Here is a 136,790-nt window from a genome sequence, read left to right on the forward strand (position 1 = left end):
TCGGTAATAAAGCAAAAAAAAAAACATTGTTCTTTTAGAAGGTGCAATGTGTAATACATGTTCTAAAACATCACAGGCAGCATTTCACCTTTACGACTGAGTCCACACAACCTGAATTTACAGTCATCAGTTATATCAGAGATATATATATATATATATATATATATATTTTACACACACACACACACACACACACACACACACACACACACACACACACAAATGAAAAAGGCCGACAACAGAATATGCCAGATTAAAAAATCAACTGCTGAATCTCTAAGAACAGGTAAAAAAAACACTGCTACCTTATTATCTTCACGTGTGACATCGGCCTATAGTTAACATTAGCCCTCTTTGTGTTTACTGTCTCACTAACCGGGGGCAGTATGACCCAAGTACATTTTGATAGTTTGTTTAATGGATTAAATCCAAAGTGGACAAAGAGACTTGAGAAAGAGATTTGTATTTTAATTTTGTCTTCCCCACCACCAGGAGTCTACTTAACCGGGAGGCAAAGTAGACTCCTGGTTGTTGCTACCGTTACACAGGTTAGACCCAGCGCTCCATCCGGCCCCCCTGAGGGCTTAAAATATGAGTTCACACCTTTTTTTTTTTTTTTTTTTTTATCTGCACAATATTCCACATGCTTTTCAAATGCACTGCAATTATAGTGAATCCATGGCTGTAGCCCTGTAAGTGTAATATTCAACATTTGTTTCTCATTTGAAATGACACTTAAATAACAGTAGACAAACGGACACCCAGAAATCCTTCTATTAAGATACAAGAGGGGCAGACTGAACCAGAAGCGCTCAAAGTGACTGACTGTCGAGACATGCTTTGCACAATAAGCTCTGCTTTTCTGAGCCACAATTATGAAACCACTGTCTTGCAAATGCACAACTCATATTTTAAAATGTTAGGACTCATTGCTTCAATACAGTAAATCAGGTGCGACCCCAAAAGTTTTGACTAGAAATGGATTGCACCTGTTGCTCTGATGCAATCTGAGTGGTCAGTTTCTCATCGAGTGGGAACTCTCCTGACACAAATCCAACATAAACAAGGCCCACAGTCACACCAGTCTCGTGCTGCCATCAAAACAAACAGAACAGGGTCGAGTGTGGACACACGGCATACGTGGCTTAGTCCCCTCCATTGACGGCCTAATTCCCCCTGCACCGCCTCATAAAGGGGTCTATTGACAGCCCTTCCTGAGCCCTGCTCACACAGAAGTGACCCTCATTGTGAAAATATGTGTACCATCGTTTAGGGCAAGCTGCGGTCTATTGCCCTTCCCTGTAAAATAACAACATTTGGCTGAAACTGCATTTTGCCCCCTTCCTGTCATGATACTGTGACTCAGGGCTTTTCCGTCATTTACAGTAGTTTGTAAACAAGGAAGTGGATTGTGGCACATTAAATACAAAAAACAAAGGATGGGAACCTGTTTGATATCCTTTATCATGGATTCTCTTTTGCAGCAATATTACAGGTTTGACTATACAAATCATACATTTATTACAAATATTAAATTTACATACAGTACAGGCATGTTTCTAAGGTTAACAGGCAAGTCTATCTGTTAAAATCCCCAGACTTCTTTCTTCACTAACGGCAACGTGGACCATGGTCAAGACGAGGGGAAACCACTGCAGATTGACCCGAAAATCTGATCCTCTCTTTGTGTTTGACAAGGCTACCCAATCCCTTTTGTTCCACCCCAAGGGTCTATTTCAGAGTCAACTGAACTCACTGTAACATAAAACCAGTGACGCAAAGCAGAACATTAAACGCTTCTTACACTTATTTATTGATGTGGGAGGAAGCAAAGGGAAGGGCTAGTGGACATACATAGGACTTGATTTGAAAAGAGCACAGTACTTTTACCCAATGAGTTTCAGAAGCAGATGTCATAAAAATGTCACAGCATAGAAAGCCATAAAATATTATAGTAGTATGTCATAAAAAACATAGTACAGTATGTTATGAAGTCATACAAAATTAATTGTACAACAACGAAAAAAGTCAAGGTAAAATATGTAGAAAAAAGTAATCAAAAAGTCATAGCATTGATATCAACACGTCATAGTATAGCATGTCAAAAAAGTGAAAAAGCTATAGTATAGTATGTTGACAAAAAAGTCATAGTGTAGGGTAGTATGTAAAACAAAAAATCATAGTATAACCTGTCCAAAACAAAATGATCTAAAAGAAACTCGCAGTATAGCATGTCAAGAACTGTCATTGAATGTCATAGTATAGTATGTCGAAAAAAGTCATAAAAACTCATAGTATATCATGTTAAAAAAGTCATAAAATGTCATAGTACAGCTTATCAAGAAAGGAATTTTGAAAAAAGTCATTGTATAGTATGTCAATAAAGTCATAACAATTTAAACTATGTATAGCAAAAAATGATAGTATTGTATTCTGAAAAAAGTCATAGTTTAGGACATCAAAAAAATTATTGTATAACATTTCGAAAAAAGCCATGTAAAAAGCCATAGTATTGTATGCTTTTGAAAGTCATAGTTTAGTATGTTGAAAAAATGCCATAGTATGGCATTTCTAAAAATATATTTTTTTTAGCATGTCGAAAAACCATAAACAGGATAGTATGTCGAAACAAGTCATAGTATAGTATGCCATAGTATGTCGAAAAAAACACAAGTCATAGTATAGTGTGTCGAAAACAGTCATTGTATAGCATTTCTTAAAAATGTCATGAAAAGTAATGGTATAGTATGTAATACAATGTCATAATATGAAAGTTCATTGTTTCAGTTCTTTATTGTGATTTGCAAAATGGCAGAAAAACCGTCACTGACAATGAAAATGTTAGATCTCTTGATCCTTCCAACAATGCTGATAAATATATATCGACAGAAACCATGCAAGTGAAAGTAGGAATCTCAGACATAAAACTTAGCAGAACTTTCAGGTTGGATATGATAAAACATATCCAAAATGAAAAATAAAATATATTTGTGGGGGATGTAGTAGGTGTATATACATAATCAGCAGTAATGAATACAAATACAGAGTTGTAAACTGGAAATACAACAGCATTATAAAAAGGTTAAGTGAGAATTGTGGTAAGCTAAATGTTAAAATGTAAAATTGGATGAAGCTGTCCCTAAGCCAGCTGTGCAGGACAGGATTCTGTGTTTGTGGCTGGGGTGATTGGGGTCCCTGATATCCTGTTGGCCTTCGTCCTGCAGCACTGGGAGTACAGGTCCTCCAAGTATGGCAGCCTTGTCCTGGTGATGTGCTGATCATTTTGCACCACCCTCTGTAGAAGCTTGCTGTTAAGGGGGATGCAACTGATACGGATGATCGGAATGCTCTTCATAAGAAACTTTTAGAAGTTGCAGAACATCTGGGAGTCCATATTAAGCCCTACAGAAGGCGAAGGGTCTTGCTGTCTTGGTAATGTTGTCATAATAAAGCATGTCATAAAAATGTGAACAAAATTGTGTCTTAGTATAGTATGTCACAAAATAACATAGTATAGTATGTCATAACAATGTCATAGTATAGTATGGCGTAAAACATGTCATAACAACTTTTATAAAAGAGTCATGGTATAAAATACTCAAAAATGTAAAAGTATGTTATGCCATAAAAAGGTATAGTATGCCATGAAAAGAAATCAATATATAGAATAAAATTTCATAGTAAAGCATTTCATGAAAGATATCATAAAAGCCCATAGTATATCATGCCATGAAATTCACAAAAAAGTCTTTATCCTATCAAAAAATGGTATTAAAATGTCAAAATAAGTCATAGAATGTTACATTATAGTATGTGGTAAAAGTTCTAGTTATATATGTTGAAAAAAGTCCTAGTATAGTGTGTCCAATTTTTTTTTTAAATGTCCTAATATAGTATTAAAACAAGTGAAAAAGGTCATAGTATAGAATGTTGAATAAAGTAATTGTATAATATAGTATGTCATGAAAATTTATAGTAAAGTGTGTCAAAAGAATTCATAAAACAAATAGTATAGTATGTCAAAAAAGTAATTAAAAAGTCAAAAGTTAAACCGAAAAAATCGAAAAAAGTCATAGTATAGAATGTTGAAAAAAGAAATATTATAGCATAACATCATAATAATCGTATTATCAATTGTCAAGAAAAGACTTAAAAAAGCAATAGTATGTCAAAAAAGTCAAAGTATAGTATGTTTAAAAAAGAAATTAAACTGTCATAGTATAGTATGTCCAAATATGTCATAAAAAAGTATGTCATGAAGAATGTCATAATGTATTATGGCACAGTATGCCATGCACATATTTCCTGAAAAATTGTAATAGTATAGTATGTCATGAAAAAAGTGTAGAATGATTTACATATCATTTAATACTGTACCAGTATTATGAAGCATCGTGCACTCAAAATATTGTAATAAAGATCTTTATAGCCTGTTTTCTGAGCAGTTTTTAATCAACACAAAACCATTAAATTCAACAAAATGATTGTTGTAATTAGAAATCCTGAACTGTATGAGATTATTGACAGATTATTTTCGGGATTAGTCCTATTACCTAAAAAAAAAGGTTTTCCAAGGATTGATAATCCTGGGTCACTGTCATGCAGTTATTTCATCATAACTCATCCTGATTGTTTGCAGTAAAAAAAAATTCTCCCAAAAGTGAAACCTACATTCAGTGCTTATAGTATTAGGAGAGCTAACTGTCACATGATGCACAAGTCTGATGCTACAGTAAACTGAGCATCAGCGATTATCTAGAAAGCAACAAAACTAATCAAAAACCCAGTAATAATAATTATATCTTTTTTGCTTTTACTTTGTCTTTCAGTTTTGATTTTATTGTCTGTAGTTTCAATCCAGGACCAGGATGTTGATCCTTTCACTTCGGTTTTCTAAAATACTTTGAAACGCTATTTTTTTGGTGTGCTTTTAAACATCATTTTATGTTTTAGGAATCACTGCCAAGCAAAATGTGTGTACCCGATATCTATAATACCATAAAAATACATTACAATCCTCAGAGTACTCATAAGCGGGACTATTCATTTCTGATTGTTTTGTAGCCAAAACATGTGAGGGTAACCTTATTGTATTCAGTTACATTTGTCAGCTTTCAATTCAGTTTCTATTTCTGATCCTAAAATGTTTTTCACACCATATTGAACTTGCAGTGCAGTTTAGCTGCTCTTGCGACATCTTAAAAGACGGGGATAGGTCAGAGTCTGGTGAGCCTCTCGAGTCTTACATAACAGTGCTCTCACAACAGGTATATTCTCCCCTGCAGACAGCACAGCAGACCTGCAGAGGAAATTAATATTTTAATCTCTCAGCGAGATTCATAGGACAGTCCCCGCTCTCACAGGGCAGCGGATAAATAAGTCATGAGCTGGAGGTTTGTGTGACAGCAGGGCTGGACAGACAGGCACAACAACAGCACACGCTGGGAGGAAGTACATTGCTGCGGGGTTTGGCAGCCACTTTCAAATGGGATGCGAGTGACTGATGTGCTGTCAAGTTTGGCCGTAAATGTCCAAAAGCTGCAGATTTAGACCCCCGAACAACCGGCTCCATTAAGACGCCTCAGTTCATATGCTCTGTAGAGTTGCCGTTTGAATATTTGCACCCTGCAGGAATGTAATTCACCGACTAAGTAAGAGCATGGCAAGACTGCTGCTCTTCAAGACATAACAATTAGGTCACTCCCACTACATTACTGAGAGCACGATGCAGACAGAGCTCCATGAACAGAGCTGGCGCCACTCAGTGGTCAGTCTGAAAAAATATCAACGGTGTCTGTTCTATGCTACAGAAGCCTCCACTGCGGTTACACTAACCTTAAAGAAAAAAAATATACTGTGAATTTTGTTCCAAGGTGACTTTTTTTTTTTAGACAGGAGCTGAAAGATGACATCTGACTTAATGGGAATAGTTGCTGTGTTATTTCTATGTTTAACTGGAACCTCATTCTAACTAGTGTACTATCATATTAAATAACATGTAAGTCCACAAAAAAAACGTAAAAAAAAAAATAAAATACCAAGGAGAGGCTACTTTTCTGAGAGGTATTTAATATCTGTTAAAATCATTAAAAACTAAAGTATTCCAATGCTTGGTTCAGTCTCTTTTCCCACAGTGATATAGTTCAATGCAGATATGATTTGTCGTTATCAATGCACAGCACAGTTAACAAACACAATTCTTTGTTAGTCGTGGTACAAATGATTTAGTCGTTTGTTCGGAAACTTCTTTCACATTCAAATTTAAACTGGGCATCGACACAATTCTTTCTTACATTCCCAAAAAAAACAAAAAACAAATAAAAACAAGGAAGGGTACTGTTCCTTTAAGATCCCAGCAGATATTTAACAGTTTGGGTAAAATATTAATATCCTCTTCCACTGATGTCACAACCCTATTCAAATTAAACTAGGCGATCATCTTGACCGGCTACAACCACAGACATGTTGTGGTGCCGGTTTTTTTCCTTGAAAACAAAGTGATGCCTTTACTTGTAAAGTCACTGGAAGTTTTGTTTTAAAGAAAGCTATGCATGGTAACAAAATGTTAATAGTTAAAACAAAAAATAACTTAAATGTTGGAATGAAAAATTTAGGACTGTACCATTATCCAGTAACTCTACAGTTTTCTATATCAACACACTCTAGATGACGAAGGAAAACATCTAAATGAGTCCTGTGTAAACTATTTACAGTAAAGCTCCGTCTCTTTACCTCTTAATGCAACAAATGTTCTGTTCAGTAACTAAAAAACATCTCACATAAACTTAAAAGTAAAGTCATTTCTCGCCTTATAGCACCCTCTTCACCTGGCATCCACATGTATCTTGCCTGACATCACACAGGGTTTTAGTAAAAGCACCCAAGAGGGGCTAGCAATCAAACACTTCAAAAAGGACACTTACAGGATACATTAACTAGCTCTAAAATTAAATGTTGCACCGGATCATTTAAATATCTTCCAATGTGGAAATAAAAAGACAGGGCAGGATGCAGTTTGGAGAGCAACACGCAACACCTAAAGGTGCAGTGTGCACAAGTACATGGGACTGTTTTGTTTTGGCTCTCTATTCCAGTAGTCGTCTGTTTAAATGAAACAAGAGTTTTGAGGTTTCACTTTTGAGGGTGTTTACGTCCACATCTATGTAAACCTTTTCTTATATACACTCCCAAAAAAGGTAAAAAGGGGAAACCCTTCCTTCACTTCCCAACGTGGATGTGAACCAAAAACCCATTAAGCTGAAAACACAAAACCTCATTTCAAATCCAAGGTGATGGAGTGAAAACATTACTGTCCAAAGTGGCTCAGGAAGCACATTATTGCTCGGTGAAAACGCTACAACTAGCTGTCCTGCTTTACAATACAGTATGTGAACCCTGTGTCCAGTGTTGATGCCAGGTATTATGAGGGCCCATGAAATCGTTATCCGTTAGCTCCACTGTGTGCCGTGTTCCAGTCAATACATGATTCATAATATCAAATAGTTCAACAAAAGTCCCACATTAGTAAATAATTTCCTTTTACACAATCTCTTTTCTGGTATATATTAAAAGAAATGAAAAAAAAAACAAATATGAAAAAACTAACCAGTTTTACCCTTTTGAGTTTTCCCAATCAAAATAGCTCATAGCATATGGAACTGACTCGAGAGTTTGTCTGTAAACTGATGTTGGGGTCTCCTCTTCTTCCACAATCAAAGAGGAGTTTTTGCTCATGCTAAAAATGCTGAAGTCAGGCCTTTTTTTCACTGTAGTGTGAGGAGGAGGAGAAATGGTGGGGGATCCAAAGTCTTCTGAGAAAATCTGTAGGTTTGCAGTTGAACTAGTCTTCTCCTAAAGTTTATTCCTGAGTTAAATCCGTGCATAGTAGTGGCAACGACGATGATGGCGAGTGTGTCAGTAATCAGAGAAATGGCTTGCGCTCACACCCACACGGTCCCTTTCAGACAAATAGTTCATTGTTCATGGTCCCAGGCGGCCTGCTAATAGTTGAGGAGGCGCTCTCTTTCTGTACCAGCATTGCGCTTGTTAGCGGCAAACACTTTTGCTTTGTTCACCGAGGGGCCTGTGAAAAAAAAAAAGTAAATGAAATCAGAACATGTTAGATTTAATTCAAAATGAAATCTGTAGTAGAATCTTGTATGCTTCATATCTAGTCCTTTAAATGCGTGACATTACCGACCGATATAACTGAGCAACACAGGTAGGAAGATGAGGCCGTGCGTGGCCCCCAGCAACACGATGGCCAAGTACATCCTGAAGTAGAAGACCTGGAAGATCTGCGACTTGGAAAGAGCCAGGATTGTGATTCCTCCAAACTTTGTTAGTGTGATCCCACTGAACACCTGCAAAAATGAACCAGTGTCATATGATGATGACCAAAGGTAGTATTAACGTACAGAGAACCAAATCATTTTACAACAGATTTTATGCCAAAAGATGGTTTTCCTCAAAAAAATGACTTTATTTTTCTACTTTATTTTGCCCTACAAGCTTGTTCACACTGATATCCACGTTATCAGTTTACAAAAAAACATGTGCAAGACTAAAAGCTCCTGACTTGCATGTATTGAAAAAGCTTCCTCTGGTGAAATTGGTGAGAAGTAAAGCGAGCCTTACAGAGCTGCCCATGTGAGCCAGGGCCTCCTCAGCCCGTTCCACTCGGTTCTTCTTCACGCTGATGGAAAACGCTCGCACAATATGACTGCAGAACTCCACCGAGATACCACAGCACTGCAACAGAGGATAGGAGACAACTCAGCGATGAAGGCAGAAATGTTCAAATGTTTCACTGCCTTAAAATGAATATTTAGTAGGAGAGATGAATGGCAAGTTGTTTACACAAGTCTAGTTAAAGGCACAATTTGTGATGCACAACATCCATATTCAAAAACTAGAAAAAAGCTACAACTCTTTGAACATATTTCTTAATAAACCTTTAAGTTATATGATGGAAATTGCTAATCCTGCTTAACAGAGTTATAATTTAGTAATTCATTATAAAATTATATATATATATATATATATATATATATATATATATATAAAAATTATAAAGTCAATTTATAAAAATTAAGTAAAGCGAGTCAAAGTTAAACCACGTAGCTCTGTAAAATCTAATGAAAAATTATAATTACAACTGAAAATTTGGCCAATAATGGTAACGTTAATCTTTTTTTTCCACTTTTAAATAATTAATTTTGGTACCATGCTTTAAACAAATTTAATTGGCAGCTAATAAGTCTGACAGTAATAATGGTTAAAACTACAAAAACAAAGCTTATTGTCCATCTTAACTTAAAACATATGTTCTCTAGAGTCATTCTTGCTTCACTTAAAACAGATGTTTGTTATTGTGCATGGGTTAATATTCAGGTGTTCCATTCTGCTTCTCACCATGACCAAGTTCACAAGGGAAACTGCATTGAGGCTGATGTTCCACAGCCACATGACCCCAAACATGTTGACCAGGATCATGGCGATGGTAACGCTGACGAGCACAGCCGACCACAGCTCGAAGCCCAGCAACACGGTCGACACGACAAATATGGCCGCCAGTGACACGCTCAGGTTCACAGCCGTGTCATGCGCAATGGTGAGGTACTGCTCGTAGAACACATAGAAGATGCTGTAAAAAAAAAATAATAAAGGAAAATACAATTTAGAGAACATGCCTTAAGACCGCTGACAACTGCTATTTTTAAATGGACAGAAGATGATGTGGCAAGACTTTGTACCGTGATTCATTTTTTTATTCCATCTATAGTATTATCCTGTCATGCATTACTCATACAGATTTGCAAGTCAACTTATTGTAACATTTAACAACATACCAGAGCATTGCGTCTGCAAAACACTTTTTCTAAACCTCTGCATCTGCAGTTATAATCGACATTAGTGGTGGCATGACAGCAAGATGAATTCGGGACGCGAGGTCAAACATCAGCTATATTGCCTTTTATAATGTTTTCTTTGCTGTGTGCTTATCTATGACCTACTTAACACCGCCCCCCCTCCCTCTCCCTCCAATGTCCTTGAACGTCGACTTGAAAACAAGAAAAACCTCAGGAACAAGTATTTCAACAGGAAAAAACAGTGGCAGTGGGGGAAACTAGAAAACACCTATCTAAGATCACAAGAACAACAATAACTATAATGTAATGTATACTATTAACTACATGCAGTGAAACAGGACTTACCTATAGGCAAACACTTTGTGGCCTATGGACTGAGTGATGTTATCAGCCAGGATTCGGGCCATCTTTAAAGCTTCTATGTAATCTGGGGATTCCTTCAGGATGGTGTGGTAAGTCATGAAGTAAGTGGCTCCGACCCCGGTGTTGTTGGGATAGAGGTCCACTGCTGTGGCGTAGGCTGCATGGCCGCTGGAGGAGCATTGACGCATTGTGAGAGAGAAGCATGAGGGGGACATTACCGACCACAACGAAACTGGTAAAACTGTACCAAAATACTCTAAAGAAACAACATAATAAACAGAAGTTAAAGTGAAAGTATTCAATGACATGTCAGAGAGAAAATAAAATGTCAGCAGAGCTATAAAGTTACCCTTTTCCACACTTGATGTTTGGATTGTCTGACAGGAACATGGGTAGAAACTGCATGAAGTCTTCTCCTTCTGGCCGCTGCTTTCCAGTGGGGGTCATGGGCCGACAGTGTACACAGGACGGATTCACCACTGGAAAACAATATCAGAACAATATTATTTTGTATCCATCCCACAGGATTTGACACATTAGTTTGGAGACAAAGCCATTAAACAACAAAAAAAAAATGACCTCAAAGTTACACAATACTGAAAATATTGACCATGGCTTTATTAACATTTTCATATCCTTCCTGAAACTGCATGCAGCTAAATTGCCCAACTCAATTTACAGAAAATATTCCATGTGAACAAGGAGTTTTACTGTTTGCTTCCCAGTTCCTCAAATAAACTGCTTCTTGTTGACACACAGGTGATTTCTAACTGTATGCAAGTTTTATTAACCAGGGATACTATTAATAACAGAATACCTCAATTATACCAACATTTTCCTTTTTGAAAACTTGAATAGGTTTGCGTGATGAAGTCATTCATAAAGTTTAAATATTGCACTACCTGAGTTTTAGTTTTAAGTACAATGCATATTACTTTAACAAAAACGATAATACTATGGATTATGTGCTTTAAACGATATTCTTTCACTTCATTTTGTGTATGAAAAACTGGCAAAAAATGTCTAAGAGCAGCATGTGACAGCGGGGGAATGAGGGTTCAAAGCATGTTGACATTAGATAAAAATGTACCAGAGGCATTGCAGAAGTCCCCACTGGTGTTGTAGTATCGACAGCAGCTGGACTGGGGCTTCACCCAGTCAAAGTAGTCATCGAGCCAAGAGGACGGCGTGAAGGCAATGGTTGTGCTAGGAGTAAAAGGAAAAGGGAAGTTGAATAGATCATATAACCAGAGGTTAGATCAGACAGACTTTTTGTTCTTTCACGAGCTTCGCCTAATCTGAACTCCCAACTATCCTATCCATTCAAATGTTTGCTGCATGTTTAATGCAATTGAAATTAAACACATTTCAAATAGGTTCTCAGTCACTTCCTGTAACTCATTTTTGTTTGTTTTTTAATCTTCAATGGGATGATAGGAATAGGAATGAGTCCTAAAACTAATGAATTTGTATTTTTGCACTTCTGGTTCCCTTGTCTTAACGTCACTGGGTTTGTTGGATGTGTTTTTGGTTAAATACCTGAAACAAAGTCTCTGGTTAACAGAAGCTTAAGAGATTTTAACGTTCTGCTCTACAACATGAAGTAGGACAGTAAATAACCTACTTATCAATTTAGATAATAATGTGATGATTTGTGGTCCTGCTGAGTATCATAAATATTTGTTTGCCACAAAATGTATTTTCTGCAATAATCCAAAATCCGATGAAAAGAATCCCATTCTTTTTGTCAAGGGAACCAGTGCAATGCTAACTTCTGGGCTCATCCTGCAGAACAAATGATCAATTTAGTCTTGTGCAAATAAACCACCTGTGATGTACTTTCCTCATAGCCCAGACTTACTAGTTGCTGATGAGTGAGGCGCTGTAGACCTGCTGGACTAGAGAGTTGTTGCTGCAGCCGACTCCTCCGCACACAGCATTCTGGCCCTCTGGACTGCTGTAGTTAAGACCGTCCTCTACCACGAAGTACACTGGAGCTCCGGTGTGGAGATACATGCTCAGGTTCTTAAAGTAGTCCAGCACATACGAGTCCTAGATAAAGAGACAGATCATCAGAATAGACCTCCATGAGCACAGAAACGCTAACTAAGGCACATGTTGTATGGGGAAGACTTAGAAAAATGCAACGTTATGGAAAATTTGGTGATTGACTGATTTAGTGAGATGATAGAATGACCATTCTACTTTGCACACATCTATTCAAAGATTCAATCAATCCATGAATGAGCTATGGAAGAAAATTTAAAAACATACATCAGGCATGGAGAGTTTCTGGTCCAGTCCGATCTCTACTTTATTCACCACAGCAATACTGAAGGACAGCATTCCCACAAACACTGCCACCTGAACAAAGGGAGATGAAAAAAAAAGCATTATAAGAAAACCAATATAATCTCCTCAAAGAAGAAGAGTCAAACTGAATCAACACGTTAAAATAATACTGGCATAACAAAGTGTCACTGAGGTACTTACTATGATTGGTCGGACCCACTCTTTGAGGATGAAAGGGGCAAAGATTTTCTTGAAAAACCGGAAGAGGAAACTATCCGTCTTTGTTTCCTGACCTTCCGGCAGCTTCGCACAGCAAAAGATGTCGAGTCGATTCCCCTTTTTAACACACAACAGACAACACAGCATTTGATAAGTGTAACTAATTTAAAGCTTGAATGGTGTGTGAGGAGTAATCTTTTAAATTAGATGAAAACTTTTCTATCACATTTGTACAACGTTACGGTGGGGCTGTTAAATCTTTAGGAAATCATGTAAAGTTCCCAGTCTGCCATCTGTAACCCCTCCAGTGTAATCATTTATGTCACACTCATTTCCTCCCGTCTCACCTCCTGTCTCCTGGCGTCCAAGCCGAGCAAGCTGACAAAGCAACTGATCTGCAACAGGAAATCAATGAAAACGGCCAAGCCAGCGAACATAGAGAAAGTCCTCACTGCGGGCATGTTGGACAGAGCTCCTACAGAAGAAAAAGTCAACAGTCTCATCAGCAGGTGACTCACCAGGAAACTATGGCACTGAGTCTATCCTGTCCATAAAAATCTCTTTTCTATTTAAGGTGGCATATCATCACTTAGAATACATCAAGTGTATTTCACATTGTCTGTGTACATATAGGGTCTATTAAATAGGTGATGTATTTTACCCAGGAAAAAGGCGACCGTCTCTGAGAAGGAGGAGAGAAACATGCTCGGGGCTACGTCTCCAAGAATACGACCAATCTGCTGGTGAAGTTCCTCCTGGGGCATCCGCTCATCCCTCTGTTCAGAAGTACAGATGGAAATCACTTTTAGTAGGTTTAACAGGTTTTATTGGCAGCAGGCAACAAAAAAAATTTGGTTCTAAAGGGAGACTTAAATACAAAACAAGCACAGCTGTCATGAACATAACAAATTATGTCACTTTTCAAGTGAATAAATTCCAAGCACGAGTAATTAAGGTGAATGTACGCATTAAACCATGAGCCAAATCAATGGGTTAATACATAACAGGATTGTGGAGGTTACCTGATATGTCTGCACTATAATAAAGATGTTGTCCACCCCAACAGCCAGCACCAGGAAAGGAATGACCTCGATCACAATGAGGGTGAGGGGGATGCCAAAATAGCTGAAGATCCCCAGTGAGGAGGACACCGAGCTGAGCACAATCAGGATCCCTGCTATACCCAGAGAAATCTTAGAGTCCACCTGTAGGGGCAAAAAGGACAGAGGATCAGTCATGTTCCTCCCTTTAGTTGCTCCCTTTTTACGCTTGAGTAGCAGGAAGTTGTCCAGCATGTTGCACTAGTTTTGTTGAATCAAAGAAGTGTATCAAGCTCTTACGTCACAGACAAGAAAGAAGAGTTACACTGCGTTATCTGTAAACCAGTTCAGATATGGATTATGGTAACGGACACTTAAGAGCTAAAAAAAAAAATGCATGACACAAGGAATGTCTTACCATCACTCTCCTGCAGCTGTTGATGTGACCCAGGGCCAGGGAGATGTAGATGAACATTATGGCATAGCTGACTACTATGGTACTGATGTCACTGTTGCTCTCTCGGTCTATTTCATCTTCAATGCTCCTCTCAGAACTGAAGGCTATGGTCAGGTTAGGATTATTGAAGTTCTTCATGAACTTGATGAATCTGAAATGCACACAAACAAAAAAAAACAAAAAAAAACAACAATTCAAGTTAATGCAAAAACACCATTAAGAGTGATTTTTGGAAGCCAAAAGAGCTCTCTCTTTAGAACCAGATCATTGTCTCACTCTTTCTCCCATGCCAGAGCTTTGCCCAGCCTGACGGAGTCGTTCAGGTAGTTGTTGAGAGGGAAGGTGATCACTAGAGCAGTGGCATTGTTGTAGTTGGTTTCTGTAATGAAGACACATTCATAGTAAATGTTGTGTCAAAACACTCCTCGGTTATCAACCACATTAATAACTGAAGACCAAATTCTTCTCTGCCCTCAAAAAGGTGTTAATCCAGCTCACCATCGTAACCCCCGAGCGCCAGCCAAGGGAAGATGGGGCCACCATAGGTGCCTAGACAGGGGTCGTGGAGGAGAGTGGTGTCGTTGAGGGATGCTGGAGCACTGTGGGAGAAAAGACCAACAGAGCTAATCGCCTGAAAAATAACAGCCATTATTAGATCAGCCCAGTCACCGGTACGGGTTTTTACCATTACCTGACCCAACTGTAGTGCGGTTAAGAATAACAGATGAAGAACCACTGTGTGACAACCAATGAGGAAGTCGGATTGTGTTTTTTTAAGAGAACACACGCAACTGTTCTAAGTAAATGCAGATGCCAGTGTCTGGAGAAAATAAATTATTGTGAGCTGCAGAGGTTTTGACCTTTTTACTTTACCGTTTCCTAAACCTGCAATAGATTTCTGCAATTAAGACAATTTTAAGACCATAGGAGGGCCGGCTTATTGGTCAAGATACCAAATTCACAATATGAAGCAGCAAACCTCACCTGACACAGTAGAGGAAGTGGCTGTGATAGTCGGCATAAACGTAAAAGTCGTCTCCCACGCTGTGGTTCAGCACAGCGTGGCTGTTTTGGAAGTAGTTGAGGACACTCAGGATGGTACAGTTGTTATTGTAAGGAGCCAGTGGAGCCAAGCAGATGTCTTTCAAGGTGACACTTTCACCCTCGTATGTCGCTATCAGGCTTTCGATGTCGAGCTGAAGATCCAGCACCTGGTTGGTTAAGGTTGTAAAAAATAAGAGAACCAATCAACCACAGTTTTCAGAGAAGCAGCTGCTCTTCACGTGCAAAGTTTCTATTTTATCTGGTGACAGAAACAATACTTCTTTAGACAAAACTTGACAAAATATTGCTATTGATCCATCTCCCAAATTGACTTCTCCCACTAACACACCTGGTCCAGGATGTCTTTGCTCAGGATGGCTCCAAATGGGACATCTGATCCTCCGTAGTATGGGGAGTAAATAAAAGTGTCATTGAGTGGCGTGGTTATAATGAGCTGCGCGGTCCTAAAAAAGGGTCCGAAGTGGCTGTCAAAGTAGTCCTTCTCCTGACGAGCCTGGCTAGTGGGAGCGGACCACAGCTCAACGGGGTCGGTGGTGATGCGCATATAGACCAGTCCCCCAGAGGCAGCGACCACCACTATCAGGCTGCCCAGTATGACCAGAGAGGGATGCCGCACACAGAAGGAACCCCAGGAACTGAAGAGGGTCCGCAGAGCATTCTCGAAGCATTCACCCAGTGTTTCACAGCAGGATACATTTACTTTAAGAGGAGAAAAAGAGCGGGAGTTAGCTTAGCAATGATATAACAATGTTATTACATTTCACTTGTTTCATGCGAGGCGCGAGTTCAAGACATGCCACGTAGCTTTATGCAAATGATTCTGTGCAAACGCACTTGTGTGTTATCCGAAGTATAAATATCAGAGACAGACCTCTGAGCAGCCTTGACACATGACTTATAAGTGTTTCAACTCTGTCTCCTTCTTGCAAGAATAAATGTCCTGTGATAATTACTTTTACATCGGCTTCAAGTGAATTTCTCTAACAATTACCTTGGTCAGGATTATCTCCATTGAGAGACAGCGGGCTATTGCTGTCCAATATGGGGCCATACTCAGACATGACGGTCCTCTTCCTGTGTGCACAAAGAACCATGCAAACCAATTTGATATTAACTCCTAAAGCAAGCATCAGAACCAATATGTTTGTTTTCAGTGGGTCTGCTGGTATAAACACATGAGTCCAATAAGAAAAAGAAAAATCCTTTACCTGTAACACCAAGCTCCCAGTACAGCTCCAATAAAGAAAAGCAGGAAGGTTGTGTAGGAGATCCACATGATGACAGTCATGGCATCAATGCCAAGGATTGTCCAGGGAGGGGGGAGATGGGGAGGCACAGGTTTGGGGCCACAGGCCTTTGTGCAGTCCTGACAGGAGCAGGGGCCCGAACCGTCCTCCAGGCCCTCTGTACAGTCGTACGTCTTGTTGTTCATGGGAGTGTAACCAGACACCGGGACGTCTAGTGCAAAAGACACAGCATAACGGCAAAGAGCAGCAGGTAAACATCTGTTTGAAATGCATAAAAAAGAAGCCGTAGGGAGTTTTTGACCTCATACATTAAAGTACTTTAAAATGATTTACCTGAGAATATGGGGACGATAGGGAAAGGAACCTGTCCATTGTTAATATCGAACATATATTGAATCCAGTTGGTAGCATTGCAGTCTTTTGCATCCTTTCCACACAGCAGTGATAAGGCCTTTACGTTACTGGACGGCGCCTGGACGTCCTTACAGGCATTGTACATGGCTGGAAAAAAAACACTATTTGATTAATTCAGGGAACAAAAAGATTTTCACTGCGTTCAATTGCCAAATCCCTATTTCATTTGACCAAAAACGCAGTTATGACTGCAAAATGACACAACTGAGAGAATGACATCATGTTAAAGTAGGAAACTAATAGTTTACTCAGCAGGTACATACCATGGAAATAAAGATAACTAAGCCGTTTGTCATATCTAAATCAACATCTGGCTGTGAGCTCACCGTTGGTAAATGTCTGTCCAATATAGTACTGCACTTCCAAGACATTGGTGGCATTGACATTGGTGGCGTTCATGAATTGACTCTGGTGGGGGCTGCATGTCAGCTCACAGAAGAGGTTCATCAGGTTGAAGAAACAGGCGGGACACCTGCACACAGACGCACAGGAGTGAGTGTGAGAAGCAAACAGAATAAAAAAAAAAAAAAAAAGAGAAAGCAATATGTCAAAGTTTAAGAGTGTATAACAGTTGCAAAGAAAAAAACAAGACAATAACAAATGCAGTAAAGTAAATAAAATCTACGAAGATAATAAAACCTGCCAACCTTATAAAATCATAGTCTGTCCTTAACCCATTATTTGGAACAAGGAAATGTTTGCATGTTCAAACAACAACTTTTGAGCAGCACATGTACGGACAGATTCAATAGAGCAAATACTCCCATTATTTGTGTTCAGAAATTCGTAATGCCCTTCAAAGCACGTCATGTGCTTCATTAGTTAATGATATAACCGCAGTGCATACCGGGACAGGAACTGAAGGGGTAGCTGGAGACTCCCTTTGAGAGTGTTCAACTGGTTAGCGTCACAGCAGAGGCTTCGGTTTAAATAGTCATATCCAGGACAAAGCTCCTGCAAGTAAACACAAAAAGGGATGGTGTCACTTTTAATACACTTTTGTAGAATTGTTAAACTTTAGCACTTCTAGAAAGCAGAAGTATATCACAGATGATCGCTTTGAGGAGTCAGCAAAAACAGGACAGAAACATCAAGATGCTGCTGTTTGTACCGTGAGAAGGTCATAACCCTTGGAGTCTAGCGGTTTGGGAGGACCAGTGTAGTTGCAGTTGTACTTCTTTCCAGGCACCTTGACGGACTCCCCACACTCCCCATACCACACACAGTGCTGTGCCTCAACCTGACAGAAAGACAACAAAAAGACAAATGTATTTGTTTTAGTACATTGGTCTGCATTCAGTGTGTTGAATCGTATGTAGCTTTTTACTGAGAGCAGCCATACTTCTATTTTGTATCTAATGAGGACAAGGTCTTGCCAAAAAAATCAAAGACAGATAGCTCGTATAGAGTTCCTCTAAAGGTCCACTATAGGAGCATGCGACTTAGTTTTGGTTGCTAAAAAAAAGGAATTGACAAGTCTGATTGTCGGTGAAAGCGGTACCTTTTTACCTTGAGGTTTACCACTTTGCCAAGTTTAACCTCTAGTCATTCCTCTTTCCTGTGTTTCTACTATCTCGTGCTTGTATGTCTGAAAATAACAATTTCACTTCTGCAAAAATGTTTCCTTAGGCGCCTGCATTTTAAAAGATAGCCTTGTAACACCCAGAGCCAGTTTAGTCACATCGTGCATCATCATCTTGATGATATAACCCAACATTCAGCGTCGAGAAAGAAGGCCAGAGAAAGGAGAACTGTGGTCAAATTTCTATGACAACATAACAACACTACTGTTGTTACGGCTCCGACCAAGTTCAATTCGAGCACTTGAAACATGTTATTTCATGTGATATGATATTGAGAAAACACAATAACATACTATTTAATTATTAAATGTTTAATACACGTTTGTACAATATATAGCTTCTGCAGTTTAGGTTGTCTGTTATCTGTCTATTCAGCATCAGAGCTCTCACATGTTCTGTTTTGGGAGGGGAAGTTAATTCACTTACTCTACAAACTCTTTTATGAGTAAGCGCAGTGTTACACTCTGTCCTACTCGTGCCTCGTGGGATTGAGTTCAAGGGCAGCGTTGGTCTTGTTGCTTCAGTTGGAGTTTTATGTAGCTGCAGACCAACTGCACACTGTGTACCAACTATCAACCTGCCAAACTCAGATCTAGTTGTGAGATACTTGTTTTTATTGCGTAAGAACGAGAAGTTTTGTTTCATAAGCAATTCATAAACATAACAGAAACCTGATGTACAACCACAAACCCCTCTAACGGAACTGACCGACACACACACACACACACACACACACACACACACATTTCCTTTCCGCTTATCCACTGCAGTCTCCAAATACTCTATACTTTTACTCATATACCACATCCTTGCTATTTTGTTTTTACCTGAACGCTGATATCTTATCTTGAAGCAGTAATGATTCATCATATTCCGAGTGGTCTAATGTTTAGCATAGTTTCGGAGTGGGATTGATTTAAATTACCTCTGTAAACAATGCAGACAGAGAGTAATTATCTAAATACGATTGAATCTCATCAAATGACAGATGTTTGTCTGGTTTGATTTGAAAAGACATCTTCACCAGAAACTAATTGATTTACATAATTCATGGTGGCTTTAAGCAAAAAAAAAAAATCATAAATTTTGCAATCATCAATATCATCAAGGTGCACCTCAAAGACTGTGTTGTCTCTATGTAACGTTACTTAATTTATGTATTATTACCCTTTAATACAGTTGTTTAAAAAACACAGACAGGGAAGTTTTCTATATGTTGTCACGATGACTACATTATCTATACACTTTATTAAAAAAACTAAACAGAAGAAATTCACACATTAAAAAAAGACATTATGTACATCCTCGAACAGTGGTAGTGGTTATTTAGCTAACGTTAGCTACCTAGCTTCCATCTGACGTCTGTTTATTGAATAACCTGCTAACTCCACCTTTGTGAGCCGTTGAAAGATAAAACAATATGGCTTAGGGTGATCACAGCATTGACTGGAACATATTTACATAAGCTTTGTTTATATACCTAACGTTAGTAGAAATAAGGTGTTGTTTTCAATCTGCCAAGACATGACAGCACGAAACTTCTTTCGACACCGGCTCTGAATCAACCGTCTCTGTGGAACGTCAAAGCTAACGTCTATGGTCACTATTTTTGATCATAGCTAACGAGGCTGGTGCAGTTTTTAAACCAACATTAATGCTAGCTATTATGTTTTGAGTTTACTGTTAAGCCAATTACTGGCTAACGCTATTTTTTTTTTAGATTTTAGTTTTGCTAGCCGCCTCAGATAAACATCACACTAGCAAATAGGGAGACCAAGCTGAGTCATGTTTTAGTCACGAGAATACGGACGGTAGTTCACAACTTACCCATCGGAAGTGTCCCTCTGACAGGAGGATAATGAAGAAAAGTATACTTGAAAGGGTTTTCCCTGGTAGGACTCCCATCGCTCTTACTGGAACGACCGAAACGAAGTGGCCGCTCACCTAAAGTTTCGCAGATCTTGTTGATGGTTTCTTCTTCGTTGTATTATTTGTTTAGGGCGGAGACTAACTGTCGTTTCAGTGCTGCCACCAAACGGTGCTGAGGACGCACTACATCTCCTAAAACCTATTTATTATATATTTTTTAATATTTAAAAACGTTTGACAGCTTGTTTATAAAATACAACTAATTAGATTGTGTCAGGGATAGAATTATTCTGTCCTGGATTTATTTCAATTGTTGTCCCTCCATCAACCCCTTATCAGGACAGAGAAGGATATTCAATGTGTGATATTAAGAAAAAGTAGCAAACGGTTACCAAAGGGCAAGAAAGTTTGAATCACATGAACACACAATGAATAACATGTTTCAGGAAGCAGACATGGTAACACGCATTATAGACCAAAAAAAAAGACATAAAACTTTTACATGCAAACTTCAATATAGAAAAAGTAAAAACAAACATGAAACCTTTTGAATATTAGTCCGTTAAGGAATACTGTCAGGAAGTAGTGTGTACTTCATTTATGTAATATCCTTTACACCACGTTTAACTGAATGTATTAACTACTATTGAAAGCTAAAGTTAGAACAATTATTCTGGTTTTGGTTCACCATGGAATTTTCGTTATGCAGAGTCTTTATGAAAAGATATACGATGTATAACTAATAAAGGAAAGATAAGGATTTCTTTGATGAATTTTAATATAATTAATAATCATAAATATAATGGAAAAATAACATCAAATCATTCAAAACTGAATATGCTTATTTAAAACCCTTAGTTGTATTAATCATTAATGAACTCAAACAGTACATTGACAAAAGGTCACAATTGGTGTGTGCTCTTTTTCATGTGATCACTTCCTCCTGGTCTCTGTTGTTAATGATTTGTTTCTCTAAAATGTGTGATCAATCCAATCTGATTAAAGCCAATCCAAACAGTCCTGATGAAGCAGATTAGCTGAGTTTTGAACTGAAAGATTCCTTGTGTTGAATTGTCAATAATGGTATTATGGATGTTTCTTTCCCCCTTACTTTCATTGTGCTCATTTAGTGACAAATATTTTATGTTATTGAGACATACTTGAAACCAAGTTTTCAGGGGCTTCAAATCTAAATTTAGGAAAATTTTATATAAATGTTATAATTTCTAACCTCACAGCCTGTAGGACCTATGCTTATAAAACAGTTTGCGATCTAATCTCTAGAATCTGCAGGAATGTAATGCATCCTTTACTCTAAAGTTTTAAATTGGTCAAAATCTGCTGTGTTGGCAGTTCATCAAGCGTGCAGTTTAATTTAATATTTTGCCCTTGGGTTAATATTTTAATTACACTAAGTTTTTTTATGTCCTGAACACAGCAGGCAGCACCATATCTTGCTCTGCTGTTTAAGAAAACCCTTGTTCAGTGAAATGAATTACTCAGTTTCCCCCTAGTTTACATGTAGAACAGGGCCGTTAAATATAAGTTAAACTCCTCAGATAGGTTTTAAACTGAATAATAGCATTGAAAGGGCATATTTAGGAAAATAAACAACATCAGCAACCCACATCACTTTTGATCAATGAAATATAAAAAGCTATTGTTCTATTCTGTCTATTCAATGAGATTGTGTCTAACATGCTCAATCAAGCTTCTTTTATCTCATCAGTGGTGGTTTCAAGTCATATCATTGGTCCTCACACTGACACGGAGTGGATGTTGCTCCATTGAGCTGATATATCTGCTCAATACATTTCATCAAAGTGTTGAAAGTCTTGAAGTTCTGCAATCAAGATAAAGCGACTGAGTAGATCAGTGAATCACTGGGCTCTCAGTCCTTCCTGTATCTCGCTCTTCACTTGTAAGCTGTGGTGGTGGTGGTGGTGGGGGGGAGAGAAACACCGTCTTTCCATAGAAAAAAAGATTTATTCAAGTTCACTTTTGAATGAAATAATCACAATTCAGGAATAAGTGCATATTCACGTATGATGTGACAAAACCGTGTACTGAGTATAAATTATAGGTGACTATTTTGGGGTATATTACAGTATAATCACTGTTTTCTGTACATGTACCTGTGTAAAATCTGCAAAAGTAGGCTTTCAGGATGCTACAATAGTATATTCCTTTAAAACTAGGAATAATATTTGCAAAGTTTAATGGTCTTGCAAGACTACAAGACTTTAAAGCTAGGAGCAGATTCATAGATATGTTGTCAACACCCCATGTGAAACATTGTCTACATTGATGTTAAAGAAAAACAGACAAGGAAAAGTCTCCAGCTACGAAAAGACACATTAGACCACAAACATCAGAAACATTCTTTGTTTCTGACGTGAGTCTGTAAAACAACTCATGTTTACAGGGAAACACATACTTCTAACACGTTACTCACATGACCTAAGACAGTTCTACCAGATTTTTTTCAAACAAGAGAGAAAAAAAACTTTAAATCTGTTTTGTTGCATTCATAGAAACTTTAAGCTGCAAGTCAAAAAATGCTAACATTGGAAAAAATCAGTAAGAGGGCCAGAAAATACTTCCTGGGTGCACAAACTGATGTCCACAGTGATATAATGCTAACTTTGTAGGTCGACACAAATATGCTTCATGCTACAGGAGTGCTGCAGGTTTTCTATTGGAACACTACCCAGCGTGAATACCACCACTCACATATTTACCATCACATTCTCTACGTAGTTAGTGTGATATCACAAATCAGGGGACACAGGAAACTCTCACCCTATTGTCTATATCTAAGAGAGAGAGAGAGAGAGAGAACAACCAGTTTGTAATACATATAGAACTGTCTTAGAGCATACAAGTAACATATTTAAACAATACAATTCTCCAGTATTCCCATTTAAACTGAATGTACATTCTGTACATTGCAATATTTTCTTTCCTCGTTGACTCAACCTTCAGGATGAGTGTCGTCAGGCCTCTGAAGGACCACAACAGTCGAGCCAGCATTTTACTCTTAAAAACTCCCTTTAATCTTCTTGACTTACCCACAGGGGCGTGCACCGCTGCATGTTGTCAACCCTTTAAATTCCAACATGTCAATACTGTTGACTGATTGTGTATCTAACTTGTGACTCTACAACACAAGTACCTTCGGTTGTGATTTGGGTTGAGCTGAAAGTTTCTGCTCTTTGAAGTATAGAGCTTCTGCCTCCTCAAAATGGAGGCAGTTAAATCTTTTTTTAATGGAGGCGTTTACATCCTTTTTTCAAGCGGTCTTCCACTGACACATTTGGATGACATACAACATCAGTTCCAACCTTTAGAGAGCTTTTCACTTTCAGACGGGGTTACGACATACGGACAGAGCACATTTGATCCAGCAACTCTCAGGTCAACTGAGTCATCTTCCATCCAGCTTTAATCAAGAAAAAGTCATTTTGTAGTTTGGTGGTGAGAAAAAAAAAGTCTTTGGAATGAGAGGGGTTTTGCGTGACAGTTATGCCTGCATGCAAACAACACGGAAAGCTCGCACAAAGTGTCACTTGACTCCGTAAGACATGTATAATAATTGATGGTACCACTTAGCTATGCCTTCTCAGCCGATACATCAATGCTCCTTATTAATGGAACAGGAAACAGTCTCCTCTGTATTGTCTGTATCCAGTAAGTCCTCAGTCTGGGCCCAGGTACTCTGCGTTTTCAGCTGCTGGGATGTGTCCGTTGGCGTGGGTCTTGAAGGTGGGAGTGAAATCCTCTTGGTAATCAGGGTTGTCTATGCTATTCTGGGGCTGGTATTTCTGAACGCTGTGGACCGTGCCGTTGGAGGTGAGCGGGAGGATGGCGGGGGACATGATCTCGTTGAGGTACTCGGGTTCGATGGCCTCGTTTTTAAAGCAGTTCAGGTACTCGGTCTCTGTGTCGTCTGAAGAGATGGTGGGAAGGATGGTGCGAGGTGGACCCGGGTGCTGGTAGATGGGATTCATCACGTCTGAAACTCCGTTCTGGTTCATGTAGTCTGTAAGAAAGACAGTGACATTAGCAAGGGCACTGGATAGTTTCTCATTAAGTGTACACACAGCTTAAATAGAAACTAGCAGGTAATTTATAAAAACCGAACAGAACATAATGGTGGCATGTTTCAGCCCATTAACTGCAAACCATTACATGGCTGCGCTGCTGATCATTTTCAGTTTGCAAATTGACTTCCAACCTTACGGGCAGCCACGATTTGGAGTTAAAGGGCCAGTCCACTATTTTTCCACATAAAGGTCACTTTATTAATTGTACTACTCAGTCTGTCATAACAATTAAACACTATATTCTATGTTACAAACTCTGGGCATTGAGTTTGAAAGAAGTAGATGTTTAGAAAGTGTTATCAAGACACATTATGGGAAATGTAGAATCCAGTGTTTCTAGAGCTTCATCCTTACTAAAGGCCTAAAATTTAGGATATCTTGGCTGCATCGATTTTGACCAATCTTCTATAACTTTATGAAAGGGCAATACCAAAACATTAGTACACCAATTTAATGGTAGCAGGCAGTGAAAATCAACGTACAGACTTGAAACTTGCTTTAGACAGCCAGCCAATTAAGTGCCTTTCATTTGATTTACTTTGTTGCTGTAAAAAGGACAATGAGAATCTAGAAGTTTGTGAAAACACCTGCATGGTGTTAAAAAATATACTTAAGGTGGTACTGATGGTAATACATGTTTGATGTTCTTGGTCCTGAGCACAGCCCTAATGATGCCACTTTTCATTTAACCCCCCCCCCCCCCCCCCACACTGCAGGACTCCAAGACTAAAGATGTATGTGCTAATGGTACCATAAAACCACTGGAACAAAGACTACACCAAATGGTAAACGGCATATGTTCTTCAGCTGTGGCAGGCAGAAGTACAATAAGTACAGCAATATGCTTCTTGTGCACTAGATGTCCCTCTTCCTCTTCTTGTCCAGGGAGGAGAGCTCCACTGAGATTCACTTGAATAACATAACATAACAAGTGGTGCCACTGAGGGGGTTTGAAGTTGCAGGATACTTGCCTGGAGATGGCAGGAAGGCCTCATCTAAAAGCTTGTCTGTGGGGTCAGGAATGTATCGGAGCACCACGCTTCCATCTCTGCTCGGGAATGCATTCTGCAACAGAGGACAGAGGTTGTTTTTGTACAACTGTGGCACATAATAATTTAACACAAAGATATAAGTAATTGTCTTTAAAGGATTGATTTTCCCTTACGAATAATCCATTTCTGCTGTGGCACGTTCCAATGCTACTGTTCAGGCTCTGCAAAATAGATCATATAAACATGAGTTAATGTCTGAATGCAGAGCAGGACATTGTGTTTTATAGATCCATAACACATTTTGATATTCCTCGGTTATCCATAAAGCAGACATTAAGAGAAGAAAGGTTTGAAATGTAACCAATCAGGTGGTTTCAAGCAACACAAGCGGTGCACAATTTATTTAGACAAATACTATATTTTTCTTTCATAGTATTTGATTCTTACTTCCTTCTTTTATTCATAGCTTCTTTAAAGTGTGTTTCTTTCAGTCACTGTGGTTTATTTCAATGCTTCTCAGTGGATAATAAGTTCCCTTTGAATAGTGATAGTAATGTGTGTTTATGGTACCCGAGGAACCAGAGCTGTCATCTCAGCACAAGCCGATGAGGATCGAAATAAACGAGTAGATTCATATTCATTCAGGCAATCTGACAAGCTTTGTTGTGTCTGTCAAAATCTCGAGTCAAAGGACTGTGAACAGCGTTAAAACCATGGAAACTGAACGAATAAAGAGAACAGAGGGACAGCTGTGGCAATGCAATTACTTTCAACAAGAAAAGGAAATTAAACACGTTGAAGGAGCGACCATCTGTAAAAAAATAATTCTGGACCCATCATGGGCCATGCCCCAACAGTGATATTAAAAACGCAGGCTTATGCTGAGCTTTTATTGGACAAAGATTTTAAAGAGTTGCCTGCAAAGGTAATTACACTTTGAAGCTTGTATGGGCTAACCAGGCTGTCAGTGGCCGGCAATGTTCCCAGATACAAGAGCCAGACCTACGCATGGCCTTCACTGAACCTGGAGTAGAAGAGTTCTCCTTGTTCAGTTCTCATCAATCAAAGGGCACCTGGGAGGAAACGTGGGAGAGGGGATGATGATGAGGACGAGTGTGTAGGGGTCAGGAAGTGGAGGAATAGTCCCACTGGTGACACTTAAAACAGAATGAGGGTAGCTGGGTTCAGCAGGGTTCAGGCCAGGTACGACTGGCCGCTCAGATTCAAGTCGGAGCTATTAGTTTAACTCTCCTCGCTGATCAATCATCTGGATTCAGTTTAACTGTCAGCGTTCTGCTTCTGCTGCTTCATGTGAAAGATAATTGCATTCGTGTATTTCCATTCTGACGCACAGGGTAATGATTTATGCAGAAATCCCATTTCTAAAAACACAGTTAAAATAGCACAATTACACTTTCAAACAGTTGACTGCATGTTGGTAAAGTGTGCACTGCTGGTGCAAGCTCTTAATCAATTAATGCTACTGTTTCTGGGAAATTTCTCCCTTCCTCCAAAGCAGCTGCTATTCCTCTTTCACTGTTTGAATAGAGAAGGTAAATGTGAGTAAGTCTGCCTTTTTTAGTAAAAAGGTATCAGTGTCTCATTATGAACAGATTCACTTTTTTCTGTTGAATCTATATTGTACTATAAACGCGTGACAGTATTCTGATATTCCCCAGATTTGTGTAAAACCTTTATATGATAAGAAGTAAATGTGGCTGACCAACTCAACAGCTGTTATAGTTCAAATAAATGACTGTGGCCCAGTATTTTCCAATATGTATAGGATATACAGGGTGTACAGTTCAGAAATGGGCCTCTCTCTCTCTCGCACTTTGGTTTTCCTTCATTTAACTTGTTGGTGTAGTTGAATGTTTCCTGTAAGTGGACAGTCATACAAAATATCTTGTGAGGTACTGTAGGATGTATTTTCAGTAAAACTACACCACCTTGTGGAAGTTCTAAGACACTAATCAGTCTTCACAGTGAGTGACTCAGAGGCCAGTTGGGTTAATAAATGATTTTGGTCAGTGCATGATTGTTTGCCTACACTTATTTCATGACCAAAGAAAAACAAAACTTCTTTCCTTGAACATTAATCAAAAATGGGCTAGTGGTTTGGCAGTGCCGGCTTTTTTAGAGTTAGAAATGTTGTCTTTAAATTATAGCATTAATTTTCTATTTTTGGAATGCGTGACCACAAAGTGGAAATAATCCTCCCTTCAAATATATTTTTATGAAATATCAGCTTGTTTTTCAACCATGCATCATAGTCTCTGCTTTTGCCAAAATCTGAGCTGCAGTACCTAAATGTCAGCTGAGACAGAGAGGCAGATGGACATACACACTTGATCCAACACCTTTGATGTGCGTGTTTTTTCTATGAAGTAGCTTACTGTGGAGTGAAGCAGCGGGGTGGTGGACTTGCTCCGGCTGTTGAAGAAGCCATGTTGTGGCACCAGGTACTCGTCCGCATCCACAGCGTCATCCATGCCCTCCCCGCTGATCAGGCTGCGGTACATTCTAGTGTCTGTGGGACTCGGCAGGTGCATGCAGTCATCGCCCTGGAATAGAAATAAAATGTATCATGTCATCTTGGTGTGTCTAATAGGTTACTACAATTACATCATCAAATAAACTGAAGTTTCAAGACTGTTAGATCTGAGGTAAAATCACACCTGGATGACCAGATATCGAGAAGGATCCCGAGCCATTTTTGTGAACTCAGCTATTAGTTCCCGAAAACGCGGTCGGCTATCTGCGTCAATCATCCAACCTGTACAAACATATCAGCAGATATCATCATGCGACAAGAAGATGAAATGAGACTTTTAACATTTGTGGGGGAATGATCGGAACTTCAGCAGCACATTTAAAAGGAAATGATCATATGAATACACTTCGGAAAAGCAGAAGCTTTCAACCGCGGCCCCCCGAGCTTACATTTCACCATGATCATGTAGACATCTATGGTACAGATTGGTGGTTGAGGCAGTCTCTCCCCTTTCTCCAGGACCCCGGCTATTTCACTGGCTGGAATCCCGTCATACGGTTTGGTCCCAAATGTCATCAGCTCCCAAACTGTTACGCCTACAGAAAGGAAGACAGTTGGTACATGTCAGTCTACTGAGCTGTCATTCACTTTGTTTTGCTCCCAATAAAAGAGAGGAAATGAGAGTGACAGGAAGTAAGCTTCCCGAATATCACACAGTATCAAAATAGCTATGTTGACAAATTGGCTCTGCCTGCAGGAGTGGGAGTTGGCAGGATGCATCTCTCTGTTGGAAGAGCTGAAGTAAGGAAAAGGGAGGAAAAGAAGCCTGTCACTTCTGCCAGGGTCTGCTGATGCTTATGCCATATTGAGCGGAAGGCAAGATCAAAACCCTTGGGAAAAGAACATTTGGAGCTGGCCCACACAATAAAGCTGTGCTGTGTGTTAATGCATCTGTGTATATCTGTGCTCCTGGTATGTGTGTGCTCCTGGTATACGAGTGCTCCTGGTATACGAGTGATTCTGGTATACGAGTGCTCCTGGTATACGAGTGCTCCTGGTATGTGTGTGCTCCTGGTATACGAGTGCTCCTGGTATACGTGTGCTCCTGGTATACAAGTGATTCTGGTATACGAGTGCTCCTGGAATACGAGTGCTCCTGGTATACGTGTGCTCCTGGTATACGTGTGCTCCTGGTATACGAGTGCTCCTGGTATACGAGTGCTCCTGGTATACGAGTGCTCCTGGTATACGAGTGCTCCTGGTATACGTGTGCTCCTGGTATACGTGTGCTCCTGGTATACGAGTGCTCCTGGAATACGAGTGCTCCTGGTATGTGTGTGCTCCTGGAATACGAGTGCTCCTAGAATACGAGTGCTCCTGGAATACCAGTGCTCCTGGTATGTGTGTGCTTCTGGTATGTGTGTGCTCCTGGAATACGAGTGCTCCTGGTATGTGTGTGCTCCTGGTATGTGTGTGCTCCTGGTATGCGAGTGCTCCTGGAATACGAGTGCTCCTGGTATGTGTGTGCTCCTGGTATGCGAGTGCTGCTGGAATACGAGTGCTCCTGGTATACGAGTGCTCCTGGTATACGTGTGCTCCTGGTGCTGGCAGAAGTGTTTATGTGGGCTGTGGCAGCAACCTCTTCTGACGTGATATTGTACATCTGAGACCGCAGGTGTTTAGGTGTGTGATAAACGTGTCCTAAAAATCATTTTAAGATGTCAACGGATTCTACTTGAATTACCACTGCGTGGTTGTATTCGTCCATAAACCAGTCAAGTTGCAGTTTACCCTCCATGTCTGTCCAAAATGTCATCACTTTATCATTTCATCCTTTTAGACAATTGTGTTAAATTGTTATAATTACCACATGAATTCTTCAGTTATTGCCAAAAATGTGTTTTGTGAGGTCACAGTGACATTTGACCACCAAACTCTATTGAGTTCATCCTTGATTCCAAGTGGATGTTTGTACCAAAGAACGGATGGACAGACGGACAACCCGAAAACATAATGCCTTGGTTCACGAATCTCGCTGGCGCAGAGGCATAAAATACAAAAATGCCTTTCCTCTCTTTGCCTCACTTGCTGTTAACACACTTTATTTGGCAATGAATGCGCATTTCTCCAGTGAGACTGTCACCAAAACTCCTCGGGAATACAGAAACAGCTGTTTTATATATCTAAAGTTGCACAAGGATTTAGTTCAGTCTGCATCGCAAGCAGGGCTCATGCCTCACTGGGTTAGAGGTCCAGCATGTATTCACAACATAAAGCACTACACTTACCATAGCTCCACACGTCACTCTGGTGTGTGTATGTTCTGTTCAGGATTGATTCAAGACCCATCCATTTAATTGGTACCTAGGAACAAAAAGTAGAAATGTAATAATCTCCAAATATTTCAGTGACTTACAAAAATACCTGTAAATTTACACTTAACATGATAAAGATGAAACACCATAATGTGCTTTTGAGTATATCTGGACAATAATCTTGACTGGAACTCAAACACAGAATCACTTTACTCCATCAGATCATTTTTGCTGGCAAAAATGTACATGTCTGTGTTTGCAGGGGGGTGTATATTTAAAGGGAGGTGGGGGTGGACAGCGGCCTCAACTGTACACTTGCCAGTGGACTCTCAACAGCAATGTCTGTAATTTTTGTATCTTGATATCATCTAGTCAGATTTGTCTTCTTACTTCAAAGTACTGTATTACTTTGTTAAATTGAAATCCATTTCTGTTTTTCCCATATACAGTATGTAATGTAACTGTACTGTCACCTAGTGGTGCAGAATTGCAATAATCACACATATAAAATCAACAATTTTAGAAATGTCAACAAAGTTTGTGTCACATAAAGCTTAAAAAATGATTTCTGTGATGGTTTCCTGCAGACGGAAGTCTCATACTAAATGGATGTCTCTACTCTGTCTGGAAAACTGTCCTGTAATTTTCAATCAACAACACGTTTCACAATATATTTGCATCAAACTAAACAAATAAAGGAAGTGTCAGCAATAGCAACTGTCTGTTTGAGGTCCAGTCCAGCTTTGTCCGGATACATTTCAAAGAACTGGACATCTGCCCGTCCGGTGAGGAAGGGCAGATGTCTGGGGGAAAAAAATAAACCACTGATGTAATAAAGTTCCAACATTATAAGGTAATACAGCAATAAAGAGGAGTTCTACAGTATTATTGGATTTTAGACCAAGTTAAGCAAAAGAATGCACATTTGGGGTAATTATCATATTATGGGAAAAATATTACATCATTGGGTACGATGGAAATACGTGTATAGGTCACACTGTAATTACAAGTAAATACAAGCACTACACATTTTTCTGTGAGGAAAATGGTGCTTTCAGTTTCTCAAAGAAAACACTGATAAGAGAAGGAACTTATCTGATTTGTTATTTCTCTTCTTTCTGACAGAACTATTAATACTCACTTACATAAGATACAATCTAGAGCAAAACTAGAAAAGCAAAAATAACATCTCTCATTCATCTACAGGAAGTCATTTGTCTAATAAAGATCACATTTGTAACAGGCTATAAATGCATAAATATGCTTGCTCTTACGCCTATTTGAGTGCAACAACAAATAATGACTATAGAACAAAAAAGGGCAGACAAACACTTTCATTTAAACTTATTTTTATAATTTGAAAACTTGTGACAGTTCCTACTTTAATCTTCAACCAACCTTTCCGCCATCTGCATGGTACTCTTTCTCATCCGCGTTGAGGAGTTTAGCCAGACCGAAGTCGGTGATCTTGACATGTTGAGGAGTCTTCACCAGGACGTTTCTCGCTGCCAAGTCACGGTGTACCAAGTGGCGCTCCTCCAGGTAGTTCATACCCTTTTGTCAAACAAACGATGAAGTACAAGCTGTTACATAAGCACAGTGTTCTTGGAAATGCTACTTGATCAGACATGATCAAAGTTGTTAAAGTGCTTTCAAAATAGACTTGTCATCATCATATAATAAGTCATATCATTCAACAGTATTTCTTAAGAGTTAAAGGCAGGATGTACTGTTCGTTCTAGCAGTTGTAAATCAAAAGAACTTGACTTGCGCTGCAGAAATGCTCAGTTACATTTGGATTTATCATTATGTTGAATAGACCATAACATGTAACTTGATGTCTTCACAAGGTTTCTCTCTTACCTTGGCTATCTGCACACACCAGTTGAGCAGGTACTGGGAGCCGATGTTGTCCTTGTTCTCTTTGACGTAGTCCAGCAGGCAGCCGAAGGGCATCAGCTGGGTGACGAGCTGCACAGTAGATGTCAGACAGATGCCAAGCAGACGACACACGTGGGGGTGCTCAACGCTGGCCATCACATAAGCCTCCTACAGGGCGCATGTAGACACGCGAAAAAGAGTTGTATCAGTCAATGTTTTATATTAATTGGAGCAGTCAGGTGACACAAACGAGAAACAACACCCCGTATCTAGTGCATGGACAAAAGGAGACAATTGGCATTCACATTGATGGATTTAAGGTGGAAAAAATGAAATTGTCTGTTTGAGAAAACGTCTTACAGCCCATTCTGTCTTCCACTGAAGCAATATTGGAAGAAAGTCTACATTTATCCTGGAAACTGATAGCTTAAGAAACATGACATTTGTGGAAATATCTGGTGTTTGGTGATAAGTTTCTTAGCAGCAGTCATGCCCAGCCAAGCATATTTTATGTGGATCAGCTGAGTGGAAACTCAGTCATCATAACAGAAAAGCGAATTAAAGAATGAAAAAAACCCCCGAGGATAATCTGCACTGGCCACCACCAAGGAGATCCGTGCAAACAGCACTTCAAACTGAGCTATATTTAGTAGATTTCCTGTCGTGAGTACATTAATTGTACCCCAAATATTTTTGACATGACCATTAAAGTATCATCCTTGTTCAGTAAAGAACCACTTGATTGTTAGGAGCTCTGTAATTTTGACAGTCTGATGAGGAAGAGGCTTCAAAGCACATTTAAAAACAAGCCTCTGCCCTTAAGACATGAAGTTCAGAGGATGTGTACGTCCACCACAAACTCCAGATGTGCAGTGACTGAGCAACGCACCCACAAAATCACAGGATCTAAGATGCACATTCAGCCGTTTGCGTAATGCATTTTGAACAGGCTGCTTTCTCAGTGTGGCTACAGGACTGCATTCCTTTCCAGAACACCTCCGCCTTGGATTACAAACCCACACCCACACACAGCCCTCCATTTCCTACAGCCTCGTAAGAGGGTCACCATGTAGAAACATGACCCATTCCCTTTTACAAGGAAATTAAGTAGTTGTTAGTTTCAAATAACATTGGATGTGCTATAAATCACAGGATGCATTACAATTGAATTGACACATGGGAAGCAATAATTGTTATTCAATTTGTGCAACACATTGAGGTTGACTTTTAATCCAGTTGAAATATTGTAAAAATGTGCATAGAGGTTTGAGCTTTTATATGGGATTTCCCAGCAGTATCACACACTTTACTGAAGTCGTCAGGGAAACAACATTTTAAATGAATGGCTTTTCCTAGTTCTGACTCAGCATTACAGTAAGCTTCAAAAAGGTACCACATAAATCATTAAACCTACGTCCAAGATCTCTTTGTTTGCTTTCGGTGATGTGGCCTCTCTCAAAACCTTGATGGCCACCGGGATCTTCACATCCTCTCCCTCTGGAACCCACAGGCCCTGTATGGACACAAGTTTGTTATTTTACATGCTTTAATTACACCTGAATCATCAAGTGAGCACAAGTACATACATGCAAATGAACAGTACAATTACAAAATGCTGACGTGTATATATTGCAACACTTTGTACTCTACTAATTTTGAGGCACTTCCATTTATGCTACTTTCATACTACATTGCAGAGGATAATATACTTTTCACTACACTTCATGTAGTTGATTGCTGTTTTACATAACAGTTAAAATATCTAAGAACAAACTACAGTAAATTAAGCAGTCAAATGATCTCCATCTCAACCAGCTGAAATATTAAAATTATGATTATATCTTAATTCATCAGTAATACAAATAATTAAATCATATAATTTACTTTAATATAATGAATACTTGATGAATATAAGACTTTTACTTGTAATAGAGCACTTTTTTAATGCTTTTCTTTCACCACTGACTTAACCTAACCCCAAACATGACTTTTGTTTTCCAACCATAATCCTAAAACCAAGCCTTAACCCTCAAATAGCCCTTTGAAAGAATGTCCTTACTTTCTAAAAATGTCCTAAGTCTCAAGGTCTGACACTGAAATTGGTCCTCACAAAGATATCAATTCAAAAGCACACATGCACACTTGTTTTTGTTCTAAGTGAGAAGATGACATTGACTTACATTTGCTCTCTGGAGATAACGTTAGCCTAAAAGCAACCCTAAAATAAAGGCCTTACTTTGCAGAGATCAGCCTTTTGTCTCCTTAAGAGTGAAAGTCCCCACAGTATACTGTTAAACACGTATCTCCACAGTGAGATGAATACAACTATATAGATACACCCATACACACAACACTGAAAGTGAGAGTGTAGTCACTCATGCATGATCCGGCAAGTTGAAAATGCGTCTTTTAATTGAAAAATTGACAACAGACGGGTGTTGGTTATGTAAACTTGGCACGTGGAGTACTGAGCTCCAGCTTCAATAAAGCGCAGCGCTGGAGCGGAATTTTGAGACACAAACCTGAAGCATGTTATTACCTTGTAAACTGTCCCAAAAGCTCCCGATCCCAGCACTTTGATTTTCTTAAATTCTGGTTCCTTCAGAATCCGCAGCAGAGCCTGGTTTGGTGCCTCTCCACTTGGAGTCAGAGGTTCAACCAACTGTAACAGAAGGAGTGAAAATCGTATTGCTGTGAAAACAGTTGTGGTGATTCTTTTAAAAATGCACTGTAGGTGCAACAATATTCTAAAGAAATCATACAAAAAAAAGTAAAATACTGTAACATAATATGAAATTGATGCCATGCACTTTCCCTTTCAAGCAATAGAAGTCAAGTAAAAATGACCGTCTCTGCATAAAGCAGGCTTGTATCTCTGTAGTAAATGATCATCAACAGACTAACATCTGGATGTCTCCCGACTCGGTCCGTTCATCTTACCTCTTTCTCTTGGAGAAGTCTGCGCGTGGTTCTCTTCCTCTTGATGTGGCGTCGGCGGAGCAACACAGACACAGACAGGCCTGCAATAAGAACGGCCAGCAGCCCACCAACTACACCAGCCGAAATCATGGAAAGGCCAGAGTGGCTGAAAGACAGGTGGGAGCAAATTTAGGAAAGCAGATAGAAAACAGAGCACATTCACGAATTCAATAAACAAGGAGAGATGAGATTAGAATGTCAAACTTAGGCAAAGTCAGCATGCCAGTGTATAATTAAGCATCAGTGATTAGTGTTACTGTATTTACTCACCTTTTACTCTGGCAGCCTTTGAGACCAGGCCCCATGCACCTGTAAAGAAGCCATCGCAAAGATTATGATGTAACCGTGCCATAATTTTTTTTTTTTTCACACTGCATAAATCACAAGTCAAGTTACTCTATGAAGCTAAAACAAGCAATCAGGAACAAAGGCTTTGCAATCAGTGTTCATCAGAAAATCTGTAACTGTTGCCACACTTCTATGTTTCCTATTTCATTTCAATGCGTGAGTGCAAAAACAATGAGAAGATAATTCCTTCCAGCAAAACCATCCAAGTTTTCTGCAAAAGTCTACGAGAGTAAATACTTTGAATGCATCAATCACTGGGGGACCACTGGGGTCCGTTTCCGTTCTATGTAGTCCAACGAAACATACGAGTTGTGGACATACTTCATCATATTTTACTTCATAAAAGTTGTACAATACGGCTACAAAAGCCCATCCACCAAGGACCGATTAAAGGACGATCTGGTATCCCTGAACCACAGTAACCACCAGGATACCATCCGGCCGCCACCACAGCTGTTGATAGTCCATCAATGTGAACATTAAGTCTGCGTTCATTTCTGTCAGTTATCTGTTATGTGCAGACCTCTATCCGCTGAATAGTGAAATGAATGGAAACCAAAAGTAAACAGTTATATAATGAACTTTATTTATCATTAAAATAAAAGCTCCCACATTCTCCCTATATTGTCCTATTTTATCATTAATCTCAGCAAAGATGTCCTCATATTCTCTCTCTCTCTCTCTCTCTCTCTCTCTCTCTCTCTCTCTCTCTCTCTCTCTCTCTCTCTCTCTCTCTCTCTCTCTCTCTCTCTCTCTCTCTCTCTCTCTCTGATGCCAACAGAGCCACAGCTGACCCTTTTGCCTTTTGGCTTGGATTAAGTAACTACATCAACATTACGACAGACAAATGTTTGCAACACAGAGCAAGGCAGTGCCAGTTCTCAGGTCAGCTGAACAATGATTTTACCCTTGAGTGCAGTTTTTGTGGCACAGCTTGCACACTTTCATCTCATCTGCGTATTTCCACACCAGCATGTCGTCCTCTCCTGGCACGCCTTGGGGACATCGAGGCACACAGAACAGGCCGTCTTGGAAGCTGGCACACTTGGTACAGTTTCCAGAACCCTGAAAGAATAATAAAAAAAACTATTTACAACTCTCTTGAGAGTAGTAGTAAATATTATGTAAATGACGCTGTATCATAGTAATAAAGCAAGCTGCGTCCATCTTCCTCATGAAAATGTAAATGTTTGGCAATAAAAAACCCACCCAGAAGTGTCAGGTGGTTTAGTTTTGGCCAGTAAATCTATTTTCACTGAGAGACTTATTGCAATCAAGTTCTGCAATGTAATACTTTCTTTGACAGTGTCTACTTCTCTTGTCAATAACAACATCCTACTGTACATTCCCAGTTAGTTACAGCTCTTTAACCAGCTCCAAAAAGGGGGTTGGGACTTGTTGTTTTCAGTCAAAGACAAGATTATGAGCATTTAAAAGTAGACTGTGAGCCAAATAGATCAAACAGCCACACCCCTCATCCCAAACACAACATGCCTTGTGGCTACACTTATGTTGATGGAGAAATGGGTAGCGCCGAAACTTCAGCAACAGATTTCATGCTGCATAATTGTTGTAATTTGTGGTCTACAAGAACATGAAATATATTGGTGACATTTTAGATTCATAAATAATGTCCACAAAACTTTTTCACAGTGTTTTTTTTCCCCTCATTTTGAATTGCAACAATAGTTTGGTGTGACACACATACAGGTGCATTGCAGGTTGCGGTCCCATTCATGCGTTGACACTCGGGGTGACACTCCATGCAGGTTTTATTCACGACAGCCTCCCGAGGCTCTCTGCAAAAACAACAACAAAGCTGACAGACTGTTGCCGCTGGCTCGCCTCATTTCAAACAGTTACATGTGAAGCGAAATGCTTGATCCCTTTTTTGAGGGCACAAGTTAAATTGTAAGCATGTCGAGATTCAATGTTTGACAGAAATCTGCAAAGATAAACAGATGTGAGTGAATGTGCCATTTCAGCTACAGTGTTTGTCTTATTTCTGCTAGAGGTTTAGCTTTAAAATACCTTGGAATCGTTCTTAGTCTTTCAATTGATTGAATAACAAATCCCCAGTGTCTAATGTCTAGTCTGGAAAGCTTGTGGTATGAAAATAGACTTTGTTAACAGTTAACTGTAGAGTACACAGATGTTTGTTCGTCTTAAACAAGGAAGACTGCATTTCAAAACTTAAAAAGGCATTAAAAGACAGATTCCTCCCTTACCCCTCCAGGATGTTGCAGGAGTCAACACAGCTCCCATCACGGCTATGGTCACGGCAGGCGAAACACATGTCCGGGCCGGGGCCCCAACAGCTGTCAGTGGAACACTTTCTGTCACAAGTGTTGTTCCTCAGGGCTGAAAACAAACATATTTTCCCACATAATTATCCATTTTTTAGATTAGACTTCAATAATTAAATGTAGCTTGTTGTGAAATTAACAAAACAACAAAAAAAGGATCTGGCTGAATTCTCTGTGGGAAACCAATTGTAATTTACCACATGTGGCAGCATCAGCATTTTCCTCTATGGTAGTAGTTTGGCTTTCTGATTTGAAAAGCCCCTTCCAGTGGCTTTTGTCTGTGTAGCACAGGTTTCGGTTCTTAATGATGACAACGTCTCCATCGCTGATTTCTTTCAGGGAGCGAAGGCCCAAGTAGTTGATACCGAGCTGAGCCATAATAACACTGCGGCTACCCCTACCAGAGACAAAATGTTGGAGAAGAAGAGAAAAAGGAAAGATTTTATGACAGCATGGGAAAAACAAATTCATTGCTCGTGATCAAGTGGTTGTGAATCTACGGAGGTCTTTACAAGGAACATACCGTTTTGTTCGTCCTCGAACGATCTCCAGATTCTCAAAAGGACTGAGTGAGTTCATGTTCTCTGGCCACGTTTGAATCAACAAGTATCCTGAAGCAACAAATTAGTTGTTAGTTATGAAACTCATTAATGTGCATTTAATGTGTCATGCATTACTCATGTCTTATTGACTCTTACCAGTAATTTCCTTCACTGTTTTAAACACATCAAGCTGGGAAGGCTCCATCTTTGGTGTTTTGGTATACGCATCTCTACAAATAACAAGAATGTACATGTTGTCTGCCATTAATAAAGGTGCTCGGTGATCTATTGCAGTAAATATAGTTGATTTACACAAACAGGCATGAAGGTTGTAATGCTGTTAATGTCCTTGACTCACCCATAAATCGATGGGTGGATGATAGCAATGTTACCATTGATTTTCGTGCAGTTTTTAAATGAGTCGATGTTGGTGGCATTGATAGACAAGATGTGAGTCAGGTTTCCGGCCCCAAGTCCATTACACACTGTAAACAAATCAGTAGAGAAAGTGTTTTAAAACTCTTGACTATACTCTATAGACTATACAAATTTTGGTATAACGCTAAACCAAACTGAGCAAGGCATTTTATTGAACGCAAACTGTGTTGTAGTACTTTAGTAGTAGTAGTAGTCAGACACTTTACCTCAGTAAATACCACCTTGTAAAGTACAGTAGAAGTACTAATTATTATCAGCAAAATGTAAAGTATCAAAACTAAAAGTATTGACTATGCCAGAAATGTGTTCCCTTAAAGTGGCATGTTACTGTGTTATGTATTATGAAACTGGATCATTACTAGTGGTAATTTTACATACTATTACGTGGATTATTTCATGACAATGTATAATATTTTACAAGTTGATGATACAATTTGGATGTAAAGTATAAGACTGAAACCTGTGTAAAACAGGTAACCTAGCTCTCTATAAATGGAACAAACATCCACCTACCTACCTTGTTTTTTTAATTAGTACAAAAACCAAAGTGTAAAAATGAAAAGTTGGGTTATGTGCTAAGCTTAACGGCTGCTGGCTGGAACAGCTAACTTCATATATACTGGACAGACTTGAAAGTGGTATACATTTTCAAGGAAGTGAATAATCAAAAAAACAGTTAAAAAGTAGAATTGTAATGACGCACAGTACTTAAGTAAATGTACTCATCACTGCAAACAACACAGTGTATGAGTCAGAAATATGTCCCCAGGTTGATAGCTTAACCCCCTACCTTTTGGGCACAGTCCGTCACACTTGGCGCACTTCCTGATTCCTCCCTCGTCCACCTCGAATGTGTTAACACTGCACGTCCGCACACAAGCTCCATGATCAGTTACAACATAGTTATCTGGAAAGATTTCAACATTACTTCAACGTCACGTAATATTCAACATTTGCAGATTTAATAACATCAAACCAATCTAAATGTGCCTTTAAGCATTAATAGCCTGTATGAGTTATACCATAGTATGACTAGGTCCATCATAATGATGCAGGCCTTACAGTATGCATGTAGGGTGAGTAATACTGGGACAGACTGTGTAAGTTAAACTGATGAGGAACAGTTGTTGCATTAACACGCCCTGAAACTCAATCATTTTCTTTCTGTGTTTCTGTAGTTTATAATTAAACTTAGACAAACTGTAACCACTGAATGTGTAACAACCCTGAAGGACAACCTGGGCACTTGTTCAGCATACCACAATGTGAAAAAGCTCATAATCATGCATGATCGTTCATTTTGGACAGTGAAGCCTACTAGTTTTACTCTTATTCATCTTGACTGTCAGCTACAGTGCATGCCATAAATCACCCGTCTCCTACGTACAACTAAACGGCACCCCCAATAACTTCATCCGTCCTTACGTGGGCAGCTCTTGACACAGGTGGCCCCGAAGTTGTACTTTCCGTGTGGGTTGGGTACCAGCTGGTGCAGGTTGGGGTCGTAGCGCATGAGGCCCGGGCAGGAGTCCTTACACACCCCGTCGTCCTGGAAGTCCCGACAAGCCTGCAGCACAAACAACAGTCATCCAGTACACTGGGACCATAACAGAGCCCCACTCTTATGATAACACTGCATTCCTCTACAGCCGAGGCTTAATCCCCAGAGCTGCACAGAGAGGGAGAGCAGACGCCGCTACTCGAGGCACTGCCAAATGAAAGATTGTATCAGCAGTTATATGTGTCATTGGTACTGAAACCAATGACAATACTTCTGATTATAAAAACAGATGTTGCTGAGTGACAGATTTGTTTTCTTGGAGGCTTCTCATCCAGATTTAATGGATGCATGCAGAAGGATGAAACATTCAGAGTGTTTTGTTGTTAAAGCTTGTCTCCTCCCCAGCTCCATTATCGTATCATTACTCTTGTCAGCTATGTGAAGGTGTCTTTCTCTCACCAGACAGTCGGTGGGCCGCGGTCCTGTGCAGCCAGCAGCACAATGCTCATTGCAGCAGTCGCTAGGTGAAGGCCCTTTGCATCTCTTCGAGCACTGCTGTGCACAGTTCAGCTTTGTTACTGCAAAAACAAAGTCGGTGTAATGACCTATAGCAAGTATTCTATTTTCTTGTTTTGTTTTTTTTCCCATGATAGAATGAAATAACAATAGGAACTCACAGGTCTGACAGTTTTGAGGACCAGGTGCCCAGCACGAACCATTGAAGCAGCTTGGGTCGCATTTCTTACCTGTAAAATCAGAAAAAAAAAAAAAACAGGGTGAAATGTTTACTTAACACCCTTTAAATTCTTCAGCATCACATAATGAATTCCTGTGCGACCATCTGCTGTGAAATGTTTCACTTACAACGTGGATGGCTGACAGCCAATGGGAGCACCATTGTGGGTTTGCTGTCAGCGTTGACAATATCATACCACTGTATCGTTTCCACATTGCACGGCTGGTTGGTCCCAAACTTAACACCTCCTTTAAGAATTTCTGCAAAGAAAAGCGTGAATCCGATACAAATACACAATTTATTAATTACAACACGCCAATGTTTTTACAGCTTTATAGCAACATATTACAGCGAACCGAAGACATGTAGAAGTGGACTGACCTGTCAGGCTGGTCAGAAGAAGCTCACTGGTGATCCGATTTGTAGCTTTCTCATAATTGGTCAGCACAGCGAGGCCAAACATTCCCTCATAGAGCGAATGACCTCGAATGATGCGCAGGTTCTGCAGAGGAATCCTGGATGCTGTGTTGAGGGCGATCAGCACATAGCCGCCCACTTCTTCAATAGACTGTGGAAGACAAAAAAAAAAGAGAAAGCCTTGCTGTGAACTGAAGTAGCTAACGTGTAAAGCCAGGGGTTCTCCAAGCGAAAAATGAAGTCAAATAAGACAAGAACTGAACCTGTGGGAATGGGATTTCCTGCATTTATATCAAACTTATAATACAATGGGGAGAAATTGGCTGTCCATAATAATGGTGGTAAAACAAATAGATGGTGTTGACTTTTTCAAAGTTACGGTCAAAAAAGTTAACTCAACATAATGATAGATAATAATGACCACTGCCTAATCTTTTGATTGGTATTCAATTCTAGTATATTTTAGAGTATAAGAGCAAATATAAATTAAATAGCTTTTTTGCCCCAAAAATATGTACAAGAGAGCGTAACTTCAGCTTTAAGATTCTGACCAGACCCTGCAGGTCTTCCTCTAAGGCTACAATCTCCACCAATGAGATGGTTAGAGCAGAATGTGTGCAGTCTGAAAATGAAAAAGTGAGGGGGGACAGAAAAAATAGGATTTAGAAAACTGAGGAGGCAATACCTTCTCCTCAAAAGACCTGGAACTATTGCACGATATCTGCTGACTGTGTTTTTTCTGTGTTTGTGTCTGCAAGCTTGCATGTGAATGAGTGAGCGAGCGAGCGAGCGAGCGTGCGTGCGTGCGTGCGTGCGTGCGTGCGTGCGTGCGTGCGTGCGTGCGTGCGTGCGTGCGTGGTTCCTCGTCACATCTGCCCAGTGTTCACAACCTTGTCGTTACAGCTGGTGTTCAAGCAAAGCTCCAACCGGAGCGTCATAAACACACTGAATCATCTGTCACTGTGGACTCACTTTTTAATTATCTGTACTGAAGGGATAAGAAGAGCCAGCGAAGATCCAGCATAGATTGTCTAGCAAAACTGGATTCAGACCACCAAAGAGATGATGGAAAACTTCTCCCATCTGTAATGTGCACGTTTAGCCAGGGCCAGGAGAAAGATTCAATATGATAATTTATCGTCTTTCAGTGGAATCGTATCGAGATTAAGTCATTTATTGTGTCATCTAAATTGATAATAATTTTGAGGATAATGAATATCGTTTCAAGATTGTAGTTTTGTCTTTTCGTCACAATTTACACGACCACTCAGTTCTCTGCCATTAACAAACTGCTATGTTCATTTTGCACTGCTCTTAGTTAAATGAGAAAATACTCAGTACTTTTCATTTGTCAAGTATTTACTGAATTACAAGAAAACAAGCTATATTGTGACATATATCGTTATTGAGACGAGAAATGACCAATATCAAGATGGAAGTTCTTTGAAATACGTTTAAGCCTCCACCGCTATAATGAGTACAGTCCTCACCGAGAGGAAGGACAGGTCACGGTGGTCCTCCATGTAGGTGACCTCCAGGTTTTCCAGGACCACAGTGCAGTTGCTGTAGGTCTTCACCATGTTCAGGTAGTGGTCATCTTTAGAACCCAGAAGGTTTAAACGGTTGGTGATGCCTTGGCATACTGCAGGAAAAGACAAAAAAAAGAGTATTTGTGTCAGAAACTGTAACAGTGCTGTAACAGCCTGGCTCAAATTATGACTGTCTTTGCGTGTCTCTGTTTGTGAATTTGCTCTGCATAGTCATAACTTGGCCGACTTTCAAGTGAAAATAACCGTTCTGGGTTGCATCTACAATAGGAATCAAATCTCAGCAACCAAGTGAGTTCTGGCTCATGAGTCAAAGGGAGCTGGCTGTATTTATACTGGCAAAGGCCTGAATCTTTCCACTGCTATGCGGGCCAGTTAAAACAACCACTGTGACCGGCATCTCCAGGCCCATTGTGTCATTTCAGAAGAAAAGGATTTGGTGTGTCACAGATTCCATGCCATTTTTGAGTATGTTTCATTGGGGAACTTAAGCTCTCCGATTCTCACAATTGATTATGATCTCAATAACTTCAGCCGAGTTTAGGTATATCTGATGTTGTGGCGAGTTCTTGACTGAAAAACAACTTAGGGTTTACATCAAACGCTGATCATGCACCTTCTCGACTTTTCAGTGCCAATAACAACAAAGGCACGACAGAAAGATTCACAGGTTTACGATTGTATGCTGATAATGCACCCTACCTGACCTCATGCAATAAAGTATTTGGATAAGGAAGGCAGTACTACTGATAAGTGCAGGAGACACAAGAGGCTTTTCTCTGTAATGGAGTATTTAAAAGGGAGAATGTGTGTCTTTAGAAAGCAGGTTGCCTTCTTCTGTTCAAGAGTCCTTCAAGCTGGTCAGACAGGTTCTGACTGGCACTGAAGAAAGAGTCAGCTGTGTTTAACACTGTGCCACCCCTCCAATACACTCACACTCACACACACACACACACACACACACACACACACACACACACATACATACAAAACATACACAAATAATAATAATAATAACTGATAATATAGTCTTTATTTATGGCTTAACTTGAGCAATAGGTTGAGAAAAACAAAAGATTCTTCCTGTTTATTAGAAATGATGGCGCTAATGTCTCTTGGGTCACATTCCACAACGTGTCTGCTCTTGACTGCAACAAAAGGCAAAACATGTGCTCGGAATTCTGAAACACACCTCACAACACCGTACATTACAGTTAAAGTTAAATGCACTGCCGCACTTCTGATTTGCCAAATTGAAGAAAGAGACATAACATCAAACTAGTGTCTGAAGCCAATATTTTGTACTTATCCGCTTCCGCATTTTGCTCAGTTTGTTGATTTTAATTCACACAAATCAACGGCGATGGTGCATCGAATCAGCGAGAATTAGGCACAAACATCTGTCTCCTGCCCTCCCCCCCCTCATTAGTTTGTCCCTGAGGGATCTCCCTGACATGAACCTTGCAGTCCAGCAGCCTAACGCCGTGGCAACAGAGGCAAACTAGCAAAGGCAGGCTGACTATTTTAATTAGGGGAGCCATATGAGATGTAATTAGCCCCCTAATTATTACGCAGACAGGGACACCAAGCTGTAATAAACAAAAAGGTTGTGTGCAGCTGTGAATATTAATCAACCTGATTTGGACATTCTGACTGACAGTTTGCTGATAGAGATGCTGATAACGGTTAATAAGAGTGTGTTGGATCGGCTAGTACATACTGTATATATCTCCCAGCAAGCTTCCTGTCTGACTGTTTTGTTCAGGTTTTGTAATGAACAGTAAAGGCGACTTACGGTTCAACAAACTTCCTCCACCAGAGGTTCACACAAGGAAGAGAAGTTGATTGCTCAAGCAAGCAGCAGAACAGCCACAGTAAACATTCTCCTCTGTCCACTTCTTGATATCATAACTCGGTTGCAGGTGGTATATGGCCCGATATTACACAACCATAAACTGACTTCCTCATCAGGTTGCAACTCATGAGAAAGAACCCAGATCAGGCTGTGGCTACATAGTTATAACTAAAAGATGGCCTCGTAGCTTTACCGAGACTTTTTTTTTCTTCTAACAACACAGCCTGTATACAGTATCTGAGTTAGATGTGTCATGAAAGGTTGCACAACTTACAACCCCCTGTCTGCATAGAGACAGACAACAGCTTGTGCGTAAAAGAATATGCAGATTGGATATCAATGGACCCTGTTTTTCCTCAACACCTGATTCAATTTTGACTCATGAAATTCATTAAAAACACAGCTCACTGTCTGCAATCTGCTTCAATGCCAGGGTGGGGCCTGCAGTGACGTAACTGATACTGTGACAAAGACTAATTAGTGATTGCTTCACTTCCTCCAGCTGTATTGTCGTCACAAAATGTCCAGGAGTGGCAGGTCTGGTATATCTCTGCTTTAGTACTGTATGCATGTGTGGGTGTGTGGATGTGTGTACAGGCATGTGTGTGTGAGTGTGCAACACCGCGAGGAGTACATAATATTCCCTGGCCTGCGCTGATCAGCACCCAGTCAGAGCTAGACAAAAGACTCCATAAACCCGACCATTAGTCATCTAAGCTTGTTGAGATGTGCGGTTGCATATCACTCGTTAGATGTTTACTCGGGGACTAGCGTTGGAAGTCAAGGGTGTGTGGGCAGATATTCGTTTCTTGAGGCTATTGGATCTGCTAGCTACAGAAAAAGAGTGGCTAAGCTAATTATATGAGATAATTAGCTCATTGTTCAGGTCCACCCTCAGCACACACTCCACAAACCAGATGTGAAATTGAGAATGCACACGCTATACTGTTGCAGAGAATCCAGGTCAAATCTGGGTCTCAACCACCTGTGTTCCTCTCCAAGAGCTGGACATTGAGGAATAATCACTCAAATCGCTTCATATAATGCTTGAAAGTTTGTTCATTTGCATGTAAAGCAAAAAAATCGCAGGGAAACCTTACAATATACTGCGAGGTTATCATGAATCTCTCGTGACAAAATATGAACTTATAGTTCAACATTTCGGGATAAATATTTATATTTATTTAGAGGTAGTTGAGAAGATTGATGCCACTTTCATGTCTGTATGGGAAATGTGAAGCTACTGCAAGCAGGTGGTTAGCTTAGCTTAGCATAAAGACAGGAAGCGAGGGGAAACAGCTAGCCTGCCTCTGTGTTGTTTATAACCCCCATAAAAGTCAACTTTTTTTGTGCAGATTATATAAACCAGGTGTAAAATGTAAATCAGTGAGCCAGGCTAGCTGTTTCCCTCTGTATCCAGTCTTTATGCTAAGCTAACTGGCTGCTGGTTTTAGCTCTATATCTAACAGACAGACATGAAAATATCCAACTTTTCCCTTTAAAAGCTTTCCAAAGGCAGCATTTACTGAGGGCCTGGATTGCACATGTGATACAGGTGTTTGTGTTATTGTGTCCATTTCCTTTATTATGTCATCAGCGTTCGCACCAAACTTCAAGAGTAAACCTTTTCTCTCAACTTTGAAGCTGAAAAAACGTATTTGACAGAGACGAGGGGGAAAGAGTGAAGCAGGGTATAAAACCAAAGTCACGCAGACAAAAGTTACAGTAAATATTTGAGACACGTTAACTAAACATGGTAAGATCAAATGGGAAATGTTAAGTACCAAAACCAACCAAAGGAAAAAAAGTCTGGCGTAAATTCACATTCTGAGGTCTCATTTATGTTTGGACCAAACTTTGTATTTTGATGGCCATGAGAGGAAATGTTGAATGTTCTCAAACGAAAACTAAACTTCTCCGGAGTAAAAACCCTTCTCTAACCCATCTAATGGTTTCCTTTGGTACACTGAGCCATCTACTATACATTTAAATCATCATGCTTTATACTTTTCTACAGACAACAGAAATGGCCCTGCCGCGTTCTCTTCCTCTCATTCACTACCTGCAATTCAATTACGCTGTGTCTAGAGCCTGATAATGAAATTATCTGAAAACTTATACATAATTAAAGGGAAGTAACAATGCTAACTGACATGACTTGTTTATTTCCCTCTCTGAGTCAACAGCATTATGGCAAAGTATCTTATGTAACTCAATCTGCAGTGTCCCTCCGCTGATAACAAATCCATGCCAAGATTGATTCCCTTATTTAGAGAAAGTTATGGTTAACCCCCTCATATGTCTCTACACGTATCGTAAGAAGATGTTGATAAGATGTGGAAGAAAAAAAACACACGCTCTGCTTTCTGCTCCGTCCAGGTCCACTTGGGGTTGCGTCGACTCATATTTTAAGTACTCCAGATTTCAGGGAATCATAAATCTCTCAAAGCCTCCCATCAGTGAATGAAAGGTAAAAAATCCACTTCCTTCCTTGAGTCTTTCTTTGCATTCTGCTCATACTTCCTCCACTACATTTGCTGGCAAAGATTCAGGAGGAGATGAGGGATCAAATGTCATATAATGGGAAAACCAGCAGCACAAGTGGTCATATTTGCATTCTTTAAGAGTGTGTACTATATTTTTATAAACATACTTTGTAGTTTTACATAAAAAAAATGCTGATATCCTGCTCTCTGTACAGGCGGAAACACAATCTTCCTTTGCGTGGGAGATGCATCAATCCTTAGAGAAAACATCTCGGGCCCTCAGAATAAGACAAAAAGAGGCCAGTAAGGACTAGAGGATATACCCCCCCACTTTCCCTCCCTATTCCCAGTGAATGCAACAACACAAGCCCCTTTGACATCACAGGAAGTTGATCTTTGCACAGGGTCAGATCCAGACGGCTACCCCGCGATGCTGAACCAGATGGTAGCTGATTGTCGTCTAAATCTAACTTCATGTACAATTGGAGAAAGAGAACTAATGGAAAGGAAGTGAGAGAGAAAGAAAAAAAAAAGAAACTGAGGGAGAAAGGAGAGTCAGGAGTGGTTTGTGGTTTAGCTAAACTAGATGTAGATGTGGGACCTAGCGGCCGGCTGTGGGTCGAAATGTGGAAAGGGGGTGTTAAGAGCCACACACTTGATCTATGAACGTGGCTGACCTTTTTCCCTGACGGCTCACAAACGGGACAAAACACTGGAGCGGCCCAGCTGTAGAACACAAGCAGATGAAGCATCCCAGCGCTTACGTCACATGTCCTCTAAACAGTTTAACCCGTGTGAATATACGCTCACCGGCCACGACTGAGTTTGAGCTCAAGTCAGTGAAGTTTAGTCTGTTAAAAGCAGAGCAAAGTGACCAAATAAAGACCAAAAGGGTGAATGTTTACTCTCCGCTCCTGAAGAGCACTCTCTACCAGTCAGTGAGACAATCCAGATATCTGTGGCTGGGCTCATCACAATGTTTACGCTCCGCCTCAGCGTGACGAAACCGTGGATTTAGGTTCTGTACAAACACAGGAATACAGTATGTATACTCACACTTCTGCATATTGTGATCAGCATTTATTAGAGCTTAAGGGATATGATTAATTAGTCTAATTTAATGTTTCATTTAGACGCTAGATAGCAGCCAATTGGATTCTTAGGATTAAATAAATATACAGCATATAGATATTATACATCTACATGGAGTTAAAGGTCCAAAGTTCACCCCAAATAAATGAAGTGCAACCCAATAAAAGAGATTTTGTAGTACTGCTTACAGCAATAGGTGGACTTTATGAAATTCAATTGAAAAATGTGTTTGGATGCAATGTCCCTGTTACTCAACAGACCTCGCAACAGTTTTCAAAGAAACACATTTTTCATCAACAGTAGTTCCAATGAAAACTGTCACTGGAGTGAAGTCTGTGGATTATCCACAGTAACAGGGACATTTTTCCTTTATTTAAAGCTGCTGAAATCAATATTTGTATATGAACAATGTGTCCGATGATTATTTGTGATATTAAAGGGGTCTTTCATGGTGACACCAACATACTGTAGATATACCACCCAACTCTGCAGTTCCCCTCAGTTATAGTAAGATTTAAAGCGTATTCCAGCTCACTGTTTGGTTTTTTTCAGCACACAACTTTTCGACTCTCACTGCTCATCTGTATTGCTTCCAGCTGTTTTCAGCAGAGAAGCTGTGATAAACCTAGTACACAACACCTGTCAAACAGCGTAGATAGAAAAGGTTAGCAGCTAGTTAAAGGAAAATAAAAGAGCGATATTGCTGTAACAAATGCCAGGTGGCCCAAAACACCAAATCTAATAATCACTAATGTTGTTATGTGTCCACATGATGTGTGATGTTATGATATGTCAATGCTGTGTTTACAGCAGGGTTTTTTTGTCAAAGATTTTGTCACTAGATTCCATTCATCTCTATTGTATTGGAGTGGAGACAAACATCTCAAAACCTGGGCAAATAAAAGCAAAAATGTTTGCATGGCTTCATACCACCACAGGTTTAATATGTGGTTATTAATATGTGGTTATTGACTTACAAGAAGAGTTTTCATTGCATTCATGCTGGTTATCATTTGAGCTTCTGCTGTGACTAATCAACACTCCACGTTTGTCTCAATAGTCAATGATGCATTCATTACCCAATAGTGATATCCATAACCGAAGAGATAAATAACCCATAAATGTTACAAGAATAAATTACTGGGCACATAGCTGATTTATTGGAGTTACTCAAACACAGCTGCACTCCTATTACTCTCCAGCTGTGACCGGTATATGAGGGGCCCAACATGATGGCCCAAATAATCAAACAATACATATCATTAGTCAGGAAATTCTCCCATATGCCCTGTTGGAAAGTCCATTAGTCCTCCATCAAGGCACCAAACAATCCAACTCCTGTTACATAAAGCTCACACAACCTCCGTTAGCCCCAGCCCCATTTAAATTCCAATAATGCACCCACCATTCTCCAAATGTTCCAACATTAAACCCACTTCCTCTTTAACGTCCAGACATTCTCCCTATTGAAGCTGGTTCTAGTCAAGACAACCCCCCCTTCCCCCACTCCACCTCTTTTTTCTCTCTTTCTCCTTCTCTGTTAAAACCATACTCCTCTTCAATCCCACAGGAAGCACGGGAAGAAGACTGGAGAGGGAGTGGGCGGCGAGCACACTGCTGCTAACTCACTGTCTCCCCTCCCTCCCCCTCTCCTCCTTCCCTTCCACCGACCATCACTAAGCCATGCCTGGAAAAGAAGAGCAGACAAAGACTGAAAGAAAACCAACAACCTCAAGCGAAGAAACCCACACATTTCACACATCGTTCCAGCAGCAGAAAGCAGCTGTGTTTCGGGAATCCCCCTGTTGGTTTAAGCGTTTCCCAAGTGCAGAGCAGCGGGCCCATATTGGTGCACATCAAGAGAGGACAGATAACTCTCACTCACTGGACTCCTCGCTCCATCTAAACAAAGAAGATAGACGCTCCTTGAGGCCGCCTTTCTGCTGAAGGGTTTCTTATTTTTAGCCGATTTGCTGACAGGCTCATTTGTGTGTAGGTCTAACCGCTGTTTCGCAGCGTTGCCTGCCAACAGCTCTGTTACTGCCTTAGTCATGTCTCCAACAACTCTTCACAGAGAGAGACCCCATAAAAGGAATATTCCACAAAAGCCGTGGGGTTTGGATTAGTAAACTGCCCTCTGTTGCTCAGACCTTACTCACCATTTTGACCTCTGGTTTACACATCAGCAGGCCTTTAAATCCACAGATGAGTAGTTTCTTCCTCATCCACCCTGGCAGAGGGCAGGAGTCAGGGACAAACGGAGCTCGGGGGAATCAGTTCGGACAGCAGAGGAGCTCTCATAATTTTCAATTCTCTGAAAGGGTATTTTGTTACATGCTGCGTGGTACTCGCCAAAAGCATGACCAATTTAATTAGGCTAGGAAAGCTCGTAAGAATTTAGCTACGTCTTCCTGTTGACACATCAAACTGAAATGTTTGAAATGCAACGAGGGGTGCCGCTGCCAAGTACTCGGGGGCCCCGGAGTGCTCCGTTGTAATCTTCAGAGTAATTTCAAAACAATTCTATCGCCACTGACATAGTGTGAGCAGCAGCGACTGACAGACAATGGTGCTAGTTTTTCATCAAACACCTCTCCAACAAGCCCACGGCTCAGATTTCATCCATTGTTAACGCGTGGGGCCTCATCCTGCACCAGAAAAAAAACACGGTCAACAAAGCTCCGAAACAATGCGGTAGCTTGTTTAAGATGATTATGACTGAGGAAGGCAGGTTGTTTCAAGGCCGCCCCCTCACTACGGAGACACAGAGGGGCTTTTGCACAACCTATGGCCTGGCTGCTTTGCGTCAGTCAACAAAGTCATCAGACTTGGCAGGCTGGAACCTTTTCTTGCTACCAGCTACACTGCTGAACACAAGCACCCTGACTAAGAACCACTGTCTATGAAACACACTAGAAACTATTATGACCGCTCCAGAGAGTGGACGATCTGTGTATAAGCCAGGATACAAAACCTTTCCAACATTATAGTTATCCAATGTCCAACCAAGGGACAAATTGGCCAGTTACCAGTTGAATAGCATACAGAAAATACAACCAACTGTAATGCAACAATTACCTTAATAATGGGGTTAAACACTTTGGTTTATATTACACATGTACAAACATGTTGAGACTGAAAGCTCCACAACAGCTACTAAATGGTCCAAAATGAACTGTCCATCTCCACTATGAAGGTGTCATGGACGAGAGGCCCTTAAAGTTTAAAGAAAAAGAAAAATATAAACACTCCATAAAAACAAGAATTGTGTGAAATGATCAAAAGCTCCAGAACAGCTCCTAAATGAACCGTGTGGCGGGATTGTTTTTTTATCAGTTAAAAACAGCTCAACAGATGTAATGATGTTCCCAGCTACAAATTCTGGATCTCATTTCAGAAGTTTTTTAAATGATCAACATGCGCCAAACATTTATAGTCCAGAATGATCCATCAGATGACTTTATTTCTTGGAAGCATAAGACATAAGCAGCACATAAAAAGTGTACAAAATACTGACTTACCAAGCCAGCATTTTGTTTTGTGGGTTGTTTAAATGTCCTTTGACCCAAAATCTCAATAAGAATGTGTTTTTAATCTCTTGGAAATTGAATGGGTGACTGATTATTGAAATAATACTGGGATAAAAACTATTCAAGTGCATTTATATTAAATAATCCCAGACTGCCTTCTAATCAGCTCAGAAAGATGTTGTTGATATAGTGGACATACTGCAGGTCCACAGGGCTAATCCTTACTGCCTGGCACTGGTCCAGCTGTGCACTCCAGGGTATTTCTACCAGGGAAGCCATTCTCCACCTTGCTACACAGCTCAAGTGGTTTGTTATGAAAATGAAAGGAGAGTAGCAGACATTGATCGTTTATCAGTGATGCTTTAAATGTCATGGGTCTGTAATATGATGCAGTGCATGGGAACATTCTTAAAATATATGGCCTCCCCTAATGGCTTAGTGGGCAATCTTGCAATAAGAGGGTCAGTTCCACCCTTTTTTACATAGAGGGAAACATTGCAAGTGAAGCAAGCACAATTCCTTCTCTTTTACAGGCCTCTGGCTTCAATTATGAAAGCATGTGGTAATGAAGATGTTCCGCTCAAAGTCCCACCAGGAAATTAATTCTGAGCTCAACGAAGCATTGGTGTTGTAGAAACTTACTAGGCAATTAGAAAAGGTACTACAGAAGGCGTGTTGTGTTTAGAGCACATTATGTTTTAGTGCTCCGGGAGTTAAACAAATCACAGATCGACTCTGCAGCCGAGCCCTGCCACCGCGACAATACTATGAACAATGCTGTCAACTCGTCTATAAATGGCTTGGATGAAATACGTTTTACGATGCTGATGAAATCCCTGAGAAGTGATGTTGGCTTGTAAAATCCTGGACGCATGGTGAGGGAAGGGCTGACATCTTCTTTTTCTAACTCACCCCCGCCAAAGTACACTGCCAGCAGCCGCCATCATCATCATTGTTGTCGTAATTCAGACAGCTATGTCATGAGGAGGGACGTCTGCTATTTGCTTGCCAGAACTATACTTCACTGATCTATGAGGAGATTGTAGTGCTTGTAGTTTTGGAGGCAAACCTTTAGACATATAAAAAAGGCATATAAAAAATAACAAGCATTTAGTACTTTTTTAGCCACACAAGTAGAATGGCTCTAGAAGGCAACGTCAGTCCGTTCGTCCAACACTTTTGACCAGACTGAATTATCTCAACTACTATTGGTTGAATTGCAACAAAAGTTGGTGCATAGAAGATTAATCCAAATGACTTTGGTCAATTTCTGAAGGTGGACCTTCATGGTTTTGTGTGAAATTTCTCCACAAATATTGCAAACATTCCTGTGAAATTTGGTGAAGATATTCACGTTCCCCTCAAGATGAATTCTAATAACTTTGAGAATCCTTCTTTTTCATTCAGTGCCATCATCAGGTCAAAATTAAATTTGTCAAATGCTTTAGTTTACAACCGAATACCTACAAAATGAATGACCATTCCATCAGCTTCAGGTGTACAAATGTGTGCATGCTAACACGCTAAAATAAGATGAACTTAGATAAACATAGCATGTTAGCATTGTCTTACGGAGCATTATAGCATGTTGACGTTAGCGTTTAACTCAAAGACCTGCTGTGCCTAAGTGCGGCCTCATGGCTGCAGACTTCTCTTGATACCATCTCAAGACATGAATTTGTGTTTATTCTACTGATATTTGTGTGTAGGATTAAATGCAATAATCCAATATAAAACTCCAAGAAAAGCTAAATAGATTCTTATACCTTTAGAGCCTACACAACTTTTAGCACACAGCGATGCCTTTCTCCTCATTGTTTACACAGAGCTGTAAAGTCATGTCTACATGGCAAGCTAAGGTCAAGGAAGACAGATAAGCCAGTGTCAAAGAAGACAAAATCCTGAATAAAGAACCTTTTGTCCAAAGACTTGGGGTTTCTGCAAGGAAGGAGACATCCATTCAAGTTTGGTCCACACATGAGCCACTGACACTGGATGAGAACTGATTTATCTCATGCTCTTTCCTTTTTCTTTGTGTATGTTTGTCAGTCATGGGATTTGCCTCATTATCGTATTTGGCCACCCATCCACTATGGATATTGGCTCATTTTCAGCCTTTTTAATATTTTCTGTAGAGGAGAAACTCCTGTTCGGAAGCCCAGGGAAGCCTACCACAATAGGAACGCTGTAAGAGAATTCAAGCTTTGCACTCTGCAACATGTCAATACCAGGCCCATTCAAAAATGTGACAGGGGGTCTAGACTAGAAGAAACCTGGAGGCAATACAGGTATCAGTTAACAAGAAACATGTCTGAATATATTTTATGCTTGTGAGAAAGTCTTTTTTGGAAAGCAAGTTTCTTATTTTCCGATGCGTTCCAACAGTGCAAATCAAATCAGCAAGTTAATAAACCATTCTTGTCTTAATGCTGACATCAAGTTACAAGATTATAACATCACTGAAGTCGTTTGTCTTTATTTCTTGCAGAGGATGCAGTTAGTATTTGGCAGGGTCATCAAAAACATAACAAGGCAAAAGCCTTCTGTTTCTATTTGACTAGTTATTACTCGTCTCTATTATCTTTTCAATAATGGAAAGTCACACACTGTAGATCTTGACTGACACTCTACCGCGCCCTTGCAACGAAGCATGTAATGCCTTAATCACATTGGCAAAGAAAACACGATTTTTCATAAGTAGTCAAGCGATAGAAACCATCAGACTTAATAATGAATATACATAATAATTATGGATTCTACAAATTAACTAGATATAGTTGTTGACGTTAACATGTTGTGTTGTAGTAAGTTCAAGTCATGTCAAGCAGTGCAATGATACGTTAATGTCGGTTTTCCATTGTTGCACAGGTATGAGTGTGGAAAGAGCTAAACCCTGAAGCAACACACTAGACCAGAGTCAATACAAACTAATGGAAAATCAACTAATCATTCAGGTTTAAGCTGTTAAGGAGCTCCTACATCCTTTTAATCAGGATGTGAGGCAGGAAGCCCCCCTCCCACCCCCCTCTCTCTACACTGCAAAAGGGATTACAAATGAAACATCCTGGATCTCCATCCTGATTTCTTTTGACAAACGCAAGAATTAATTTATTAAAAAAATTAAATAAATGAACCATAATGTGCGACAAGACTCCAACCACTAACAGTGAGTCACGGCTTAAAATGCACCCTTTAGTTTATTAGGCTAATGGACCACACAGGAAGAGGCTAAATGCAAGTTTCAGAGATCGGCCACCACCCATCAACCAATGCTTTCTTCTGAAATATTCTGAGATGGAGATTTGTTTGTGAAGCTATTGTTCCCTTCCCTGTGGGGGATTCCTCTTTTGGGCGAGCCACGTTTGGAACATTGCTCCTCAGAATGACCCTTCAGTCATCGGAGAAGATGCCACACCCAAGTGAGGTCTTTGGGATACTGGTGAGGGACTCTCATATCCAATTTGAATGCCAAAGTGGAGCAATAGAAACTAGAAAGACAGGCCGGGGCCCACTTGATGAGTGATTAAGGGAGGGCACAAATTTTAACGCCAAAGATCTCACCCCATCCTTCTGATGTTTGTTTATGTATCTTCGACTTTCCTGTTTTTCTCCCTTTGCTGGGATTCTTCTTTCAATCTGTGCACTAACCCTGTCCATCTCATTGAAGTCTCGTACATTTGCATGGTGACACGGAGGTCCATAAAGTTACTTACTGAATACAAATACAAAAAAAAGATTTATATGTGAGGGAAAAATGCCCCCAGACTATTCCTGTTCACTAGCCTTTCTGAATTGGATTGAGCTACAAATTTCTCTTGAGCGGGTTCGAACCATGGTTTTCGTCCAAGCTGAAATTCTGCGAGATGGAAACATGTTTGGTTTCCACTTTCCATCCTTACCTTCACTAGTAGCGCTGACTTACTGTCTCAGTAGTTCCAGCCTGACAGGACACATTCGAAAACTGCTTCGTCAAATGCACGAAAAACTAATAATTCATTCACTACCGAAATGAATTGGTAAGAAATGTTTCAGTTGCTGCAAATGGAATAAATGTCAAGGGTGTGCATCGGCAAATATCTACAATCCAGCCAACCAAAAGAGAACGATATTTTTCTTTATTTAAACCCCTACATTGAGCTTAAAGTAAGTCATGCATTTGTTCCCACACTATGTTTCTGTGGTTAGCAGTCCACCGTGAGCTAAAACTAATACTGTTAACATGGAGTACATACAGATGATAATAAAATGAGAGGATGCATCAGTGTGTTTCTTTGAGGATGCTTAACATACCATTTGCATTTATGTTACTGACAGTTAAATAATTTACAGATCTTTTCTTGACTAATTGTTGGGTCAATAGATTGTTAAAAAAAAAAAAAATTCCTGTTACCATTTTCTAAAGCTCACGTCTTTAAAAAGTTTTTTCCAGCGAATAACCGTCACAAACCTAAAGCTATTTCATTAACTATCACATAATGCATGTGATGCATCTTATACAAAGTGAGAAGCATCGGAAAGTAATGTTTTTCCAAAGATAAGGTCATAACAACATTACCGCAAAAGAATGAAATCACACAGAGTTGTGAGCCCTAAACAGCCCCTCACCTAGGCATCCTGTAGGAGATGGACACACACAAATTGGCCTGTGGCCTCTTTTCCCTTTTAACACGACACTACGTCTGATGAGGTGGGAAGATAGCAGAGGGCCTTTTTTTCCAACGTGAATTCCTGGGTCTCTTTCCACTGGAGACTTCATGCACAGCCAGTGGATCATGGAAAGGCCATAAATGCAGCGGATCACTTTGGTACCATGTACAAACAAAGGACGCAAATCAGTTCAATGAGTAACCACATTCACTCACTTATTCCATGCTGGCTTCTCAGTGGATGTATACAAACATAATGGATTTTAGTAGCTGCAGTTAATACGCAATTTATTTTGGTTTATTCTGGTTTATTTTGGTTAAGAGGTTCAAAAAGAAGAGCTTTCAACAGGTAAAAATGTATGATGCAGCAGGCAGCATTTCCTGACTTATTAAATAGTCGTGGCAGACATGAGAACAATGCATAAAACATTATTGTTTGTGTTTTTTCTAGACATAAAAACAATGGAACCAGACACATAATTAGCAGTTACAGAACTGCAGTAACTACTTGATTTTAAGAGCTACACAATAGATTTACTGTATTCAGATGCGTTGTTACGGTTAAAAGTAAGAAGAACAAAAGCTGCTTCACTTCTGTGTTCCATCTCGATGACATGCCCGTCTAGCCTCGGGTGCGTCTGCTGCCGCACGACACAGGCCTCGGTCGCTCTACAAAAGTATCAGTGCTGCCAGATAACCTTGCCCCTCTACAGAGGTGCTATTGTCCCAGAGTGAAACCAAAGTCCTTCACCTCACTAGCAGCTCTCTAAATCTCCACCACTCAGACACGGTGGAGTTTATCAAAAGCTGGGAGGGAGGGCGTCAATGAAAGCCAACTCCCACGGCCCCGAACAAAAAAAAAAGCCGTATTTCCAACAATGGCTGCAGCAGATGGAAGTCTGGGAAGGTCATCAGAGGACCTGGAGAGACGCAGCAGTAGTAGCACCAGGGCCACTCTGGACCCTGAGACGCCGACTACAGATTCTAGGATTACACAGGATCATAACCTGTATTTCACTACAGACATCCATCTAATCCCAGAGAGTGGGCTTTAATGAAAACAAAAGGCATGGTTTCCTGAAAGTGATGCAGAAAAGAAAATGAATGACTGATGAGGAAAGCTGGCTTGCTCGATCCCAACACAACACAGAGGGAAAAGCACTTACTCAGGATGCTGAAATGCACTGCAGGAGTGAAATTTTGTCATGATTCAGCTCAACTTTTGCAGGTGTGCAAGCACATTTAAATGCAAAGGACAGAGCTGGACTTCACCGATGTATATATTATCTTCCAATCTCATTCTGTGTCCAGAACTTGTACAACCCATTAACTCTGGAAAAAGCATATTGATATTTAAGCGGTTTATCCTGTGCCTAAAGAGAGAGCCGGGGAGCCTCGCATCAAGGATTATGGGTTTAGCTGTTGACATGCCCCTGAGATTAGTTTGATCTTTCACAGGTTAACCCAGTTAGAGGGGCTCTCGGTTCACCTCATATCTGTGTCTGTGCTTTGGCCGCTTTGAAAAGCAACATTCACCATTGAAAGGTAGAAGAAATATTGAAGCATATAATAAAAAAATGTAATCATCACCTCAGTAGAGGATGTGTATCGGCCGAAATCTGGCAATACGATACGTATTCAATATATTGTGATACATTGCAATTTTAGGAAAACTGTCATAGTAGCAAGAACACACCACCATATGCATAAAATGTGGGTAAAAAAAGTTTACTTTTTAATGGAATCTGAACAGTGGGTTCTGCATTTCCAACATCATAGCGAGGACAAACTAAATAAAGTATTATCTTAGTTCATCTTTACATGTAATTAAAAATCAACACTGTTTTTGAGAATCGCTGCAGTATCACAAAATATAATACCGCAAAGCTCAATATTCCCTATTTCTGAAACCCCTACTCTTCAGTACAACTACAGTCACAAACACAGGGAGTCCAATTGATTCCGAAAACCATTTAGCATTTCATCTGGGAAATAAATCACCACGGTTATTACTTGTGGCTGGCTGCCGGGTGAAGCTGTGGGCATTATTTACAACCTCCCCACAGATGATGACAGTTAATAAACTGAGCATGCCAGCGCGCGGGACCAGGAGCTTTTCTATTATTCAGCAAGTCCTGTCTGACTCCCACAGAAGCCATCACGCCCTGGCAGGCTGTCGCCGAGCGGAGGACTGTCAGGTGACTTCCTGTGGGACGGGCTGCTCGCTGTCAGGTGCATTAGAAAAATCTCAAATTTATTTCCAAACTGCTTTAATGTCCTCCCAGAACAGGACTGCAAGTGGGGGTGGGCTAAACGACCATGTGGGAAAGAATCCGTTGATAATTATAATTCCATACCTTTGGTCATTCATCTTTTGATTGGCAAAGAAAAACACTGGTCACAGCTGATTTTGATACTTTTAACTGTTAGAAATTACTGCAAAAAGGTTCCCCCTCATGACTCTTGCTACACCTGTCAAGTTGTCCACCCTCACACAGCGCACATGCAGTTGACAAGGATAACTGCGACAGCTTTACCACTCGAAAACCGCAAGATCACACCCAAAACACAGAACAATATGGTTTGTTTCTTACTCATGATCTCCATCAATTTGAAGTTTTTCTCAACTCGAAAATGTTTTGTCACTTCTCAGTGTAAACAGCAAATAGACACTATTAGATCAGAACAGTCGTCCATCCCTGAAAACCATGTATCTCCTGGTTTGGTGATTTTAGAATAAATCGAAGGATTACATGCTCCTTTGTGGGCTGAGGAAATTATCATCCTTCTTAAGGCTCATAAAACCTTTCAACCCCCTTTGGATTATCTCAGAAATGCATTGTCACGAAGTTTAGAACAAGACTGTTTTTCTCTCTGTTTGATTTGATATTTTGAAGATACTTTGTTTGACTGTAAGATTAATGTTATATTACAGCACCTCAAGTACTGTACCATTTTAATTACTTCACATTTTAAGGAATAAATCATGTTTACATTTATTGATTTAGGTGGATTTGCAACTGACACACTCAGAAAGGTTCAGTCAGTATCAGTAATCCTTTATCAATCTGCCAGACAGAACAATAACACCTCAGATTTTCAAAATAAAAGTTGTCTAAAGGTTCAGTCAGTATCAGTAATCCTTTATCAATCTGCCAGACAGAACAATAACACCTCAGATTTTCAAAAGAAAAGCTGTCTAATGTCTATTACCGCAATATTTTCCAAACCCAGTCTTAATTCACTTATAATTATAGTTTTGTTTTTACATGATCAGCCCACCAGGAACATCAACATCCAATAGAGAGGCAAAGTGAAACCAGAAACTAATTTGTAATGACGTTGATAACTGAAAATCCTTCCATGGATCATAGACTTTCTCAGTAATATGTTGTGTGGCTTATTAAGGAGTTTTATTTTGAGTTAATGGATAAGCCAACTGCAAACTGGATGGCACAACCTCATGAACGCATTGTTGCACCCTCCAGCTACTATACTTTAATCAATAACAAAGTGTTACTTGTGTTTATCAAAGTATAAAACAACCCACATATCCAATAATTGGTTATCTTTGATGCTTCAGTTTGGAGTTTGACATATTGTTCTAATCAAGTTTTAACTGTTATGGACACTGCGTTCTAGGAAAACATTGTTTGCCACATAGAAACATCTGTCTTAGCCTCTGGCCAAAAATAAAAAAAAACAACAACAACAGCTAAAACTGTCAGACCATATGGCAGAGCTCATACTTTCCCTGCAAATGGAAATGAACAGTAATTAAACCAAATTTGAATGCATACCATAACTATCATTACAGCTGTTCATTTCTAATCTTCTGTGGTCTTAATAAAATTCTAAAATCCTTATTTACTGCGGGAGGCTTGCTGCAGCATGAAAGTCTAGTTTGTTTAGATGCCCGGAAATATTTAGGGACTCTGTCTTTTTGGCTCACAAACACTTTTGATTTGTTATGGTTCTCTGGAAACCGGCATTGGTTGTTGCTTGTTGGAGCAGACGGGGAAGATGCAACTTGCACGTGCACTGCTGGCACCAAACACTCCGCGCTTATCTGCTTATAAGGAGGAGGAACAGCGCCATGAGTGTGGACAATGATGATTCATGAGAATAGGAAGTTACAACCATTAGGGAGTAAAGTGATACTTCTGGTCACTTTCTAACCCGACATCTGGCCTTTATAAGCTCTGCGTCACTCAAACTACATGTGGAATATATATTTAAATATTTTTAATATCACACTAACATTGAGATTGAGATGTAGCAGCTTTCCCGTGCTTATTATTTTGCAGCCAAATATGTGTCAAACATCGCCTCGGCCTGTAGTGGGGTGTTCTGAAATTTCAGCTTTTGAAAGAAAAAGACAAAACAGCGAGAAAGCATTGAAGTAGCAGTCAAAACACGCCATGTCCTTAAAAGAAATACGATTTCTGTGACCTTTACTTCAGGGCCAAAAGAAAGCACAAACACATGCAGAGCAAGAGAAACCAAGAAACCCGTTCCTGCTGCTTCAGCACTTGTTTTCATGCTTCCATCAGCCTCCCTCCATACCACACTTTCAAGACTCTCTTTGTTTTAATCAATCATGCAAGTAGGATGAAGTGTCTTCACATTTTCATCTAATTTCCTTTGAGGACCAGATGCAAACTGGGCACATGTATCTTTTTTTTATTATGTAAGAGGATGATCTCAAGAGGGAAAAGCAAATGAGAGAATATGACGTTTTTTTACGTGAGAAATTGGTTAGTGGATGCATCAAAGAGCTCTTAGTGTGTGTTTCAAGGTGACAGCATCACTCTATTTGTTCTATTTTTGCACACAATTAGGTCAAACGCTGCATAAAGACAAAAAAAATGCTCACACTGCTCACAAAAAAAGATCCAAAGTATTACAAATAAAAAAGGAGAAAAGAGGGGTACTAGAAAATAAAGTACGCCACTAAAATTGCTCAATCTACATCCCCTCCCAGCATCATCATCCTCAATTTGCTGCCAATTTGCGCACTTGGGTCGTCGTCATTTCACCAGAGATGCCTATTTTCGCACTTTTTAAAATTGGCCAATTAATCACAACTTCCCGGCAAAAAACACGCGCACGCGCCTGTAATCCTTATCAATAACTATCTGAACTGAACGCTAAACTTGTTCCGAGCCTCTGTGTAACTTTTACCAGGTCACAGACTGAACAGCGAGAGACGGTCAGAAACTTTTTTTTTTCTTTCTCCCACGCTGGATCAAGTTTCTCTGCGGCTTTCTGAGCGGTCTGTGATTTCTGCGAGATGTATTAATGGCAATGCCTGAGAAGCAGAGAGGAAAAGCGAAAGGCTGCTGAGTATTACAACCCAGTCCCGTTCATGTTGTAGCAGCTCGGCGGACATACCTTTCCTTTCCGCCAGAACACAGCAGCCCAGGCACAGCAGAGAGGTGAGACTGAACCACTTCACGAAACCAGTTGCCATCGTGTTTTTCGTCAGGAATCCCAGTGAGAAAGTGTCATTCCATACCAACAACACGCGATATTCCGCTTGTTCAATACTCCAAAATCTTTTTGGTTTTTTTTTTCTCGTTAAGTAAAAGACTTGTTCCTTCTCTGGGAAACTCAAACTTTGACAGCTCCTCCTCCTCGCGGATATCTCAAGCAGTCCGAGCTCGTGCAGCGAGGACAGACTACTGGCTGCTCTGACGTCAGCAAGAGGGAGGACAGATGCGCCTCTCAGACTGCTCAGGTAACGTTAGGCACACTGGAGGTTTTCTTTTTTTTTAGAAAGAAGCGTGTACTCTGCGATGAAGTAACACTATTTTCGGGAAATAGTCTGCAGTATGGAAAAGTACACATAACTTGTATCAACACAGGTACAATGATTATATTTGTTGACATTCAGTTCATTCAGTGATTAATGAACTGATAATCATTTATCGTCTTTCGATAGAATCATAATGTGATGAAATCATATATCGAGATGCCGTAATGCAAAATTACGTAATCTATAATAACAAGCACATACAAACTCAAGTTTCTCAAAGATGCTCACTCTGATTATTTTGCACTTAAATTCATAATTAAAGCTACTATAAGGAACTTAATTTTGTGTTGATTTTGGCGGCCCCTGTGGTTGAAAGTAATGGTGTTTCCGAAAATCCAGAGTACCTTTAGAAAACCTCAAATTTTTTGCTTGAAAGATGACTTAAAACGATTATGTTATCAGAATAGTTGCATGTAAACTTTCGAAGGCGGCAGCGATGGCTGATCTCAATAGTTAATAGTCATATTTGGAAGATTTCCTGGACCCTGAATGGTTGTGGATTTTTGGGCCGACTCCAATATTTGAGAGTTTAAAAATCTGATGTATCAATAGATATTTTTTTTTTATTTTAAATAAACACAAACATGTTAGGATCCCTTAAATCATGACCAAGATAAGTATCTAGCGAGTTAAAAAGAAAAATGAGATTTTGTCTAGTGGTCAAACCACACATGGAGAGACTGTCTCTTCTATTATTACATCAAACACATTTGTCATTTTTTGTTCTGCAATTTCTTGTTGCTTATCAGCCAATATATATATATATATATATATATATATATATATATATCCATATCCAGAGCTGGACCGATATATCGTCCGATATTAGCTTTTTACATTTTTATCCGTGTAAGCATATGCTTACACGGATAAAAATGTAAAAAGCTAATATCGGACGATATATCGGATTTTTATTCGTGTAAGCATATATATATATAAATATATATATATATATATATATATATATATATATATATATATATATATATATATATATATAAATATATAAATATATATATATATATATATATATATATATATATATATATATATATATAAATATATATATATATATATATATATATATATATATATATATATATATATATATATATATATATATATATATATATAATATCGGACGATATATCGGTCCAGCTCTGGATCTATTCATCAGTCGAGAACTTACATATAGTAATTTTGGGGGTTTGATTTGGGGGTCCTGATGAGTTATTTAATGAACTCAAAAACATGAATTAGCTTTAAAAATGCAACTTTTCATGCAGTTAGAAAGGTGGATTAAATGCACTTCCATCTCTTCCTGCTTTTAATGCTCAGTAATAATAATTTAGGGTGAGATGGCTGCATTCTTAAGTCTCCCTTGGCATAATACTCTTTATTTAGGTAGTCAGGCTTATGATTTGACTTTACACCTTTTAGCATGTGTACTACAAAATGAAAAAACTAAATCATGAAAACATGTTTTGAGTAATTTCCAGTATCTAGGAAGCAGACATCTTGACTTGTCATTGCAGGAAAAGCAGAAGTTTAACTAATAGAATTTACGAAGGCTCAGTTTCATTAAGTGCCCCAGTAAGTCATGAAGCCACTAAGTGAACATGCACAACATCAGGACCCTGGAGAAGACAAATGGAGTGGATTCTTTTTTATTTTATTAGTAATTCCATCTATGCTTTTCTTCTTGTCATGTTGCAATATCTGCAGTAAAAAAAAAAAGCTTATTTGATGTTACTCAGACAGTAATGCTCTGTGAAGACTGGGCGGGTCTATGCACAAAGAGCTGAGATCACCACAAATATATGAGATGAAGCTCTACGAATGACACTGATGCTGGGCGTCATCAAAGACTGCATCCAGAGACTTAGAGATGTAACTACCGGGTCATTTTTACAAACAAATATCTACTTTTTGTAGATTCCCCCCCCCCACACACACAAAATCTGATGTAAGTGTCCCTGAAGCTATTTTAGCTGAACACCAAAAGTTAAAGAATAGGGCGATGATGACTCATCTGGGTCAAAGCTGACTTCTAGAGGTTTCATTGAATTTGGCCCGTAACAGAAAAACTCATCAGTAAGTTTTTTTCCTCCTAAAATCACCCGTTCACCCCTTATTTATTTATTTATTTATTTGTTGATGCATTTATGAGAGAAAGCCCTCAGTATCAGTGTCACGCAGGGGTTGAATGGACGAAATGTCTAGACTGTTGACAGATCGTTCGTCTGATCGGAGTCGAGTCTAACTGCGTGTCAAGCTGCTTGAATGTGTTTGTTGTTGTACACAGATCAGACTCATGGGGACAGGAGTGATAGAAATCATTTCTCACGCCGGTGTTTATTTCATTACGGCAGCCTAATGGCTCACCAAATCGTCTTTGGTTGTGCTGTTGGAGGAAGAGGTTATTGTGTTGGGTGACATTATGACCATTTTCCTCGAGGAGAAATTACCTAATGTGAGGCTAACGTTTCACAGGAGATGGCACAGTATGCAATTTTGTGTGGATGTGATGACTGTTCTCAGCACTGTCTTTGGGAAATAAATCCATGGCCTTTGTCATTTTTCGGTAAGTCAGCGGGAAGATAGCAAGCTCCACTGAGTGAAAGAGTTATTCCCTTCACAGGGTGTCACACTTAAAGGTATAATATGCAACAAAATGTATAGACTGATACAAAAATAATCCCTCTTAATTGTCACTTATGACCCTCTAAAAGTGTGTGGCGGTGTCTGTATCTGCAGAGACTTCCCTCTGCCTGTATTTTGTCTTTTCTTATTATTGTGCTGTGTTCGGGACTTTTCTGGGCGTAAAGGCTCTTCCTTCACTCCCTTGCTTCATTCACTCCCTTGCTTCATTCACTCCCTAGCTCTCTCTCCCTTTCTCGCTAACTCGCTGACCCGGAGAGGAGGGGCGAAGTTTGAATGCTGTGTTTAGAAGCAGCAACTGACAATGTGACTATACATATTATACTATTAAATAGTCCAAGTCTCATTAAGAGGATCAAGAGAGTTCAAATATTGAAGGTTTACTTTGAGAGAAAATCAATTTTTTGCTTCTCTTCAGAGTCGTATTTGTCGTATATTTGAATCTAACTCAGCGGTTGGTTTTAAGCGTTTTGGAACCAAGGTTCGCCACGTACTGAGCCACAATGGAGGCTCGTTTAAAGAAATAAACGTCAAGAAATCACCTTGGCTTCTCACCAGCGGCCAATTTCTACACCACCGATCAACATCTCAATCATGAAATGTTCCACTGTAAGAAAGAAAGACGTCCCTGCGTTTACAGTGTTTCACATCAGCATCCATTCAGAGCCTCACACCAGAGCTGTCTGTCAACCAAGCAGAAACATTAAACAAACACAGAATAATGGCCAGACCGCTGGGGATTCAAAAGAGACTGTACAAAAAGGAGAGGGAGAGGAAAAAAGTGTGTGAGAGAGCGAGAGGAGAGATGACAGCTACTGGCAAAGTAAATACATACCCCACCGTGCAATAATATTCTCACATTTTCCATATCTTTTGTCCAAGAAGTACTGGTATTCAGTACCTAAAGGGACATTTTGGATTAGCAGTATGTGTTAATTAATGCAGCTCATATATGAGCTCTTTCGGGTACAGTCAAAGCCAACAAGACTTCTAAGAGGATGATTTTTACACCAGGAGTCTTATTAAGTGGTTCAGTGAGGCAGAAAGGTTATGTGACTGTGTTGCGAAGGGAGACGACTCAATGTCCTGAAGGTTTGAAGCCTGATCTGCATGACAGGGCCCAGATGGACCAGCAACATCTCAGTAAATTTATTTAAGAAAAAAAAAAACGTGCACGGGGGAAGTAACAACCCCCCACTAACAACAGGATTGTTGTTAGTGGGGATGCAGGATACAAGAGCACAACATATGGGATCATATAGGATTCACTGTCACTCAACGGCGCAACATCTGCTGCGTCCACCCAAACAGACATCAAAAGCTGTGTTTCATAAAATAATTATGAGGTATCCGAGATGAATATCAGCCATGAGAATAAGGGCTTGGATAATGTTACATCGCAATAATACATATTGTGAAAAAATAAAGAGAAGGGAGCCTAAGTCCAATGTGTGAATGCCTTTTTCTTTTACTGAATGTGTTGTCTTGCTCCCTGAACTCAACACTATTTATATAGCTCTTCACACACAACACAGTTGATCGAAAGCGCTTCACAGCCCAGACTGAACAAAAGAAAAGGAGAAAGCACAAGAGAAAACCATCAGCATATCATCAACTTTCTGTATGGAAAATGATCCTCACAACTTATAATTCACTATTGTTTTTTTTGTTATACACTTCATCTGAGAATAATTATTACCCAGATGAACCAATAGTCAAAATCAAAAGCCTAGAAGAATGACAACACCTTTGTGCAGATCTACTAAATTGTAGGTTATGATTAGTGATAATGCTTCCAAACATCATGAAACAATGTTTAGAATGTTAAATGCTTCATTTCAGAGGTCCTTGCTGTAAATCTGTGCACCATTTTAGTAACTTGTCATGGCTGCCATATCTCTGACATGTGAAATAAGATGTGGCTTCGATGTGACTGACTCCATAAAAGCCATAATAATAGCTTTCTAAATCCTGGTATACGGCTGAAAAGCCTCCGGCGAACAGAACAAACTGTCAAGTACCAATTAATTAGGTTTAGTTAGAGAAGCCAGTGAGAATACCTTGTATCTCACCATCTGCACCCCCCCCCCAAAGCAAACTCTGCTTCAGTTAGACTTCAATAGAAAAGGGCAAATATTGCAGTGTATGAATGTATTGTTGTATTGTGATAATGAATACACACACACACACACACACACACACACACACACACACACACACACACACACACACGTTGTTTCCTCTTGCCATGAAGAACGATCAAACATGTGCATATCTTATTGCTCTGTTTTACCATTTCCTGAAGAGGCCCCCGGCCTTTGGCCTAGAGCCATCTTCACTTGCCAGAGCATGTGGTCTCCATGGCAGCCCACTGGGTTAGACAGTAAACACCTCAAAGTAAATGAATGAACCTGTTTTAATCCAATAGGAATCCCTTTCTCAACTTCTCAACTAGTCTCATCCTGTTCTGCGACATGGAACACCTTGTTCAGTTATGAGTAATGTGAATGATTTTTCGGAATGTTGTGTGTGTGTGTTCAGGTTTCAAAGCTAATTTAGCAATTGTAATGCAATGTGCATGCCTACGTATAATAACAATAGTGGTGGAGTTTAACTATAAAGCCCTTTAAAATCATTAAGTACTTGTACGTGCTACAGTGTAACTTTTAATCGGATATAACAAAATGGGGGAAATGTAACTGTAAATCATAACAATTGTTATTAGATACAATCTTTATGACTGAGATGTTGTCAGAGTTGACTGACACTTTCTTTAAAGGGGCCGATTCAGATTGTCATTCAGGTGTCCTGAAGGTGCTGCAACCTATATGCCACTGCTCATAGAGAAAGAGAAAATGTGTGTTATGTGTGTTTCTTATGATGTTCTTGGACAAGATAACAATCCAGCGTCAGGGTCAGCAGAGTTTAATCTCATTCAGGTGACATCTCTGAACTTTGACGACCAGAATGCACTGAAGTGGTTCAGTGGTGCTGACTGTGGCACAGAGGGTCTGCATTCCCACAGCATGGTGCCATGAATTTTTCCAGTAAGTGGTTGTGCAGTCCTTCAAAACCATTCAAATCGGTGGTGAGAAAGTGTCCCTAACTACAGGAATCTCTGAGTCATCCACAAGTGTGAATAATAGGGATAAAAAAGATGTCCGTTATAGCAGACTGGCTTGCATTGGACCGCGGTCGCAGGAAAAACTGCCAAGTCACAAATGTGTCAGCTTGGATGATATTCATCCCAACTCTCTCTTGTACAAGATGATTGATGGAATGAGATACTGGATGTAATCAGCTAAAATGTAGATTCCTCTGCAGGTAGCCACACTCTTTCCAGAGCTGCTAGCTCCTTTTTTGAAAGGAAGGTATTGCTTTAAAAACGAGGATTTTGTCCTGAGCTCTTCCTTCACTCCTTTTCCCCAGTATGCCCTTTCTGCCTGTCACCTCAAATCAATGTCAGATCCATTTCCCGGCTCATTAGATCGCGTGGGGCGGATTCAGGTCCCAGAGTGTCCATGTGCCCTCTGAGGTTTGCGAGCAAACAGCTGACGGCCACATTCCTCTATGAAACACCGCCATCTTGTGGCTCGTTTTGCTTGGGGCAGCTTGTTGTAGCATTTCAGCACTACAGAGCTGCAGGAGCTATAAATGTCTTGGGATTCTGTCAAGTCGTTTGTTCTGTGTCCTCAGGCCAGAGACCAACACAGGGGTAAACTGTGGGACAGATATACACTCTCTTAAGATGAGAGAGTGTGAATACCAGTTTTTGTCTTCTTGTCTTACTATAAACAAGCTAATGATCACAATGATGAGATGATTCATTTGTCAATGGAAAGGTGCATGCTATATTTAGTTTACTATAGGATTATCACGCAGTTGTGTCAGTGCACAAATAAATGATTTGGCTCTATGGTGTATAAAGGCATCAGCAGAGGAATGTCCATCAGTAATCCATAATCTGGATCTGAACCTTTGTTTAACATCAGTAATTTAAAATCACAGCGTCTTCCTGCACGTGTGCTTCAAACTGCATAGAGACAATGTAAAAGTCAATCGTGCAGGCAGTTCTGAGGAAAGACATTTCATCTCTCGTGCAGTGTGCAGGGACAGCTCTCATGATGCTGCCAAGCGGCGCTGCGCTGTGAGAGAGAAATCAAAGCGCAGGCGTCGAGTCGGGAGGGAGCCTATCTTGCGCAGACTGGGTACTGTACATGGCCATTGATGCTGCTGGATAGATGTAGTCCCTGATGTAAATAAGAATGGCGAGGGCAGCGGGTCTAACGTGCCGCGTTATCTCTGCTTGACATCGGACTATTTTGCGCCACCATCGGGATCTTATAAAACACGGGGGCCTTTTTCCTTCTCGTTTTTTTTTCATCCGAACCTGCCTTTGAACAGCTCTGCCTGATGGTTTTCATTTGACACCAAGAGCCAAAGCAGACGGGCGGCTTCTTCTAATAAACACTCGGGAAAAACAGGTCATTATGACCTTAGTATCCTCCAGTACAAGAAAACCATCGGATTGCTTTTACGCGGCAGCATTCTGCTTGCATTTGTTGCTTTGGATTTCGTGCGCTGTGTCCGGAGAGGAGGATCATCACTTCAGCGTTGAGGTAAGATAAACGGCCTTCCTCTGCCTGCTTATCACAAATGACCGCGCTCCTCTCCTCCTACATTATCCGCCTCGGCGTGAAAAAAAACCTCATGCATAGGATGTTTATATGTGTCCGTGGGCACAGTTACCATAACGGATAACATGGAAACATTGGAAGCCTATCAGCACAGCTCACGCGCTGAAAGGTACAAAAAATGTTTTCTCGCATTCCTCATTTGCAGAGTGCCATGAAACAGAAGGATGCTCATTTTATTGCTCTGCGGTCCACGAGCCCATCCAGCCCGCGATCCTAAATGTGCAACCCAGATATATGGAGTGGTTTATTTTTACAGAGATGTGAAGCACAATGTTTTCATCGATATGTTTCTGTGGCAGGCCAACATACATTCAGACATGCCTTGGCATCATCACGGTGTTGGAGGAGATTAAATATTTACAGACACAAGCTGCATAGTAGGATTTGCTGCTTTTTTCTTTTTTTGTACCTTATTAATTGATGTCATTTTCATCCTCACCTCAGGCTCCCCTCCCACCTCTCTTTAGAAATGAAACGCTGAGGCTGCCAGCCACACAAACACATCGTTATTCAATGTTATGGCTCACTGAAATCTGCCTGATATCTCTCTGAGATCTGTGCCTTTTAACAAGCACAACACACACACACACACACACACACACACACACACACACACACACACACACACACACACACACAGGAAACACGCCCACGGGAGAGAGGGGAGGAAAAAGAAGAGAGAAAAAAAGGATAAACAAGGCGTTTAGCTCAGCAGAAAGAAGGATAGAGGCAGCGGGGGGGGGGGGTGGACAAGGACAGCTAGTCAGATTAGCTGGCTGGAACATATCTCATAGGCTGTGTAGTGATGGGGAGGCAGCTGGTTGGCGTGTGGACAGCTGTGGATAGCGTGGGCATCTCGCAACCTCTCAGATTGAGTCTGGCAGTGACCCCCCCCCCCCCTCCGGATGATGCACGGCCTTCGCATCCCTCCTCTGTATCAAGCCGTACTCTCGCTTTGTAGGGCAAGAGGAGGCAGGGCCACAGTCCTGCACATGTAGGCTGACCGGCAGCCGCAAGACACAAACACTGACTAAGGTCACTAGAAGGGATTCAAATGCAAACAGTTGCACTGATGTCCAGGGACAAATATCCACACACACCTGAACTGCTGCTGGATAGACAATTTCTGCAAACACAAGACTATTTACATGTTAATTCTATGAAGTTTTTCATGAATGCTTCTGTGACGTTAAAAGAAATAGAAATAACCATGTTCTCTTCCAATAATACAAAATATACTGTAGCAATGGTTAGTCACCTCAACGCATTGTTTGTGAGATGCACCCACAGCCATATCCTTGTTGGTTTTTATTATGGGATTGGCCACTTACTGAGAAAAACTGGGTAGGGTAACTAAACAAATAATACTTTGCCCTCATTAAACAGCTACTGTTCCTTTGAGCACGGCACTCCAACCACTGCGATGGAGGAATGTCTGAGGTCTGCGTTTGTATTCGTCAGCCTCCCTCAGTAAAATGTGCTGAAAAAGAGAATGTATTGAACACGTGGAACCAAATGTAATCAAACACAAAATGAAGGTGATTCAAGTTGAACGCTGCAGCGAATGGGAAGACTCTTTCTTAGCCTTTCACATTTTACAGCTTGGGTTGATACATGTACATTATAGTAGATGATTAACGCATCAATTATCCGCACAATCCTGCAAAGTGCAACCTTTTATGTTTCTCCTGTTCCATCGCCATGTTTTTCCTCCTGCTTTCCCATCTGCTCTGAGTTTACTAATAGAGGCTAAAGAAAGTCTTAAAATAGCCACGAACTGAAGGCCCAAATCGTTCTCCCTCTTCCCTCCTCTCGCAGGGATGGCTACAGAAGTATGGCTACCTTCCCCGCACAGAACCGGGAATGTCTGTTCTGCGCTCGGCCCACACCATGCACTCAGCCATCGCCGCCATGCAGCGCGTCTATGGTCTCAATGTCACAGGGACACTGGATGAGAGAACCAAGGAGTGAGTATGCATACATGCTAACGTGTCAAGCACGTACTTTCACCAGGCCATTGATGTGACATTATTGCAAATGCTCCCCTCATTCATTTAAAAATGCAGAAGGAATGGCTATCAATATTTCAATGAACTAGTGAAGGACAGAAATAGAGATTTTCATTTCACCCCCTTCACCTCGTCTGAAACAACCTCAGGTGAAGGTTTTAACACTTTTCCTTCTTCTCATTTTGCATGATGATGCAGTGATATCACGCTGAGGTGAGAATTAATGTTTCGCCTATGCATTACAGTGTGTGTGTGTGTGTGTGTGTGTGTTCTGTACTTGTGATAATCTGATGTGGTATGAATGAGAAAACACAAAACTTCCTCTCAGCCCCCATTGAGAATTTAATCCTCCACTTGAATCGATGACTGTAGTTTGGAGTATAGTTCTAGTGGTATTTTGCACAACACTTGCCGTGATTACATCAGGAAGAGAACAGCTGAGTTCACTTCAGTGCTGAATTCGGCCTTTTGGCAGCATTTGCCTCGCAACCTTTATTGAGTCACTTCCTTTCCTCTCCTCTCTTCTTTAAGTTGGATGCAAAAGCCTCGCTGTGGCGTTCCGGACAAGTTCAAAAGTGCTGCGAGGTCACGGAAGCGGCGATATGCGTTGACGGGACAGAAGTGGCAGCGTACGCACATCACCTACAGGTGAGATATAGTGGAGGCAGTTGTCATAGCGACCATTGAGCTTAGCAAGCGCTCATTGTGGGTTTCAGATGTGTTCATTTTCTCAGCTCTCCTCGGTTTCTCATCTCCTCCTCTTTAACCATCTGGGATCACATCCGTGTTGTCATAGAGACCGCTCATATACGTCACACACACACACACACACACACACACACACACACACACATCACAGATTCACACATAAATGTGCCCATGTGTGCTGTGAGTATGTTTACTTTCCAGATTATAAATAGCTTGCTGTTTTTTTTTTCTCAATCCTCCAATTACTGTTTTTCTAAGACAAAACAAATAATTTTAGCTGAGTAGCATGAAGATTGAAGGCTTTCCCTCTCCCTCATATACAATTGTTTGAAAAATCCTGAGTGTAAATTGTCCGTAATCTCAGAAGAAATATTCAAACTCTCATTCTATCTCGCCCGATTAAGCTCCAGTTTTTAATGGGTTCTGAGGAGGACTGATAAACGGGTCTCTGGCACAACTGCAAATTGACAGGTTACAGAAGAAAAAGACGATAACACTGTCAATTTATTCAAATCCTTCCTTCCTCCACGAATTTGAATTGATGAGCCACCTCTCCTAATGGAATGTCAATCAGTGCTGAGCCAGTGCTGCTGCTGACTGCACTTTATTCATGAAAATGAGTGGAGAGAGAGGGAGAAGATTTCCCATTCCTCTCTGCCTGCTAGGGACTGATAACGACTGCTGTGTTAAAAGTTCAGTAAAAGCTGGCGGGCTTTAAGTAGTTGTGTCAAGTGCAACTTTTTTTGTGTGTGTGTGTGTCTGTCTTCTCATTTTGAAAAGTAAAAAAATGTTCACAAAATTAATGGGATAACGAGGCACGGGGGTTGATGCGGTGTGTATTTTCTTTCCACTTCTGCTGGATGTTTTGTTCCCGGTGGCTTAAAATAACATGTGACTGCTTTCACTGCTATGAACACAGTATGTAACCTACAACCTGCAGGGCTGTTCCTCAGCCCCATGTCCTCTATACTGTGGCTCTCTGGAGCCTTTTCAAACGGTTTGCCTTCTTTCCTCCCACAGCATAAAAAATGTCACACCAAAGGTGGGTGCCCGCGAGACTCACGATGCCATCCGGCGGGCGTTTGACGTCTGGCAAGGTGTGACTCCCCTCCGCTTCGAGGCCGTTCCATACAGTGCACTGGAGACTGGCAGGCGCGACGTGGATATCACCATCATCTTCGCTTCGGGTTTTCACGGTGACAGCTCACCCTTCGACGGGGAGGGGGGATTCCTAGCCCACGCCTATTTCCCGGGCCCAGGCATCGGAGGCGACACACACTTTGACTCGGATGAGCCCTGGACCCTGGGGAACCCCAACCATGATGGTAAGTGAGAGAAAGAAGAGGCGGCAAAACCTAAATCTAGAGCGAGAGAAAGTGGTGATGGTAAGAGGTAAGACAAAGGCTACAAAGGGCCCCTAATAAAGAAGAGAGGAAAGGAAATGTATTTAAGGAAGAGATTACGATTGGGGAAGAAAGTGGAGAAAAAAAGGTAGTTCAATGTCGAAGTAAGTAAACAAGTAAAGGGCTGTGGAAGGAATTAGGGAATCATTGAGAAACAGCAAAAAAAAAAAGAGCAGTCAGCATGAGAGACGGATGAAGACTGATGGAAAGCAAAAACTGGGAATACAGATAGCTGAGTAGGAGGGCAATGTAACAGAGGTGGTATCACAGGGCAGGGTGCGAAGGATGCTTAACCAAGAACAAAGAACGCAGAGATGTCTTTGATCGGGCTGTGCTCTGTAAAGACGCATCAACCCATCTGTCAGGATTTTGATGGTTTTTTTTCCTGCATAATAAGCTCCTCAGATGATAGAGAGCTCTGCTATTTTAAGACATTGGTTGCTGGCACATGATTATGGCGATTCTGTTTTTAGTGAATTTAGCTCAGTGGTATGCTTCAGGAGAGGTGACAGAAGACGTGAAAGTGCTCGATACACTCTATATCCATATTGCAAAATGTGAAAATGATGCATCCATGATATGTTTTGATATTGTAACCACTTCCTCAGCACACTACGGAGTGACACAAGCACAAGATTAATTTTAAGGAAGAGAATTAACACCAGAACACTTCCTTAAAATATTCAGGGTATACAGTCAGCATGTATTTAACAGTACACAGAGAACAGCTCTCTGGTCTTTTATGCTGTCCTTTAAGTTGGGAAACTCTCTATCTTTTCCTTCCCACTTTAACAACTCAGTTTGAGGAGAAAAATAAAATAAAAACAAATTTACCCAATTAGTGTATTTTTTCCCTTTAAATCGAGTGTGGTGCGACTGCAAAGCTTGTCTGTATGTGATGTAGATCATTGAGTTCATCAGTCCTCTTGACTCCCCTGCTCTTCTTCTGTCATACGTTTTCCACTAGTCTGTTTTGTTCATCGGAGATTTTCCCAACAAACAGCCTCTTTCCCTCACAAATCATCAAATGGAAAATAAACCCAACCTGCAGAAGCAGGGCAACATTTGGTTATCCTCATTGAAATTAAAATATGAACAGATCTGGAACTAATATTACTCAAATGAATGGATTTGTAGTACTATACATTAAATCCTCTTACTGCACATGTGAATCCCAGCCGCTAGCATTCCACACAGCAAAGTGTCTTATGATGTGATGTTATATAATGTTTTGCTTTATGTTATTGTGGATAAGGTTATGATAGATCCGGTTAGGTTAGGTTGTTACGGATTATTATTATATTGTCAAATATACTGCGGTGGGCCACTCCTGCCAATGTGGATTCCGGCAGGGTGCAGCATCCCATAGAGGGAGATAAGATAATAGAGCCTTTCTTAGTGGAGCATCCACACACACTTTCATTACCCTACCTACAGGGCGCCAGGCTGCTTCGCTAATACCCATGTGCCCTACGCTTACATTCTGTCCTCCCATTAGTGGAGGAGGAGGGTAACAGCTCACATTGTGTTTGTTCTGGGAAACTGTTTGCCGCCCATCAGCTCCCCTCCCTCACTCTCTTTTGTTTTCGTACTCCAATGATAATTGTCTCAGACTCCCGAGTCAAATTCATGATCACCCTTGCGCAGTGTCCCATAGTTATCCATGTGGAGGGCTGAAGAGCTCCTGTCTCTGCTTTATGTGTCTGGGAATCTGTGCAACCTTTTAATGGGCTTTTATAGCGGTGTAATTGTAAATGTTGCATGTTGACATGTGCGCTAATGGTAGCTCCGACCTGTCTCCTGGGAGGCTTTGTGGGACATTTTTGGTTTGTTGGAAGAGGCTGGATGTGTTAGATAAATGGGGGGAGGGGGAGGTGTAACCTTTTAGCTGCTGGCTGAGGGTCAGCGATTGGTCTGTGCAGCGCTGCTGGCAGGAGTGGATATCATGTTTTAAAGGGCAACAATCTCCTGGGGACAGCTTCCGTCACAAGCTGTACATAAATGGTGTACTTTTCTCTAAATCAGGTTGACACTATGAGCTGAGTGCTGACCATAGACACTGACCGTGGCATTTTTTTGTTTTTCATTTGTCTGTATGAATGTGATACGAAACAAGACCCACGATGTTTACTATGCCAACATTTATATGTGTTCAGGTGCGTTGTATGAACGTTTGTTTTTTCACTGTTCTCTGGGGCTCTGGGCCGCAACGTGAATGTACGTCTCTCTGCTCTCTGTGGCTCACATGTAGCATATCATCTCTTATGGGGCAAAACAAAGACAAAGTGCCCTTTCAATAATCATCCAATAATCTTTACTTGCGCTACATTGCATGACATTATAGCTCAGTGGACGTTACGCTTTGACCAGAGAGCTGCAAGAAATGATTATTTTCATTGTTGATTAACCAACCGGTTATTTGTCAATAATGTATTAAATGGTTTGTTTAAAATGTCAAAAAAATGCTCAGTTATGTCCAACCAACAGTCTAAAACCCAAAGGTAGTCAATTTACCAAGACGTAAACCTGAGAAATGAAGTAAATTCTCATATGTAAATATTTGTCGTTTTCTACTTGATAAATGACTTAAATGTTTAACTGATGATCAAAATTGTTTCAGATCTTTTTTTTTGATGACAGACTAATCAAGTAGTCATTAACAGACCAGAGGGAAGTTGGAATTTAATGGGCTTATGTTTGCTCCCACATATCTTATCTTTTCATATCTTGGAATGATTCCACATTTTTTGCCATGAGCTCAGCTTCTAATAATAACTGATGTCCATATTAATCTTAATTCTTAGTGTTGTGTTTCTTTGCTTATCTGCCTCTTGTGTTGATAATGATAATAACAATGATAATAATGATACAAAAATAACAATAATAATAACAATAATAATAATTTTTATTATCATAATAATAATAATAATAATAGGGTAGTTAAAAGAGCTTTACAAAAAAGTAAAGAAATAAAAACAAACATTAAAAAATGCAAATACTGCTTGTTAATGTGTGTCTGTGAGTGGGTGTATGTTTTCTTCTTTCATCCCGATACCCATATTGTCACATTCATTCTCCTCCACCTCTTGGTATGGACTGCACGTACTGCACAGTATGCCATGTATGACGGAGGGTTTTCGCATTAACAAGGTCCTCTTCCCCTCTCTAGGTAACGACCTGTTCTTGGTTGCGGTGCATGAGCTGGGCCACGCCCTCGGTCTGGAACACTCCAACGACCCCACCGCTATCATGGCTCCTTTCTACCAGTACATGGACACAGAGAACTTCAAACTACCTCACGATGACCTACAGGGCATCCAGAAAATCTATGGTAACTCTCTGTTTTATATGCTAGTCTCTCTGTTTATGATGTAGATGTTGAGCAGACAACTAATTTTCTGTTAATTTTTGCATTTTAAAAAGTAGTTAGATAGGGACCTTAAGAACAATGTTACATTATGCATTATATTGTCCAACCTTCTTTTGAAGCCGTATTACTACATCTTTTTAACACTGAAGCCCTGCAAATACTTATTAGAAATACTGCTGCAACATTCAGTCATGTTGGGTTGATTGCCAGTAAGCAGCATTTGTCAGCTGTTAAGGAGGACAGCCAACAGCAGAACAACATGACTCAACTGACAAATCATCTGTGCCAACATTAAAGGTGCATTGGTCAAAAAAACAGTCAAGTTATTCAATTTCTCAATGGGTACGGTCCAGAAAAACCTTTCGTCTCTTTAGGTCCACCAGATAGAGCGCCACAGCCCACCAGGCCCCCGCCTACGGTCCCTCCTCCTCGCTTCCACCCTCCCTCAGACCCCCGTAAACATGACCGCCATGCCAGACCCCATCGCCCTCCACAGGGGGCCAAGCCCTCCAACCCCAACTCCAAACCCAGCATCTGTGACGGAGGCTTCAACACCCTGGCCATCCTCCGACAGGAGCTTTTCGTCTTCAAGGTAGAGTAGATCATCACCCTGAAAGAACATGGCTGCTGGTTTTAAAGCTGTTTTTGGGTGCTGGTGATGATAATGATGATGATAAAGATGACTCTACTTTATTCATTTCTATAGGACCAGTGGTTTTGGAGGGTACGGGACAACTCCGTAGTCCCTGGCTACCCCATGCAGATCAACTACTTCTGGAAAGGCTTGCCTCCCAAAATTGATGCCGTGTATGAAAATAGCGAGGGGAAGTTTGTCTTTTTCAAAGGTAATTAAAGTAAATATTTCATATTTGGATTATGTTGTTTTTTTTGTTATTCATCAAAGGTACCCTGTAGTGTTTTTGGCCGCCAGTAGCACTATAATAGAGCAATGCTTTCACGAGTGGGTAACCATTTTGTTATTGTTCTGCAAACGCATTATGATGCACATCCACACGAGAGAACATACATATGATGCATATTTCTGCCACCGGTTTCATGCTATTTCGCTGGTGGCATTTGCTGGTAACGCGCCAAGAAATGTAGCAATGCACCAGCAAAGGTGAGGAAGAAGGAGACTGCTGGCTAGCAAACCTGGATGTAAACAATCCAGGATTAGAATTTTTGCAAACAGGTTGGCGAATGAGGAAGGGAATGCATTCAAGACATTTGGTGAAAACACTGAATGTAGACAAAACTCTTGTTTGTTCACAAGAAAATTCCACATGGCAGCTTTCATTTTATTCAATCAAAATTATATTCTCTGATTCAATTGTAAAATAAATCAGGTTAATCCACAAACATGAGAAAAACCACCACTACAAATGAATGTTTGCGTGCAAGCTCTTAAAACATACAGTGATCTTTTATCATATAGCAAGTGAGCGGGTGACTTTGAGCTTGTTTTGCTTTCTGTACAGTAACAGAACGGGTGCAGGTCCAATGCAGCCATCCGTCCATCAGGCAGATTAACATGACATCTGTCACCCAGCGGGATCAGAGAGCCCCATGCTTTATTTATTCACTCAAGGGGACTTAACTGCATGTGTGTGCATGTGATGTCTAGCTACTTACTGCAAGCACACAGCTCTCCTCACTCTGCCTGAGGCATTTATGATGAAAATGAATTAAATGCAACAATAGCTTCAATGAAAATGAAAACAACAAGTCTCGGCGGAGTTGCCTTCAGAGCATCATCTTGCTTTTTATTGTATTATAGATTCCACTGCATAGATTTTCTGCCGTGCAGATATTTTGTAGACGAGGTGATACATCTGACATTTGAAATCATGTGAATAGAAATGAATACACAAAAAGCTTGAATGAGCTGAAGGGCCGGCAGTGTTTCGTCTACAGCGATATTTGAGGTCATCTTTATGATAATGTCTTTGTCCCAGAGCATCCTAAATTGGTGTGTGTATTTTAGGAAACCGTTTCTGGGTCTTCAAGGACACAACTCTCCAGCCTTCGTACCCTCAGGACATCTCACTGTTCGGGAGCGGCATGCCCACTCAGAGTATCGAGACAGCTGTCTGGTGGGAGGATGTCGCCAAAACCTACTTCTTCAAAGGAGACAGGTCCGTGTTGAATTATTACTGGCACTGTTATAAAGTTAAGTAGTTGGGCAGAGTCTGTCAGGGAAAAGAAAATACTGTGAGGACCATTGATGGCTGAAATCTTTATTTAAGTCTTTTGTTTATGACAATCAATTGTCAAAATAATAATTTTGCCGGTTTATTGATCAGTGCATCTTCAATTTTAGCATAGATTAGCTGGCATTTCTGTAAGTTGTCACACGTTGCTATGAAAATGCTGATTGTCTCTTTAATAGCTGAAAAATGCTGCTTATTGACATTCAACCCATTATTAGCCAACGTTAGAGCAACATTTGTGATGGGGATTATGTTACTTCAGCGTTCAAACCTTTTTTCCCTGTAAAGTATTTATATATATATGGTTTATATAGTTTGTATAAGTATTTGAGTCTTTTCAAAGCAACCAAATCTGAGAATTTGTTGTTTATCTATGTCCGTTGCAAGGGTTTTACATTTTGAGAGTATGCCAGTGTGACTCACGTGTTTGTTCAGCTGTCATGATAACTCACATCCCAAGAGGTCAGAGGACCCATGGTAAAAGCTGACAAAATGCTTTGTCATGATACTGTCATCCCTCAACCTGCTGCTGCACATCATGACAAACAGGACGTTCTGTCCGTCGTCTCAAACATGATTTCATCTCTCTCTCTCTGTGACAGGGTGGTGTTTGTTCTAATTCAAAGACATGACACTGTGTAGCAAGATTTATGTGTGTGGGTGCCAGTGCATGAGAAGTAGATCAATCACAACAACTCCTGAAACTAATTTACCAGGTAGATAAACACAGTATGGATGATTGATTGTCCACTTTCTCTGGTCATGTGAATCCAGTCAGTTGCAGATCTTTAAATGGTCAGATTGAGTTCTTTTTCTAAAAAAAGTCTGTCACTGACACAGTGTGCAGAAGTCCAGCTCTGTGCCATGATACACGTTTTAATACAATGTGTTTTGATTGTGTGTAATACAGCTATTTAAATCTTTAGAATTACATGTTCTGTAAGTTGTTAATTCACCATCTGAATGTGTTAGTAATGGATTCTTTTAGCATCTGCCTCTATTGTCAGTGTGGAGCCATTTTCTACCATGAGATGGAATTGTTTATCTTGGCTGCATGTACACCTGGCACTACTTCTTTAAAAAGCCTGGATTCAAGAGTGGAAAACCCTTTCTCATGTGTATGACTGGACTATATTTGATTCTGTCCATCAGCCCTAGTTTGAGCTCCTTGTAATTTAGTATTGATGGATTTGGTTGATTTAACTCTCATCACGCTGTGCCAATTTGTGTTTGTGGAATTGTGAATGCTCACAAGAATAGTAGCATAATTTCCTCCTGCTTAAAATTGACCCAGATCTGCTGTTACTGTAGGGTCAGGTGTCTGGTAAGAAGGACTTGTCACTGACTGTTTTCATACTGTATTTCTGTCTGTCCTGTTGTAGGTACTGGAGGTACAACGAGGACATGAGAACCATGGATCCAGGTTATCCCAAACCCATCACCATTTGGAAAGGCATCCCTGACTCTCCACAGGGGGCCTTTGTGGACAAGGCCAATGGTATGTCAGCTTTATGGACCATGTAACTAGTCAGTGAGATTTAAGCTAATTAGTCTAACATACTGCCATTGTTTGTAAAACATTTAGAAAAGATGAAGGGCAACACCTTAAAATAATGTATGCTATCGTTTCAGCCCTGTATGCAACAACATGACAGGAAAACAGGAAGTTGACTGAACAGCGTCCGTTTTCTGGTTTAATTTTCAGATTTTTCATGTCAATATTTAAACCAGTGTAAAACACTTAGTAGAGGTCAGAGCATCTCCAAAAGTATTGCTTCATAGCAAATGCAAAAGGAGAGTTATAAACATAATAAAAGGAACTCAACTGCTGTTGCAATACGCTACTCTAGAGCTGCAACAGACAGGCAAACGAAAGAAAATGCATCAACTAGTTTGACAATCAATTAGTCGTCTTTTTCAAACAAAAATTTAAAATATTTGCTGGTGCCAGTTTCTCAAATATGAGGATTTGCTAATCATTAGTTGCAGCCCGACACTAAACATCAAGCAGTTCAGATCAGCAAAACACAACATTTCTGCAAGATTGATTTAAGGGACTCTGATGCATAACTGAATTTAATTTGTTACTTCTTCCTATTTTTCTCTCAAATTTAACTTTCTGAACAAAGATTTTCAGAAATGTGCTTTCAACAAAAGATCTGCCACGTCTTGACATTTTTATATAAAACTCTAGAGACCCCAAAACATTATTTCTATGCATCCAAACGCACACAGGGGATAATGAATCTTATTCCCCACATATTGACCCCCTGAAAACAACCACCTCCATGACATTGATATGAAATATCGCTATTTCATAATCATCTATTTATATTACATATAAATGTTATACTGTTTTGAAAACATGAGGTCTTCAGCTTTCACAATCAGTCAACCAATTGTATTGTCCAAACTAAGTCTTATTATTAAGTATTTTAACAATGAAGTCCTATAGACATAACTTTTGTAAATATAAGAACAACTTAAAAAGATCGATAGGATCATTTTTCAGCCAACCTCTAGGTCTTAGTACTTTGAGACTGCCACCAGATGGCAACAAGCACTAACAATCTATACATCATTATTTTCATCTCATTCGTATAAATCTGTGGTTACCACATAGAGCACGAGGGCCTTTGCATTCTCCATTTATATGCCTGTATAGCATGGAGCTTTTCAGTCATATGAATATCGATCAACGCTGAGACCGTCTGAGTATATCTTTATTGATTGTATTAAAAATTTTGTGTTTTTGTGTATTTTCGTAACATTTAAAGTTGAAATCTAGACTAGCAGAAGACATTCAGTTGCATCATTGTCTATGGGATCTTTATTTTTACTTCTGAAATTTAGATTTTATACCAGGCGAGGATTTTTTTTCTTTTCGTTTATTGCATCTATATTTACTACATTTAGTTTACTTAAATGGATTAATATTCATTTGCTTCTTATCTCCCAAAGAAGACCAGTTATATGCATATAAGTCTTATGGTCGAGGAGCTATTCCTGATTCATTGTTGGTTTCATTTTATAGGCATTTGTACAGAGGGACAGGGGGCTGCTAGAGCTTAAGATTTGGGTACTCTATGTAACAGCACAATACTTCCTCTTTGCAAGATTAATGTACATAAGTGTATATTTGTATACACCCCGCTCCAGGCTTCACCTACTTTTACAAGGGAAAGGAGTACTGGAAGTTCAACAACCAGCTGCTTCGTGTAGAGCCTGGCTACCCGAGGTCCATCCTGAGGGACTTCATGGGCTGTGACGGTCTACCTGCCGATCCCGACTGGGACTGGAACCCCCCGGTGGCAGAGGAACGCCACTACGACAACGGTGACGTGGACGTTGTCATCAAATTGGACAGCACGGGGGGCACGGAGAAAGCAGTGGCCATCGCTATTCCCTGTGTCCTGGCACTGTGCATGATGGTCCTCCTCTACACCGTTTTCCAGTTCAGGAGGAAGAGCACACAGCGCCACATACTGTACTGCAAGCGCTCCATGCAGGAGTGGGTCTGAGTGACAGTTATCGCACTGAATACAGAGGGGTGTGAAGCTCTGACAGACGTCTAGTCATTACTTGAAGCCCTAAGTACAGTAATTGGAAGCACTGTAAAGGGTACAGTACATAAGGATTGCCATGTTGGCAGATTTTAAAACAGCTTGAACTCTTAACAAGCTGTAAGGAAGCAAAACGATGAGCAGAACTCAACTGAAGACAGTAAGGGAGCCACCTCTCCTGTGTTCAGCTAATATGTATGTATCTGCTTTGACTTTTTTCTGTATCTTGGAATGAACTCAATTACGTGAGACAGAGTTAAGCTACTGTAAGTGGGACCTCTGTCTTTCCTCATCTCTGCACGCCGCTTAAAAAGCCCCTAGCACTAACTTCAATGGACAAATTAGATATAGGCTTCTACTTTACTTTCATTTATTAATTAAATCGCTCTGAGCTATGTGCTTTTTTTTCCATTTACGGTCCCTGTAAAAGATTCATTCATTGTGTGGAGGACTGATACACAAACCAAATATGACCTTTTCTTCCAAAGAGGATTACTGCTCGATGTTGTTTTTAAATGGGATGTTTTTCCTCCATCGATGAACATTGTGGCATCATACTCAGATTTTCTTTTGCCATTGGTATTCACATACGCCCGTCTGCTCTATAATCTGTGGGAATAGGAAGCAGTCGTTAGTAAGAGCTAGGAGCTCAAGACTGTTGTGGCAGTGTATCTCCAAAACGGGGGCCAAAAACCTCTCTGCAATATTTATGAGACTGCCTTAATCACAGATTACTTAAACTCCCTTCTCTTTCTCTCGGTGTTCTCTGGTGTGGAAGCTGGATACTGAGTGACACAGCAGGAAAACAAAGTGTGTATAAATTCATTCATTACTGCCCGTAATGCAACTTCAAAACCAGTAGGACAGTTTTATCCACAATGGGTGCATTGCTCTTGAACATGTGCTAAGCAGTGCTAAATGGTAAGCTGGCTATCAGCTTCCATTTACTGCCTCACCGGAGGGTGTGAGAGAGAAAGGGAAGGTTAGTTGTGTGTGTGTGTGTGTGTGTGTGTGTGTGTGTGTGTGTGTGTGTGTGTGTGAAAAAGACAGTAATTACCCACACTATATATGTACTGTACTGTACTGTAGTGTCAGTTATTGAACTGCTTACATCCTGCTTCCCTTTTTTTCCTGCCAAGTTTGGACAATAATACTCCAAACAGTGTCAGTCCATGCATTTTAAACACTTTTTTTTTTATTAAATTTTTGTACAATGTTTGTAAGTTTACATGATATTTCACATGGAAAGGGACATGAAGGTATCGGGAAAAAAAAGCAAAACAGGGCGAAAAACTATATGTACCCTTTTTATAAATGACACACTATTATTTCTGATTAAAAAGTCATCATTACTGCATCTCTAGTTACCACAGACACATCAGCCTTGTTTCAGTGGACAGTGCTTTTTGCCCAGATTGCTCCATCTTCTCACTTAGTTATTACAAATAGTTTTTGATGAAATGCAAACACACATCTAAACAATAACAAAAACTAATCCGCTGAAATAAAGAAACTTAATGTTGTCTGAATTATGGATGTCAAGAAAAAATTTAAACCGGTTCAATAATGGAACTAGGTTGTTTTATGAACTGTAATTATCCATTATTCAAAACCTACACTTATGTCACATTAACAAATTACTAATACATGTTTATAGAACTACTCTAACGTTGGAATTAACGGGCATATAAAAAAAATCAAAACTAGCTCAACAAAGTCTGATGACAAATATTTCAAATATATACCATAAACTATGATGTTGCATACATATATGACACTAAACACTAACCATGAATTGTTTCAAAGAGTTTAATTCGTGGACTATGAGAAACAATTAAATTATATAAAGCATAACAAAAGACAGACTCTCTGTGGTGAGATGGCGCTAAACTGATCAGGAGCTTTTTCTGGCCCCATGTATTGTATAATAAATGCAATACACAGCTTGGATCCCTAATGAAATATATTGTCTCGCAATTGCCTTTGATTGCTGCCAAACATTTAACAATGTGGTTGTGTTGTGTAGCGTTTCTCAGCGTCTGTGAGCATTCATGATGTGATTTTAATTTTATATATATATATATATATATATATATATATATATATATATATATATATATATATATATATATATATATATACACACTTGTGCTCCTTGATTTTGTTATTCTTTTACTTGAAATAGTTATCTACATCAACTGTACAGGATATCTGACATAATCTTCCATTAATATCAAGATATCAAGGCAATGCCATTTTATGCCATATCGCAGAAGGAATTAAGTGAATTTAAAATGTCTATAATCTTTGAATTTAATCGAGATAATGATAAATGGTTTGGACCATGATTGATGGGTTGAAACTTGGTAAGATGTGGTTTTATCATGTCCTCATTCATAAGGGATACAAACTTAAAATCTAAGGGCAATGCATGCCGTTGTTAAACTAAGATGTCATTCTTTCATGGATTATTCGTACACTCTTGTACTATTCAGTCTCTTGCATTGTGGTTAAATGAATTGAGCGATCAGCACTGCAGGTTTCTGTTGGATGCATCGACAGATCCAAACTTTCATCTTTTATAAACCATGTGAAATTACTAGCTTCCAGTCGGTCCTCTCTGTTCCAAGCTCCAGGCGAACGTCAAACTGATGAAGGAAAATGTTCACATTTTAAAGGCAGGAACATCAGTCCATCCACGGCTACTGTAATTTAAGGTGGAAGCAAAACACGTTGGCTCAGTGTTGTGTGTGATGTCTTATCAGTTTGTGTGTTTGTGATGAGGGTCCGATGGCTCCAGTGAGAGTGAATTAAAGACGGCCAGTGAGGCGAGTCGGTACTGTATTTATTGCCGCATTTAATCTTCTGTGCTCAGCACCTCAAATCTTGCATCGCATTGTTCTGAGGGCAAGAAGCTGTCAATAAAGTGGGTTTGAAATGCAATGGGGTTTTTTCTAGTCATACCACGACCAAGTAATCCTCCTCCTTCTGTTACTGGCTCAACAGCAAACAATTCATCTGGAGTGAATGCTTTTCCATCTTTGAAAGGTAAATCAAAAACTTGATAAGGTTACATGTTTAAATTGCTCTTTTTTTAACACTTATATCACTGGTTTAACCTGAGTGTAAGCAGGGAGTCTCAGTGCTCTGACCCTCTTTATCTCCAGACTCTTCAAAGCTTTTTTTGTCTGCCTTGACACACGCTGCTAAGCATTAAGGCTAATTTGGAGTGTTGTTAAAGGATGTAGATGCAGCCAATTAGACAGCAGTCGATACACCAGAGAGACAAGGGTGAGGGGGCGGGGGAACATTTTGCAATCATTGCAGTCAAGATCTTATACACAGATACGTGCAGTAAATACTCCAAGGCATAGTGTATGAGAAGTTAACATATTGCATAATGTGTACATAAAGACAGAGTGTATATTGTCTGCTTGGAAGAATTTTGTTTTCAAGTCATTCATGTGTTGTAAATAAAACAAGTGCATAATGAGTGTCTCCTTGTATCGTGCTCCCACACACAAACAAGTTTTATCACCTCAAGTAATCTTCTCCAACAAAGTGACAAACTGAAGATGCACTACAAAAAGCCAGTTAAGATGCAACATTAAAGAAGTATTTATTCAGGAAGCTTGTATTAATTCTTTCACAATATATATTTAACCCTGAGCAAAGCAGAGCACAATTGACAATAAAGTTATATTATATTTCCATTAGCATTGGCACACAAACCAAGCAGCACAAATAATTAGGTTCAATAAATTTTTGTCGTTTTTTGATCTTAGAAAGACATGACATGTGTTAAAAAGGAAACTCCTTGACATACTTTCATAATGGAAAGCTCAGCGTGTGGTACCTATTCTTCATTGTTGCATGTTGCTGATTTCTTTGAGGGGCACATTGCCTCATTGGAGATCTCATTGTAGCCTTCCAGTCCACTTCCTTTATTTGAACAAACAGACAGAAAAGTGCACAAACACACATTAGAATATCACTGAAGACTTTTCTCTGAAACACTGCTTTAAGAACGTAGAATGCATCTCATACCATGTATTAAATTGTAGAGTAGGCAGTAGTCATTTGGCCTGTTGGCATTCTGAGACATTGTTGTGGAGCGGGCCTGTGCAAGAACAAACAAAAGCAATGTCAAGAGATGTTAAAGGGACATCTGAACGTAAGATGCACATAATGGTGGTCTTTGACAGAGCAAACCCACCCTCACTTTGCAGAAGGTGGGGCCTGCAGGAGGGGTAAACTCAAAGGCCATTTCAGTAGATTTGTGGGTGCTGAGAGATGTATGCCTGATTCTAAGGTATGTGGAGGACTCCTTTATTATCTAAGAGACAAAAACATGTTAAAAAGAATGACAAGAAAATGACAAAAAAAAAATTCTGCAACTTATTATTTCATTAAATGTAAGTATTTCTAATATGTTTTACTTGAGAAATGAAGTTGACACAGTCATGGTACAATTCTCCTAGTCGGTACAATTTGAGCGGGTCACTAAAGAAATACCAAGATGCTCTAATTACCTCATACATGCATTCCTCTTGGCTGCCATGACACTCCGTTGTGCTCCAAGCCTTCACCTGGCTCACAAGAGCACTGACAGGTTCAGTGCAGGGCAATGGAAAAAACCTGCAAGGAAAGAGGCAAATATTACAACCATGTCCTCTTTCTTAAAAACATTATATATCTTGACAATACTTTACCATATTAAGTTGCATGTTGACTGGTCTACGGCTGAGGTGGCAGCTAGTAAAGCTGAAGTAATGAGGAGAGATCTGAAAGTCATCGTGTAGCTGGAGGTGGTGTCTTCTAGAGTGTTCAAGCCCTCACTGTGAAGCCTTTTAAGGGGCCAGCCTTATAACAATTCAATCCCACCCTTGTGGACAAAGAGCTGGAGGTGATGACCATAAATTCCTCGCTCAGTCAAGTTTTTTTTGTTTGTTTGAGTCAAGCCCTGTCTTGCAGATCACATTTTAAACAGCCACGAAGACATGTCAGTTCATGACTAGCACAGGACTCTTAGTCATGCCTGTAAGTATTTTTTAATGATTTAACTGTGTCTGAGTATCACTTATGTCACTGGTGCTGATATTTCCCCTGCTTTAAAAGTAACTCCTACAAAGATGACAAAAAGATGAGCTGGGGTTTTTATGTCTTTGTGTGGGATTTCTGAAGTGTGTGTGTCCTTAGGAGAAGTGTGTGTGTGTGTGTGTGTGTGTGTGTGTGTGTGTGTGTGTGTGTGTGTTTTACCTCTCTTGTGGGGATTCACCTTGTTTTTGACACAAAATGGGGACAATTGCACGTCCCAATTAAATTACATATTCGGGTGAAGACTTGGTTAGCGGTTAGGGTAAGGATAAGGATTGGACTGGAAGCGGTTATGGTTAGGATAAGGATTGGACTGGAAGCGGTTATGGTTAGGGTAAGTCTAGAGGAAATCACTGTAAATTGTTGTAATGTCCCAAAAAGTCAGGAAAACATGACTGTGTTTGTGCGTACATCATCATCATAGTCATTCACAGGTCAGAGGTTTATTGTTTTCGTTATACGTTTTGGTCACAGTAACCACATGAATAACGAATGATGTACGTGAAATGATTCAATTCTTCATGAACATTATAGAGTGTGTGAGGGTCATTCACAAAACAGGTGACTATTTAGGTTGGTTGATTTGAATAGACTGATCTTAAATTTAACAAAAAAACACATGTTACACTGACCTATAGTGATATCAATTTGATCAATTTATTTAATCTTTTTTTATTTTAATCAGCGTTTTCTGTGATCAACCCCAGAATAATTGTGGTGAGTGTATTTTTTTAGCTGTGCTCAAAGGATAAAAAAATGTCTCTTTCCCCAGAGCCACTCCTGACCAGTTGGTACCCGAGACAAGATTTAGCTGGTTCCCCTTGCATCACAACCAATTCCACCACCAATCATTGTGTTGCTACACTCACACAGAAAGTGCTTAACTTTAAGTCTTTGAGATTAAACATTGTTTCTCAAAATGATGTTGTAGGTTTCCCCCCCCAAACATATGAAAAGTCTTTTCAACTGTCCATAGATTTAAGGCGGGAGTAACTGACGTGAAGTCGAGTTATTTATTAGCAATTAGGGTGAGGCGGGGAACCCAGAAAATAAGGCCTATTTCATAGCCTACATGGCAATCTTGAGGTCTTTTTTGTAATATTTCTAAATAATAGTATTAAAATAGTATTAACAAAGAATCATTTTTTCTTTCTTTCTTTCTGGATGGCGCCCTTTGCATTCACTCACATCGCTCGAGCCTAGAGCCGGCTCTGTTCTTTCCAGATACAATGTCCTGGTTTCTTGAATAATCACAAGACCTTAACTGTTTTCATTGAATCAACTTTCTACCAAACAAATGGAGTTTATTTACAGTGTGTTCTGGATTACACTGATTTTAGGAGGAGATTATGGTATATTTTAGGAGGCAAAGGACCGCTCCGAAACCAGTCAACATCAGAGGAACAGAGGTGGACATCGTCGACGGATTACATATAGCTGGCTGTCCACATAGACGATAAAACAGACTGGATTAAAAATACTAAGGCTATGTACACAAAAAGGTCAGAGCCACCCGTATTTTCTAAAGAGATCTTTCAAGCCAGCGTCATCTTCTCCACTGGAGTGTGCTGGGGCAGCTGATGCCTGGGAGTGGAACTGGAGTCTGTGGTGGAGGTGTCAGAGAGGAGTCTGCTGAGGAAAATACTCTATATTCTGGACAATGCCTCTCATCCCCTGCACACCACACTGAAGTCACTTCAGAGCACCTTCAGACGTAGACTGAGATCACCGAGGTGAACCACAGAACTCCATCAAACAATACAACTCCTCCACCTCCTGCAGGAATGACAGCTAAATCATCGGACACTTACAAACACAATTTCCACCTCATCTGCATTATTACTTCTTTTGACATTGTGCAATATTACATTTCAATTTCTTGTGCAATATTACTTTTATTATAGTATGTGCAATATAATTTTTTACTTCTTTTCAATATCACTGACAATATCACTCTCAACATCATGCTCGGTATTACTTTTCTATTTTAGTCTCTATTAGGCACTGGTGTTGGTACGACTTCTTATACACTTTATATTTTTACTCTTGTATTTAATGTTTATTGTCATTTACTTTTTCTATTTTAGTTACATTTTTGCTTTATTTACCTTACCCTTATTGCTATTCTATTCTATTATATGCACTGGTGTCAGCATCACTTCTTTTACACTCAATTATTATTCTATTGTTCATATATGTTTCTATTTTGTTCTGTTTTTTATTTTTCTGTTGTAATCTTTGATCACACATAACTGTTCCTGGGGAAAGGTGTTGCTGTTGAATGTTTTAAATGCTACCTTTCGAAGCTGAGAGAGACACAAAATGTCAGTCACCGTCATTGAACTGGGAGGAGATCTCAGATCTCAAAACCCTGCAAACAAATTAAAAATGACTTACAAGGCTACATACTGGTAGCTAAATTACAATAACTAAAACATTGTTTTGTATTCCCTTGACATCCTGATTTTATCAAGTGTTCTATCATTTCAAAGGGATTAAGAGAATATGATTTGCTGAAGTATTTGTACAATTCAAAATGACAAGTATTTTATTATGTATTTAAAGACACTCAGCACACGACCACTGAGTTAGACCATCACGAGAAGACACACAAGTCATACCCATAACCAAATCAATTTCAGACAGCAAGAGAGTTAAAGACAATGGAACTAGGTTGTTTTATGCACTGTGTTTGTATGTTTGTGATGAGGGTCTGATGGTTTCAGCGGGTTAGGGTTAGGTAAATCAAAAACTTGATAAGGCTACATGTTGAAATTGCTCTTTTATAAAAACTTATATATATCACTGGAATAACCTGAGAGTTTAGATGTGGACTTAGTGTAAGCAGGGAGTCTCAGTGCTCTGACCTGTCCCTGTTTATCTCCAGACTCTTCAGAGCTATTTTTGTCTGCCGTGACAGACGCTGCTAAGCATTAAGGCTAATTTGGAGTGTTGTTAAAGGATGTAGATGGGGTCAATTAGACAGCAGTCGATACACCAGAGAGACAAGGGTGAGGGGGTGGCGGAACATTTTGCAGTCAAGATCACAGATACAGTACATGCAGAATATACTCCAAGGCATAGTGTATGAGAAGTTAACATATTGCATAATGTGTACATAAAGACAGAGTGTATATTGTCTCCTTGGAGTCATTCATTCCATGGATAAAATGGATAAAGAAAATGCTGTGTGTTGCTGTTGTATTAATTCTTGCACAATAAATATCTAACTCTACTGCACTGGGCAAAGCAAAGAAAAACAACAAAAAATTTCAATATATATGAAGGAAGACAAATTTCCTTTAGCATTGGCATACAAATCAAACAGCACAAAAAATAAAGTCAAATTACTTTTTTTTTGTTTTTGATCTTACAAAACTACACATAAATCCTTGACATACTTTCATAATGGACAACTCAGCATGCAGGACTTATTCTTCATTGTTGCAAGTAGCTGATTTCTTTGAGGGGCACATTTTGTCATTGCAAATCTCTGGCCTTTAGCCAGAGTCATTCCTTTAAGAATAACAACACAGTGACTGTGAAGATTCTCAGTCATTCAGGCCCTGGTATATTCAAAAGTGCTACTAAATGATGCTGACCACTTTGATCCATAAAGATATTTAAAACATTAATTCTTAATCAACAATACAACTTCTACAAGTAAAAAACTGATTCTAGAACAAGAACAAGCCTTTTTGTCATGATGTTGTGTCCCATTGTTTCCCATGCCTCATGTGTGTGTTTGTCTGCATCTATAAGCAGATGAGCGCATATAGACGCCAAGCGGGATTCACAAACAATGTGCACAAAATCATTTTAGTTCTTTATGGAGTGCGTGATGGTCTTTCACAATACAAGTGACTATATAGTTTTGTTGATTTGAATAGACTGATCTGAAATGAAAAATAAAAAAACACATCTCAAACCTCTCGTGATATCAAGCCATGCAGACAGTCCGTTTGTTTTCCTTCCAGGTTTTGAGATGTCTTTCTCAACCCAATAGAATTGTGGAGAATGTAATGTTGTTAGTTGTGCTCAAAGGATAAAAAGGATTACCCTGGATGAGGCTTACAATTTTTACATGTTTAAACTGCAAATGTCAAGGTTGGGATGGCATCGACTGTAAGGTCTTGCAGTCATGTGCTCATTGACTTGCATCTCTACATCAGCTCTCACTGGACACAGGGGTAATCCCTGGCCCGTGGAAACGGTCTTTGATTGTACCTATAAATTAGTGACCTGCAGCCAGTTGCCCCAACCTCAGTACCAATGAAGTGGTTTGAGAAGACAGTATTAAAGTTTCTGTTTACTGAGGTCTCACCATTCTGGAATCCTTAGCATTTTAGCAGTGCAGTTAACATCATCCAGCTCCACCTGCTGGTGGCGTTAATCCAAACCTCAAGTTTGTTTGAATGTACTTTTCCAAACAGTTGGATAGGAATGTTGTTGATGGGGAAGAAACAATAGAGTTTGGACAGGTGATTTGACGACCCTCTCTTCTTCTCTCCCTTGACTTCCCTCTCCTCAGTTTTGTTGAATTGCTCTAGAGGTAGTGTATGGTTCTTGCTTTAGGTGCTAGAGGTCCAGGGCTTTTGTGTCAAGAACTGGTGATTACTGTTTTCCCCCCCCCCAACAGTTCCAGTTAAATTTACTCTTTGGGCTTGTAAATTCGGCCAATTCAAGAATACCAACGGCCTATATAGTCTAACATTCTCAAAATGTCACTCATTCTCTGTCTTTCTTTCACCATGGAAAGAAAAAGTTTAAAAGAAGTTTAAAAGGTCAAGTCTCATGTCCATGTCACACTCATTTTATGTGAGATAACATGACTGTAAATGTCATGATATTTTTATACTATTTTCAAATGTGTGTAATCAATGGAGAAAAAACTTTAAGATTCAATTTATTTAGGTATGATGTTTGGTAGTGTGAGTGGGAAGAACGGACCAGCATGCAGGTATTCATTTTCCAGAAAAAACTACATTTACTCAGAGCACCTACAAAAAACAGATCATCACTCATCAATAATAGGAGCATCTGCAGACAATAAGAAAAATAATTTCCGGTGCAAAAAAACACTGGTCTGGATCTTTTATACCCGGTCACCTGCTGCCTGTGGCCAATCAGGGAGGATCTTTGGAATTAGTGCCACTTTAACCCAGGTGGAATCAATCTCCCCTCATCTGGAGCCAATCAGTATAGTCAAATGTACTATTTTTAGACAATATTAATTTTTTATAATTTTCCTAAGGGTTAGGGTTGGTTTTTAATTGTGACTGCAGCTTAAAGTTTTTCCTCCATTGTTTACACACATTTGATGGAAGAAAAAAAGAATAAATTTAACCTTGGCATATACAGTCATGTTATCTCAGGTGACCTCGACATGAGATTTCAGTTTGTAAGCGTTCTGTCGACACGGTAAAAGAAAGAAGATGTGAGAATTTTAGACTATATAAATTGTCCGACTATTAAAGCCAAAAGAGTGAATCAAACTGGAAATGTAAAATTCAAACAAGGCAGCGATTTATCTGCGTGATTTATCACCAGTTCTTGGTTCAAAAATTCTGGACCGCTAGCACTTGAAGGAAAAATCCTACCCTTGTAGTAATTCAACAAAAACTGAGGAGGTGGAAGTCAAGGGAGAAAGAAAGAGAGGGTTGTCACACTGTTCAAACTCTATTGTTTCTTCACAAACCAACAATATTCCTATCCAGCTATTTAGAACAGTCCATTCAGTCCAACCTGAAGCTTGGAAAAAGGAAAGCAGAAAGTGATTGGGTGACAGAAAAGGGACCCATGCGTGGACCAAACTACAGTCTTCTCAATGGATGACCACTCCATGGTCAGTTGCAAGTTAGAAAAATACACATCTGAGAGAACAATCAAATTTCAACTTTTTATAATTTTTTTTTCGCACTCTATAGACAGGATTAATACAGAGTATATAATATATTAGTCAGATATAGCTGGGCCTAAAGAGAAAACAAAACTTTCCAATCCAAATGTAACAGAATCATGACATGATTTGGGGAAGTCATGAAGCTTGTCAGGCTTTACAGGTGGCAAGTCCGTAGCCCAGACAAGCCCATTCATTGGTCATCTCCATGAAGCCCGGTGCTGAGGTGAGGCCGCTCGCTACGATCAAAACATTCATTCACAAACACAAATGGATGGAAATTAGATCATTCCACGTTCATGCTTGACACTCACTGGCATTAATAAAACAAAGATGTCTCTAAAGTTTAGATGGTTAATAAAGCATACCAGCATCAGTACCAGCATACTAATATATGATATGAAAATTAATCATCCAAAATGAAGTCTGACTTTAACATTATAAAGGAAAAGCATGCATGGATGAGACAATTCATGTTGTGAGGTGATCCAGAGCTCACCTGACAGCAGGTTGTAGAGGTTGCAGTAGTTGAGTCCACCATCAAGAAGACTGGTGAACGCAAGAGAAGTGGACATCGCCTGGTGAGAGAACAAGAAAATAAGCATGAATACATGAAAATCTAAAGTTTTATGTTACCAGGTCATCAAGCATGCAGGTATATTAAACATTAAAATAAGAATAAATATCTGTCAAGTAATTTCTGTAACATATTATTTATATTTTATTGGCCAGAATAATGTGTCACCCTCTACTAGACAAAGAGAGCACACAAACCAACCAAAGGAATTACTTTACTTTTGCACTAAAACAGTTTATCTCAGATTCATTCCTGATCACATCTTGTTGTGAAGCCGTAACTACAACTTTACAAAAGGAACTTGCTGCTGCATCACTTTATATAATGGAAGCCACAGTTAAAAAAATGGATACTTACAGTCACACGGCAGCCAGCGGTCAGTATGGTGGGGTTCAATGTGAAGGTGATGTTCTCACCCTCGGGGCTGCTCAGGGAGGTGTGGTTGGCTTTGATTTTTACAGGGAGGACTGACAAAAGCTGCAATAAAAAAAAAAAACCATATCAATACACCAAATATATTCATGTCTGTTACAATGATATTATATTCTTTTTGTACCCATCTAAAACATTATTCACATAAACAGAAGAGCAGCTCTCACCGTATACTCAGGGCATAAGGCTTGAATCTGTTGAACTAGTTTGGTGCTGATTTCAGCACAAGGTGTTGCAAAGAGCCTAGAAAAAGAGATGTAACACAGTTTGGTGGTCAACATCAACAACTCAGACTAAAATGTTTCAATCTTTCCTTGTCTTAACTGATATTCAAATACACAAGAGACAAAAATGGCTACCTCAGAACCAGACCAGCATTATAACTCACCACATTGTCCTGCAGAAGGCATGATAAGGACCAGGAGTGGGGTCGGGTACAGGGACGGCAGCCAGAGAGCCAAACAGTCCTGCAAGGAGAGCAGAGGCCAGCAGCAGAGTCCTCATGGTTGAAGTGGGGCAAGTTTCTTCTTCCTGTGGAGCAGTGGTGTCAGTGAGAGAAGGCTGTTTGCTGACTGATTCCCTTGCAGGCTAATTTATACGAAATATCAGGCTTGTCATGAGTCACAGTCAAGATCAGTTGAACTTGATTTGGTCAAGGGTATGACTTGTGTGTCTTGTCGTGTTTGTCTGACTCTGTTCTCTGGACCTTATGACCAGCCGGATATTTTGTATTAATTGGCATCTTTGTTTTATTAATACCAGTGAGTATCAAGCATGAATGTGGAATGATCTGATTTCCATCCATTTATGTTTGTGAATGAATGTTTCGATTGTAGTGTGCGACCTCACCACAGCGCAGGACTTCATGGAGATGACCAATGAATGGGCTTGCCTGTGCTACGGACTTGTAACCTGTAAAGCCTGACAAGCTATAATATTGAAATGACTTCACCAAATCATGATTTTGTGACATTTGAATTAGAAACATAGTTTTTCTTCCCCCCTTAGGTCGACTAATGCTCACATCCTTGAGACAAATACAGATTTAAATTTTTAATTTTATTATGCTACCTGCATGTGTGCATTTCATTTTTACATTGGTAGCCTTAACTGTGATTTTTGTCTGTCAACGCTGTTAAAGCAACCAACATCCCCAAAAAAAGTTGTGCTGCACAAGATCAGCATCAAGGCCGACGTACCGGGTAATTTCCCTGGAGAGCCTCGAGACGTGCCAGGAGCTGGTCAAAGGAAAGATCCCAAAGCTAACGGGAAAGCCTGTCCTCCACACAAAAAGTTGTTGTTGTGTCTCTTTTGCATGTTCTCCTCTCAGAACAACTACAAGCCGAGCACATGGCCTCAGCTCCACTATCACTTCTGTTGTTACTTCTCGGCTGCACAAACTCCTCTAATGGATTTGTCAAATCTATGTGGTTCTCGACTGATGTGCCGTTTTAATTTGTTTTATTCGAAACATTTCATCAAAAAGTCTGTTTTCTGTATATTGCACGTCAGTGAACACAAGACAAACAAGGACTTTGGGTGGCCCAAATTTTTTTGCAGCCAGAAGAATACGGCTGCCTGGAGCTACGACCCACACAATCAGCTTATCTTCCTCACAGCTGGGAAAGAGCTAGTAAGCTGTTCGTTGTCAGCTGTTAGCAGCCAGTGTGCAGCAGAGTCCTGTGGTTTGTTTGTCTACACAGAGTTAAGAGCTAACGGAGCTAACACACAGCAGCAGAGGAAGCGTTACGCAGCGTTGACCTGCAGGTTCATGTGACAACACAGCAAGTTTACAGTACTGAAGTAAGCTGAGTACTGTTTGTTCACATCAGAGTTTACATTCTGCCAAACTGCTGTCAGAGATAAAAGTACTCAATACTCCTGTTCTGTACTGAGGTTCACAGCTGAGGTATGTGTCCTTTGTTATAAACAGCTGTGGGGAAAATCTGAAATGGAACCAGCTCTGGCCTATTTTACACAGCTCATGTTAGTATTATTATTATTAGTCTAATTGAATTTTAAAAATATAGGCTACTCTACAACTACTTAAACTACTATTAATTATTGTTCACTAATACTGTAGTTACATGTACTATTACTGCTATAATTAGCACTCACCTCTATATTAACCTCTGATACGGTTCCAATTTGACAATTTCGTGGCACTGTTTACTGCTAATGTTGCTTGAGGTCATGTGAAGCCTTTGCAAATTGGTAACAATAACTAGATAATATAATCAAGACCAATTGGTTCTATTAAGACTCCAGCATGACTGCTATGGCTGCAGTATCTCCATTAGTACAACAGATGTCTCACAAGTACAGGTACCACAGGTACAATAAGACTGTTTCTGCATTAGTACCCTCTTCTGATCCCGAAATGTACTTTTACAGGGTAGTATTCACATGAGCTGCTGATATTTAAGGGCAAGTGAAAATCTTCGATATGAATTCATTCTTTTAGGCCGGCAATGTTTAAACATTCACAGATGCTGGAAAGGACAGGACATGGTGATGTGGGTTTTGTCAGTGGCGACTTCAAGGGAAACTTGATAGAACGGCATGTCATCCAGTTTAAAGTGGAGCAATGCAGATGAGGCTCTGACAACTCCTCCCTCTCTGCAGACTCAAGGTGACACGCTGTAACAGATTGGAACTAAAGAAATTAAGCAGTCAGATGGCAGACCGACAAAGATTTTTTTATTCTTTAAGTTGTATACAGGTCGGACTTTTCCAGGTCAAGGTGTCCTAAGGAAACAAAACTAAGCTGAATGAATAAGTAAAATCCAATGATAATAAAACACACTTTTTTGTTAAATAGGGAGGAAGTTAATCTTCTCTTGTCTTAAATGGAGTCTGTGTTTTATTGGTGTTTTTCTTACCGGTCAGAGCTCTATTGGAAAAAGGTGGGTTGTTTTTGTTATTAATATTATAAATCTATAAATAAGGATATTTTTTTTTCTAACTTCAATCAGCCGCCCCCCCGTTTGAATAAACCCGCTTCATTGCAGCCACGAGGCCTCTGCTGCTGGCCTCTGACTGTGTGGCTCTCCAGCTGCCAGCTCTGTGCCTGTTCCACGCTTTCTGCAGAACACTCTGGTAAGACTCACTAATCGGCCTTTATCGCTGGTTTCTTTTGTGTCTTTGTATTCAAGCTCAGAAAGAAATTCTGTCACCTAGCAATGCCAAACATCAGACACCATAAAAGCATCAGCTGGAACTGTCGCTGCTTTCTGTCATTCCGAGAATAATGCATTCCATACTGTGATAATTGCTCTCTTCCCTCAGGCTGTTTACGACGCTTTGTGCTGACGTCAGCACCAAACTGGTGCAACAGATTCTAGCCTTCAGATTCTAACTTTAAGTGACAACTTTAAGTCAAGTTTGTGTATTCAATTTTGGATCTTTATTTTCTATTTTTAAGAAAGCTGTTAAAGGTGTCTAACACTGTTTCTAATCATGCAACTGTAACAGCAGGGGCTGGTATTTTAAAAGTATGTGATCTTAATTTTAATATAAGTCTTTTTTTGCTGTGATATAGCTTCTTCTAAAGAATTCAAGAGATTTTCTCTTGAAATCCCTGCAGCCAGGTCTCAAAATCTTGTGGAAAGCCTTGAAAAAGGAGACTGTAATAGCAGCATATTATTTTCAGAATCAGAATCAAAATACTTGATTGATCCCTGAAAATAAATTAGTAAATTGCAGTTGCTCTTATATATAATCATAAAGAAGAGAAATAGAAATAAAGAGTTATGTAAATAGAAATAAAGGACTATGTAAAGCAAAATGTAAATTATGTACATTCTACTACAATACATAACAGAAGTATAATTAAATTAAAAAGTATAGACACAGTATTAATGGTAGTATTGCACAGAATTTACATAGTATTAGATCCAACACATTTTTGTGTCCGGTGAGGTTTTTCATATGCAGTTCAAAAATGATTCTGAAGATCATATATTAGCGCATACATAAATGCAACACGTATATCGAGACTCATCACACGTCCTCAGACAACCTGCACGTTGAGAGCTTAGAGTTCATCCTGCACACCACAACCTCTACAACCTGCTGACAGGTGAGCGTCTTTCTCCAATAGAGATTCATTATCTTGTCATGCATGCTGCTACTTTTGGTTATGATTCCAGCATTAGCTTATAACTACTTAAGTGTTGTCTTTTCTGATACTATACATACATGTGGAATGATTTTATTTCCATCTTCCTCTTTATGCAAATTCATCTTTTGATTTTAGCTTGTGGACTCAACTTAGCTTCATTTCGCATTATTCTTTCAAAAATGTGCAAATGAGGGTCATGATTTGGGCCTCAGCCTGTGAGTCTGCACATCTGAGTCATGTCTTTCTCATTGATCCATGTAAAATGTAAAAAATAAAAAAAATTGTTTGTTAATTTAGTTAAATGTCACATTCAGTCATTGTTATATTATAAACAATTCATTGCAAAATGTTATTCAAAGTGCATAAAACTAAATAAAAAGTGAGATATTTATACAAGCATTTGTGAATAATGTTTACGGTCTGTTGTCATTGCGTGTTTTCTTTTCATGCTGTGTCTGTAGACAAATATGTCACCATCATCATCACATAATAAATTCATTGAAATTTTCCACCCACATTTAAACTCTGTGAAATCACCATATTCTGCATCATGGTCATTCACAAGTCAGATGACTTCTCTAAGTTGTCTGGACATACTCAAAGTGGAACAGCACAGGGTCAGGAGGCTTGACAGTCTCAGAAGACAGCAGTGGATGTCTACATATATTATTAAAAAAAATAGAAAGATGCTCCACAGCAAAAGAAAACATGTGACTTGTAACGTTCAATGATTTCTTTATTCTCCCTGAACCACAAGCATTAAGCATGCAATGGCTAAAAAAAATTATTGATATTTTAAACCAACCCAATGTGGAAATTATGAAAACAACAATTGCAAACATGCCCCCGAAAGACCACAAACACAAACATAACTAATTGTATAGAAAACGTTACCAATGTTATGTTCTTTATACAAGACACAACCAGCAGAGTCAGAGGGGGAAAAAGCATGAGTAACATAGTAAACGTATATTTCTACTCACATTCACCAGTAGACGTGAGGTCTGTCTGTCCAGCAGTAAGGAAAATTAAGACATTTGCATAAAAGATTACTTACCATTCAAATTACCAGAATATACTTGTACTGTATAATCATGTATTGTATAATTTCATACATAAAAGAGTCCCATATTGTCCAACCTTAATGTGTGTTTTCACATAACGAAAAGGAAAGCAAGAGTAGCTAAAGAAAAAAGTGACAAAATATTTATGAATCATTATTTAAGTGTGACAACAGCAGAGTGTTATGGATTGGACATTTGTATGAATAATCACTTCACTTTCACTTTAGTGATTTGCAGAGCACACCGGACTCCTCTATTTAAAATCAGATGGAAATACTGCAGGGTTTTAAATTGATATTGCCTGATATTTGCTTGATTTTTATTTTATGTAACTTCTATAAAATCAACGTGGTCCGTCTATTCTCTTGAAAAAACACCAAACCCCATAAACCAAACTTTAATTTTTGTAACATAACCTATACTTTACCCAAACTTGTGTGGCCTAACTAAGGTGTTATTTGCATACATGTTTACCTTAACTTTGTATATGATAAGCCATTGGAAATGCAATGCCCAATTAGCGTTCAGATGACGTTTCATCACACATCTGGACTTCTTTTTTGTATAGTCTCTCACACCATTTTCGGTTACTGAAATTTGCACCAGGATCTTCTGACTGAAATATTGGCAACAACAATAGTCACAGTCCAACATCTAGTCAAACAGTAACATTTCCTGTCTGCATGCTTAGTTAAATTGTTAACATGCTTTAAACTTAAATTACAGCAGCCTGTGTGAGTCACTTCTTTGTGGAGCATTTCATAGGTGCCACATATTAACTATGCTTTTATTGACTATGTTCATTCTCCTGTGTGGAGACAGCTGGGTTGTAATTTGATTCTAATTTTGCAATTTAGTTCCCAAACAATGTTCTGTACACACACTAAATCAGGTCTCAATAGGTCAGCTCCACATGTTCATATTATTGTAACTCATTTTGTCCCACAAACAAACTGATCATTACAAAAACTGAGATAATGGCATTCATTCTGAACATAAAGGTGAGTTCCAGTGCTATTGCAAAAACACAACATTTTGTCATGGCAAATGTAGCTTTTATTGTGTAAGTCCATTCTCTTTGACTGTATGACGGGACAGAAGCTTAAACAGTGACTCAACACACATTTGAGTTATCACAATCATTTGCAGGCAGAAAGTCCAACTCCAAGGCAGAGCCACTCGTTAGTGAACTCCACAAAGCCTGGAGCTTTGGTGAGTCCACTTCCTGCACAGGAAACAGAAAGACAACGATCAACCATCAGAGGAGGTAGTAACGGGTTGCATTTATTCCGTTACTCAAGTAACTTTTTGGTGTAGCCTATATTGTACTTTTCAGAGTAGTTTTAATGCAGCATACTTTTTACTCATGAGTAGATTTTCAGAGGAAAACCATTACTTTGTTTCCGTTACGTTTGGATGCATTAATCACGCTACTTTATTATGCATTCCTGATCCAATAAGAGACCCTCCAGTGTGAAGGTTTAGGAGCACTACAACATGTTGACACTCTTTATATATACTTTTTAACTTAACAGACACAGTCTTATATGCACATGCACACAATTTTCTGATTTATTTGGCAAAAAATAATATAATAGTAGGCAACAAGCAAGGAATTAATCGAAGAAAATCCATCACAAATTACAAAATCTCATGTAAGAGTATTCCTGACAGTTTTATGAATTTCAAAATAAAGTAAACGACAATATCACTTATCACTCATCAGTGTGTGGAAAACCACCTACCTTGTATTACGTTGCGGAGGTTACAGTAGTTGGTGCCATTGTCAAACAGGCTGAACCAGAATGCAGACATAGATGAACCCTGAACGGCAACCAAAAAAAAAAACGTGTTCAGAACAATTTCCAATGGAGTTTACACAAAATAGCCATCTATAAATAACCCTTTATTTGTATTGGTATGGTAATTAAGGTTTAGTATTAGTTGCCTATTGGATACAAAGGCATCTGTCTCACCTCTACATGGCAGCCCATGCTCATAGCTGTGGAGATTATGGTGAAGTTAACACTCTCGACCTGGCCGACTGCAGAGGTGTGGTTGGCCTGAATTAGGGCTGGAGTCACTGGGCCGAGCTGGATTAGAACCGCAAAAAGAGCATTTTGCAAATTAGTAATAACTATAGACATAATCACCAAATGATTAAAAACAAAATTTCTCTTCAAGTTTCTCACCTTGTATGAGCCCATCGCTTTCATCTGAGTCACGATGGCCATGTTCACTTCAGCACATGGCACTCCAAACAACCTGGGAACAGAAAGTTATATATATATATATATATATATAGTTATATACTTACTTATATAGATATATACTTATTTTACTGGTTTTTTTCATTATGTCTTATGTTATATATTACCGTACACCCCCCCCCCATGTTCACACTGCATGAACCATCAGCTGTGAGAAAGACATCTAACTAACTCTTGATCATAAATAGAGAACGTCTTACCAGACAATCTTGCAGAAGGCGTGCGTTGTATCAGTTGGTACGCCATTTGTGACAATGCACATTCCCAAAAAGAGAGCGCAGGCTGCAACCAAAGTCCTCACAGCCATGGTTTAGTTTGTTTTGTCTTCCAGAGTTCTCACAGGAGAGTGCGGATGTTTCTGCAGTAATGCTTTTTATAGGGGACTGCATGAGAAAGAACAACTTGGAGACCACTGGCCTGTCATGTGGACCCATGGAAAAGTGATTTGCATGACTCTTTGCATGAATTGCATGGCATCTTTCACACTAGCAAGGTTGGATCTAACAGGCTGAATTCAGGCGGGGCATTTTAGGACATTTAAGTTTTATGGTTGCAACTAAGAATTATTAATAAGTATCAATAAAATGTCAGAAAATAGTATTCAAAATGTTTAAAAGCCCGTCAAATTTACCCTAGAGCTCAAGATGACGTGTTCAGATTGCACAGTTCAAAACCCAAAGACATTCAGTTTATTACCATGGAAAAATAAACCTGCAATTATGTTAATTTGAGATGATGGACCCAGTTAATTTGCTTGAAAATGACCTTAACCAATTATCAATATTGGTGCAGATACATTTTTGAACAATTGACTAATCGATTAATTGACTAAATAGTTCAGCTCTAGTCTGTTTTGATTCTTGATTCTCATGAAAAAAAAAACTCATCCTTTTGGCACATTAGAAAATATCTTAATACTAATAATATACAGGATCCTAACGTCCATGTGGATCACATCTCTCTCAGCGATAATTCAACCATATGGTAGTTCCTTCAACCAGTCCTGTTTCCAGCAGCTACAGACATTTCATCAATTGTTTTAAGAGTAATTAACAGTTCAAATGATTCGTTAATGTTAACTAAAACGTTTGTACTAAAGTTGCTACTCCAGTATTTGAAGAAAACAAAGCATAGGCTTTAGATAATAGATAATAGACACTTCAGAGGGCATTATCCCTGTAAACCATAGTCTCTTGTCAAAGAAAATAAATAAGACCACAATTCATATTTCCATGCGTTTTGCAAAAACAGTTTGAAGCATGGTTAATGATGGGAAATTGAAACAAAACTAAACACAAAAGAAGCTAAAAAACTACTTTTAGGTTTATTTAGGTACTATGAAATTGAAACAAAACAGAAATGCAACAAAAACACTTCGTTCACACTGGCCACAAACAGGCAGCAGTCTTCCAAAAGTGTCTCTAACTATTCCTTTAAATAACTAATAGTGCAGAGCTCCTTAGATGTGGTCCATAAGGTTCAAAAGGCTCTAACTCGTGGCCTTGTGTCCACACTTACCAAAAAACACTCAACCATTTACTCAAGACCACAACTGCTACTGTGGAATTGAGAAAGTTACCAAAACTGTGATTTTAAAAAAAAATGTAAAGTCATCGACATAACTTACTAGCTCAAAAACTCTGTCAAGGTCTGGAAGGACTTTCCAAGAGAAAGTGGAAACAGGGTCTGCAGAGCAGGAAGCCGTCAGAGCCCCCAAACCACATGTACACTTCAACGCATGCACACACACACACACACACACACACACACACACACACACACACTCATAGAACAGCCTGCAGAGATTGTTTATGTGAGGTCGAGGGGTCGGTAAACTGCATGTGTGTGGTGCATCACTCTAATGAATGCCTCCAATCAAATACACACATCTCTACAGAGAAGAACTCATCAAACCAGAGAAACATTGTTTTATTAGATTGTTTACGCTGACAAAACCGGTCTGGGGCTCCACAGCCGGTCACTGATTTCTATTTTTCTATTGTTTCTATGCCTGTATATTTAATGCAAAGGGGTATAGTAGAGTTACTTGAAATGCTTCCACACTCTAACTGTATAAAGCTGGAACTGAAGCGTAACGTCACATTTTCCTGTTCTTTCAAAAACATGTGCCTCCATTTGAATGCTAGTTATTAAGGGTGAGGGTTGTGATTCGTCACGGTGTCATTGCTCTCATGATTCATTAAGTCACTGAAACAAACCAAATTTGGAACAGACATGCCTGATTGACAAAGGTTGAGGCTCAGGACACTCAAACCAGCATTTACATTATACAAAAGATGAAAAAAACAAGCAGAACACCCCCAGTCAACCGCAGTTATTTATTGTCATTTATGGAATTGAAATGGCCTGAAAGCGCCCTCAGGCAAGAACAATGTGCATGTATCAGCCTAAGTACAACAGTGTACTGCAGAGGCGGAATGTAACTTTGTACATTTACTTAAGTACTTTTACTTTACATTATTTCAGAGGGAAATATTGTACTCTTAAACGTTTTACTCCAATCATTTATTTGAAAGCTTTATTTTTTTTACAAATTAAGAATTTGCACAAGAAAGAAAGAAAATGTAAAAGTGCAGCTGTAACGAATAGTCGATTCATTGACCTATTTTGATTAAATAACTAAATAATTTTTCATGCAAAAATGACAAACAGCTTCTCAAATGTGAGGATTTGCTGCTTTGCCTATGAAAAAATAAAAAATGACTACTTTAATCCTGCTTTTATAAGAATAATGATGCAATTAAATAATATATATACTGTATATATATATATATATATATATATATATATATATATATATATATATATATATATATATATATATATATATACTGTATATATATAAGTATGACAGTCACAGGGGCCACGTTTATGAAAAGACTATTACTTGTATTACAGTCTTTTTTACATTGTGTATTAGTACATTTAATTAAGGTCTGCATACTTCCTCCAACATCTGAATAATCTGACGATTTACGGGCAGATCAAACTGCAAAAGATGTGCCTCATCTCGGTCTGCAGAGGGCACCAGACCACAACACTCTGCCAAACCTGGAAATCCTCACAGGCCTCTAGTATTCGCAGAGATATCCAGACTCTTTCTCTAGCAAACATTGTCTGCCTTGATGGAGTATGTACTTGTAAAAATGTATATTGCAAGAGTGTAATCTTATAGAGATGCAGAGGGGAACAGAGAACGTGCTGTTTAAAGTGAGGTCAGCGGTGAGTTCAGGGCAAAGAGGCCATGCTCTCAATACATTTACAATTAAAATCAGATGGCTCTTAAAACAAACCTGCCTATAAATGATAACGGGGTCTCATAGTATACAGACCCATGCATCAAAGTCAACGTCTGAGCTGTGTCTCAGGAGGTCTGTCCACATGTGAGAGGTGGGTTTAAGTCATCCCTCTCTTCGAGAAGCTCCCTGCGGTCGTGTCTGTCCGAAACATGTCAGCCATACAAATGAAGGGGAGTGACAATATTCTGTTGTCACTAATGAGGAACCCTGCAGTGTGATGGCACTCTGAGTAACGGCGCCACAACAACTAGCTCACCATAAAAGACGTCGTATAGTGTTTGAGTGTGTAAATTCATCTTTGCATCTTGTTTTTCATTTGCTGCAGCCACAGGGGCCTGACTGTATTGATTTTGTGTTTCAGTTTATTATCAGGAGAGTTGCTTAGTTGTTTTGAACACATATTAGTGGTGCTTTACTTTAAGTGTGTCAGTTTATTTCACAAAACTTTGTGATCTGTGTCTGTTATTTAATTGAATCTAATAGGCCCTGCAAGCTTTGTGGAGAAGTATTTTAAGTTTTAGTTTTACATATTGTACATATTCCTAAATGTATTTGTGTCAGTGGCAGGCAGCACAGTAAAGGTGGGCGGTGTGTAAATAAGAGAGTTAATTTATAGAGCACTTGACATCACAAAGGGCTTAATGACAAAGGGAAGACATCACACAGACGCAACACAATGGTTATAAATGAAATAGAGATAATAAAACCAAACAAACTCTGGTGGGTTTCGAGTGTTTCTTAAGGCGTTAACAGAGTTTATTAACCACAACTTCTACAGCACAGTCTCCTTTAGTGGAGCGAGGAACAGCCACCATGCAGAGCTCTAGACGTGTTCAAAATAATATTATTTTGAATTTGATGATGAGCCAGTGGAACTAAATCACCATCTGAAACATTTTAGAGCCCCTGGTCAAAAGCTTTGCGTCAGTATTCTTGACCTCAAGAGATATGTTGCTAAAACATGTGTAAAGGGAGCGACACTAATCTAGACGGGACGAAATGAATAACTCAGAAATAATCATCTGCATAAGCTTGAGACAAAATAGGCCCGAGTGGCAATTCGTTTTTTTCCCCAGGGGCCTTCTAGCATGTTATTTTGCCCAAGATGATAATTTTTAGTTAAGACTCAAACAAAAAATGGCCACTTCATGTGAACCCTGACCTCATCCACCACTTCTCAACCAAAAAGTAACAAATGTAACCAGCTTTGATCATGAACAGCTGCTGGTCTCATCTACAGAGTCGTCATCCTGCCAACAAATGGACAGCATAGTATGTGGATGAGTGTTCACCGGGCAGCTCCATGCAACAGAACAAATGCTGCTGTAGACCATCTGTGAGTGGGGAGAGAGTCACAATCTGTCTCTCAAATCATGCGTCACCATGTTCACCGAAACTATAATATCAACCTTTTTAATGTTACCTGGTTACAGTTACACATTTGCTTCTCGGCTAATTTAATTTGTGTAAATAACTTGATTTGTGCCTATCGGTCTGAATTTGGTTTTGTTGTCTTAATAACGGGAGTATTAGTTGGAAACTAACTTTATAAATGGTAATTAAATCATATGTAAATGTTTTATAGACCAGTCGTTAATGATGAAATGTTTGAATGTTGACTTCTGACCCTCTGAAAACTGTCGCAAAGCAAAAGAGACCCAAAATGTATTAACATTTACAAGTCCAGACTTTATGGATTCTTGTAACAACCCTTTTAAAAATGACTTAGTGACATTTTAGCTTTTGCTGTTGGCTTATTGAAATGCCAGAAACTCTTTGTTGAGAATTTTCACAAACTTACCTGACCAAAATATTGTCGTTACTGATGAGAAAAAGGCACCTGCTATTCATTCACGCATAATACTTATTTATTCACGTATTGTTAATATTTGTTGTCATATGTTAAATCAAACTCATTAAATAAGAATGAAGGCTAAAGTGAAATCCAAGCCCCTATTGTTATTTTCACACATTTTTTGTTTTTGTCTGCCAAAACGATTATAATTCAAAACATGTATAAGCACCCCCCAATAAATAAAAGAAAAACTCTTTATTTTCCATACTAAACTGATTTATTTGCATTACTCGTCTCGAGACACCGTTGGGTTCTGCTGACGTCCTGCCAGCGGAACTGTGGTCCCGTGATCTCTCGCGGTGTTTCCCACTTCTCGCGCTTCTTTGCTCCTCTAATCTGTAAACGGAAGAGTTGCTGAGTTCGGTTTGTGGTTTGATGTGGACAGCAATAAGCAGAAACAAGGTCAGCGATTCATCTGTCAACAGTTTAGATACGTTTTAGCATGTAAATCGGTGAAAGTTAAGTTTATTGCACGTTGTTGTCGGTTGATTTTAACGAGTTACGCCTCAGGTTTTAGCAGTCCAAAGGTTCCTCTCCTGCATGCAGAGTGAAGTCCGTCTAGTCAATGAGTTAGTTTGCAAACACACTCTTTCCTGTCTGATCTGCAACAATGTTGCCAAAACGTTACAAGACCTTATATATGTCTCATTTATACATACATTCATAATTGTGTGTCTTTTCAGGTTGTTGGAAGCTCTGAACACCAGTCATGTCACAGTTGAGTGGGAAGGTCCAGACCGTCCTGGGTCTGGTGGATCCGGACCAGCTGGGCCGCACCATGACCCACGAGCACCTGACCATGACCTTTGAGTGCTGCTACTTTCCCCCTCCTCCGGGCGACGAGGCGGTTGCGGAGAACCCGTTCCAGATGCAGCACATGCACTGGCTGAGACAGAACCCGTACAGCTGCCACGAGAACCTGCTGCTGCAGCAGGAGATCGCCGCCGTGCAGGACGAGCTGCTGGCCTACAGGAAGGCCGGCGGGGGCGCCATAGTGGAGAACACCACCATGGGCATCGACCGAGACCTGCCCACACTCAAGCGGCTGGCCGAGAACACCGGGGTGCACATCATTGCAGGGGCGGGCTACTACGTGGACTGCACCCATACTGAGGCCACCAAGAGAACCAGCGTGGAGAAGGTGAGCCCCAGTTTGACCATACATCTGGCATGCATGGCACTGGTACTAATTGTCTCAGTCATGAGACAGGAAGAACATCCTGCTGTAATTTGCTGTGCTGACAATTTGACCCATCTCTCATTCTATGTTCTGTCTGTCTGTTCAAGGATTTCTTCTGTATCTCTTGATTGATTTGAACAGGTTTCCGGCTTCTCCGTCTGTCCCTTTTGTAGTGACGCATTGACAATGTGCATGTAATCTTCATGGATGTTTAGATATTATCACTGAAACCTAACGTGCTCTGTTCATGTCCCGCTGAGACAGAACTAAAAAGGCAGAAAAAGAGTCAATTTTGAATGCACTAATATGTCAGTGAATAGTCTTAAAGTGTCCTCATTTCAGCTCACGGACATCATCGTCAGCGAGGTGCTTGACGGCGCTGACGGCACGAACATCCGCTGCGGCGTGATCGGAGAGATCGGCACCGGTTGGCCCATCACGGAGAGTGAGACGAAGGTGCTGAGGGCCACAGCCCACGCTCAGACCCGGCTCGGCTGCCCCGTCATCATCCATCCCGGCAGGAACCCCGCAGCTCCAGCTGAAGTTGTCCGGATTCTCCAGGAGGCCGGTGGTGACATCAGCAAAACTGTCATGTCCCATCTGGACAGGTGAGAAGTCCCTGAAAGCAGTTATTTCAGGAGAATAAAGTTTATTTTTTTTTTAACAGCGTAATCAGACTGTTAGAAATCAACTTTTTATTAGTTACAATAACAATTAGGGCGACCTTTCCCGTGAGCCTCACTACTTCCTGTCCCACATCCCCTCCCTGACATTTATGTTTCCCATTACTAAAAAAAGAAATGCGTAAAAAAATTATTAATTTCACCGTCTACCACATGAGTATTTCTCTAGCTCTGTATAAATTGGAAGAACAACAGCTCTCTTCCTGTTTGGTGTCACAAGACGATCCGGCAGATTTTCCTTGTACTCTGGCAGTTACAGGCTTTTCCTCATGCAGTCATGTTCTTGCTGACTGGGAGCATAGTAATGTTACGCAGTCGTTGCGTTATAATGTATTAATGTGAAAGAATTCTTCTGAAGTTGGCCCAGGTCACACTCAAAGCTAAAGTGAGGCTGGTGTGTCCTGCATTGTAGAGGGATACCACTCATCACAGAGCTCATAACATGATGATGTCCAACCACAACTCAGAGACCTGTAGGAACAAAAACAGGAAGCTCATTAAATAAAATTACCCACCAAACTGTGGAAATCTATCAGTGTGAATTAAACATCAGTGACAATCTGAATTTAAGATAGTATGTTGAAATCAGCTAATTTGCACTTTCCCCTCATACGTCTCTTCACTTTTCATCACTGGAAACTTTTTTTCTGAGCTGTGCTTGTTGCAAGGAAATCATGTTTGCTGTAAACGGCAACGATCAGTGTCCCTTTGCAGCAAGAAACATAACTTTTGAATGTTTGGGTGGAGTGGAGATCTGATCTTATGTGCTCTTTGAAAAAACACCTGGCTATTTTTTTGGTGAAAATAAGAGAAAACTTAAAACGGATCAATTGTAGAGTCAAACATTTAAGGACAAACTACCGCAAAGGTTTATGATATATTTTAAATTTTTTTATTTAAAAAAAAGTTCCTACCTTTCAAACTTTTGGATTTATAATGTTGATTCGCGTGTAATTTCTACTGTTTTCATTCAAAACATTTACTTAAAGGTGGTGTTAGATAAGAGTTTCAATATTTGTTATTTGTTAGATCTGCTTTTCATGACAAATTATTTTAGTCACTGCTATGTTGTCCACCCTACTTTTAAATGAACTCTCTCTTCTCTTCCTGCAGGACCATATTTGATGACGGTGAACTGCTTGAGTTTGCGAAGCTGGGGAGCTACCTGGAGTACGATCTGTTTGGAACGGAGATGCTGAACTACCCGTATAACCTGGAGCTGGACATGCCCAGTGACAGCCAGAGAGTGAAGACGTGAGTAACACCGGTCGAGGGTTAAACACGTCTTTTCAGCGTTCTTTTCTGATTAGATGTGCCTTGTTGATGTGTCCTCACATGACATTATGTTTGACCTCAGCCTTCAAATTTGACATCAGATGCATTTTACATTTTCTTTGAGAAAGTCCCTTAATATGTTCCTTCATATTAATGTCTGTCGAGCCACATCAAGTGTAAATTTAGAGGAAAATGCTGCTTTTGTGTTTTACACCACGAGGACAGGAGAGCATGTCCTACAGAGTTTTTTTTTCACAGAAACTGTGAGACACTGATCTCCCACTGCAGTGGAGGGAGGAGTGATGAATGACCGGCCCACATTTTAGACGGCACATACAAAAAAAAAATGGTTTAACAACACATGAAGGCAGACTGGCAATGCCGGTATGTTCTCTACCAAAAGTTGGCAGCTGTGTTGTGTTTGAGGCCCCTCGTTTTTGTTCACGCTCAGCTTGGCGTTCCTCGTGAAGGAGGGCTACGGCGACAAGATATTGGTCGCACACGACATCCACACCAAGAACCGCCTCACCAAGTACGGCGGCCACGGCTACTCTCACATCCTGAGGAACATCGTGCCGAAGATGCTGATGAGGGGCATCTCGCAGCAGCAGGTGGACAAAATCCTCATCGACAACCCGAAACGCTGGCTGACCTTCAAATGAAGCAGAAAGAGAGAGCCAAGGAAGGCGTCTCGATGTAGCGATTGTTTTATCTTCAGGTGATGAAATGAATACTTAAAAGTTCTTTGCAATAATCAGAGCCAAACTCACTTATAAATGTGCTTTTTGGACCCTCAAACCAATGAGCTGTTGTGCATAAATCTGTCTTTAATGTCAATGTTCTTCAAATTTCTGAGCGTAGCAAAATGTTTAGTACGTTTTGTCTTTTAAAATAATTACAGGCTGTTGTTTCACCCAGCTGAAAGAGTTTTTACAGAGGCCCTCGTTAATTAAAACTTGATTTCATATGTGATTATGTTATTCACTTTGTAAGCAAATAATAAGGAGCATCTCAGGATCAGTGCCTCTCATTAGCATTCTTGTTTTGGTCCCATTTATGTCACATAAAAAAACTAGCTTTTTCTTGCCTGCATAAATGTGAATTGCAATCTAAAACAAATATTGTCCCTTCTCTTGCAGCGCTCACAAATGTGGCGCTAATTGATTTTTTCAATGTCAATGTTGTTGCTTTGTCTTTGTAGGTGTCTTTGTTTGGTTTCTGCGAAACACGTTTTTATGGGATGAAAATAACGAGCGAGTTAGTAATCAGTATGCCGCTCTGCTCTCGACACAACGCGGCTGTGTTAGATGAGTTGTCCTGTTGCCCCTCAGTGGGTGTCTGGCTGCCTATGGGAGGCTGGCTGGATGAAGGACACGTTCTCCTCTCATCTGGGAACAGGTGGCCTCACAAGGGGGACTTCACCACATGATCAATGGCGTGGTCGCCCCGCAAGTGACAGTGCTCCGTGAACAACTATATAACTTTGATCAATCTCCTGAGAGGATTAAAAATAAAGAGAGCCAGAGAATTTAATTTTCCATGATATTTTTACACATGAACTGGAGAGGGCTTCACAATCAAGCAGGCGCAATCGAGGAAACATTTCTGTCAGTGCGACTGTCCAGTTTTGTGATGGTGACCAAGCACCAGACCACCATGTTGCCCCCAACCAGCTGTCACATTGAGACAAGAAGAATGAGTTGCAATGATAATGTTGAGACAGTGCTTCAATATGAACATCAGAATGGCCCTTTACAGAAGTGATTTTTTTTATGCTGCAGAGTTGAAATGTCTTCTTTTTTTATATAATCATGCATCACTACGACTTTGAACATTTTCACTCAAAAGGCAACAAATATATTTTTCAAAATAAAGCACACATGGACTAACTACACTGTGAACAGAGTGGTTGTGATGTGAGTATAATTTATGTATCTATTATTAAGTGCGAAAGGTCAATAAATTGAACTTCCAGTCCACACTCAGTATGTTACTACAGCAGAATATGTTTGCCATATCAGTCAACTTAATTTGTAAAGCTAAACAGTTCGTCCAGAGTGCAATAGCGACACTAATCAATGTGACAAGGGTACATTTCACACTTTAACATTCATTATCATTATTCTGTAGTGACACTGTAAGCTCTTGGCTTTTGCAAAGTACAGGGTTTTTTTTCTTCTGCATGACGTTCTCCACGTCTTTCTGGACTCTTTTTGCAATATGGAAATGGTGAGCTCTGCCTCCAGTAATCCAACTGACACTGAAGTGAGCATGAGCAGTGAAGCGAGCTATGTGCGGAGCGGGTCTTCCGTGTTTCAATCAGCGTACAGCATGAAGCCGGAGAAGGTGCTGTACTTGTTGTTGTTGCCCCCGTGCGCCTTTCCGCCGTCCAGCTTGATGTAGATCTCGTCCCCGGGCTCGAGGTGCAGGACAGCGCTGTTGCTGGCGTAGTCGTAGTTCTGATCGGCGTCCTGGGCGATGGCGCTGGCTCTCACCTGGAAGGCAAAAACGGACAATTCTGCTGATGAAACGTGTCTTTAGTTTCAAAATCAGAACCGCGGACAGCTCCGTGAGTAAGGACGGTTCAATCTCGAACCTAAAACACCACTCAGGAAGCTTCACAGAATGCTTTAACTGTCAGGAAAATGTTTTCTTTCCAGGTAAAACCGCGCGTAAAACTCGTGCGCTAAATGCGGGAAGCACACAGTTGTTCATCAAATGATAGCTTTTCGCGGTGTATCATAAACAACTTTTTTAGTCATTATGAAACCACGACTAAATAGCAAAGCTAGAACAAATAAAACGATTGTTTTATAATTATATCATGACGCGTCCTACCTGGTTGTTCTTACAGAGGTCAGCCCACATGCTGGTTCCATCTCCGCCTCGCATCAGCACATGGTAAACAAAGAAGTAAATCCCCGGTATTGAGCAGGTGAATTTCCCTGAAGAGGGGTCATAGTGGTTGCCCAGATTCGTGACTACGTCGTCGAATTTCAGCACTTCATATCCCTCGTGTTGCTTCTTCAGTCCGGCGTAAAACGCAATCTTTGGGATCGTGTTGTAAGTGGCAGCGCTGATGGCACCATTAGGCCCATTTGCTCCAGGTGCTCCGGGTGGACCCGGTGCCCCCCTCTCTCCGGGCGGACCAGCAGGTCCAGGTGGCCCAGGCTCGCCCACCGGACCCCTCGGACCCATCCTCCCGACGCGTCCCGGCTCTCCCTGAGGACCCTGGATGAAGGTTGGAAGAGACTGAACCAGGCGGTTGTCTTTGACCGGGCTGGTTGCCTTGGCCGTGGCCGTGGCCGCGGTCCCGTGGGAGTCGCACACCATTTGACAGGACCCGAGCATCTCGTAGCGGGCAGGGGTCCCGGCGGTGTTCACCACGACCGGGATCAGGACCACCAACACCAGCACCAGCGCGACACCACAAACACCAGTTGCGATCATCTGCGCTCTGCGGATTCGCTGTGTTCTCCGGAGTGGATGGTCTTCCAGCCTGCTTGTGGGCGATATTTTTGCAGAGGGAAGAATTTCACCTGCTCTTGTTTTGTACCGCGACTTTTGGAGATAAAATAGTCCTTTAAATGTTTATGCGCAAAAGTAACCATCCACAACTTTTACGCGCTGCAGTATCCGCCCAATTGATTCATCTCCACTTTGTCACTACTAGAACAACAACAAAAACAACAACAAAACACTTTCCGAGAGCAACAAAAACACACAACCTGCGTTATATGGTTCTGTAGCACAAAGTCAGCTGCCCAAGTTTCTGCCCACCGCGGTGTCACAGGAGAGAATGGGCTCGAAACGAACCGTTGCCCGCTTGTGTGTGTTGAGAGTGAGGGGAGGGGTGGAGGTGATGGATGGGATAGCATCCATCCATTTCTTCAATCAAAAGAGAGATAGGGAAACGTATTCAAACACTGTTGCAACTTTAACGCTCTGAAACGTGACTGCTTTATTTATTTGGTGCATTTGTTTGTGGAGTCGGGGAGCTACTTTAATTCTTTTCAACAGAGTTTTACTTTTTCTATTGATGCCCGTATAGTGTTACATCCCACAACATGTTATTAGAACTCACCCACACAGCTCTAAAGGTCTTGAGCATAATTAGGCCCATTAAAGACAAAAAGCTATACTCTGTTGGCACCTGGTCACACCTCAGCGGCTCCCCGTGTCCAATTTATCACTACGAGAAAATCTATAGAGCCACTGGAAGGAAGGAGGGAGTAACTAGGAAGCTGGCAGTGAAGGATGACTTCACACAATTATACAGGTGAAATGAATGAATGCGGAGGCATTTAGATGGAAAATAGGGTAAGATCACTTAATTAAATACCAATAGGAATTCACCGGGAAGTTAAAAACTGAAACTGTTAGTTGTAATATTGTAATTGTAGCCTAAATATGTCATAGGTTTAGTCAAATTTAAAACGGAATGTTCACTTATTTATAAAATGCTTCAAATAATCAATTGATTTCTAGGATTTAAAACAAAATGTCCTGTCCACACAAAACTTCAGCACAGTGGCCTTTGTAAGGTTTGAGTGATGAAGGGCTAATTCTTGTTGAGGGGGGCAGATGATGATGTGCTCATGAATGCAGAGGCTGTCACTCTGTGTCGATGGCACCTCGCTGCCAGGTGGAGAGATAGATGAAGAGCAAGGAAAAATACAGATAGCCTTGTTTGTTTGGGAGGAGCGAGGCTTTGATTGCAGCCCGAATGAGATTCTGTGAAAGTCACAAATGCAACTGAGTCGTGCTCCCAAAAAGTGCCCTACAGAACCGTTGACACTCTTATGAAGAAAGAGTTAAAGGGGCTGTAAATTAAAACTATGAGCTGTATTAGAAGAAATTGTTAAAATGCAATATGTAAATGTAGGAGGAAGAGAGAAAGTTGGACTGTAACATACAGATTGTTCCATACATGTCAAGGAAAAATAACAACATAATTTAAAAACCAAGGCAACTTAAATATCTATACAAAACCAATGTTCACTAAAAAAAAGAATGAAAAACCATAAAAAAAATGTTGGATTTAAGACAGAAAGAGGTTAAGATGTCTGCTTAAGAAGATAAAAGCTTCTCCACATAATGAAGAGAAACCACATTTAGCGTATTATTTGTAATTGATACGTTTAAAGTAAATTGTAGTTTTTGAGGACACATCATGGCCTCCGTACCGATTTAAATAAAAAAGGACAAGCAGCCTTTCAAGCCCAAAATGTTGCCATCAAAGCTTGGATCAATTGTTTTGTTCATGACAATATTTCCAACATTGAGGTCCAGAAATTATTTGAAGAGATGCATTACTAGAACATATGGCCCAAACTGTCTTGTGACTGCTGGTATCAGAGTTGGGCTACTATTTTATTCTTTATTAAAATAGAGAATAGAGTAAAATTGCCACTTTGAACTGAAGTATGTGTTTGGAAATAAATGAGTGAATGTGATGAATGACAAGACGGACCCAAAGTGGTGTCCGGGATAAGTTCCCATGCACCTCTTACATTTGTCATTTTTGGAGGATAGAATAACACAGCTGATGTTTTTTATAATTTTATACTAAAGTGGCAATAGACACGTTTTTTTGCTATAATTTATCATTATGAAGTAAATCTTGATTGCACAATGTGATGGCTATAGAACAATCACACCATCGGCATTTAGATTGGTTCCATATCAGCCTCGCTTTACGATATCCCGGGAAAATGAAGGCTTGATTCACGGCACAGAGGAAGTGTGTCAACCATTGTGATGTCAGCAGCTACCAACGACTATCAGTCAAAGTATTTTTGAACAGCAGAAGTAACTTCGGAAAACAAAATGCAGTATATCCTGTGCAGTGTTGCCAACTCTCTTCCAAATGAAGTTGCTAGCCATAATTGCAAAAGTCATCAGATGATGTCATCCTTGCATTTGCATATGTGTGACGTAATCATCCATTCCTGTGCATAAAGCTCGGTTGTATCGGTTGCAACGAGGGAGAGACAGCGTGTGCTGTGCACGTCGTAAGAGGAGAGGGGGATACTTGAATTACAGTATATTTGAAAAATGTCTTGTTTTTTCCCTGATGGTCTGAATGAGTCACTAAAATGTGTCACTAGTAGTTAGCTCTGAGGAAAACAGAAAGCGATACAGTTGTCTTTGCGACAGGGGAGGCAACAATAATACCACCTGCAAATTCAGGGGGGTTTTAAAACTTTTACTTTTTTAATTCCAGACACAGCAGGCAGCTGGTTTCAACTAAATAGCCTCAACCACTGTACTCTACCTGCCAAGCACCAAACAACAGACGGACAAAGTTAGCGACTACATTTAGTAGCTAAGGAGCCCAAAACAGAGCTGGAAGCAGAGTGAATATTAGACGTATATTCATCAAGTGGTCAGAAACACGATTCCAAATGAATGCTGATGATGCTCCTTATCCGCTGACTGTTGGCCCTCTAAACTTTATGAGGAGAAAATACTGCAGGTCGAGCTGGTTTAAAGTTTACTTTTTTAAGTATGTGTCAGTGTGTCATACCTTATGAAAGGAATGAAAGGTCAAGGTATTTTAATTTTGAGAGAACAAAATCTCTGTTGAACTGTAAAGCTGTAAAGATGCTATTCATTTGATCCCAGGCTACCGGAAAAAGATCTTTATTTGGACACACTAGTGGATGTGTGAACGGCAATATCGGTCCGTCGGTCTACAGTTTTGGTCTAGACAGAAATATCTCATCAACTATTGGATGAATTGCTAGGAAATTTAACGCAGATATCGGTGATCCCCAGGAAATGTCCGCTACTGTCTTTGGTGATCACTTGGCTTTTCCTCTTGCGACACTATGAAGTTTGTGGTTTTGAGTGAAATCTCTTGACAACTATCGGATGGATTGACAGTTGGTACACACATTCATGTCGCCCTCAGGATGGATTATAAACCTTGTTGTTAGCTTTTTATTCAGCACCATCATCGAGTCAAATTGATCATTTTTCCAGTAAATTGGTAAATGAGTATATGTCTGTGACACTAATGACAATCCCCTCAGCTGTAATTTGTGTTTATGCTAATTAGCAGAATGCTAACAAGATAGTATGTTAACATGCTAAATATAGATGTGAATATGATAAACATTGTACCTTCTAAATATCAACATGTTAGCATGCCATTGTGCGCATGTTAGCATAGTGAATGTTAATTAGCATGCTGATTTAGTGCAGTTTAAGTCAAATTGTAAAAAATAAGTAACTAGTCTTGCAACAATGAATGCCAATAATTAAGATAGGAAATGTCAGAGAAAATCTATTTTACTATTCCCCACAAAGAAGAAAAAAATATGTTTGTATTGGTCGTGTTGATATATTTTACTTTCTTCTCAGTATTTCCTGGTTTCATTTTGTTTAATTCATAGATTTTTATTATAGCCGACAGTAGTTTGTGAGGGCACCGCACATGATTTTAAAATCATTTCTAAAAGGGCACACATTTTCTGTGGGCTTGGTGTAAAGCAAGAAATAGAATAGTGTTTAATAGAATAGTATATAAAGACACGCACGCACACTCACACACAAACACAGTGGGACATACTGTGGCGGCTATGAGTCAGTGAGCACTTGTTAGTGGTCAGGCTCTTTCCCTCCAGTTGGCACGAGCCTCCAGTGACTCAGGGAGACTTGTCGACCAGGAGCCAGAGTGAACAGCAGTGTCAAAAGCTGTGGGAAGAAGGCACACAACTTGTATCAGAAAGCTTTTCACAGTATCGCACCAAATGAATCAGTGTGCTCTTTTTTTTTTTTATTTCTGTTTTAAAAAATGGGTGCAAAGTTGACTTCCATCACTCTTCAGATCTTAGTTACTCAGCTCACCTCGGCTGCCGTATCGAAGGATTCCTCTGGTGGTGGAGAGTCCTGACAGGTTGTTTTGAGTCTCGACTTTGGAGTTCATTTACAGCCAGTCAGGCACGAGTCCTGGGGGAGCCTGATGATTTTTGACATCCGGACAAGCAGATGTTCAGAGGACATGAATAAAACATTCAGCCCATCTGACCACAGACCGAAGACTTTCAGAGTGTCTAATGAAATATGAGGCGGGATTTCAAATCGCAAAAAAATCCCTTTGTCAGATAAGCGTGATGCGGCATGAAATATGTATGGCATTTATGTAGCCTGACCTGCGTGGCTAAGCAGAGTTCAATTGTGTTTATGACAATCAAAGCCGAGACAGGTTTGTCAAAGAATGTATGTGGTGAATGGGAAGGGAAACTGAATGGACCTCTTATTACCAGCCAAGAATATAAACAGAAATATTATGTGACCAGTGACACCCAAGTGTTTATCAACTGATAAAACAGCATGTGTGCCGGCCAGCGATAAGATGCATGTCCCTTAGTACTTTTCACACCTCCTGCTCGTTCAGAATTTGAGTGTTTATTTTCCTTTTTCCATAGAAAAGCCAGTGAATAGGCTGGGCTCAACAGTTCAGCTCAGCAGGGGGCCGGTAACAGAATGCTTTACCACACCACCCACTCAAAGCTGGTCCTGTGCTGTATTTAAGATGGAGAAACAAACACAAATCATACAGGGTGGGACTTCAGTTTCATCCTGGAGAGCAGGGCTTTCCACTGAAGTGAAAATCAAGGTGATTGTTTGGTTTGATTTCATCATTCGCCTTTGAATGATGTTGGCAACCTTTTTGAGATGAAGTGCCATTTTTAAATTTCTTGTTAATCAGTGAGCCATGTCAACGTTAACATTCACACTAAGTTAAATCATGACGCCACATCATGATTTAATTAAATCTCCAACGGATCTGTAATTTTGTTCCTTCCATTGAGGCAACATGCGTAGCAACAAATTTAAAAAAAATGATTTTGCAATGATTATGATTGCATAATCATTGTAATTATATATGAACGCACCAAACAAAAACGCTGACATTGTTTGGAAAACATCCACATCTGAATGAATGACAATGGTTGCACACGTGCCTGAGATTGACTCTCCTTGCTTTAAAACTCATATTTTGATTTGTGTGCATGTCCTTGATTCTTTAACATTGTGGGACGGTGAATTCTGTGTGTTCTTGTGTGGATTCCTAAAATAATTCACATAATTCTGATTTGTATATGAATACAAGCAATAAGTGAAGTCTCAAAATACGTTTGTTGTTAATGCTTTCCCCACGAGTGAAGATATATTAAAAATACATTTAAAAAAATATAAATTGAATAAGAAATTATTGTGGAGTTCTGGCATTGTGTCTAACTGTCTCTGAGGGTAAACTCGCTCCTGCATTCGTGTTTTGACTGCTCACAATACAACTTTATGTATTGCAACCTGGAATACAGGATTACAACGAAGGATTATAACAAAACCAAATCCCCCGTGCAGCAAAAAAATATAAGTAGATTGATTTTCATCGAGATGTCAATCGATGCACCGTTTCGCTCACGGCGTCGGCAGGCGGAGTGTCACATTTTCTGCCGATGAGATTGAGCGGCAGCGAGGGGCTTAGTGGCAAATACAATCGAGGAGTGTAAACATACTGAGGGCCGCAAGAGGCCGATCAATGCCTCCAGTCTGGGATTGATTAATTACCCCAAGAAAGAGACTGAGGTGTGAGGGCACCAGAGAAACCTGATCAGAACAAGATTTATAACCCAATCTCTGTATCATCACTCCCTCCCTCTCACTGTTTTCTCTTTTGTTCCTTTTTTTTCTAAAAATGCCCTTCTCCATTGACTGACTTGAGCATGTCATGTGAAAGTGTAAATGACTTCTTGAAAGTCCTGACATTGAGATCATTAATGTAGCAGCAAACATTATCTATGTAAAGATATAGTGGAGCAATGTCTACATGAGCAGAGAATGAAGTCGCTCTCTCCCTTTGTGAGTGTTGTAATCCCAAATTCTTTAGCTGTGTTGCCAGCCGGGCATGCTTTCAGTGCATGTTAGTGCATGTGAGTGTGCCCCACTGGGTAGCTAACGGCCGCCGCTCTGCATTGCACTCATACTGCAGTTCAAGCTGATAACCCCACCCTGACTGACAGTGTTGTCGCAGAAGCGTAGCTCCTACGCTTTGGTTCCCCCTCGGGTAAACACTGTTAGCTCGGTCAGCACTGTTAGCCTTAGTTTGCACTGTTAGCACCGTTAGCTATGAACCGCCAGCTCAGCCATCAAAACATTGAGAGCCGTGTGGAGGCAGTAGACATGCTCTGAATTTTTAATTTAGCACCTTTAACATGTTGTAGTGGTAAAAAGAAAAATGGTAACCTTAATCTACATTTTAGAAGGATGAAATCTGCAAATATGACCCATTGAATTATCCACTTATACACCAGTAGGAGATACATTTTTGCGGTTTTGTTTTTAGTGGAATGTAAAAAATAACAGTTTGAGATTTTGGAAAATACGTTTATTTGCTTTCTGGTGGAGAGCTGAGATGAGACGATAAACACCAGTCTCACATCTGTCTGCTAAATATAAGGCTCACCAATCACAATGACAATTTTCCATTTTAGGTTGGTTATCTTCCAGACTAGCAGTAACATCTTCTACTATCTCCACTGGCTGCCTGGCAACTACTCAGGGCCAAAAAGTAATTCAATTAAATATATTTGTATAGCCCAAAATCACAATTCACATATTTGCAATCTGTACAGAATACAGATACTAAAATTTCCCCTTGCGGGATTAATAAAGTAACTATCTATGTATCTATAGCTCCAACAGAGATAAACAATTTATATATACATATATTATATGAATTTTGAATTTTATTTGGCATCTTTCTAAAAGTTCTGTGGATGTTTTTTATTTTCTATTATTCGTCATGAAAGTGTTTTAACTGACCAATATGAAAGTGGTATCTTTTCATCTAGTCAAAAGGCGTGTTTTCCTTTAGCAATTTGAGAATATAACAAACCTAAAGTTGTTGTTAGGGTATAAAAAATACCTCAATGCGATGAGGAAAGATTAACTCTTTTATGGACACAAATCAGGCTCTCATTCAGAAACAACTACAACCAAATGACAGGAGGTAGATATATTTTTCTTTTCTCAGATCTGCAATTATACAACTAACTGCAAATCATTGTGTTCAACATTGTGATTGTAACAACAGAGTTTAGCTCAACCTTAAGTAGTAACCATACCTTACAAAAAACAATGCAGCTGTTGATTGGAGATGCTGATGGTTCCTCTGACTCCTTTACACGTCCCACAAGTTTTTGCAGCATAATAACAACATGCAGATAGAAACAGACATGGACAATTTAGTATTTCTGCATACTTTTGGTAAACTTCTTTGTTGCCAAATTTATGAGGTTGTCCTCACAGAACAATACGTGTGAGTGTGTCAAGCGATTTTGGAAATCATGGACATACTTTATCTTACCCAACACAGCTCTGTATAAATCCTCCTGACACGATTAACCCTCCAATCCATTCACACAAAAGATGAAAAATAAACATCTTAATAAACAAGCTTCCAGATTAAAACCTTAACCCTCCACATTTTAAAGTAAAAAAAAATAACCTGAACAAATGTACTTCTCCACATTTCTGGGAATTTGGGGTATTATTGCTGTTCAACATGGTTGGCATTTTATGAGTTGATTTACTTATTTCCAGTATGTTAAAATGAGAATGGAAAATGTGTTGACTTTTAGTTGTTGAACTGTTTGAGTGAAAATAATTGATAGTTAAGATATCGAATATCTTTAGAGTGAGTATTTTGTGACATTTTCTGTGGAATCACCCTTCATTTCCACACTAAATGCCAGCCAAAGTTTGAACCAGATAATAGACTCTTATGGTCATTACTGTACACACATACAGAACAATGAACACAATATAATTGTCAACTCACAAACGGTACTGAGTCTCAATAACCTGCTCAGGTCAGTCATATAAAGACACGTTGAATAAAGGCTGGTCATTCTCACAACCATAGGCATCCACATGACAGCGCTGCTGCCTGATGCATGACTGTCTGTCTGTCGCCCTACATCCTCACCCGAACTAATGATGACCTTTGATTCCCAAAAGATGTCAGGAGATAAGAGGAGAGAAAAAAAACCCAAACGCACCCAATTAATTTAGGGTGAAGAGGACTGGAACGTGTGAGCGCGTCATGCTGCTGGAGTGACTGGCGAGGAGCTCCAGGAAAGACGAGGCTCAGTATAATTAGGATTCAGGAGAGCCATTGTCAAAGATAATTAAAGCTGACAGCCACTGTGGAGTAGAGAGGAAGAGAGCAGAAAACATCTTCAAACTACATGCTTCAATTTAACACTTTCCACATAGTCTTTCACTCTCTATACCTCACCCACACACACATAACCTGCGCTACCATCCATCATCCCAGCGTGCTCGGAAACTGCATACTAGGCGATAAAATAGATGACAGATTAATAGAGACAATAAAGGCTGCTGTTGTATCTAGGTGACAGTTTCAGCAGACAGTTGCCCATCCCAGATGTGTGTGACATCTGGGGAGCAACCTAACTCTTTTATTGCCAAAGTGGAGACTGTCTACATTAGGCCTACTTGGCTAATTATGACTTTAGCCTCTGCTAATGAGAATTAATCAATAAATTACATTAGCGCATAATCTTTAACTGTTAAAACCCTTCTTGTACAAAGAATAATGGCTCACTTGTAACATATGCATCTATTGTTGTGTAAATTGGTTTAACTACAATGTGACCACCAGTGTAACAGTACTTTTAATTTCTCTTCAATTGCCATAATCTTTTTTCTGTCTGTTCTTTTGAAGCTGCACTAATAAAACGTTTTTATAGACCCCTTTTCTGTACTGTATATATGACGGCTTTAACAAGTGAGACAGTGCTAATTTATAGCATTTTACTACAGCTTTTTTACGGTTGATGCACAGAGCAGCCATCTTGGATTTTGAGGTTGGGTTTTGTTTGACTTTCTTCGACAGGGAACTTTTCAACTTCAGAGTTAAAATGTAATGATCCCTGGGTGTAAGAATGAGTTGAGCAAGGGTTACTCATTAATTCAACTTGTAAGGAGGTAAAAAAGTACATCATTTCACATTAACTTAAACCTACCGTTTCTTTTAATGAGTAACATTTTGAGAGTGAAATATTCTCCTTTGGCCTTCAACAGTTGTAATAATTACAGAGATGGAAAATGACTAATCACTGTGTGCTTATGTTGCAAAACTCCTCTTGCCCAATCCGTCCCTTAATGAAAGTATGAAGATCTGTAACGTAACCACTTGTTTTCCATAAATGAACTCTGTCAAAGGAAAATGACCCATTCGTCTTAATTTAAATTCTAAACACATCTAACTGCTCTTTCTAAAATAACGAGACATATCATCCGTTACATTTATTTTTATTCTACAAAATCATCTTTGAATCATCATGCAAATGGCGACTGTTCGGCATATTCTCCCTGTCAAGTACTGCCTGCGGGAATGTAATATTGGTTGTACACAAAGGTTTTAAGCAGCATTACCTTTTCCTTCAATTGTACCTTTATATTTTTAGCTTGGTATTCATAAAGATCCATTTCTCATAATCACAAATACCTACAGTACATAAATCCTTCAAAGTTCAAACCATATTTTTCAAATCAAACTTTACACACGTCTCTTAATTTCTTCATGTCCAGTTTTGTTTTCGAACAAAGCCTTGAAAAGCGTCTGTGAATGTCCCAATGAGATCAGTGTAAAGGCTGAAGTGCGTCATCACAGAGACCACCAGAGCCGCGGTAGCAAAGGCACTTATTAGTGACAGATAAATTCTGATTGGCTGAGTTCTTTTTGTTTTGGTTGATGGGTTCCTCCTTTTACAAAGAAGAGGAAGAGATGTGGCAATTTAAGAATACTGCTGTAGGAATTTCTGGTGGAACTCCTTGACTTTGTTCAGCAGGATCGTCAGCTTGTCCTTCGGTGGCAAGATGGTCATTCTGGAAGGGAGAGGGGAAAGAAAAGAAAGACAAACATGAACTGTGTAACCGAGTGGTGCAGCGAGAGAAGACGCCTTGGCTAAGAGTTAAAGAGTAACGTTGATTTTAAAAAATCGCTTAAGAATCAACTCGGAAAGTAATTCAAGAACTAGAAAGAGTGAAATAGGTACGTTTCAAAATGACAATCATCCTCTTCCTTCAATTTTCGGACAGAATATGAGACATTGATGGCTTCATCAATCTGTTAAAGTGATGCCTTTTTATGTCTTTTACATAAATGTTCCTCACGGCTTCATTCCCATATGAATCCACACAGTTGGCATAAAATTGTATATAGCTGTTAAATGTTTATACCTACAGTACATCTGTTCTACTTTCTGCCCTTCTTCATTCTTATATATTTTTTCTTGTTTATTGTAAAATAGTGTATGTACATTGAGAGCGGAGTGGAAACCGTGTGTGTGTGTGTGTGTGTGTGTGTGTGTGTGTGTGTGTGTGTGTGTGTGTGTGTGTGTGTGTGTGTGTATATGTATATATATATATATATATATATATATATATATATATATATATATATATATTTACGTGTGTAAATATAGTGTGTAGTGTTCTGTACCTGAAGTGGTACGTTCCATCCTTCTGACCAAAGCCACTTCCGGGTACGAGGCAGATCCCCGTCTCCTCCAGCATCTTCATGCAGTAAAACATATCTGGCTGCTGACCTTTGTCCTAACGGAGAGGAAAAGAAACAGCATGTTGCTGCTTGAGGTTTCATATTCTGGTGGCATGGGACTATTAAAGTAGCAAGTGTTGGATCAAGAATATTAGCTATGATACGTGCTGTTTTGCTGTGTCTATAGCAGTGTAGCACTGAAGCAATGTTTGTAACTTAACACTGTGACTCACAGCTTAGTCTTCATACTAAAAATACTGCATGTACTTTTTTGCAGCACTCTCACCGAGCAGCTTTAGTTATTATTTTCTTCCACTACATTCTGTTTTTCATTCAATTAAATTTACTATAAAAGGATTTTCAATTTGTAGAAAATCAAATCTATTTAAAGCAGAATCAGACAAAATGAACACAGAAACAGCTCTTTGTAACCAACAGTATATTCCTGTACTTCTACAATGTATCCTCATACAACCGGTAGCTTGATATCTTATAAAAAGCTATTTGTTATTCTTGGAGGTCTTTTCTACAGTCTGTGTATGTATGAGAACAGCTTGACTTCAAACATAAATATGGGTAATAAACTAAATCAAATTTTACAGAGCTTATATTTCTATATTTTTATATTGTATTCTACAGTTTCATGGCAACATTTCTCTCCCGTTCATGTGTTTCAGAGTTATGTAGCACAGGTGCCCTTCAGAATTCAAGACTTTTTTTCCGGCAGCAGGCTAAAAGGATAACCGAAGGTTGATGCAAATAGACTAAAAAGAGAAGAGTACCAATTTGAGGTAAAACATTATTTCCTTCAGATCAAAAGCTTTTGTAAAACCTTTTTAAATCCCATTAAAATTATCTCAGCCCTTACAAGTAGCAGAGTATTGAGATCCAGCTCAATGGACCACACATCGGCACCTCTATTTAACCTGCCACTGGTAATATTGAATGTCGCAAAAGAAGCTCTCTCCTTAAGCCTCGTTTTTTGGGGGGAAAGCAAAGCAAGGCTACAACTGTGTGGTGAAGATGGTGAGCAGAGCCCCTGGGAATGATCAGGTGTCAGCAGGTCAGCTGCACTCCGACCTTATCCTCTGCAAGGATAATCAGATAATCAGATTTTCGGTGGCTCTACTCATCAGCCCTCCCTGAAATTGCTACTGAGCAGTGAACCTTGGGACAGAATTGAAACCTCAAGCTATTGGAAATCAAAAACAATGGTTGGTGAATGCAGAGCGTAGGGATCCTAATTAAAAAGGGTTACTTAATGAAGCACAGCGGGAAGTATGATATGTTGGTCTTGTGTTTTCTGCAGGTGTATTTAATGCCAGCAGTGGAACGCGTGTATTAGTGGAACAAGAGCTGTTGAGGCCACAGATAAAAATAAGTGAAATAATAACAGACCGAATGATAAGTAGGCTAGTGAGAGTGATGAGTAAAAATTATTCTTCAACTATATTTGCTCCTCATCGATGTAGTTTCCTTGAAACGACAAAACAGTCAAACTTGAATCGTTGAAATGTTTATGAGAGAATGCGGAGGACTGACCGTGGCCTCTTTGACGGCCTTTTCGGGGATGGTTATGCGAGGGAAGGAGTACATGGCGCCCTGCACAGGATTGCAGCTGATGCCTTGAACGGTATTGAGAACCTGCTCTGTAAGCGCGGCCTTCTCTGCTAAGGCACTTAACGTGGCCGTGCGCTCCTGGATGAGGGAGAGAGAAGAGAAAATACACGATAGAGAGGACAGGGAGAAAAGAAACCACAGAGGGATGTTACTACAATCTGAAAATGCATTAGCTGGAAGTTAAACTATGGCCAACTGTTTCTCTGACAAAGTTTTCTGCTTGAATTTCTCCAGACTTCCGTGAGCTCCACGAGACCGAAGAATAGCCATGCTGGTTATTGCACAGCAAGTGTAAACAGAGATCATATGAAGGCCGTGAGGTAAACAAAGAATCTTTTTTTGGCCAAATTTACTTTCACACCCTACAAGGAGGTAATGAGGGCCTTTCAAAAGTCACCTATGCTACTATTTAAAAAATGTTCAAAGCAGCTTTGTGCATGGTTTTGCTCACGACTACGCTTTTGCGATACATTGACCATGATAATAGTCAAGTTAATGGAAAAAAGGACTTATTTTTCCTTATAACAATGTAACAGGATATAACAGGATATAATGCATAGGCATTGCATTACATATTCATTTCTGAGATTTTAGATAAAACTGTAACTAAGCTTGCATACAGTCGAGGCCATTACAACACAAATAGTATTTCAGATTGTCTTATTAGTCTAAGAGAAAAGTCAAAACAGCCCATAAACAATAGCATTCTATGGGTATCTTGTTGCAAAGAGAATGTCCAGTATAATGAAACCGGTGTGAGTGTATTTATAATGTACAGGAGAGCATGTTGCAATATATGTGTGTTTTGATTCATTTGTCCTGCTTGTGGGATGTCGACTCTGTACCTTGATGAACTTCTCATGCGAGGGTTCACCGGGCTGCGGGGGGTTGACCACCAGGTCCATGAGAGCCTGTCCAGGAACAGGGGGACACAGACGGACAGACACCAGCTTGGACAGCTGGGCCTTCACGTCATCGTCCATGTTGATGATCTCCATGTAGCCTCCACGGAAGCCACACCTGAGAAGGGAGAGAAAACATTAGCACTTTTTTGTAACACAAAAAAAAAAAGGAAACATAAAAAGACAGAAGGTTATAGAAAACACAAAGAGCTGGTTGTCAACATTTTAACAAGGTCTGGCGGATTCATCCCCAGCATGCAATTAAAATGACTTACTCTCCCATGTAACATTTGGAGGTAGAGTGGAAGGATGCCAGTTCCACTGTGTCTGAGTACTCTGGCCCCATGTCAAACAGAACCTTCTTAAAAGAGTGGAACTGGCAACCGTCAGCGTATACATTATCCTGGTACACCTGGGAGACGAAGACAGAATGACCGATGTCACAGGGCACAGAAAACAATAAAGCAGGCAGATGTGGAAAGAGATGCAGAGAGGCAGTACCTCGTCAGCCATGAGGAAGAGACGTTCCTTCGCTGCAAATCGGATTACATCCTCAATGCACTGTCTGCTCTGAACCTGACCTGTGAATGAGAAGGAGGCTCATTAAGGATAAAGGTTTTGAAGTGGTGGTTAGCCAGGCTGTTATGTTTATTTGCTGCCATCTAGTGGCTCCTCCTGCAGTAGTGAAAGAACGGTGTGGTGATGGAGATACAAGGGAGGTAACGCAATGTCTACTCCTCATGCAGGAAGGATATACTTTTAAGTAACTTCATTCCTGGGCATCCTGGTAGACCTGTGCTTTAAACTGCGTTTGATTCCAGAATTAATTCCAGTCTCTTTCTCTGTAAACTATCCGAAAAATGGCCCCAAAATAATCTATTAAAGTATTTTAAGTCTTTAAAATTAAGGCCCACTCATCTGTGACTACATTAGAGATGCATCAGTACAATAACTACTTAATTGACAAAAAAAAGGTTAAAATTGAAGTCCTTCTTAAGTTCTATCTCCTAAAACTGACACAGCTTGATCATCTGGAGCGCTGAATGAGAAGGTTCAATATGTGAAAATACCGACAACTACTAAGAATCTCGTCATTTTGACCAAAACTTTACCGGTGGGGTTTCCGGGGTTGATGATGCACAGGGCTCGAGGGTTGCAGTGGCGCCGAGCCTCATCCAGGGCACGCTGCAGCTCACTGATGTCCAGACTCCAGCACTTCTCCTCGTTGAGGTAGTAGTTGATCTGCACGGCGGCCAGTTCGGCGAGCGCGGCCGAGTACAGCGGATACTGAGGTATGGAGATCATGACGCCTGTACGGGTCGCGTCCTCGCCACACACCAGCAGCTTCAGCATGGTCTAAAAAGTGCAGGACGGGGATGTCGAGAACGATGTCAGAGCAACAGTGTTACCGACATACAAGTAATCTTATATGATACACAGGAGCTTTATCTGCATGATACTTTACAGGCACACACATCGGAGTAAAAAGTAAACTGGTGCAATTTCACTTTGGTGCTCTGAGTGAAACCAACAGTTCTCTTTTTAAAGAACACATCATGCAATCAAGTCTGATGATGGTTAAGAGAGATGGTCAACAAGAATAGAAAAAAAAAAAAAAAAACAGTACTGCTATACAGAATTGTGCTGATCTGTTTTTCTGTTTTTTCTCAAATCTTTGCTACTTTTTCTTGGAAAGTTGTAACTCAACTCTGCTTTATTGTAACTCAACCAGAACGCAAACTACTTGAAATGAAACAGTATGAACAGGAAACATTCTTAAACTCATTATATATCTCAAAGATATTTATGAGTTACAAGTCAGTGACTTTACTCATTTGTGACAAACACGCATGATTGAGAGTACACTGGAGACACAAAGTCAGTTTAAAAGATGAGGTGATTTGTACCACGATGCCGTCGCTGGCCCCTGTGGTGAGGTAAATGTCGTCTGGGTCGCAGGGCACACCGCCATCTCTTCGCTCAATGTAGCGGGCCACGTCCTGGCGCACAGCGTCTATGCCCTGACTGGCACTGTAGGAACCTGAGGGAGATCCACATGGAGACCAGACAAGTTGCTTTACTGAAAGCTAAACTGAACACGAGTATAAAAGAGAAAGGTGATGATTAGCAGCTGAGGTTATATAAGTTCATTGTGCAGAAACCAACCCACCCATACTGTTCCCTCCGCAGGACTGAAGAATGCGGCGCGCTCTACTTTTAGCGTCCTCTGGGAATGTGCTGTCGTTCAGCAGTTCAGGGTAGGAGCACAGCGCCAAGACCTTAGAACAAAAAGGAGGTGTGAGGATAAAAAGGTGGAGGGAGACATTATGCAAAAACCTGCACACATTACTGCAGAACAGGAACAATATATATAGTGACACCAACTTTCAAGTAGGGACAAATCTGTTTGATAGACACCAACAAGTCAGAGGTGAGGTGCTAAATTTAGATGAGGGGTTGGGGGTGAGGATGAGGGGCAGACCTGTCGGAAGAAAGTGATTGGCTGCTGGCCCATAGCATGCGCGTCGCCAATGTTGGCCTTGATGACCTCCACAAAAGGCTTCTTGATTCCCTGCAGGGCACAAACACAACATACAATTTATTTTAATAATGACAGCTTTTCTTCCTTTTGTACACAAAACTGAGATGTACAGTGACGTGACCGCCTATTAAGCAACCTGACTAGATTATTTTAAAGAGAAAGGAGGTTGGCTGAGAGCACCCGAGGCCCCTAAACAAACTTGACACTGTGCCCACACACAGGCTTAAACACATACACAAGTTTTCCATAAAAAGTCATGCCACAAGAGGCTGAGAGCTCAGCAGCTGCTGAGCACACAGCGGGTTTGGGGGTTTAGTCATAGCTTCTATGGAGGGATTAAATTGGTGGACTGAACCAGTGACTTCACTGCACAGAGGTGTATAAAGAAACGGTTAAAATAAAAAAAAATATCAGCCAGGCTCAAATGCTCTATTAGCTATTAGCTTTAGCGTTCCTCCTGTGTCATGTCTCAAATGTCAGCATATTTTGGCAGAATACATTAGGACGACATGCAGGCCAAACAGGCAGGTTTAACTTTAGATTAGCAGAGACAGAATCTACATGGACAAGATAACTGTACAGGTACATTACAGCACATGTATAATTCAAACTTTTCTATTTCTAAATAAGTTTAGTCAGTAACAATTTTTTTTTTTTTTTAAGAATCTATTTATTTTAGTTTCACAGGAAGACCACCATTTAAAATGTACCCTGTGGTGTTTTTGACCACTATGGGGCGATGTTTTTGATAGTTTTAATGAAAAAATAGTGGGTGTCGAAAAAAAAGGTTTCAGGTTTCCGATTAAAGAAACTTTTTCCCCCTTTTGTTAGTGCAATGAGACAAAAAGGTGACACATTAGACAAAGACAGGTGTATGTACATTAATACAGACAGCAACACATTTATTTATTTTTGTTAGAGGAAGTATGATGTATTTTGGGGATGAATGTGTGTTGTGTAAGTGTGTTTATTGTTTTCATATGCCACAGAAATAACTTACTTTCATGATTATTTAGGTTAAGCCAGTGAAAGGTGTCAACGGTTCCTTCACCACACTAACTTTTTTCTGTTCCTCTAATAAAGTGCATTTGCAACAGCGTTGATGCCGATAGTAGACGCAAACACGGGAACCTGTGCAAACTACCTTATCGTACCGACATTAACCTTCTGACACACAAACAGAGACATACAGTACATTACACAGAGGCTTTGAACCTCCTCAGTGTAGACCGAGGAACCGGATCTATGACAGCGCAGCAGCAGTAAACAACGTCAAAAATAATTAGGATGATATATTACCAAAATAAAGGTATCAGTTTACCATCTTCTACGCCAATAACATAATATTTCTGAAAGATAATCTCTTGGGCAGCTGAGACCGCTCTCAGAGGACAAACAGCAAAGCACGCCACCACATGCACAAACACAAGCATGTGTGCGCGCGCACACACACACACACACACACACACACACACACACACACACACACACACACACACACACACACACACACACACACACACACACACACACGCTGTTAACACCAGATGTTAGGAGCAGCGTGACAGAAAAGCCACAAGTGGAACCTCATGCTGACAGGCTGCTGAAAACAAAGCAGCATGTTTATTTGATTAGTCCAAACCAGTTCAGATTTGAGGAGGTTTGAGTGTCAGACTCTCTCATTGGTCGAACACTAGAGGAGTCTCTCGGTCTGGACCAATAGCGTCACACCAGGTGAATAACACCCCTAGGTCAGAAGTACCGCCCATTCATGATGGGGGGGCCTTTTATAAACACACTGACCTCTGCTCCTGAGAAGCAGCTTGAAAAAGACCAAGGCTTTGTGTCCTCCATCGCTGATAAAAACAGTCCAGCAAACAATAGAGAGGGTGAAACTGTGCCCTGAGGGCCCCAAGACTTTACAAAGGAAAGGTTTCCTTGAGGGCGTAAAACAGGGAAAAGTTCTTGAAAAGAATGCCGTGGTGTAAGCTGTTAAATGTTTATCGTAATAAACTAAACTAAGAAAATTCAATTTGCAAAATGTGACTGTGTAATTTAAGTTTTTTTAATGCAACATGGATTCTACAATGGAGAACATTTCAGGAGGTTTGCATGTTGCTTTCCCTTCTGGCCTTTGTGCGTCAATGGTCCTCATTAACTATCAGCTCATTAAGACAAACAAAGACCACAATGTCATAACCGCATGTCAAGCGTTTATTTGTGCACCCGTTAACTGATACAGCGTATTGGATCAAAGTTGTTTTCCCTGTTTGGAAAAGCTAACAACTAACACAGCTTTAGTATTCGGGGAAAACAACAAAAACAAGGCCGAACTTGTAGCACATATAAAAAGGAGCAAAGACCTCAGCTTAAAAGAACAAGGTGTGTCGGACACTGGAGTAGAGTATTACAGCGCTCACTCATGTGTGTGGGTTTAATTCGTGGATGAAATGGAGAATACCACTGTGACCTATTTCCCAAAGAAATGCAACACCATCCAAACAGAAAGATTAGACAAAAGAACAGTCGATTTTTTGGGGGACATTTTACTTTCTGGCTGGGTGCTGTACTGTTGAAACAGTCTGCAGTCAGTGAACAACACGCTTCCACTTTCCTGGATTGAAGGTGTTAAAAGTTGTACAGGTATGATATTAACTGGGTTTTACCAGCTGCATTTTGAACATCTAAATTGCCGTGAAGTAAATGAATACCCCATAAAGAAAGGGGATCAGCAATGGACAAAGCAAACTGAACATAGGATCTGTGGTACCAGTGCCCCCCCCCCCCCCCCCCCCCGCTCTGTTAGAACCTGCTCGCGATACTCGTCTCTTCCTGAGCAACGCACTCAAGAGACGACCGTTTTCACACCAGACTGCACTCGGTACACTAACAGCTGGTTGCCACATCACCAAAAACTGTGTGAGCGGAAGGGATCGACGTAAATTAAAAAGACTAACAAAAGAGAAATGCACAAATGGTTTGTATTTATAATGCCAATAAGATAGAAAGGACCTATAATATCTTGGGTAAAAAAAAATCAATGTATACAATGGATTTAGAAGAGCCCGATATGGATAATCCTACTGATTTCTAATCTTCCGAGAGGACCATTCACGACAAAGATACCCCAAAGTCTTTGGTTTCCAGCTGTTAAAATGAAAGTTACATTACTTATCAGCTAAGTTGCACATTTAGGACTGTCAGAGTGAAAGTGAGGCAACAGATATGGGCATCACTAGTACGTCAGACAGTGAGACACACACAGGACAAAACACAGTCTGTGGGTTAGACTATGGACCTTCACCTCACTGAGGATCTAGAGACAGCTTATACATTATCCAACCAGTCTACAGACATTAAGACCTCCACTGGAACTACTGACTAACTGATGGACTTTGATAAGAGGGAGTGTAAGCGAGTAATAAACACACAAGTGTTTTATTTTTGGGGTAATGTTTAGATGGTAATAGTGAGAACTTAACCAGGAATGGAAACGTGCTTATGCAATTATGTTTAATGAAAGACATTGACTTGAATCATACTCCAATTAACTTACCAATAAACATTTTAAATAGATTCAAACGCATATAAAACAGATCATTATGGCAAAATCTTGACTGATATGAACAACAATTTTCCAGACTTCTGTGTCCAATACAGGAACAGTAAAATGGCTTTTAAACTATTTGACGGAGTAAGTTTTTCCGATGCAAAAGATTAGTTTATGTTGGTCTACAATGGATAAATAACTTTTTGCCAGTCTGACCAATAGAAGGAACGGGCTGATGGACAAACACAACATGTTAAATAGAGTGCATGAAGTTTCCAGAGAAGGACAAGATGCATACTATGGTCCATAGTGGATACAGGTGGTATTGAACAGTGGTATCAGACGGCCTTCACAAACCTCAGAGAGCTCCCTCTCCAGCTCCACAGCCCGCTGCACGATGGGCCCCCGCACGGCATACTCCACCATCTTCACCGTGGGGTTCATGGTGTCGATGGTCAACACTTTGGCCCGGGGCGACACTCCGTTCTCGGTCATTTTCTCTTTGGGGAGCCCACGCCGCGTCGCGCTCAGACTGGATAGAGCTCTGCCGGGAGAGGAGGACGACAGAGCGGGAGAGGCGGTGAGTGCGCGGACCCTGGAGCGGCCACCACCACCACCGGTTAACAGCTCGTTTCGCCCCCCGTTTAAAAGCCGCACGTTTCTGGGTGACAGCAACTGCATCCGCGTGGCTGCCATGTTACACGATTCTTTTTTTCCCCGTAAGTTTGGGTCACAGCGACTTGCACCACCGACTGGTTGCTTCACTCGCGGAGTGAACTCACAGTGGCGCTCCTAAAAAATGACTAAGCGTTCAGCCCTTTGGACCTTTGAGAGGTTTAAGTACTGATGTCTAGTACGACCCTGACTGCAACCACGCACACGGACTACTTTATGCACTCTGGAATTATTATCGGGGTACGTTCCCTTTACGCATGGCAACACCACAGACCAGCGCGAGCGTATCCCTCCCCCTTTGTGTGTGTGGCTTCAACCGTTATATCCCACCCCTCTTCTCCCGTTACCTTACGCACCGTGAGGCTGTCAATCAGGGTCGGTTCTCCGGTTACCGAACTGAAACAGCTTCGGGCTAGACTTGGCTCAGGGGGTTATCACCAGAGACCCGCGTGCAGCATCCAACTTCGTCCCGAGCTCAGCGCAGTGCTACCCCCCACACTCTTTGTTCTGGATGCTCCATGCGGTTTGGGTGGAGACTTAGGATTCTTGGTTAACAAAATACTCATGAATGCTCCTCCTATTTCAACTGCAGCCCACTTCAATTTCTTCTGTATGCTGGGTTAAATTAATGCAAAATACCTCTGACAAAATCTGCTTTAATTGTGTATCAGAATAATAAGTACAATTCTGCAATCACAGGGATTCATACCAAGTGTGTGAGTGTGACATAATATTGTTATTAGCCGTAATTGGTAGTTAGTCAAATACTATTATTATAACCATTGAACTGTCTGTTTGATTGTCTTTTACCTTTTTTGGCAAGTGGGTTAGAAGCCGTATTGCCCCATTGTCAGATTTTGCCATGAAAGGTGAACCCGATAGAGGCCAAACATCTTTATCACATTAGTGGCGGAAACGTGAGTATAGATCACTCAAGACCCACAGAAAGTAACCAACAATATTTAGGATTAGAAGTAGCTCAGACAAATAAATATTTTCTATATATTTGAAGCCAAATGATTCAAAAAGTCAAAACAACAAATAGTAGGCACTTATTTATCCCCGTGTAACATTTTCACATGATTCTATCACACATTTTGAAATACAGTGCAATCTTAGTGATGATGTTAGTATTCACTAAGTCTAACCAGCGTCCATTACTGTGACAGGAACAGCCTTGAAGCCAGTGGAGTTAGACAAAAGCGACTTATCTCTGTGAATGCAAAACAACGCAGTTCCCTTTGTTTTGCCATTTTCAATTACTTACATCATTCCTGAGTTAGTAAAGATCATTAACAGTGAGAACATTAACAGTGATATCCTTTTCTATTGTGCATCAGAGGTCTGTTAATCTGTCTGTACAAAAGTTAGACGGATGGAAGCTGATTTTTATGCCTCTAGATCTGTTAGCAAACATGTAATTGTATACCTTTGCGGTCATCAATAAAGATGTAAGAACAATCTAAATAGCAGCTAATTCACATTTGAATAAATAGCTATTCACTTGTAAGTTAATATATTATTAAGTCAAAGTGTTTTAATGAAAATTAAGTCAATGGTTTCGATTAAAACCCAGTGGCTGCAACTATGTCTGAGAGAGTCTGTGTGGCCAACGTACGCAGTGCAAAGGTGGGCACTGACAGCGGGATGAGCAGGAAGAGCTGGTGCTGTGGTGTCTGGAGTCCGTAGCTTTTGCACTCCTCTGAAACTAGATAGCACTGCAGCGGCTGATGGGAGAATCCCAGGACAAAGTCTTCATGGTGGTCTCTCTGAGCCCTCTCCTCTGGGGAGACAGACAGAGTCTCCTCCTGCGTAAAGTAGCGTGTCGTGCTGAAGATGTAGAAGAGCTCCAGTAGCTCCCAGCAGCGGGCCTTGGAGGGTAAAGGAGGCTCACCGAGGGGATGACTAGTGGAGGTCCGCACGAAGGAGACTGAGCGACGTGCTTCACGGTTGATGAGAAGAACTGCCAGCACATCGGGACGCATGGATACAGATCCCGGTATGCAGCGCTCTCCAATAGCCAGGCAGTCTCTCAGGGTCTCCACCAGGG

At 40.1% G+C, this 136,790-nt stretch overlaps 7 protein-coding genes across 12 annotated transcripts in view; 2 read left to right on the forward strand and 5 right to left on the reverse strand.

Annotated features, from left to right (window-relative positions):
* Positions 1–6,049: 6,049 nt before the first annotated feature.
* On the reverse strand, positions 6,050–20,489 carry npc1 (Niemann-Pick disease, type C1). The gene is made up of 25 exons (XM_068738117.1): positions 20,380–20,489; positions 18,081–18,209; positions 17,817–17,923; positions 17,296–17,441; positions 16,889–17,056; positions 16,517–16,766; positions 16,300–16,382; positions 15,637–16,007; positions 15,228–15,454; positions 14,742–14,842; positions 14,520–14,622; positions 14,205–14,394; positions 13,769–13,951; positions 13,408–13,522; positions 13,094–13,221; positions 12,729–12,863; positions 12,510–12,599; positions 12,097–12,287; positions 11,326–11,441; positions 10,585–10,714; positions 10,218–10,403; positions 9,415–9,646; positions 8,638–8,751; positions 8,201–8,363; positions 6,050–8,083 (listed from the first exon to the last, which is right to left on the reverse strand). The coding sequence occupies exons 1-25, from the start codon at positions 20,455–20,457 to the stop codon at positions 8,001–8,003; spliced, it is 3,819 nt and encodes a 1,272-aa protein (XP_068594218.1). The 5' UTR covers positions 20,458–20,489; the 3' UTR covers positions 6,050–8,000.
* A 1,898-nt stretch (positions 20,490–22,387) lies between these two features.
* egfra (epidermal growth factor receptor a (erythroblastic leukemia viral (v-erb-b) oncogene homolog, avian)) lies at positions 22,388–62,194 on the reverse strand. The gene is made up of 28 exons (XM_068737555.1): positions 62,027–62,194; positions 42,967–43,118; positions 41,441–41,627; positions 41,188–41,319; positions 41,001–41,069; positions 40,783–40,901; positions 40,248–40,389; positions 39,613–39,729; positions 38,743–38,869; positions 38,541–38,614; positions 38,366–38,453; positions 38,040–38,239; positions 37,765–37,897; positions 37,245–37,335; positions 36,444–36,601; positions 35,459–35,497; positions 35,150–35,294; positions 34,749–34,871; positions 33,624–33,722; positions 32,192–32,377; positions 31,727–31,882; positions 30,302–30,377; positions 28,463–28,609; positions 28,198–28,295; positions 27,916–28,083; positions 25,693–25,740; positions 25,499–25,592; positions 22,388–24,463 (listed from the first exon to the last, which is right to left on the reverse strand). Exons 1-28 carry the CDS (start codon positions 62,103–62,105, stop codon positions 24,120–24,122), a joined length of 3,591 nt encoding a protein of 1,196 aa, XP_068593656.1. The 5' UTR covers positions 62,106–62,194; the 3' UTR covers positions 22,388–24,119.
* Positions 62,195–69,275: 7,081 nt separating this feature from the next.
* mmp16b (matrix metallopeptidase 16b (membrane-inserted)) lies at positions 69,276–84,105 on the forward strand. Of its 4 annotated transcripts, none has more exons than XM_068738185.1 (11): positions 69,276–69,730; positions 71,627–71,775; positions 72,016–72,030; positions 72,349–72,465; positions 73,546–73,850; positions 77,098–77,259; positions 77,652–77,890; positions 78,005–78,143; positions 79,283–79,433; positions 80,891–81,006; positions 82,668–84,105. In XM_068738185.1, the coding sequence occupies exons 1-11, from the start codon at positions 69,602–69,604 to the stop codon at positions 83,027–83,029; spliced, it is 1,884 nt and encodes a 627-aa protein (XP_068594286.1). In that variant the 5' UTR covers positions 69,276–69,601; the 3' UTR covers positions 83,030–84,105. The 4 variants fall into 4 exon arrangements, with proteins under 4 accessions (XP_068594286.1, XP_068594288.1, XP_068594287.1 ...); XM_068738187.1 differs by having other exon boundaries at positions 77,673–77,890; XM_068738186.1 differs by lacking the exon at positions 72,016–72,030.
* Positions 84,106–108,020: 23,915 nt separating this feature from the next.
* On the forward strand, positions 108,021–112,736 carry pter (phosphotriesterase related). Its single transcript, XM_068701411.1, has 5 exons — positions 108,021–108,110; positions 108,392–108,849; positions 109,231–109,496; positions 110,685–110,825; positions 111,298–112,736. The coding sequence occupies exons 2-5, from the start codon at positions 108,418–108,420 to the stop codon at positions 111,506–111,508; spliced, it is 1,050 nt and encodes a 349-aa protein (XP_068557512.1). The 5' UTR covers positions 108,021–108,110; positions 108,392–108,417; the 3' UTR covers positions 111,509–112,736.
* Positions 112,737–112,777: 41 nt separating this feature from the next.
* On the reverse strand, positions 112,778–114,449 carry c1ql3b (complement component 1, q subcomponent-like 3b). Its single transcript, XM_068701413.1, has 2 exons — positions 113,685–114,449; positions 112,778–113,341 (listed from the first exon to the last, which is right to left on the reverse strand). Exons 1-2 carry the CDS (start codon positions 114,294–114,296, stop codon positions 113,162–113,164), a joined length of 792 nt encoding a protein of 263 aa, XP_068557514.1. The 5' UTR covers positions 114,297–114,449; the 3' UTR covers positions 112,778–113,161.
* A 9,737-nt stretch (positions 114,450–124,186) lies between these two features.
* Positions 124,187–136,790, reverse strand: part of gpt (glutamic--pyruvic transaminase) — a 13,789-nt gene continuing 1,185 nt past the window's right edge. The window contains exons 1-12 of one of the 3 annotated variants that reach the window (XM_068737887.1): positions 135,097–135,157; positions 134,423–134,609; positions 130,456–130,545; positions 130,144–130,252; positions 129,881–130,014; positions 129,086–129,329; positions 128,475–128,554; positions 128,249–128,385; positions 127,917–128,091; positions 126,994–127,149; positions 125,395–125,507; positions 124,187–124,778 (exon numbers count right to left, since the gene is read on the reverse strand). In XM_068737887.1, the coding sequence (XP_068593988.1) occupies positions 124,688–124,778; positions 125,395–125,507; positions 126,994–127,149; positions 127,917–128,091; positions 128,249–128,385; positions 128,475–128,554; positions 129,086–129,329; positions 129,881–130,014; positions 130,144–130,252; positions 130,456–130,545; positions 134,423–134,560 (1,467 nt within the window). In that variant the 5' untranslated portion in view covers positions 134,561–134,609; positions 135,097–135,157 and the 3' untranslated portion in view covers positions 124,187–124,687. Of the gene's footprint in view, positions 124,779–125,394; positions 125,508–126,993; positions 127,150–127,916; positions 128,092–128,248; positions 128,386–128,474; positions 128,555–129,085; positions 129,330–129,880; positions 130,015–130,143; positions 130,253–130,455; positions 130,546–134,422; positions 134,966–135,096; positions 135,158–136,790 lie in introns of those variants that run through there. The other 2 variants (XM_068737885.1, XM_068737884.1) reach the window with 2 other exon arrangements.
* The window catches only part of fuz (fuzzy planar cell polarity protein), a 1,929-nt gene continuing 921 nt past the window's right edge, over positions 135,783–136,790 (reverse strand). Inside the window, exon 1 of the mRNA XM_068737888.1 lies at positions 135,783–136,790. This exon is cut by the window's right edge and continues 921 nt beyond it. Within this exon, the coding sequence (XP_068593989.1) occupies positions 136,306–136,790 (485 nt within the window). The 3' untranslated portion in view covers positions 135,783–136,305.

This window comes from Cebidichthys violaceus, unplaced genomic scaffold, assembly GCF_023349555.1.
Source record: "Cebidichthys violaceus isolate CVI_PGR_0920_01 unplaced genomic scaffold, fCebVio1.0.p SCAF_8, whole genome shotgun sequence".
NCBI lineage: Eukaryota > Metazoa > Chordata > Actinopteri > Perciformes > Stichaeidae > Cebidichthys > Cebidichthys violaceus.

Excerpts from the sequence above, each read along its gene's own strand:
- pter (XM_068701411.1), top strand. The coding sequence starts at position 108,418 with ATGTCACAGTTGAGTGGGAAGGTCCAGACCGTCCTGGGTCTGGTGGAT. Across the intron at positions 108,850-109,230 it reads AGAGAACCAGCGTGGAGAAG|CTCACGGACATCATCGTCAG; the intron begins GTGAGCCCCAGT and ends TCCTCATTTCAG. Across the intron at positions 109,497-110,684 it reads GTCATGTCCCATCTGGACAG|GACCATATTTGATGACGGTG; the intron begins GTGAGAAGTCCC and ends CTCTTCCTGCAG.
- mmp16b (XM_068738185.1), top strand. The coding sequence starts at position 69,602 with ATGACCTTAGTATCCTCCAGTACAAGAAAACCATCGGATTGCTTTTAC. Across the intron at positions 77,891-78,004 it reads AGGAGCTTTTCGTCTTCAAG|GACCAGTGGTTTTGGAGGGT; the intron begins GTAGAGTAGATC and ends TCATTTCTATAG. Across the intron at positions 79,434-80,890 it reads TACTTCTTCAAAGGAGACAG|GTACTGGAGGTACAACGAGG; the intron begins GTCCGTGTTGAA and ends GTCCTGTTGTAG.
- c1ql3b (XM_068701413.1), bottom strand. The coding sequence starts at position 114,296 with ATGATCGCAACTGGTGTTTGTGGTGTCGCGCTGGTGCTGGTGTTGGTG. Across the intron at positions 113,342-113,684 it reads ACCTCTGTAAGAACAACCAG|GTGAGAGCCAGCGCCATCGC; the intron begins GTAGGACGCGTC and ends TTTGCCTTCCAG.
- npc1 (XM_068738117.1), bottom strand. The coding sequence starts at position 20,457 with ATGGGAGTCCTACCAGGGAAAACCCTTTCAAGTATACTTTTCTTCATT. Across the intron at positions 15,455-15,636 it reads GCAAAGACATCCTGGACCAG|GTGCTGGATCTTCAGCTCGA; the intron begins GTGTGTTAGTGG and ends TTAACCAACCAG. Across the intron at positions 14,395-14,519 it reads GCTCTGGCATGGGAGAAAGA|ATTCATCAAGTTCATGAAGA; the intron begins GTGAGACAATGA and ends TGTGCATTTCAG.
- egfra (XM_068737555.1), bottom strand. The coding sequence starts at position 62,105 with ATGGCAACTGGTTTCGTGAAGTGGTTCAGTCTCACCTCTCTGCTGTGC. Across the intron at positions 38,240-38,365 it reads GTTCGAGGACGAACAAAACG|GGGTAGCCGCAGTGTTATTA; the intron begins GTATGTTCCTTG and ends TGTCTCTGGTAG. Across the intron at positions 35,498-36,443 it reads CACAAAAACTGCACTCAAGG|GTGCATGGGGCCTGGTCTCA; the intron begins GTAAAATCATTG and ends GCTTCTTTACAG.